Consider the following 107500-nt stretch of genomic DNA (forward strand, 5'->3'; position numbering starts at 1 on the left):
ATCAATAAAATAATTCAGTATCAGGTGCTCCATTTTCAATGAGGAATATTCACTCATGATTGCGGTGTTGAAGCTCCAACATCATGGTTAACTTTGTTGAAGTGATGTAAAACCTAAAAACTTAATGGCTAGTATCAAACACCAGTCTAATGTGCCATGGTCCTGTGTTTTATTGACACATCAACTACAACCTCATGTGGACTTTGTCTCTTTATACCACACCGCCATAGTCTCCATTTACTACTGTCTTAATTATTACAACCACTATGTTGCCTAACAACAAAATGTTATTATGGGTCATAATAACCTGCTGCTCAGACGACCCGGGGGCTTGTTTTCTTTTTTCTTTTTCTTTTACAGGCGAACAGTCTTGTTAAAGTCATAAAATCAACATAGGTAACATCATAATGTTTATATGGAGCTGTGGTGTTCCATCAGTGTCAGCACATTTCATTCCTGGGTTTAGAACCAGTTGGATGACTGATGTGAGAGCTCGGCAGCAGAGTGACAGCTGGAGGTGTCAGGCAGGATTTTCAAACGTGTATCCCAGCCGAGCAGAGAGATGTAAAAGCTGTTAAACCGTGTCAGAGATACTGTATCTATTTGTTTGAATAAGATCAAATCTGTTGCCTGAAACTCAGCTGTCGTTATTGACAGTGAAATCCTCTTTAACAAATAAGCCTCACAGACCTTCCAGTGGAGGGAACTGGTCGTTCTACTCTCTCCAGAGGTTACACACACTGCCACATCTTTATATCTAGATTATTGTTACTCTGCTTCTTCAATGTTAAACCTTTAGTTTGCACAGTACAACGCAACTCAGCTTTTTCACAGAAGACCACTCTGAAACGTCTCAGGTGTGATTGATGAAACGAGCCGCTCCAGGTTCACGGCTAACACTGAGGTCGTGACATCGCGCAGGTTTAACAGCCTTAATTAATCCCTGTCAGAGTGGAGAGGGTTGGAATAATGTGGATCTTTATCTTCATCACCTCCAAGTCTGAAAGATGAATGTTTGAAGCCTGGTACAAAAATCTATTTTGGTTTCTAGAGCTGATTTATGACAACTCTACACAGGCTAGCTGTTTCATATAACTTACCCGTTCACATTTTATTAGGGCTTTGGGTTTTGTATAATTGAGGGTGTGGCTGCTTTGAGTGGCAGGTGGGTGGTTCCAAACACGCCCACATATTTTTGGATTAGCTGGGAGTTAGGTGGAGTCAAATGGAGATGTGGAAGGTGGCACTTCATCAGGATTTTAATTTTGGATGGGCCAACGTTAATGTTGGGGTACTGTTTAGCTCACTGTGTTGAGCAGGTGCCCCATATACAGAGACTAGTCCTTGCTGCAGCCAGCCCCGGTTCGAATCCCCCGGTGTGCCCTTTGCTACATGTCATTCCCCCAAATCAATGCTGTCTTCTTTTTTTATTTTTTATTTTAAATCTCCCCAAGAATAACCTGTAGACTGTTAATGTTGCAGATATAAAAAATAATGTAATAGGGGGGCACGAGTGGCGCAATAGTTTTAGATTTCCTTACTTCCTTATATTCACTGTTTAATCACTTACTTTTCTACTTATTTTTCGTTATTGTTTAATTATTCCCTATGTTCTTGTTTTTAACTTGTAACAAATTTGGTTTTTGAATATGTGGGTGAGGTTTTCATAGAAGCCCTTTTGGGTTTCAAACCTCCCCTTTGCACATCCCAGTCATGATGATTGTCCATGCTGTTTTAAATGATATTGTTCGTGCTAAATAAAAAATTAAAAAAATAGTTGAGCAGGCGCCCCATATGCAGAGGCTACAGTCCTCACTGCGAGCAACCCCAGTTTGAATCCTGCATCGGGCGGCCCTTTCCTGCATGCCATTCCTCCCTTCCTGTCTCTCAACTGTACTATCTAATAAAAGGTATAAAAAGCCCAAAAAAAAAACCTATTTAATAAATAAATAATAATTTAATTGGACGTTGCAGCGTTGTATTGAGCTGTATTCATTATATTTTGATTGTTTATTGTATAGGGAGGGAGGGGACAGAGCTGCATTCAAGTGTCCCTGTTTAAATTGGTTTAAGTTCAAACACAAACACATCATTTCTAATTGGCAGGTTAAAAAAAAAAAGGCCCGAGCCCGGCCCGTGTCTGAGGTAATGATGTAGTAACTGGCCTGAGGCCCGGCCCTCGGGCCCTCGGGCTGTCGGGCCCCTCAGGCTTAGGGCTCCAGTGGGCTCTACCCCATGCCCCCCCCCCCCCTTTCCTGTCCATCTTTACTGTCCTTTTACTTAAAAAGGTAAAAAGTGGCAGGGTGGCCCACCAGTGGCCAGCAACTGACTGATGGCAGGGCCCGGTAGGTAACAGATTCATGAATGGAGTAGTAGGATTTAGAAGGTGTGAGTCCATGCTGCCTGGTATTAGATCAGTCTTAAAGGTTGACTGGAAATGTAAAAATATGACCATGTAGTCACTTTCCTGACAAACACGTGACAGAAGGTTGGACCACCTGTCAGGCCTTCCATCCTGGAGACATGCCAGTGACTTCTTTGGCTGTAGAAAAGAAAGAAAACTTCCGATGACGTGTGGGCGGTTCAGTGTTTATCTGACTGGACTGAAGCTGCTCTGCTCTGTGCTGCTCTGTGCTGCTCTGCTCTGCTCTGTGCTTCTCTGCTCTGTGCTGCACACATTTTAAAGTCTCCTGAGGCAAAACTGTGATTTTTGATGTCAGTATGTGTAAATCAATAAAACTGATTTAAAGCCGGAGAGATGCCAAGACACTAATGCCTCAGTGAAGCCGGTAGACGAAACCACAAACCACAAACACAAGTTTAACAACTGACTGAATGAATAAAACATGAAAAATGTAAATCAGTATAGGTTTTTAGAGAATTAAGGAGACAGAGGCTGCTGGGAGCAGGTGAGGTCGGTGAAGAACTGCAATGTACAACTTGTTTCTTTGAAGCAGAGCTGAAGAAGCTAAATGCATCTTCTTTCATTTTGTATGTAATAATAATTTATATATATTGTTGATTCAGTTATGTCTCTCTGTCCATGACTTTGTAATATATTATTCAAGCTGTTTGCTCTGCAGCTTCTGCCTTCAGTCAGTCAGTCAGTCAGTCATTTGTTTCAGGATCGTTGGGCTCTGTAAATGTGGACAAACATTTACTGTACTGGACTAATATCTGGTATGCACAAGGACACTTTGAACCAAATAATAGAGTCATGTACTTTGTCCACCTCTGACTGAGAGACATTTGACCTCTGACCTCCAGCCTGATCCTAAACCTTCACTGAAGACATTGTGTCTTCTGAATGACCTTGCAAAAGCATTTAATCAAGACTTATTACGATTTTCTTTTCTCACTTCTAATGCACAGTATATTTACTTATTATTTCACTATGCTTTCTTGTTTGATTCTGTTTTCATATCCTGACTTGAGGTTTATTAGGGCTGCTTTCACTTTCTGACATCACCTTTCCCTCTAGTCCTTCACCCATGCCCATGGACTCAAGCATCTACAGTTTGAGTGATCGTTAGGGTTAAATAATAATAATAGCCTAAAAAGCATAGAATGACTAAGTAAAGTAAAGGCTGATTTCACTGTATTAGACTCGGTGAACTGCAGTGGGACGCTGATAAAGACACAGATCACTGGAGCGTGGAGCAGCTGCGCAGCTGCCGGTGTGTTTGCGGCTCGGAGGGGGCGTGGCCTCTGGTTTACCTGCAGCAGGTACAGTAGCTACAGGCTCGTGTTACCTGCTCTTCCCTGTCTGCTTCTCCTGCTGCAGGTCACGGTTTTATTATACACACATATCTCAGCTCGTGAGAGACACCGGAAGTGCACGCGGAGTGTTTGAACTGCTTCTCTCACCTGGTCGGAGGTGTTCGTTTGTTTCCCCGCTGCAGCCCGGGATGAGTTCACCCACCGGCGGGTAAGTCAGTCCTCATTCAGGCTGTAGTCGCGTCCACCGCCGCTGTGCAGACGGACAAGGCTCGGTGTTGTGGGTGTTTGTTGTGTGTTTGACCTGTCGACGCTGTTGTGTCTTTGAAAACAGCTGAAATTGTCACTTCCAGCCAAACCGCTCTCAAGCATGTTGTTGTTGAGGAAACATGTTGTTGTTGAGGAAACATGTTGATAATGTGACACTGAGGGTGGTCATTTACACTGTGTGCACTTCAGGAACCGGTTTTTTGTAACATGTCTGCTGTGTATTTGTGTTTGTGTGTGAATGAGGACCAGTGTGAGTATAGAACATGTTGGCAGGTCCTCACTTGTAAATACACTGCTCAAAAAAATAAAGGGAACACTTAAACAACACATCTTAGATCTCAATTAATGAAATATTGCAGTTATTCAATAGGTAGAGTGTGTTGAGAACAAAATAACATAAAAATGATCATCGTAAATCAAAATGATCATCCCAGGTTGATTTCACACCGGTGTGATATACTTGGAGTTACAATGTGTTGTTTAAGTGTTCCCTTTATTTTTTTGAGCAGTGTAGTTTTAGGATTATGAAGTTATGATTTTCTTAAGCAGGGTGACTGGCATGTTTGTGAATATCCTCATAAAGATAGACTTGTGTGTGTCTGTGTGTGTGAGAGAGAGAGTCATTCACTGACACAGGGCTGTCTTCAGTATCGGCCTATCCGGTGTCCTACTGTATGTGTATGTGCCCTCAGGATATGAGTTCACAGAGCAGAGGTGTGTAGGGTTGGCCTTGTGTGCCTTTAGTGTTCGTGTTTCTTCCTGTCTCCATGGTTACTGTGAGGGGTATCAAGCATCTCTTCTCTGTCTGATGACAGTGAGGTTCCCTGCTCTTCCTCTGAGGGTGAACTGACAGTGTTGAGATGTGTGTCCAGGGTCAGGCTGCTTCACCCACACTGTGCTGTTTCCTTAAGTTTCTTGAATTTTTCTTTTTTTAAATCAGATTTGAGTCATTGTAAATTATGTCAATTAATAATAGCCACTGATTTTATCCATGTGTGTGTCTACAGTCTCTCCCTACAAATGATCACTCCAGGACAATCTCCACTAGCAAGAGCAGGAATGATAGAAACACAGAGGAGAATTTGGTGTGACCCACAGCAATATAATTAAGTATATAAGATATAAATTAGTAACCGATATTAAAAACATTAATACAATTTTTTTTTAAACAAAGCTGAATTATTTTGATAATTAAAGTTATGCAATTTCACATCTCAGAAGTGCTACAGTGCATTTCACAGTGATTAAAATCAACTATCACTGTCACGTTTCCATACATATCCACATATTCTATCTCTGTTGCACACCGGATGAAATTCGTCCTCAGATCAGAGCATTTCCACAGCGGTTCGTCTCCGGTCAGACACAGGAAGTTAAATGCACAGCGCATTTGGAACAGTTTTAAATATAACGCAATGGACTTCTGATGGTTAAATCATTACTTTGTCAAGATTAGTTTCACCCGCTGGCACAAGCAACAAGTCATCAATCAGTCAGAAGGTCCTACAGGTAACAGGACAAAAGAAAAATGGATCATGGAGATGGAAATCCGCACACAACACAAACAGGAAGTGAAAACAAAAAAACAAACAAAATTGCAGAGTATTGATCTGTAATCTGACTTTATACATGGCTGTTACCACGTTAGCTGGTAGTGCCCCTGTGATCTTGGGATGTTGGGTGTCCAGCTGCTCTGGAGAACGGAGCTGAGACGAGCTTTGTTTTTAACAAGGCGATACACTCCTATAGACCTAGTGTGATACTTCTCTTCCCTGTATTTGGGAATGCACATTATGGAAATGATTCCCCTTATCTGCACCAGGGCGGCTTGGACTGTGGCTTAGATGGAGGAAAACTCAGACTTCAGATAGACATGTAAATTACACAAAGCAGTTGACATTTTAGTTGGAAAAAAATAAATAAAAAGAAACATTTTGATTTTGGTCTGCGGTCTCTAAACTCTCTCCTGTCAGTGAACTACACATTGTGAGACTTGCTTTTCTGTTTTTTACTGTCTGGTGCTTCTGATGACCAGTTTGCCTGGGGGCAAGGTGTCTTTGAGTTTTGAAATGGAAGTCAAGCAAAATGAATATTCTCATTCGTCCAGGTCATCGTTATCTCTGGGCAACAAATTGAATCGAAGGCAACTGGACTTCAATGGACTACAAATAAAAATCCATCTAATTTGTTGCCCAAAGAAGTCAAGCTAAAATATGACTGATGGGCTTTAAAGGGATAATTCAACATTTTGGCAAATTGGCCCATTGCCATAATTCCTATACTGTAGGTTTAGGAGTAGGTTCATTACTTTTAATGGTCGGTGCAAGCTGTTTTTAGAACGGCGGAGCAGAGCCGCAAGCTGCTCAGAGCTACGCTACGGAGGCTAATGGGTTTTCTTGGTTTCCCTCGTCAAACTCATCAAATACACAATCCAACAACTCCAAAACGCTTTGGTGGACAAGTTGTGACCTGCACATTCACCACGCTATGAGATAATAACACAACGTTACCACACAGAGTTGTTTTCGAGGGAAATGCAGAGTCTTCTTGCTGAAAAACTGTCCCAGACGAGAAACGTGCATCAGCGGTTTTGCATCAACTCTGTGTGGTAACGTTGTGTTATTATCTCATAGCGTGGTGAATGTGCAGGTCACAACTTGTCCACCAGAGCGTTTTGGAGTTGTTGGATTTTGTATTTGATGAGTTTGATGAGGGAAACCAAGAAATCCCATAATGAGCCTCCGCAGTGTAGCTCTGAGCAGCTCACGGCTCTGCTCCGCCGTTCTAAAAACAGTTTACACCGACAATTAAAGGTAAGATTATATGGATTATGGCAATGGGCCAATTTGCCAAAATGTTGAACTATCCCTTTAAATGTCCATCAGTTGTTATTGTTTTGTCCCATTGGACATGTAGATGTATGTAAAGTATTATGTAACTGGTCTGAACCGTCTTCTGTTTTCCATCTCAACACCACCGGGTGCTGTTGGGTGAACCTGATTGTGTCTGCAGGCTTCGTGCTGTTGTGACTGCAGCAACAATTACTGTAGGAATGTGTCACAGTGGTGTAAGAGTTTCTCCACCCAGTCACGGCAGAAACAACACTCAGACCTGTTTTGGGCGTCTGACAAACAGACTGATCCCCTGCCACACCTGAGCCCGAGCCCAGGAGACAAACATGTCCTTGAGTTTCTGTTCATGTCGGGTCTCAGGTCCAGTTCTGTGGTGGATCCTTAACAAAACACTGTGATTGCAGGGCTTTGACTTACATCAGTGGTGCAAATGTGGTGCAATTTCCTTCTGTTTGTTTTAATAAATCAAATATCTATACACTGTCCAACCACTAGTGGCTATTTGGCTTTGAGTCAAAGCTTTGAACTACGTACAACTGACATTACCGTGAATTTAACCACTGTAACTCTCAGTCGAGCTCGTCATTCGGCTGATTTAGCAGAAAACCACTCTGACTGAAGCTTCCCAAATGTTCTGCTGTTGTCGATGAAATATTTGTGAATTGTTTGAATAAAACAAAACATTTAAAGAGACTACAGTGGACGGTGGGAGCTGAACATATTTTTTTTGCAGTTACTTGAGATACAGTATTATTAGTTGCAGCCATTTGGACAAAGATGAACACCAAAATATTCAATGCACACAAAATATGTTTCAATCCGTAAGTAAAAAAGAATCCACATATAAAAATAAGAGGGTGATCACCCCTCGTTGGGAGGTGATTGGCTGTAAAGAAGTGAGACGTCTGATTGGCTGGCATTCATGAATCGAGTCACGTCAGGGGAGTCTCAAAACTCACTTGAGACATATTTTTGTGTGTATTACAAATGTTTTTGTGTTTTGAGTCATATATATAAATCCCCAAATACATTTGTGAATCCTTTTTTTTAATGCATTTATTAATTTGTGTGTGCCTTTATTCATTTTGAGACTGTGTTTCTGTGTGTCTCGTAATGGTAAAGTGTAAAATTGCATATTGTTTTGCCAGGGATTCATATTGAAATGTGAACTGGTCCATTTGAGGTCTGTAGTATCCTGAGGCCCTTCAGGGTTTTAATCCCATCAGTATTTCAGTTAGTATTACAATGTACAGGCTTCTTAAGGCCTCATATTTCCAGTCGGTGCGGCCCCTCATAAAGCTGGGTTATGTGTACAGGTCACATCCTTTATGGACTCTGACAGGAGGTTTATAGTGTCACTGGAACCCAAATGATGTCACTCAGCTCAGGTGAGGTCACCTGCAGCTTTTAACTGTGTCACCTGTCACGTTGCCATGGCTCTGGCTTCACTACAGCCTGTGGAGTGTGACGGTCATTTGAGCTGTGGTGGATGTGTAGAGTTACCTGAGAGGAGATCTGTTTGACCCAGTTCCCACCTGGACCGGTGGTAACAGTGAACTATTATCTTGAATGGCATGTCACATTTGACAGTGGGGCTGCAAATAATGATTTTCATTGATTTAGCATGAAAAAATCTATTGATTATTTCTGCCCTACAAAGGCAAAGTGCAGTACCTGCATTTTTTCAAAAACTTTTTTTGACCAATCAAAAGTGTGGCATATTCTCTTCAATCTGGTAGAATTTGATATTGGTACTGCTAAAATTTACAGAGTTATTGGGCTTTTTTTTTTGCTGTCCATCCAAAAAAGCACTGTGAAACCAAGGCAAAGTGCAGTATCTGTTACTGTACTCCCATTGGAGTAAAACCAAGGCAAAGCGCCGTATCTGTAGCTAATACCAAGGCAAAGTGCAGTATCTGCCAGAAAACAGTCAAAATTGGTCAGAAAGACAAACTACAAAATACATTTAATTCAGTCCACGTTTATCTAATCAATTATAGACTTGGTAGTCATTCATAATTTGATGCTTAAACCTGACAATGAAAAACACAAAAAGCTGTTTTTCTCAGTTTGGCATTTTTTACAGATACTGGACTTTACCTTCGTAGGGCAGATTTGGTCTGTAAATTGCCAAAAAATGCCTGATCTTCTTGAAAAACAGTAAAGTGTTAATAGAGGCAGGTGTGGGGGTGATAGGAAGGATGAAAAGCTGAGTGTGCAGCAACAGAGAGGAGAAGAAGGACATGGCAGAGCAGGTTCAGAGTTGATAAAAGTGTTTTCAAAGGCATTAGTGTGTTTTATTAGTGTTGTTGAGGCCGCCGGGCTTCATTATAACTCACATTACCTTTATTATGTCCCGAGGCTCCGCCCCCCTGAGGCAACAAGCCGCTCTGAGTCTGGGCTAGCTAACACCTGCAGGCTAATGTCCCCTCTGACGGCCATAACAACACATAATGTTATTACACCATTAAACAGCCTGCTTCCTTCAGCTTTATGGATTCTGTTACCTGCTGCACAGAACACACAGTCAGGTGAGCTGCTCCCACTGCAGGGCCGGGCCGAGCCCATCAGGGCCACATCGCACTTATCTAAAGAAAAGAAAGAAAAGTACTCCAGCCTCAGTGCTGCGTGTTAGCCTATTATATTGTTGCACAGTGAACTCCCTGGATGGATGAGTGGTTCCGTTTTTATTGAGCACTAATACCCTTTTCCCTTTTCTAAGCAATGGCCACCAACCACACGGACAGACATTAAAGCAGTTCCATCCCCTCCAGCTTCTCTTTCCCTCCCGACATCCTGTGTCTCTTAGAGAAACACTGATTTTCAGCTTGAAACTGTATCTGTTCAGACAAATGCAAGGAGCAACATCATCCTCTCACACACACACACACACACACACACACACACACACACACACACACACAGATGCAGTGTAGAGAAAAAGAGTGCTGTGCAGATTAGTAAAACTGATCCGTCACATCTCATCCCCAGGGTTGGAGCTTCTTTAAAAGTATCACAGTCTTAGTGAGAGATGCTACTGTCATTGTACGTTTTTAAAACTTATTTCAGTGCTTCAGCTGATTCTCTTCTCCTGGTGTTTCTGGATTAACAGCACAGAGCTGGACAGATGTGTTTACAGTGTGTGTGTGACACACATGGCGGAACTAAAAGCAATGAAAATCGGTATGTTCGTGTAACGCTGGTCCGCGGGTATAGTCACAGTCACGAGGTACCAGTGAGAAGAAGTGACGGCATGTGGCAGTTAGTGGTACTGAAGTTAAACTCACTTGCCCATAAAAGACGACGTGCTAACCCACTTGCCAAGTGGTCATTGACCTCTTGGCGAAACGGTTAGCATCGTCGCCCGTGGTGCGGGTGACCGGGTTCGAAACCAGACAACATCGGTCACATTTGCAACTTTGCATTAATGTTTGTTCACATCATTTCCATTAGGCCTGCATGATGTCAGCAAAACGGCTGATCAATATTGTGATGACTTGATATGACTTGATATTAACCATGCAGTTCCTGTGTCTTTCTGAAAATGAATCAATACGCTGTAATACATACACCAGGCCTGTGGTGGCGCTGTAACACTGCCACACGAATACACCAAAAACAGAGCGGCGATAAACAAACTCCAAACATTATAAGTCGACTTAACACGATAAGTCGTGTCAGAACAAATATGCAGATCAATGTTACGTTACGTTACGTTTTGTTATGTTATGTTATGTTATGTTATGTTATGTTATGTTACGTTAAGCAGTGTAGCTCAGGTTACAGGTCTGAGGTGTATGAGTGTGGAGTGAGTGTGACTGCATTGCGCCTGTAAATAAAACGTACTCATCACACTTCAGGTAACCTTTTGCAATGTGTTTATCATGCATTTTTACATCACAACGACGATGTAAATAAAAATAATTGGTCAACCCTAATTGTCAAAGCTGCAGCTGATAAACACCTGAGACTAATCCAAAGCTATTTTACCTGGGTGTGTGCATATTGTTTTCTGTTGCTGACAAAAGCTGAATGTTCACAAATGTTTTTTTAACCAGCTGAAAAGGACCTTTAGTTTCATTATGGTCAAACATGTCTGGGGCCAGTTTTAACGTAGATAGAACAAAGGCATGTGATAGACATCTAAATTCATCTGTTTCACAAAGAAGTTGAGTTCTTGACTACCTAAAGCCAGAGGACCCACATCTAGTTTTTCAAACAAGGCCATCCAGATCCACTTACAAGACCAACGCAGGTCACCCTATACCACAAAAGGGTCAAACTGGGCTGTGTGGTTCTTGTTACATGGCCAGTTGTAAATACACACTAAACCATGAAACCTTTCTTCACTACCCTGGCTGTAAATGCTTCGGATCATTGTCCTGCTGATAGGTCCAGCACTCCCTTGGTCCAGGTTCTCTGCTGACTGCTTTAGGCTTTCTTCAGGAATCTTCATATACTGCTCGATGCCTTCAACTTTAACCAAATTGCCAGGCCTGTTTTGCAGAAAAGCAGCCCCACAGCATGATGCTTCCACCTCCATATTTCACAGTAGGGGCCGTGTTCTTTGGCTTGTAGGCTTTGCCCTTTTTTTTCCATCAGATGAAAGCCACATCTCTGTGCCCAAAGGTTCTATTTTTTTTTCCATCTGACCACAAAACAGATGACCAGAAGCTTCTGTCTTTCTCAAGGTGCGACTTTGCAAAGGTCAGACGAGCTTTAACATGCTTTGGTTGAAGCAGGGGGGTCTTTCTTGGTCCACGTCCATAGAGACCATTTTTGTTGCAGTGTCTGCCTTGATATAGCCAAACCACTTGCACTCAGTTCCTTCAGGACAACAACTCACTTGATCTTTCTGACTAGCCAACTGACTTTCGACCACGTCCTTTCGGGTTTTTACCGTGTTAATATTTCAATACTTCTTAATGATACTTTGCACCATTGACACTTCCACCTGAATATTGTCTGGCAATTGTTTTGTATCCTTTTTTGGCATTTTCAAAGCGTGCTCTTAAGTCCTCACTGAGCTCTCTGGTCTTTGCCATTGACTTGAAAATGACTGAAAGGTCACAACAAGTCAACTGGTATAACCCCCCCACCCCACCCCCCAGAAACATTGAAAAAATTTTTAAACACTTTAGACCCATAAAGAGAATGTTTGTTGAAACATCCTATGGCTATTTGTCTTGGTATCACTGGGGTATGAATCATTTTGGACATGATGACTTTTTGTCAATGTTTAAATAAGCACCTTTAACAGTGTTACTTTACTTAAATAAATTGGTCATAACGGCAGACTTTCCTGCATGTCCTATTTATGTCAAATCTGATTTGAAATACTTATCTGTTACTGAAAATATAGTCATAATAATAGTTTATACTGTCCTCCCCTAAATGGTTCCTCCTCAAATCAGAGTTGAAAGTCAGGTTGGTGAAGTGAGACCAGGGCACATGATGGCACTCATAGCCACCTGCACTCTAGAAGACAGTCGCACCATGAGGTCTAGATGGTTTGACCAATGGCCATTTGACTGAGCATGTAGTGAGTGCAGTAATGTAGGAGAATCACTGGGAGCTGCAGACATCTAGTCACACCTAAGGGTGGCATGGAAGGACAGGCCATGGGGTTGTTCAACTCCAAACCATCCACCAGTGGAGGTGTGCAGCAGGTTTGGGGCCTTTCATTTCAGTGACAGAGCTCCATGGCCTCAGATTCTTGGGAAGAGGCTGACCGCCACGGGACAAGTCCTCTAACTTGAGTTGCCGTCTATTGTCATCAGCATCATCCCAAAGTTCTGCAGGTGTTGTATTATTAACAAAACTTCAGAGCCCACTTCATTTTTGCAGATTCATATTTTATTCTGCTTTTTTTGTTTTGTTTTTGCATAAATCTCTTGAACCACTTCTCCTCTGTCCAAAACTACCAAATTTTCAATAATTCTGAGGATTTTAACCCTTGAAATACTAAATAATTGATTCCTTGATGTAGCTATTTTCTGAAAAACAAATGTCAAGTGGCCTGGGGATTTAAAAAAAAAAAAAAATCAGTCTTGGATAGGTCAAGGATTCCTCAAAATATTGGCTTTTGTAGCATCATTAATTTTTCTGTGGTGGCAGATTAAAAAATGTCCCTCCCATTGACTCCCATTCAATGCAAAATTAGTTTCACTGTGTTCTGCTGCCCTGTTAAAAAAAAAAAAAAATCAAAACTTGACTTCAACAGTTTGTTATAAGAAAGACTTCATTACAAAAAGTTGTGTCACTATCACCAACATAGACAGAATGGAAGCCAAAAGAAGATGAAAATGTTGCCAAAAAGGACAAAAATGTCGCTGATGGGCCCTGAAGGTTAAAAACAATATTGTTAGTGTTGATGTCGGTGTCGCCAGTGGATGTACGGTCTCATTAGAGCTGTGTTTTCTCACTCTCCTCTCACTATCTTTAAGTTGGCATCCTCTCCGGCGCCTGTGATCCTCTCTGCTTATCCTAAACTCAAACACTTTCTCCTTTCACTGCATATAATTCACTGCACTCCGCTGCCTCGTGACGCCACTTCCAGCTTAGTTAGTTTAACATTCAAATCTCTGGAGAAACGTTAACGTATTTGGGTCATGAGATTAAGATCTGTGCAGTGAAAAGGCTCCTCTGACACCTTTTAGAAATTTCAAAGTCCCATTGTGCCTGAAACCAAATTTGACATAATCACTGAGCTCGTCATATCTGTCTGATTTGTTTTTATAAATCAACTGGGGACCTGGTAAGACCACTGTTTCTATGTTCTTGTGGTACTTTAACTGGAGCAATGTGGCATTCAGACACTTTTACAAAGTAAAGGAAAAGGTACGATGTCAGCGGTGGTTTTAAGGTCACAGAAACAACACCTCAGTGTGTCTTTACAATCAAACAGCTCAGTTCTAAATGCCAAATAAAGTCAATGAGTTAAAAACTAACTGGCCTGTACCAAGAAGCTGCTCAGGGCAAATAGAATTATGATGATTTATAATGTGATAAAGGCTGTTTATTCACTGAACAGTCGGTGTACGTGCTCTGTTAAAGATGTTATACGTGACTTTTTAAAATTGACATCACAGCCTCATTAATTTTTAAGAACAAACCTCTGTGAATTTAATCAGATGACGTTAAGGAGTTCTGTGCTGTGTTGTTGGGAGAGAAATCTGCAGGATGACGTGGTGCTGTTTGACCCAGTCTGACAGGACCTGGACTGGACTTCAGGGTTCAACCCCACTTGTTGTTTAGGAGGGTGGCACATGCTGTAACCCCGGGCATCCTCAGACCATGTCCACATGTAAACCATCATCCATGGCTGAACAGCGTTTTCAATTCTTAAAGGGGACATATTATGGAAATATCACTTTTTGAAAGCTCCGTAACATATAATTGGGTGTTTGTCTTGCCTTCCGGCCTCCAAAATGTGAGAACTGACAAAAATACATCTGTAATGTTTAGGCTCCCTAGTTCGAAATCCATGTGGTTTATGAGCTGTTCCCTCAGTTGTCTTCCAGTGATGTTATTAGTTTCTGAATTTCCATAATACCACCCCTACCTGTGAGTACCTGTACTGGTGAGCAGTGGCTCATTTGGCTTTAAAGGGACAGGCACTAAAACCCTCCGTTCTTGGTCGAGAGTGCTGTAATGTTTGATCCTTGGGGGGTGGTGTGTGGCGCAGTGGTCAAGGCGGCCGCCCCATGTAGAGGCTACAGTCCTCAACGCAGGCGTCTCCGGTTCGAATCCCGCATCGGGCATACCTTTCTTGCATGTCATTCCCCCTCTCTCTGCCTCCCCCTTTCCTGTCTGTCTCACTGTGTGCTGTCGAATAAAGGCAAAAACGCCAAAAAATATTTTTAAAAATGAAGTTTGATCCTTGGCGTATTTTGACCACACTATGTCACAGACATGTCTTTAAGACATCTGGGATCTATTTTAAGTTGTGAAAATATGTTGTGAACATATTTATAAAATAAATATGTCTCCTTTAAAAACTGATATTTTTTAGAAAACCCCTGCTGGGCAGTAGACTTGGAAAACGCTGTTTTTGTGTTTACGTGTCGAGAAGGAAAACTGAGTCTTTAGTTGCCACGTCATGTGTATACGTCATGTTGGTTTGCTTGTGACGTCAGATTCTGCGCCGCTAGCTCTTCTGTTTACATGCTGATTGCATTGAGAACTGTAGTGACCATCGCCGGTCAGGAACTCTTCTGAGGAAGAAAATATCAGGTCCATAGCAGAGAAAGAATGACCGGTAGTAAACAAAGATCAGAACAGAAGTACTTCTGCTTCACTACCATGGTCAATGTGTTTTTATCATATTTTTGTATTTACACTGTGGACAGAGATTTGTTTTTTAAACATGCTGATGTGGTTGTGAATTTTTTTGAAGTAAACAAAGGAGGGAAAAAGTACCCATGTATGTGTGAACTTGGCCTCAGCTGACTCCGAAGCTGGCCTGTAAAGTTCTCATCTCCATCAAAAAATGCCATTGGAAAAACTCACAAAATGTTGAATGTGTCAGCAAAAATGTTCAGACGTTTTCATTAATCCACCTTTTCATCATCCACTCTATAAAGTATATAGCAGCAGGACGTGATTAGGATTTCAGTGTTTAACTGAAAGTCAGTGACTAAGGTAGGCCTTTTATCCTAAAGCACAAGATTAGGAGAGACTCTAACTGACGTAATCCTGCCTGTGTCAGTTATTTCGGTTCCCCCCCTTTAATTCCCTCTCTACTGATGAACCATCCCGATGAACACACTGGCTGTGTAGTCATGTGACACCGCCCCGTCCAGTCCATTACATGGAAGCAACATGGAGGAAAACTCAAACAGTGAGCCAAAGCGGGCACAGTCGCTAATCCAGGGTTTCCACTATTTTGGCTCGCAATACGTGATTGAAACACATGACATATAAAACATAAATACCCACAGACACACACACATGTATTTACATAGGAAGCAGTGGGCTGCAGTATAGCACATGGACTTGAAGTATGCCAGTATGAAGCCATCGTGGGGAAGTTTAGTTATTTTCAGGGTGATTTCTATATCCACCCCAAGACATTCTCACCATTTCCCTTTTCAAATTAGATATTTGAGATTGAGTGGCTTTCACCCCCCTCGATATACCCGCCCTAACCCCCGACCCCTCCCTCTGTCTGATTTTCTTTTTTCTGTGGAAGACAGAAAGGCTGTTTGTTCCCACTGGCCTCCTTTTGTCCATGGAAGACAATAGAGTGACTCTGGGGGCAGAGAGGACAAGGCGGAGGAGAAGGAGGAGGAGGGGGGACAAAGAGTGGAGATCTGTCAAAGAAAAACCAAACTTATGCTTAAATAATTTCTCCAGAGATTTTTCTACAGCAGCAAATAAATGTTTTCTTTTCAGATAACACATTGTCCATCAGTCACAAAAAGAAACATGGATGTATGATTGTTTTGTTTTGTTTTTTCACTCAAAATTTTACCCAAGTGCACAAAATTTGCTTTCATTGCTTGGATTTAAAAGACATCATTGTTCTCAAATGCAACTGGTTGCCTGTTTAAGAACCACAGATTGTCTGTGCAGCAGCTTATTATGACCCAGAGTTAAATTTTGTTACTAAAGCCTGCCACACACATAAAGATTTTATAAATCTCAACCGATTTATTATCTGTGAGAGACCCCACACATGAAGATAAAAAATCTGTGATTGAACAGTTTTGATCGTATTGTGTGTGGTGTGCTGTGATATTCCAAACACAACACACCACACACATTAAGATTTTTCAGAATCTTGACCCTCTGGTCAGAAAACAATCCGGCATCAGCAGCGATACCAGGGGTGTCGTTGTAGCTACTCTTTCGGGTCTATTTCCAGAATGGACAATGAGAGCGACGTAATTTTTTTTTAATGAAAGCGGGACACTTCAGCCTTTACAACGATCCCATCTGTGTGTGTCTGTGTGTCTGTGGCTCCGGACACCGAGCAGTCAAGCGGCTGTCCAATAGGGAGCCGTGCGCTGTCACATGATGAGCTGTGAGCGGCGGTCACATGATCGTTTAAACATGGCTGCTGTATTGCTGGCTGTTGCTGGCTACGAGCGCTACTGTCTTTGCTATCGGCTATCAGGAAACCTCCTGTGTATGCGTGAATGTCTGTGTGAACCTCATGTAACACCAGGGCTGCACCGTGGCTCTCTGTGAGGTTGCCGGTGCTGTGTGGAGAAGTGGCTTGTTGCCGCGAGCAGCAGCATGCAGAGCTCAGCAAGCAGGCACTTCTCCGCACAACACCGGCTCTCCACACACAAGATGACTTTTGATTGAAACGGCCACCGAAGTCGGCCCCGATAATCGTAAATATTGAACATGTTTAATACTTACGATTATCGGCGCCGAACGTTTTCCGAGCCGATTGTCGGGGGAATTTTGACTCTTAACACACCACACACTACAAGAGAATCTTATAAGATAATCTTAAGACCTTAAGATAATCGGGCAGTGTCTGTCCGTGGTCGGAAGGGGGAAAATCGGGGCAAAATCAGCCCGATTATCTTTATGTGTGTGGCAGGCTTAAGTTACACCCAGTGGTTGTAGTAATTATGAGAGGAGCAAAAGGAAAAGTGTCATTATGTAAAATAAAAAGACAAAGTCCATGTCAGGAGGAGGATGGTCGATACCAATGGGAAAGTAGTACTGTGGTTAGTGTTGTTTTTTGCTCTTGACCAATAGATGTTAACCATGTTATTATCATAACCCTTCTTCTACATGCGCTCCAACTGCAGTAGCTTCTTTCATTGAAAATGGAGCAGACCTGGAGGAGGCTCAGGCCACCCTGTTCCATCTGAGATGAAGAGCTGCTCTAATGGTTGCCGTACTGTTGGCGTAAAGGCTAAAGGCTTGGAAATGAAGGTGTAAAATGAAGGTGTAAGTCCTTTCTGCTGTCAGTCATCATGGTCAAGTCTCTGCCTGACTAGAGTGATGAGCTGGAGATATTGGTGAAGACTCCACCAACGGCTGCTGCTGAAGTTCATGTGAAGTTCTCCATGAAGCCGTTGCTAGGATACAGACTAAACATTCTGAGGCACTTTTAATTTTTCGTAGGATAGGTCCGGGAAAGTCCCGCCTTTCCTGCCTCTGATTGGCTAGATGGGCTCCATTTTCAACTCTGATTGTCTAGAAGGGCTCTCGCCTGATTGGTTGTTTGTTTTGGCTGTGAAACGGCTGTGAAAAGGCAAAGTGTGATAAGTGCCTAGATCTACCTGGACTCTCTCTACTTATCTGGCCTGTCTAGCCTCTACATGGTCTTTTTACTAAACTTAGCCAACTCCTTTCTTCATTGTCTAAACCAAACCAATGGCACAATTACACTTCTCTCAAACTCAAAATGTAAACTTGGAATATAAATTTAAAAACTACATTTTTCAAAATGTGAAAACAGCGGGGATCGAACTCGGATTCACCATACCGCAGGCGAAAATGCAAACCGCTACGCCATGACGTCTGATTACATGAAGAACTTCAGTTGTGTGTATTTTACTTTACTGCAGTAGCCACTGTTGTGAAGTGACGTTCCACGGCCAAATCAAATAACCAATCGGAGGAGAGCTCATCTAGCCAATCAGAGGCGGGGAAGGCGGGACTGTCCCAGACCTATCCTATGAAAAAAAATATTGCCTGGGGGATGTGGTGGAGAGATGACCACTGAAGAAGATGGTGGAGGCCATTCTGAACATCTCAGGTCATCCACTTCATAGGCTACTGTAACACCTTGATGGACCAAGAAAACAGTGGTGGTGGATGGAGAAAATAGAAGATCCTTCATACCTGTGTAACCGGTGTAACCTCTGCGTTGTGTTGTCAAGAAGTGAACCACCTAACCGTGCTCTCATCTCAAACGTCTTTATTTTCTGATGGAGATGATAAAAAAACAATAAATAACACCCGAGCCCCTCTCCCACAGAGTAGGCTAGAAGAAAAGAGAGAGCTACAGGCTGAGAGCTAGCTTAATGTACAACACGGAAACTACCTGACGGAGAAAAAAACAGGAAAAACAATAAACAACATATCCTCCCGGACACCACCCGAGCCCCTACAAGAATGAACATAACATGAATATCATGCAAAAACATTAAATGAAGGCCGAAATAATACGTCAAAGAACCCGCAGCAAAATAAAACACTCACCTCTCCCACAGAGTAGAAGACAAGAGAGAGTTCCAGTGGGACACGGCCATTTTATCCACAAGTTTCCGAACGTCTTCTATGGTCAAAACCGGACGCCGGTTTTGTATTTCCGGTGGAATTTTTTTTTGTCATAGTTGCGGTAAACGCATGGATCTATTAACGCTGCCTTTTAACACGAATGTCAATTTGTGTGATATCCACTGTTAAAAGCTGGTGTGATGATCCATGCGTTTTACAGATTTTCATTGAAAAAAAGAAAAAAAATCCATGCATTTACCGCGACTACCAAAACCATGGAAACGTAAACATAAAATTCCACCGGAAGAGCAAAACCGGCTTACGTTTTTGATGTTCGGAAAAAGGTGGATAGGAAAACATAGGGTTATCTCAGAAAGAATGCAGGGGCACACAGGACAAACAAAAGCTCCGCCTGAGGAGGAATATCCGTCAGGTAACTCAAATTACTGTACTTCCCAGACTATGAGCTGCTACTTTTTTCCCTGCCTCGTCTCTGCACACCGCACACCGACGCGCTCCGTAACCCGTAATCTTTTGTTCATGACAGTTAAGACTACACAAACACACACACCGTAACATGGTATATGTTATGTAACGTTATCCACCGCTCCATTTATTCATTTTTCGCCGGCTTTGTTGTAAACAAATGCACATGGGCGAGAGGAGCGGAACCAAAACAGTGGAAAAGCGAGCGGACTTGCACAGTTCCCTACTGTCTTTCTGTGTAAATTTCTCATGTTACAACATGAAAACCTGCAGCTTATATTCAAGTGCGGCCTATGTATGTACAAAATGTATTTTCTTTTAAAATTTAGGTGGTGCAGCTTATATTCAGGTGCGCTCAATAGTCCGGAAAGTACGGTATTACAGTTTTGTGTGATTATACATTGCATAACCCCTGTTACACCTACAACCATCGGGCTTTTTGATTCTTCTGCAAATGGTAGATGAGCTGACAGACAAATGAATTTCCCCTTGGGAATGAAGTAATTTGTATTCATAAGACAACCAAGTCTGTCTAATATGGTCAACCAAGCCATGATATTTCTTTGTGGTGTGCAATAACACTGTTCAATATTGTGATTACAATATTACACAAAGGATGTTTTCCTCTTGTTCACCACACTTCACTGTCAGTGCACTTCAAAAGAGCGCTGAGGACAGAGCTGCTGTCAGCACCAGTCAACAGTTCACTGTTCACACCACCAGTGTGTGTAGGTCAGCACGCCAGCGTTTAATAATGAGGCCAAAGGCCAGTTAGTTTTGGCAAAATGAACGTTTTCAGAGAAGTTGCAGGGTGTGTGTTGTCGTCGTCTGTGGCTGTGTGACCTCAGTTGGTGCAGGTGGTTGGGTCCTGAGGAAACACAGTCTGTCTGTCAGAGGGGGGGGGGGGGGGGGCCGGAAGGAGGAGGAGAGTGTTTGACAGGAGCAGCCGGCCTCATGTCACTGCCAGCACACACACACACACACACACACACACACACACACACACACACACACATGGATGTGAGTGCTCTGCTGCACATTTGGGTGGTGTTGTATCAGTTTCAGAGGAAGTGTGTCCCCACAAGGTCAGAGGGACGTCCAGAGCTCTAACCAACACCCAGGTTACAGTGAACAGGTAGTAGTTTGTGTGCAGCAGCAGCAGCAGCAGCTTCAGCCTGGTGGTGGTCACCTCCGGCCCTGAGAAGGGTTTTCTTTCTCTTTAACAATGTAGCAAACCACACAGACTCTGCTGTTCAACACAACAACAGCTTGTGATTGTCGGTCTGTGTTGTTCTGCCTCGGTGCCAGCGACAGCCAGCAGGCGTGTCGCTTCCAGGTTTTCTGTCCTTACGTCTGTCCCCTTCTCCTGGACTCTACTGTCTCACATCTCAGTGACTTGGCACACACGTTGACCTGGATTTGGGTGGCCAGAGGTCAAGGTCATGGTGACCTTATGAAGCAAGATTTTGGCCCTTTGTCATGTGACTAACTCTTCAGCCCTTGAGCCCCCAGTAGGGATGGAGTGATCCAAGACAAACATCAGTCCTGTTGGCGTTGTCAGGTGCAGCAGCCAGAACAGTTGTGACAATGACAAAATCATAAAATCTATCTATCCATAGAAAGAAAACAATAAAAACATGCTGAACAAGCTGAAATGAAAGCTGTGACCCCAAACAAAATCCTCCCCTAGAACGTAAATTTAAGAAGCACCGAGACACAGGCACTACGCTGTTGTCAATGACGATTAATCAGTGTATTTTCACTGCCTAGGAGAAGTCCTGTCTCAAAATAACACATCAGTTCAAGAGTATGATGTAAAGTAAAAATTTACAATGGAACTAACTAACTCACTCAGTACTCCTCGGTACTTCCACACAGGCAGACTCTGCGACGCGCTATATCACTCCGCCTATCAGCTGTTTGGATGAGTGGTGTGGAAGAGGTGGATTGATACAGCGTGTCGCAGAGCCTGCCTGAGTGGAGGAGTACCAGGGAGTGAGTTGGTTAGTTAGTTGTAAAATAAGCAAGAACCTGTGAAGGACATGATTATGTATTGCACTTTTTTTTTAACGAGCCTTAGACATTTATTTTTATTTTACAAGAGTAATATGGTTCATTCTTAGTTTAAATGGCTAAACACATAGTTAAAGGTGTGTGCTTACAATGGTGTTTTTACTACCATGACAAACATCTTTTTGCAAAATCTATTACAGCATATCAAAACTTTTAAATTACATCAAAATACTAAAATGAGACTAAAACTAAAACTGATTTCCATGGACTAAATTTTAACTAAAAACAAATAACACTAAAAGACTAAAATGTGACTTTAACTGAAGTGATGCTGACTGAACAGTGGAATGCTTGAGGATCATCGACAAGCCGCTAAAGTCTCAGACCTGATGTGAAGTGTTGTTAGTAGCTTACTAACTGCATCTTAATATGTGAAGAACTTAACATTTACCATCCTTAAAACTGCACTAGTGAAGATTTTTATAGCAACATGGGCCAAAGAGCTGAGAGGGGGAATTTAGCTCTATTTGGGGAAACAAGGTGTAAAACTCTTTTAATTATTCAACGAGTGATTTAATTTGTACACAGTAAAACTAATGATAATTTCTCTGGATGATCACACAGTGATGTATTACACACAAATTAACTTTAAAGAGGGAATTAGAGCAAACAACAGACATCAGGTGCTTAAAGTAGGAATAGGCAAGGAGAAGAGAAGAGGGTGTCAGGTATTTAACCCGGAGGGGACGACCCCTGAGGGCTGGTCTTTTTTAAGAAGCCTTTCTAATGAGAGGTGAAATGTCTTCTGGAGCCAAAAGAAGTCCAGTTGCCTTTGATAAAAGTGGTAATAATATAGAGTGTGACCTGGGTTTCGAACCTCGGTCTCTCTCTCGCACCGTGGGCGACGATGCTAACTGTGTCGCCGAGAGGTCAGTGACCACTTGGCAAGAGGATTAGCACGTCTTTCATGGGTGAGTGAGTTTTAACTTAAGTCGCGGTCCTCCGTTACAAGAGTAATAGTTAATCATTGAAGCCGACTGTACTTTCTGTATGCAGCAGGAGCTGAAGATGACGATGATGAAGTTGAGATTATCTGAGCATCATGGAGATGGAGTGGAACATGTAGAACTGATAACAGAGGAAATCTGAAGTGGTATTCCAGGAACATAGAGATTTTGTGGACACAGAGCCAATCTGTGGCCAATCTGTCCACCTCATAGGCCTCATCATGCTTCCACCCCATCTGGACACAGTGTCCATTAGAGGTCAGAGGTCACATGTTAAAGGGATAGTTCAACATTTCAGCAAATTGGCCCATTGCCATAATCCCTATAGTCCTAGCAGTAGGTTTGTTACCTTTTAATTGTCGGTGCAAGCTATTTTTACAAGGGTGGAGCAGAGCTGTGAGCTGCTCAGACGCTACGGAGTCTAAGGGGATTTCTTGGTTTCCCTCATCAAACTCATCAAATACACAATCCAACAACTCCAAAATGCTCTGGTGGAGAAGTTGTGACCTGCACATAGGGATTATGGCAATGGGCCAATTAGCCAAAATATGTTGAACTATCCCTTTAAATAATGTTACTTTTAGAAAACATAGTCTTAAATGGGGTGTTTTTTGAGGAGAACTGTTTATCTGTAATGGTAATGTTAAAGGTAGAGTCTGTAGGATTTTACTAAAAACCAAATACAAAAGAAATCCTGCTGAATCATCACCTATGGGCTTCTACTCGTGTGTGACGGTGACATAATGAAATGATGACAAATCCATGTGTAGAAATACAAATACATCCATTTAAGCAAGATGAATAGTAATAAGAGGCTTTGTGAGTCTCTGATGTGGACCTCCAGAGAGTTATTAGCAGCTGTTTGTCAATTTGAGTTTATCTTCTAATTTCTAGAAGCGTTTTGTTTTGTTGTTTTTTTGCCTTACCTACAGCAGCTTGGCTGTTTCCATCACTCTTATCTGGTCTTCTCGCCTCTGTGGGAAGCTTGTGAATCTGACTTCTCTACAGTCATTCTAATAATTCTGGAAATAATAGAAGGTAGTTTTCATGTTTGGCTTCATCACCACCATCTCTTTGCTTCTTTACCTAGCTACATGTTCTGGAGTTTGTTTGCAGGCAGAAGATGAACGCTGTCAGTGTGTTGCTGCCCGTGGTCACGCAGCAGCTCGGTGTGTGTCCTTGGCTCAGGAGCAGGGGGGATGATTAACTTTGTCTCAGGACACAGACGTTATTTTAATCAGTCTTGGTTCTAATAGTCTTAACTTCCTCTCACCTTTATCACCACCTCAGCTGAATATCACTTTCCCTGTAAAGCAGCTCTAATAGGAGCCATTCATCTCTTCTCCTTCTGCTGCTCAGACTTCAGGAGGTGATGCATTTCACTGCTTCCTTCCAGCGTTTTCCAAACTGCACTGGCTGACCTGCGGAGCTTTTCCTCTACACATGCAGTATGCCTGACGCCAGTCTGATTGGAGCTTTCTGAATGTTAAGGTCACAACCAAATTAAAATGTCACCTTGTGCTCCAGCTGTACATGAAGCAATATATAAACAAAATGAAAAAAACAGATTCCTTCAGTTCCATGAAAACTAATTCTGTTTAATGCTGCCTTCATCCTGTAGGCCAGTGATTATTGCACTGCCTGAAACTGCAAAAAAACAACATAGTCTCATAAGTTAAAATACTAATAATTATAATTTATTATATATCATTATCATTTCTAATTCTAATGAAACAAAATCGACGTTTCACTCATTATCTCCTCCCCCTCATGTGGACTAAGGGCTGGGAGAAGTTTCAGAGTCCTCCGTGGCTTCTCTGAGTTACAGGGGGTCTCGGCGTAGCAGTGCATGTCCATATGACGGTTGCAACTGTCTTCGTAACAAAAGGACACACACCAAAAAACATCCAAATACCTCCATGCTGCTCGTATGTAATGTCAGTCTTGTATTGAAGCCCCGAAATGCAAAACTGTCCCGAAAAAAATTAAATAAGTCTATATTTCAAGCTTGTTTGTAGCGGAAGCTTCTCTTCCCAGTTCGTCAAATTTGGACAAACTAGGGTCTGTCCTCTTCCTAGTTCGTCCAAATTTGACGAAGACGAGATCTGTGTAGACTTGGTCACAGATGGCTTCATCAAGGATGGGTAAAGACGTCCAGGACTGTGGCCCTGTGCAGGTAGTCTAGATAGAAGATCTGGATCAGTGTATCTCTTCTCCAAATCCCGGGTAACTTGGCCTCCTGGATGGTTGGACTTAGGGATGAACAATATCGACAAAATTTCATATCTCAATATTCATGCCCAATATCGATACAAAAGAATGTGGGAAGTGCAGTTTTATTGATAAGAACTCACTGCCAGTCATCAACATTAAAGGGATAGTTCAACATTTTGGCAAATTGGCCCATTGCCATAATCGCTATAGTCATAGCAGTAGGTTCGTTACCTTTATTTGTCGGTGTAAGCTATTTTTAGAACGGAGGAGCGGAGCGGCGAGCTGCTCAGAGCTACGCTATGGAGGCTCATGGAATTTCTTGGTTTCCCTCATCAAACTCATCAAATACAAAATGCCAAAACTCCAAAACGCTTTCGTGGACAAGTTGTGACCTGCACATTCACCACGCTATGAGATAATAATGGAACATTACGAAACGGAGCCGTTTTCGAGGTAAATACAGGGTAAATACAGAGTCTGCTTGCTGAAAAACTGTCCCTGAACGCAACGCGCATCAGTGGTTTTGCATGAATTTAGCTCTAAAACAGCTCCATCTCATAACGTTCCGTTGTTATCTCATAGCGTGGTGATTGTGCAGCTCACAACTTGTCCACGACAGCCTTTTGGAGTTGTTAGGTTGTGTATTTGATGAGTTTGATGAGGAAAACCAAGAAATTCCCTTAGCCTCCGTAGCATAGCTCTGAGCAGCTCGCCGCTCCGCTCCTCCGTTCTAAAAATAGCTTACACCGACAATTAAAGGTAACGAACCTACTGCTATGACTATAGCGATTATGGCAATGGGCCAATTTGCCAAAATGTTGAACTATCCCTTTAACATGAAGTCACCAATAAATAAATTAGAAATCATTTTACTGCAGCTCTGCAAATAACAAATGCTGCAGCTGGTGGAAGGTGAAACATTGAATCATCATTGAAATTCAAAAGACAACATAACTGTATGCAGAAAATGCATTACTTACAGAACAGAGGTAGTTGTGTATGTGTGTGCATGTTTGTTGTGCTACCTTGCTTCGCCGCAATTTTCGCCAAGCACGACCTGCACAACACCTCGCTCTGGTTTACATCATCCTTTTAAAATCCAAAGTACCTCCAAATAATGGAGGATGATTTATGTTTTGGCACCAAATCAGATTCTGCACCGCCACCGGTCGCATTATCTTCCGCCAGAACTTTGTGATCAGTGGTACTTTTGTGGAAAAATGTCACCACTTTTCTGACCTTCCCCAGGAGGCGGGACACTGAATTGAGGGACACAACTATCTTAGCTGCAAGATTCAGGCTGTGTGCAAAACAGCCAATATGCGGTCCAAAGGCATCTGCATCACGGATGGCATTCACAATGTTTTGTGCATTGTCTGTGGTTACAGGAATGGTGATATTTGTCCTCTCTAGCATTTCTAGATCAATTATATAGTGTACAGTCACTGTCAGGTAGCTTACTGTTGCTCAGGAGGTCCAGCTATCGGCATACTTCATAAAGTTCTGGGATCACTTTACTACTAAAATGGGTGTGGGAGGGTAGATGATAACGAGGTTCAACTGTTTTCATCATGTGACGAAATCCGGTGTCGTCAACCACTGAGAACGGCTGCATCTCTTAAGTTACACTGCTTTTGTAATCGCTTTGTGTTTTTGGGGATTTGTCGCACACAGCTGCAATTGACGGTTGTGCTCTGTTAGCCGTCGACGCTAACACTGACCTGAAGAGAGGGCTGATGGCGACGTAAAGTGGAGGACAAATAGCTCATGTTACCTGCTGCATACCCGATGCTTGCAAAGCAATGTTTGCACCGTGGTTTGTTTGTTGACGGTCCTTTTCCCATTCTCATCGTAGTCTAAATCCAAAATGATCCCGCACCGCGGATACGAAAACGGCGCCTCTTCAAACTTTCTTTTTTTGGAGTCTCATTTGCTCACCATTGTTTCTCCACACTCTCTTCTCCAGCATTTGCAAGTGGAGCTCTGATTGGCTCTTGGGAAATGCAAAGACGTTCTGAACAGTGCAGTTCTGCTCTCATGTCTCTGCTCCTGAGTGGATCTAATCGCACAGCATGTACGGCTGCACAAAGTTTTGATAAAGTTTTGTGATGGGCCGAAACGTATCGAAATACCGCTGTTTGCCGTACTGTATTGAACCGAACAAGGCGTATTTAACGGTTCAGATTCACATCCCTAATTCTCAGAGGGTGGATGCTGTTAATTGTTTCTTGAAACATGATGATTTTTAATATTATTAATGTCTAATGTCAGTGTCTTAGAAATAGACCCATGGCAATTACATTAATGGAACCTTCAGTAAAAGTCAGTCTCTCCAGGAATTTGCAATGTCGTGATCGCAACAATTAACTCAAATTCAACCAACCCGTGTGAATTATGTGCGATCTTGCAATTTTGCCCAATCATCGCAACTTTTTCTGCAAATTGGACCAATCATCTGGGCTTTCTGCAAGTTCCAGCGTGAGTCGGGACGGCGCGGTGCAGTGCGAGTCCACAGAGGAACGGCGTGGCTGGGCTGATGGCAAGTAACTTGATACAATGCGCATAAAGTTATAAGTCGAACGCGAGTGTGAGCTGTCCTGGTTGAACGCCCGAGCCTGTATGTCCCCGCAGCACTTGCCGAGGGAGAATCCAGAACACCACCGCACCAGAATCCCCTTCCCCCATCCTAAGGCCCTGGCCCTGGACTTGAGTTGCCACTGTTTTTATTACAAACGACTGGACTGTTTAATTGGCATTTTAAAACAAGACATTTTAATTATAGGTAAAACAATTTTCAACTCTCTGTAATTGTCCTGTGTCTTTCTTAACAAGTGGAAAATTGCTAGTAGGCTATAATAGGACCTCACATTATTTTTTGACATTTCAGAATTTTTCCTTTGATTTTTAATTAATTATTCAGAACAAAACTGCAACTTTTTTTGCAACTTTCACGGTCTCCCGCAATTTAATTGCAACAAATTAAGTGCTTAAAACATCACAACATGCACCGCAGTTTTTTTTTAAATGTGGCCACAAAATCAGGCATTTTAGGCCGCAACAATCCCAAAAAAATCCCGCAAAATCCTGGAGTGACTGAAACAGCAACATTTAACTTTCCTGTATATTACATGTATATTACATTTTAGAAATATCACTTTCATTTTTGCGAAAATCCGCGATGGAAACGCAGCTAATATTAACTGAAGATCTTTGTCTTAATTGATTTGGTAAAACTGAATTAAATCAGTTCAAAAACTAAAATATGCTGTAAATGACCAGGAAAAACAAAAATGCATAATTTCTCCCCATCAATTTAAATATGACTATGTTTACCATTTAAACTCTTTTTATAACCTTATAGGACAAGATATTGAAAAAAAAATGAATGGGAATGTTTTGTTTATGTCTAAAAGAGACAAGCAGTGACATGAAATTATTTTTCACAATTCATTTCCCACTCGTGCCTGTTTAAGTCTTAACATGACCAACAGTTGAGATGTGCAGCTCAAGAAATAATAGATGCACTGTCATGTTGTTAATGTAGGTAGCAGCTACACTGTGTATGAACGGGTCCATGGCACTGGTCCGACCTCCCATTAGTCCGACCTCCCATTAGTTCGAACTCCCATTGGTCCGACAATCGGAGTAATGAGAGTTCGAACTAATGGGAGGTCCTCATTAGTTAGAACTGGACTAGTTATTAGTCAAACTCTCCATTCTTACCGTTCACTATGCATTTATATCATTATTCATATAGGCTCCACCTGTCAATAAGACACACGTGGAAGAAGAGGTGCAGTTTATTGTGTTTCACCAACGAGGAGCTGTCATTACGCACGACTTTTACACACTGCTGCGCGCTCATTAGTGTCCGTAATTAAACCTTGACACTCATATCAAATCAAACTTACATTACAGACAGGTGGATTGGGTTCTCTGTCTCTCTCTCCCACTCCGAACAGACAGACGGACGCAATCAGAAAGGAAACGGAGGCTGCGCATTGATCCTTTTTTCCTTTCTGGGATCAAACGGATCATGTGCATAATTAACTGCAAAACAAGCACTTCATATCAATAACATATAAGGCTCATTATGCTTCCAGCCTGTCTAGCCTCTACCTGCTGTTTTTACTAAACTTAACCAACTCCTTTCTTCATTGCCTGAACCTAACCAAAGCCAAATTTACTTTTTTTCTCTCTCTCTCTCTCTCTCTCTCTCTCAGTCTGCTGTCAGCAGCAGCGGCGGCTGCAGCTGCCTCGCGCCCGTGAAGTGAGCTCAAGCCGGCCAGGTTCAGCCGTGCTCGAGCGGAGGGGGGGAGAGAAAAAAAAGTGTATTTCTTTTACTCTGTACTCTGAGAGGGGGGGCTTTGATTATCAGTTTACACATCTTGATCAGCATTTATGATGGTTGTGCGCGATCTGACATGATCTGGCTCTCTGACTGAATATGGTGATATTCTGGGCCGCGCGTGTATGTGTGTGATGTGCGTAGAGAGAGAGAGAGAGAGAAAGCTGCATGCTCCTATCAATGGAAGAGCTTGTCACAAAGTAGCGATGACAGTTCGAAAACGGGACCACCCATTGGTTCGACCTCCTATTGGTCCGACTTGTGGTTGATTTTGTTGGAGTAACGGGAGGTCGAACCAATGGGAAGTGGGACCAATGGGCAGTTCCCGTATGAACAGGTACACACACCTGTGCCTCGTCAGGCTGTGGAGTCATCAGCATGTTGATGTGATGCACCTGTCAGATGGATGGATGGTCTTGTTCACTAACACAGATTTAATCCCATTTTTGAAGAAGATTTGAGAGAAAAATGCTTTTTGCGTGCTTTAGAAAAAGTTTTAGGGGGAGAAAATAAAGCCATGTGATCCCAGCAGTCAGCTCTGCTCTCACTGTGTTTGTCATATTCATCTAATGGTTTTGTTTCACTACCATAAACGTCCCTGCTGCTCTGCGTTGGGGGAACATTGTCTGAGGATACGGGCTCTGTGGGGACATCATCACACTGTGGTGCTGTCGGCTCGCCTTCTCTCACCTCACTCACCTTCACAGGTGACGATGGTCCAGGTTATACTGCAGATCTAACAGCATAACTCCACCTCTGAGTACCATGCTAATAAAGCTGCACATAAACCAAACCAAGCCCCGCCCCTCGCCCCTCGCCGCTCTGTAGTTTCAGGTTTCTGTCCCAGGGCGCAGACTTTATTTAAACCTGTCTTACTTCTTTTCCTCTCATCTTAATCCTCTTCCTCAGCTCCGTATCACCATCGGGTCCAACAAAAGCCATTTGCATTATCTTAATAACATGAATTCACTTCCTTTCCTGCCACAGTGTACGGCAAAGAAGGTGGTAGGTGATATCTTCATCATCTCAGCAGGGACGGGTCTTAATAGTGGAGATAAGCTGCCTCCCCTTCTTCCCTCATGATCTATCTCATTGCTTCTGCAGGATGAGCAGCACCAACAGGAAAAGAGAGAGTTTAGCTGCTATTAAACAAAAAACAAAACGGCCAACAACGTCAGCGGCGAAATTATTCAATAAGATTGATTTGATGTAGCTTTAAAAATGAGGCAGTTTGAGGGGGAAAAACTATTCCATGCAGGCAGTGGAACTTCAGACATCCAAGATAAAGGTCCCTGAAACGAGTTTGTCTTTTAATTCGTTCAATTAAAGTAGAACAACAGAGGAGGATCTGATAAGCAGAGCTCTGCCCTCAACCTCCTCAGGTAGGAGCTGTCAGTGTCGTTTCCTTGAAGCAAGTTTAATCATCTAATGCAAATTATGATGGAGGAGACGTTTTATCCAGCTACATTAGACCACTTAGTAGTTTACATTTCTCTGCACCGCTGTGTTGCCAGCACAGGTCGTATCTGTTGCAGTCACCTTATTGTGTGACATTACATCTGCACACTGCTGGCAACCTGACAGCAACTTAACTTTTATTACAGTGCCTTGCAAAAGTAGGGGAGCGCCGGGTCGATTGATACACGGGACGATTGATACACAGCGATTTCCTCGAAAACCACACAAGCTTGAGCCGTCAGATTTTGTCACTATGTTCAGCACTCAACACCGACCAATCCTGGGAAAGCTCGTGAAATGACGTCACGCCATTCAAAAGTTATTAGCGCGAACCTGTTTTTGACTACGGAAAGTGAAATGTTAGGTGCGGTAGTTTTTTTGTGATCAAAAGTTGTATTGTGTGTTTCATGCAATAATAATATGACCTAACAACAGATGAATTCGTACATAAACAGGTCCTAAACTATGCAATGTCATAGTTTTGAAGTTTAGAGGCAAAACAGGTTGAAGTGTCAGTAGTCGCTGCAGCTGTTTCAAATGTCCCTCACGCCACCGTGCGTAGTGATTGTGGTCACACTGCGCGATCAATATCTTTATAAATCACCGAATTAATACCCTAACTGTTTTGCAATGAACAACAACCGATTTGAATGAACAACATGTATTTTTAATAAACACCACATATTTTTAATGAACGAAACGTGTTTATGACATGAATCAACAGATATTCAGCAAAGTGAGGGGAAAATGCCGAAGATAAAATGACAATATGTTCAACTGTGTCTCCATAAACATGACTTAGGACAGGGAAATAAGTAAATGAAATGAAAATGCAGTCGTCCAACAACTCGTACAAAAGAAGAAAGGTGAGTTTAATCGAAATGCGGATCTTGACAATTACGCACGGGACAAAAATATTTATTTGACCTATTTATATTGTGAGAAATTATGTGACATTTTGGCAATGACGAGTACATTAGTATGTTGTCTGATATGCTGCATAAAAACGAGAGTAAGTTAAGTAGTTTCTGTTTAAAACGACTGTTTGCTGTTTCAACCGTCCCTCCTCTGTGTCTCAAACGACCCGCATAGGTGGGGCGTTTGAGACAAATGTCAACTTACGTTCAAAGTTATAAAACAGCGCGATCATCCAACATATGTGTTAAATTACACTTGTAACTAAGAGAATACACATGTGAGTTGTTGATCACATGATAAAAATGTTTGTGTACATAACGTCATCTTTGAAAAAGACGTTTAACTGAAAAGTGTATCAATCGACCCAACGCTCCCCTATTCATACTTTTGAACTTTTCCACATTCTGTCATGTTAGAACCACAGATTTAAATGTATTTTATTGGGATTTTTATGTGACAGACCAACACAAAGCAGCATATTATTGTGAGGTGGAAGGAAAACGATACAGGGTGTTAAAGATTTTTTACAAATCATAGACCAAAATTTAACTTTTTTGAACTACATGCAAAACGCTATGTGTGGCGGAAACACTGCACATGAACCTGAACACACCATCCCCACGGTGAAACATGGTGGTGGCAGCTTCATGCTGTGGGGATTCTCTTCTTCAGCAGGGACAGGGAAGCTGCTCAGTTGATGGGAAGATGGATGGAGCTAAATACAGGACAATCCTGGAGGAAAAGCTGTCAGAGGCAGAAAAAGACTTGAGACTGGGATGGAAGTTCACCTTCCAGCAGGACAACCACCTAAACACACAGCCAGAGCTACAATGGACTGGTTTAGATCAAAGCATACCCATGTGTTTGAACGGCCCAGTCAAAGTCCAGACCTAAATCCCTCTGAGAATCTGTGACAAGACTTGAAAACTGCTGTTCACAGACGCTCTCCATCCAATCTGACTCAACTGGAGCTGTTTTGCAAAGAAGAATGGGCAGAGACATATCGCAAAAGACCTGCAGCCTAACTGCAGTGAAAGGTGGTTCAACAAAGTATTGACTTGGGGGGGCTGAATATATGTATGCCACACTTTTCAGATTTTTATTTGTAAAAAATCTTTAACACCATGTATCATTTTCCTTCCACTTCCCAGTTATGCTCGACTTTGTGTTGGTCTGTCACATAAAAACCCAATAAAATACATTTAAGTTTGTGGTTCTAACATGACAAAATGTGGAAACGTTCAAGGGGTAGGCTATGAATACTTTTGCAAGGCACACACATACACTGTCCGGCTTACCAATCGTCATAGCAATATCAACACGCGTGATGAACACAACAAAGTTGCCTGAAATGCGATGAATAAGTTTTATTTACAGGCGCCATACCTTCACACTCATACACCTCATACCTGTAACCTGAGCTACACCGCTACACATAACCAACAACAACGGCCAACTTCCGTCGCCTGAAACACGTTCACGTGGCAACGATCTGCGTATTTGTTCTGGCACGACTCCTGCTGTTCAGTCGACTTATGTTTGGAGTTAGGACACACAAGCTTTCCACTCCTCTAATCTGTGTTACACTGCCCCTACAGGCCTGATATCTGTACCACAGCGTTTTATTATTATTATATTGAATCATAGTGTCATCACATATGGGACATTTTGCTGATATCGTGCAGGCCTCACCTGCAGGGTTTCCTCACAATCTGGAGAATCTGAAAAACACTTGCACGGTTTTCCAGTCGCTGGAAATGTTGAACATACATGGAAAATGAGAGAAAAAGTAAAACGTCCTGGGAGATTATTTCAGCGTCCTGGGCAAAATTCTGTCCACATGGTTAAGCTAGTCTATCCACAAGTTTCCGAACGTCAAAAACGGAAGCCGGTTTTGCTCTTTCAGTGGAATTGTATGTTTACATCATAGTTGCACTAAAGGCATGGATCTATTAACTCTGGCTTTTAACAATGGATGTCCATTTGTGTGATGTCCATTGTTAAAAGCTGGTGTGATGATCCATGCGTTTTCCAGATTTTCAATGAAAAAAAGAGAAAAGAAAAAAGATCCATGCATTTACCGCAACTACTGAAACCATGGAAACGTAACCATAAAATTCCACCAGAAGAGCAAAACCGGCTTACGTTTTTGACATTAAGAAAAAGGTGGATAGACGGTCATTTGATAGACTGCTGTTGTTTGGTTGAGCTGTGAGCGCAGCCTGAACTTCCATCACATACTGCAGGTCGGATGATTTCCAGCTGAGCCACTGATATGACAAACACTCACTGCTGCTCCAGTTGTTAATAACCTCCTGTCCTCTAGATCAGTGGTTCACATTCACAAGAACAGGACTCAGTATCCAGACTGAACTACTCTTCACAACACATCACCTGACTTCCTCCCTCACTCCTTTCATGATGATTGTTGCTGAAGTGGGCTGTAATAAGGTGTGTGTGTGTGAGAGAGAGACATGACTCATTTCTGAATTCCTTAACATCCCCAGTCAAATTTTCTAATATTTGTCTGAACAATTGTAATCCCTCTTTAATTCCACTGATGCAAATTAAGTGTAAGTGTGTGTGTGTGTGTGTGTGTGTGTGTGTGTGTGTGTGTGTTGGTGTTCATTCCAGCCTCTTACGTCTGTCTCATATTCAAATCCAGCCAGTGGAAAACTACCAGCCACAAACAGGTTGTGTTTGCACCGATGTTTGTTTCTTTGTCTGCAGGATGACACAAAAAGTACCGAACCCATCTGCATTTGCACCAGATTTGCTGGAGAGCCGCCAGACCAGGAAAGAACTTGTTGAATTTTGGTGGAGATGTAGGAAATTGCTAGCCTGATGCATCAGCCGCTTATTTCATTACATTTCATATAGCGTCTGAACACGAGCCGTAGGGATTCGTTTGCTTCCGGGAGGCGGTTGCTTCCGTTTGCTTCGACTAATCGCTGCTGCTTGGCGGTGACGTATGCTATGCGCCGGAAGCCGGGTGGTTTAGCATTGTAGTCTTTTTGAGCATATTGAAAACATGTGTAGGCTATTGACATCCCAACCGCCGTAAAACTAGCCTGATGCATCAGCCGCTTATTTCATTACTCTTGTTCTGGCTTTAAGTCTTCAATATCCGGAATAGTTTCAAGCACAGAGCGTATAGCTTCGCCGACATCCATCTCGTCAACTGTTTACCGCAGCTTGGGAACTACACCGGTATTTAAGTTTGGGCGCTTCAGTTAAACGTCATCGCCCGTCATCGCCACATCTGCTCGCTGATTGGTCCTACCGTTTTGGCGGACGGAGCAAACCGAAACGCATTGCTAGTTTCCTGACTACATGGTTGAGGCAAATGAAATTCGCCGGAACCAGTAGGCGGCGCCAGCCTGGCTAGGAAATTGCTAGCACTTTGCTAAACGTTATACAGACAGGGAATTTTAATTTAATTAATATGGCTTTGCATTCACCATACTGTATTGCTCTGTGCAGATTTAAAGGACCGTTTTGTCAATTTAAGAAACATGGTTCTTGTCTTTCTTGGGTTAGGACGGAGTTAATTTTGAATACATTTCCATTGTCCATGTCATATGACAACATGAGCAAACAAACACTGAGCTGTGATCTCATCTGGATTCACTGTAACATAATCATTCAGGAAGTTAGAACCTCATTCATATCTTTATTAGCCCTGAATGGGGAAAAAAAGGTCCGTGTGTGTGTGTGTGTGTGTGTGTGTGTGTGTGTGTGTGTGTGTGTGTGTGTGTGTGTGTGTGTGTGTGTGTGTGTGTGTGTGTGTGTGTGTGTGTGTGTGTGTGTGTGTGTGTGTGTGTGTGTGTGTGTGTGTGTGTGTGTGTGTGTGTGTGTGTGTGTGTGTGTGTGTGTGTGTGTGTGTGTGTGTGTGTGTGTGTGTGTGTGTGTGTGTGTGTGTGTGTGTGTCTGTCTATCAGCAGTACAGTGTGTTGCTCAGCTCTGAGCTGCAGCTGGTGACTCATCAACAGATAAAGATTCTCTCTTTCTCTCTCTCTGTCTAAATCTACATAAGGAAGCTCCATTCACACTTTCAGCTCACTGGGGAGACGAGGTGTGTGTGTGTGTGTGTGTGTGTGTGTGTGTGTGTGTGTCTACATGTTCGACAGATGCCTATACTATTGTCTGTTCTCTTGAGACTGAGGTGATATATCTGTCTGTCCACCTGTCTGTCAGTCAGTCAGTCTGTCTGCTGCCAGGAGTGAAGTCACCTGTTGTTGGGCAGAACAGAACAGAACGGAGGAGAGGAGTGTGTTTGTGTTTTCCACTTGACCAATCAGTGCACTGTGAGAGGAGCAGCTGAGAGGCTTTGTGTTTTTCTTCATTACTCGCTTAGTGAGGAGGAGGACACACTTATCAACTGTAACATGGATGTCGAGCCTTCAGCCTTGTCACCTGAAAATTATATTCACAATACTGAAATAAAAACAGTTACACCTGAACGTTGTATCGTCGACTTAAGTCCCAGAATTTCGTAGACTTACCAACTGTAGCTTTAAAGCAGAAGTAAGCGATATGTTTGTGTTAATCTAAGTCTTAAATAGTTGTATCTTCCGACAGCAATCACTTCTATAGAGTGTTTGGTCTGAAACACGGGTCTGTCAGTCACTCTGCTCTGCTCTGAGCCCAGGAGAAAACTTTCCTTGTATCCTACAACCTTTATCCAATGAGGAGAGAGAACGGCATAAAGGGGCAGTCCTCTCTGTGTGTGCAGCCAAGGGATGCGCCTGAATGTGGCGACGTAGGGACGAGGACCAATAGATCCATGACGAGGGCGGGGGCTGCTAACTCCATCGGCTGACAAGACGTTATGGTGCGTTCAAGGCAACTCGTAACTCGTGTTTTTCCGACCTGTGAACTCGTACCAGTTCGATCTGGTACGAGTTCACGGGTCAGAAGTTACGAGTGGCCGTTATAGTGACTTTCACAGGTAAAACAGGTCGGAGAAATGCGAGTTGCGTGTTGCCTGGAACGCTACAAAGTCGTAAGTTGTGACGTGAAGCTGTAATTTACGGTTTCAAAAGCCTGCCTGGAACGCAGCATTAGCCAAAACCACCGGATCGCTTACTTCTGCTTTAAGACGAGGTGGAGAAGATGTTGGCTTTGGCTAAATATGGAAAACGGTTCTGTCTCATCTTTTTTTTTTACCAACAACTGACATATAAACAGGGTCATGTCTAAGCCACGCCCCCCTCCACTCACTCAGACAAACAAATCAACATTCTGTGACGGGCGCTATGGCAGCACACTACCAGACATTTCACAGGAGACCATTGATGATTTTTCGGGACATAAAGATCAGATGTCATTGATCAACACCCGCTGCCCTGTTGGTGAATGAGAGCTTTCCTTTAAACTTGACTTGTATTCATGCGTAGCTACTTACTGTAATAGTGCCTAAAAGCCAACATGTGCAGACCACCGTATGGAAATGAGGGTTTTGCACGTTGTAATCCCCATGCACACTGTTTGACCGAGCAACCGAGCAAAACTGACTTTCTCTAATTTATTTCAGTGGACGTCCAGGCAGAGAGTGTCCCAATGGCTATGCACACTGTGATTGGCTCATTGCACTTGACAGTGAGTCAGTCTCCATAGACTCCTGTGTTAAAATGTGCATCTTTACAGCAGAAACATGTTTACAGCCTCTACAGATCATTTCCTCCTATATGACGACTAGATAGGGCTGAATTTCTATACATCTCTCCCGTTTACACTATTATAGTAGGAGTAGGTAGTTTCATGCAAAACCGCTGATGTGCTTTCCCGTTGGGTTTTTTTTTTTTTAAATGACGTTCCATTATTATCTCATAGCGTCAAGTCAAAGTCAAAGTCCTCAGGTATAAAACAATACAACTGCATTATCAGGAATGAATTATCTTTATTATTATTATTAATTATTAAGCCTGTTACAGCTGCTGAGGGTAACACAAGTTCTGCTAACTTTGTGGTATTTTAAGCGTTCATTCATTAATCACATAAATGATCATTTATGTATCTCAATGACTCACACACTTACTATGAAATTCACTTGGATGCACACAGGCACACGCGTCGAGGCAGACAGTGAGTAGGATGTATGTGGTCTCTCAGTGGTCCAGGGCTGAAGCCTTGGCCTCATAACTCTATACACACACACACAGGCACAGGCACACACACAGAGTCACACACACACAGTCACACACATACTCTCACTCTCTAAGTCCCCCGGTGGGAGTTTGGAGGATGAGGCCTTGGCCTGATCAGCCTCCTACGGGGCGAAAGGAAGTGCTTGATTTATGAGTCTGGGAGGCTGGAAGTGCTTGGCTGCACACACACATAGAGCCACACACGCGCACACAAACACACACACAGTTTCTCTGTATGGGTGAATGACTTGACATATAAAATGTTTTTTGATTTGAGAAAGGAGGAAGAGGAAAGAAAGTGTGGAAGAAGGGAGGAGGAGAAGGAGAGGATGTTTATGATGACAGGTTGCAGAAGTCGGAGGAAGGTGGGTCAGGAAATACAGAACAGGAAGTAAATGATTGGTGGAAGGGACGCGTGCAGCTAAAGAAATATGGTAGTCAGCAGTAGTTTGCTATAACATTAGCTATAATGACTTTACAGAGAAAATGGACTGCACCTCTACAGCTCTTATCACTCAAAGTGCTTTACAGTGGAACTCAGTTCATCCATACATACATTTGGGCTTCAGTAACTTGCACTGTGAAAGCAGGAGCTGTGGAGAAAGCAGCCAGCCTATTCATTAGTGGTCGATCTGCTCTTTCCATCATGGCTGTGTTTATGTTTTTGAGGTCTTTTTGTCCACTTTCTTCACAGAGTTGTTAACAGCCAAACCTCTGAGTTGCAGCTGATCAGTTTATCTCTGTTATACAGTAGCACCACTTTTTGTTCTTTGTACTATTAAACTTGTTATCCAAAACTGGTCTAAAAGATGAAGTTTCACCAGCTGCATACAGTACCTCTAACCTGTGTAATGTGAAATTGTGAACTTAAAATCAAGGAATGAAATATATTCTACAAAAATAAAATGGATAGTATGACAGACGTGCGTACTCACATGAGATTCAAAGACGCTGCAGTCTCTAATATCCCATAAGTCCCTGATGCCAAATATAAGAGCCTTTTGCAACAGAGCTTTGCTTTATTGAAGCAACTCTTACCTTTTCTTGCATTTTACACAGCACTTAGAAAAAAATTTGAACATCAACAACTCCACCTCCCTCTAAAGTCCCACCCACCTCTACGTACCAGTACGTTCACTGAACACACTACACAGTGAATGTGAGCCTCAGGGCTGAGCCATGATCTGAATTATGAATTGTTACGCTGTGTGTCAGTTCAAAGAGTCAGACCTACGTCACTGAACGATTCAGTGACAGGTCTTTTGAACAAATCTTTTAATGCACTGATTCTAGTGATTCGGTAGTACTCTCCAAAGAACTGCTTTGCCAATCAACATCACATTTTAGTGTGCCATCGGGCTATTAATAGCATTTTAACATGGAAAAAAAGTGTAAAATTCCCAGAAAGGTAGGTGTTGCTTTAAAGGAGACATATTCTGCCCCTTTTCCACAAATTAAAATAGTTCCCAGGTCTCTTAAAGACATGTCTGTGACATGCTTTGCTCAAAATCCCCCAAGGATCAAACATCACAGCTCTTTTCATCCTCTCTAAACAGCCCAGTTCAGAACGGCTGGTTTCACTTGGTGCGTTTCCATTACCCCTTGAAATGCGCAAAACCTAAATATCGAAATTAAAAACTGATAATGGAAACACCTACATTTCGAAAAAACTCTCAAATATCGCAAAAAAGTTTTTGCGCTCTCATGAGGTGGTTTTAGAGACGTATCGATACAAACGTGTATCGCAAAAGTGTAATGGAAACACTTTTTTCGCTTTTCTACACGTCACCGGCGTCACCGGAGTTGTGTGTGTCCACGCTGTGTTGGTTTATGTAACTTGAGGGGACAAATAAACCACATGTTTATTGTCATGCATTGCTGACCTGGGCATTGTTTCTCAATAAATTAGAAAAACCTTTCCTATCATTCCCCTTTTCCCTGCATGGTTGAAGGAGACTGGCTCGCATCCACGCTCCCACTCCCTCCTGCGCCGAAATGTCACCTTAAGTCACATAAACCAGTACGGGTGTGTGGACGCAACCACCTATATTGTTGTCAGCGCCTCATCACCGCTGGTGTAAAAGGCTCCGTTCTTTCTGCAGTCAGGTTAAAGCGCACATCCACCGTGTTGGTAAACAAATAATCCCTCTATATCAACGGAGGCAGCCGTGCTTGAGCAGCTTGGGTTGGAGGTGGTGTGAGTGCGGGCCAGCGGGGGAGAGGGGGGCATTAGAGCTTCAGCACGGTACAACTGGCCTGTGTGAGTGCGTCCTTATTTGTGGCCGCTGCAGCGCCACACGGGCTTTGCCTTTCAGCAATCAAGCGCTGTTTTTGTCTTTGTTAAAAACAATAACAGCAACAGCTGTCGGCAGCTGAGATCGCTGTGCCGTCACCATAGAAACGCAAGACGCATTGCGGCTCATTCGCAAAACACCTTTCAATGGAAACAGCCGCAAATAGCAAATGCACTTTTTCGAAGTTTCAGAAATATCGCTTTTATTTTGCGAAAATCTGTAATGGAAACGCAGCTAATGTCTGTCCCTTTAAATGCAAATGAACCACTGCTTGCCCCGCCCCTTCTACCGGTCCCAGATAGGGGTGGTATTAGGCAAATTTGAAAGCTAGTTACATCACTGGAAGACATCTGAGGGAACAGCTCATAAAACCACATGGATTTCAACCTAGGGAGCCTGAACATTACAAAAAATTTTTTGTCAATTCTCACATTTTGGGGGTCGGAAGCCAAGACAAACACCCAGATATATGTTAAAGAGCCTTAAAAAAGTGATATTTCCATAATATGTCCCCTTTCCACCATGACTGCTGCTGTGGATACATTCATCCCAACAGCCTTAAATCCATCACCATGTTATGCAGAATGATATTATCAGTGCAGAAAATTCAGCTGTGCACGTAACATCAGACAAACACACTCTGACAGTTGGTTCATCGACTTTGCCTAAAATGTCTTTTACAAAACTAAAACTGCGATGGAAATCCAGCTGCTGACAGCAGATAGAGAGAGCACAACTACTGCAGGCGTTAACAACTTAAACAATAATCATGACTCAACACTGTAGCTCTCTTATTCTATAAGACCAGGCCACACAGGGAGAGGGGGGAGCTCTGTGTTCATTAAACCTGAACTTAGAGTCGCTGAAGTGTGAAATCACTGCAGGAAAAACCGCTGCAGACGCTTTCAGTTGGTGTTTGTCTGCGTTTGTGTCTGTCTTCTACAGAGACGTCAGGTTAGTTTAACTCTCAGCGCTGAGTATCGGTCTCCATGGCGCCGGCAGTTTGTACAGTTCACGTATGGACACCAGTCATCTCCACCGCTCTGCTGCTCCACTCAGAGCTCCTACTGAACTGAACTGAACGGGCCGGCGTCGTGCATCTCATTGTGTCAGTCAGACTCTTTAATGATGGTTGCATAAGCTCAGATTCATGTTAATTCCTATGACTCATAGTTTGTCTCAGGTGGAGATGAACGGCCGTCTCCTCGTTACACTTCATTAATTAGTTTTTCCTGCGACATCCCTGCAGTGTCATTTTATATTCACATGAAGCAGGCTGAATCTAAAAACACTCATCATAGGTGCATAGTTCCTCTTTAACCAGATGAAGATGCAGATGCTTCCTTCCATGCTTTTGTGGGTAACGGACTACTGTGGGATTGAGCTGATGTTAAGAACCTCCTGAACTAGTACATTAGTCACCTGAAAAGTGATTGACACCAGTGTTAGAAGGTGCAGCTCCTAGACCTTCTCATACATCCTCTGTCTGATATTGAAACTGTTTTACAGGCACATCTCAGTTAGAGTACAACTGTCAAATCAGCAGTCTTTCCTATGAGAGTGTAGCAGACTAAAGGCCTGCAGGCTACATGAGTTTCTGGTAACCCTTTAATCACATGACACAGTCAAGAAATAGCCAAGAAATAACAATTCATTTTGTCATAATGTCCTAAATGGCCCAGATATACAGTAACTGTCAATTTCATAGTAATGTTGAGAAATATAGCCAAGAAACAACAATTGATTGTGTAGAAATAGCCCAAAATAAAGGTCAATTGCAAGGACTTGGTGGAAAAAATTCTGAAAAGCATGTGTAATCTTTTGCCTTTATGAAAAACATGACATTACTATGAAATTGAACGTTATTTCTACCCAAGGGCCGACCCGAGTCTTTTATTCTCTGTCCGAACCATATACGATATACCATAATACGTCAGGTTGGTCGGCTGACAGACCAATTGTCAATATGTTTGTGAGATAGAGAGTTGGGCAAAGAGGGGCAATGTGCTGCGCACGATTTTACATATTTTGTGTTCACGTCAGACACTCCTCCGCTATCTCACAGACACAAGGATGCGTTCAGCTAAGGAAATGTGGTACCGTTTGTTTTTACGTGAATTGATGCTTGGGATTACTGTGGGAATTTGGTCTGTACCAATAAAAGCATGGAATCTGGTCCTCATCCATATGAACACAGCAATCGCGCTGGGATGATAAATAAAACAAGTGGGCCAAGAAGGAATGGTCTCAAACTCGTTTGCAGTGAGAACGTTACGTTGCTGATGTCTCATGGTGGTTGTGTTTCCCTGGTAACTTCCTCCTCCTTCTGGGAAAGATTTCTGACCAATCAGAGAACAATTGGTTCGCATATGGCGTTTGTTTTCAACTTTGGACCGCTTGGGACTGTTACCGTGTGAACACAAACGACCCAAAAGAAAAATGCAATAGTTGAATCATTTTAGCCTCTGAATGGGAACAAAGCGAACGAGCCTCAGGTCTGAACACAAAAGACTCAGGAAACCTTTGTAGGTGTTGGGAGTTCATCAGCTGATTAGGTTACAATAGTGAACTTTTTCACTAGATTCAAATTTTGTGATTGACGGAATTTGGGGTTTTCATTAAATGTAAACCATAATCATTACAATTAAAAGAAATAAAGACACAAAATATTTTAGTCTGTGTGTAATGAATCTATATAATATGAGTTTAACTGCCGAACTTTCCCGACTATTGAGCGCACCTGAGTATAAGCCGCACCAGAAATTTTAAAAGAAAATACATATATAGGCCGCACTTGAATATAAGTCTCAGGTTTTCATGTTGTAACATGAGATATTTACACAGAAAGACAGTCGAGAACTGTGTAAGTCCTCTCGCTTTTCCACTGTTTTGGTTACCCTCCTATCAGCCAAGTGCATTTGTTTACAACGAAGCCGGCGAAAAATCAATGGAGTGACCGAATAACGTTACATAACATATACGATGTTACGGCGTGTGTGTTTGTGTAGTCTTAACCTCCCCAAAAACGCTCGTCTAAATGCAAAATAAAAAGTTAGAACACAACACCACTTTTGCGTTTTCTGTTCAGATCGTTTCTGTGTAAACGTAGCCTTAAAGAGGAACTATGTAAGTCTGGTCGCTTTTCCGCTGTGTTGCTAACCCTCCACCTGGTCATGTGCATTTGTTTACAACAAAGCCGGTGAAAAATCAATACATGAGCTGGTGGATAACGCTACATAACATATACACTGTTACCATGTGTATATTTTTTTAACTGTCATAAACCAAGACTGCGGGTTACAGAGCGCGTTTGTGTGCGGTGTGCAGAGAGGAGAGCTGGGGCACCGGGGGGGGTGGAAAAAAGTAGCAGCTTATAGTCCGGAAAGTATGGTATTTGAATCGAACTACTGAAAAAAATGAAGTTTTCCATGATATTCTCATTTATTGAGATGCACCTGTACTTAGTGTCTGTACTGGTTTGGATGACCTGGTCTGCTTGTCATGGAGGAGAGGGGATGGATGTGGAGAACTCAGCTCAGGAACCACAGACACTGAAGGAATCCAAACCAGGTGAAGCCTGTACTGGGGTAATTGTTATGAAGAAAAAGCTCCTATGATCCTCCATCCTGTTGTGTCTTAGAGACCGCCGAAGGTCGAAGTTGCGCGCTGTGTGTGGAACAGGATGAGTGTCCTCAGGAGACTGTTGTAGGAAATCAGTGTCTCAGTGTAGACAAGGCGAACGGAGACGCTGGTTCAGAGAATGATCCGGATGTCAGTCACAGACTCTGAGGGTGTAATCAGCTGTTGCGCCTGTAAATCAGGAGATAATTACATCCAGATTGTTGGTGCAGACTAAATAGAGTAAATCTGTCCTTCATCTCGTACAGGTAAAGCCCCTGGTATCATGCTCCCTCTCCACTCATTCAGAAAGTCTCTGGATCCACTTCAGTAAAGACCCAGAGGCTCATGAATAAGCAATAACTGTGTGTGTGTGTGTGTGTGTGGCTACAGGTGTGTATCTTGGTCCTTGAGGAGGCACATGGTGAATCACTGCCTCCTCAGTGTCAGTGTAAGTGTGTGTGTGTGTGTGTGTGTGTGTGTGTGTGTGTGTGTGTGTGTGTGTTAAGAAAGGGTCTGTCTCTTCATGCTGTCCGGCTCTAACCCACAAAACAGGATGAGATCTCGTTGTTTAAAGGGATAGTTCAACATTTTTGGAAAATTGGCCCATTGCCATAATCTCTATAGTCATAGCAGTAGGTTTGTTACCTTTATTTGTCGGTGCAAGCTATTCTTAGAACAGTGGAGCAGAGCCGCAAGCTGTTCAGAGCTACGCTACGGAGGCTCATTATGGGATTTCTTGGTTTCCCTCATCAAATACACAATCCAACAACTCCAAAACGCTCTGGTGGACAAGTTGTGAGCTGCACATTCACCACGCTATGAGATAATAACACAATGTTACGAGACGGAGTTGTTTTCATGCTAAACCGCTGATGAGCGTTGCCTTCAGTGACTTTTTTCAGCAAGTAGTTCCGTTATTATCTCATAGCGTGGTGAATGTGCAGGTCACAACTTGTCCACCAGAGCGTTGTGGAGTTGTTGGGTTGTGTATTTGATGAGTTTGATGAGGGAAACCAAGAAATCCCATAATGAGCCTCCGTAGCGTAGCTCTGAGCAGCTCACGGCTCTGCTCCACCGTTCTAAAAATGGCTTGCACCGACAATTTAAAGGTAACAAACCTACTGTACTGAACTATCCCTTTAAGTGTTGGCCTGAATATTCCAGTATCAACACATTTGATTCCAGAAACAACTGCAACAAAGTTGACTTTCTTGTCATGAGAAATAAATAACATAATCCCCTAAACATTGTGTGTCAGCAGGTGACTGTGACGTGATGTCAGGATGGCCTTGTGACATCAGCCACACTTCTAACAGAGGGGATGTTTTCCATGAAGAGGAGGTGAGGGACATGGAGCTGATCCTGAATCTGCCAGAGTCTCCGTTTTTTCACACCTCATCACCTGTGGAGCTGCGAGGGAGGGGGATGAAAAGAGTGGACGACAAGGACCAAGACAGAAATCCCCTGCAGGGATGTGGACAGTGAGTTTGTGGACTTAACAGAATAAAAGTTTGATAATGATTGAATTTAAAATTAAATTCATAATAAGCTACTGATCTTCATTCAGCTTTAGAAGTGAGAGACTGTGTGTCCCGTCTGTTTTCAGGTTGGAACGGAGGTGGGTCCTCTGGCACGAGTTTATGGAGGAACACGCCCACCTGGATATGTGGCTGCGATTGGCTGAGCAGGCCGTCAGCTGCCATAACTCCACCCCCATAACCTACACCGCTGCCAAGGAAAACCTGAGGAAGTTTGAGGTAAAGAAAGATCACACGCAGATATTTGAACAGAAGAAACTTCTTGAAACAGGTTGTTTTTTTTTCCCTTGCTAACAAGCATTGGTCAATACTGAAGCTTCTTATTCAAAACTCCTCACCCAGTCTGACTCTGCATCACCAACATGCACCTCAACTAAACTGTTTTCTGATTCTAAATAATCTTATTCATCCACAACACAGGCAACAAGTCTCACTCTGGAGACAAACATTGCCACTCTTACAGTAACACACTGAAGTACCAAACGCTAACAACAGAGAGCATTACATCGAATATATTTTACCTCTTTAGTTTAAAGTTTGACTTTTTATTTTCAGATAAATCAGTACTTTATCATAGAAATAGAAATAGCACTTCATTGAGTGCACTAAATTATTGTATATTGTAACAAAATTGAACCAGCAGCAACACAGGATTTTGCTTCAATTACATGAAAAATACATTTTATTGTAAAAAAGAAAAAAGAAAAAAAAAAGCAATCAAAATTCCAAAGAGGGTGCACACAAAAAAACATTTTAACTCCCTCTCTTGTGCATTGGCCAAATGTTTTCATCAACACCAGCAAACCAGTCAGACGCAGCAGAGTGGTGGACCACCACATCATCACACGCAGCAACAAATGCTGTGTTTCTTGACCTTTGACCTCTCTGTATTGGAGGGTCCAATGATGACAAACCATCAGAGCAGCTCAGTGATGTTTGCTCCTCTCTGACCGACATCCACAGTTGCCTGCTGCCCAATGACATTTCCTCCTCCTCCTTTTTCCATATAATTTTTATTTTCAGTATTTTGATATGATTCTCTATATATTTCAGTGTGGCTGCAGCAGAAATGCACAATGGTTTGATTGTCTTCGTAACTGTTTTTTTTTTTTTTACATTTGAAAAATGTGCTGTAAAAGCTGAGTGTTTTGCAGGTGCTGAGAAAGAGTTTATGAATTTTGATGACTGTAGTCACTCAATGCATTTTGTGTGAAAGCAATGAAAAGTGATTCACAGTTTGCTCCACATGGACTTGTGTTTTGCAGACTGCGTGTGACACGTGACTTCAGTTTTGCTTGTTAACAATTGAAAAAAAAACTGTAGTAGTCCATTCAATTCTCCTTGAATAAAGTTCATATCTGAGCCCATCTAATTCACTGTAAAAGGTCTTGGGCTTCTTGTTGAAGGAAATATAAAATCTTCATTTTGGATCCTTTGTGCTTTTTCTTCCACATTGTTGCCTTTTTTTTACTGTTCAGTTGTTGTCACTGAGAAGTGGGAGAGTCTGTGGCTGTTCACTTTTTACACATGGACACAAAAACATTGTACAGGTTTGTATGAAAGCAGGTGTAAATGAAGCCTGTAGCAGCCAGTTGAAAAAGTTGTGTGCATGTTCCTTCGTTGCCTCTGATGTGAGTTGTGTTTGTGTGCTCAGCGGCTCGGGTGTGAAGCAGCATCTCGCCTCAAACAGCTGGATAGTCTGACCCAGAAGAATCGAGCTCTAACCCGGTTGTTCCTGGGCGCCATGCAGGCACAGCTGCTGGCGTCGGCGAGGGCGTCCGGGCGGCGATGGGACGATGTGAATGCCAAACTGGAATCCATCAGAGCGCAGCTGAAGGTCAGAGTCCCTCCTGATACTTCCCCTGATGCTGCTCAGACTTTAGTCTCTGCAGAGGTTGTTGCTGTTCTGTGGTGCAGAGCGTCTGTGCTCTATCTTTCTTTTTTTGAACTTCCATTTGAATTTCTGACTTTTGTAACAATAATATTATTAATGTATAAGTGTGACAGTTGACGGTCCTGTCACTATGTCTCCAATTGATCATGTGGCCTGGCTACTTGGCCACAGGGATGTCCCTCTGGTCGACTGGTCAGCGTGAATGACTCTTACCCAGGAGACTGGGGTTCAAACCTCCTTGGTCCTGCCACATAAACAAAGTTGGTTACAGCCGAACAGTTATTATCTATATGTTTAGTCTAGTTTCCAAGTTGATAAAAGTTGGAATAAGACAACTTTATGCCTCAGTCCTCAACACATTTACTCTTCGATATCATTTTAAAGGGACATTGTGTAACTTCTCCTGTTATCTATTCACGAAAATCGTTTATTTCATTCAAAAGTCTGTTTTTCATTAATCAATAATCCCCCCATCAACAAAGTGAAGTGTTCCTTTCAGCTCTGAATATCTCCATGGAGCGGGTAAGCTCGGTGCTGCTGCCATGTGGTGTCTCAGTGAGGAGGAATGGAGCGTTACACTGATGCTGCATTCACCTGCAGTTGGGCAGACGGCCGTCGCTAACAAACCAGATGTCATTTTAGTCACAGAAGTCCAGAGAAAGCCGGTAAAACAATACCACATCGCCATGACAACATATTGTCACGTGTATTGTTTTGCCTCGTGCTGACGGACCACTTGTTTACATAGAGGCTTGTTTATGCCGTTACGTGCAGCGGCTGTCGTCCGTCTGCCGTCTGCCCAATTTCACGTGAATGCAGCATGAAAAATACGATTGAGTTGATTGCGATATACAACCGCAACGCTAGATGGGAGTAATTCCTACACAATGTACCTTTAAGGCCAACGCTCGCGGATGAAAACCACAAAATAGCGTTTTGGAGGCTTGAAAACGCAAAAAAGTGAAACCACCCTCCGGAGTGGTCCCATACTGGAGTGGTCCTGTCCCAGTATCAGCCATGACGGAAATATAGTGATCAAACTGATTAAATTGAGCAATGAAACTCAATGCTTGTAGACGTCTGAGTGCCGTAAATCGTTTCGTATAGTGGACCGACCCGACCACTGTCTCCCAGACGTATAGAGTTACACTATTTGGAAACAGCTTATCGGCCTCATCTGCTGCTGTAGGTTGCACAGAGAGAGATCAGCAGAAACAAGAGACTTTTGCATATCCAGTTAAAAGTTCATATAGTAGCTGTAAATAAATCTCTTTTTTTTCTATGCAATGATTACATCACATCAGTTGAAACCAGTGTGATTTTATGTGAATAGTTCACTTATGTTTAAACCTCCACTGAAACTTGAACATATAAATCAGCAGTAAATATTAGTCTTCATTGAATAAATCCAGTCTAATCCAAAATCATTTTTGTTGTTATAACTGTTGTTGTCAACTGTGGGGCCAGATACTGTATATAATACTGACTGACTAACTGACTGATGTTTCCACCACTGTTGGACAGTGCCTTCTGGAGCAAATAGATTCTATTAGAGGGTCTTTATATCTGTACTGTTGAATACCTCATTGTTAATAGTGACATGACTTTAAATAGTCTTAGTATACACCAGCTGCATGACTGGACTGTGTGGATGCCAGAGGTGTAGGGCTTCACCTCTTGTTACAGGTCGTTGTTACGTCTACTGAGGCGCCCTGGTTTCTGGTAAAGACCTGCCTCTAATGAAAGTCTGTTACACTCTGGAGTTGGTTAGTTATGGACTTCTCTTAAGGATGCACTGCCTTTCTTTCCTCTATCAGCTGTTTGTCTCAGAGTGGGAGGGGTTTGAGGCAGAGAGGGAGGAGCTCTCCCTCTGGTTGGCTGAGCTGGACGTCCGTCTGACTGAAGTGGATCATCTGACTGGAAACACCTGTGAGAAGCTGAGGCGCCTGCAGGTCAGTGCCTGTTGCACAACTAAACTCTTCCTCCTAACTCATGCACAGCACATTAATCTGCCTTTCTGTATTGCGTTTGTGTTTGTGCGTAGTCCCTGCAGCAGTGTGTGTGTGAGAACTCGGCTCGCGTCAACGCCCTGTTGCAGCGCGGCGAGGCTCTGATCCAACGCAGCGAGCCCACTGATGCTCAGCATGTGGAGGGCCGACTGCTGGAGCTGCTGCGCCACTGCAGCCACGTCTACAACAACATCGTACGGACACATACACGGCTGCTCAGCATGAGACTGGTATACACACACACATGCAGAAACACACACACACAAACACATACACACCATCAAATCTTAACAAATGAAATGAGTCACAGTGAGTTCTCACTGATATGAAAGAGGAAGACATGGCTTAGTTCTGCCTGTGTGCACTGATGCACAATAAAGTCAATCTGTTAAAATAATATGTTTCTCAAACTCTCTTAGTAGTAAGTAGCAGCTTTCAATATCAAAGACAAACTAAGCAGGATTATTCCCGTGGCTATGCTACATTTAACCTGCAATCTTTTGTTTATGACAGTTAACACCACATAAACTTACACGCCGTAACATTGTATGTGTTATGTAAGGGATAATGTATCGGCTAAGGGGCGTTGTCCGTCGTGATATATTGCTTAAATAAACCCTGACAGGAAGTATGGTTTCATACTTTCATACTTCTCCATAACAACCAACCAACTGTACATTATCCCGCTTATTACACGGTTTACGAGTAAAATAATTAATTTGAAACATAATGTTGATCAAAATACGACTTTCATTGATTTATAATGGCATCATTTAGCGAATCTGCAAGACCGGTCACTTCCGCTGTTTTGCTGAGCCTCCTCCCGGTGCATTTGAAGCCTTTGATAATCAATCAGTGGATCGATGGATTACCATACACGTGTTACGATGTGTGTATTTTGTGTAGTCGTATCTGTCATAAACAAGAGATTAACTTTACTGTTTACGGGGTGCGTTTGTGTCGCGAAGTCGCGGAGCAACGGTCTGTTATACTTGACGATGGTCATTATACAGAAATAACGGACCGCAGAATGCAGTGATGGACCAATCAGAGAGCAGCATTCAATAGAGCCGTGTAATAAATAGTATTCATTTTTCGCCGGCTTTGTTGTAAACAAATGCACATGACCAGGTGGAGGGTTAGCAACACAGCGGAACTTGCACTTGCATAGTTCCTCTTTAAGTCAGCTCATTGTGTAAATTCTTTTACACCTTTAAAACAAAAGACCTGGATGTTTAGATTAAATCCATCCATAGACTCTACACTGTGGCTTCCTTTTTCTTCTACAAATCAGTTCAATTTTATTATTGTGTGTCTTCTGTGTATCAAGAGAATTTAGTTGTGCGGAACTATCAACAAACAACAGAGATTACAATGTCTGCCTTGGCCTCGCTTATTAACATTAAAGATGTTGTCTCTGTCAGCACATTGAATATATTTGGATCTTTGATTGCTGCTCTGGCAAAAAAAAAAGATATTTCATAATAAAAAATAACAGTTACGTTGTTGGCCTAGTTCCTCTGCTCCCCCTTACACACCGCAGAGCTCACTGAAATGTTGCCTTTCTTTTATAGTTGTCTGCTGCTTCTGCTGAATCCTCTTCCTCCTCCTCCTCTTCGTCCTGCAGGTGTTTGAGGATGACTGGATTCTGTCTCAGGGTCCAGACTCGGGCTGCCCCTCTGAGGCTCTATTAGATGAAGACGGAGCGCTTGATAAATCTCACCTGGACCTCCCTGCAGTTTCAAACCCTCCTAAAGGTAAAACCAGCAACAACAACAAATCAAGTCTCGGTCCACTTCTCCAGGTTGCCAGCCAGTGAACTAACCCCTAACCCCCCCTCACCCCGACCTTCCCCCTCAGTGCCTCAGCACCCTCCCCCTCCTCCCACCCACGAGCACCTGGGGTTGGAGTGGGACCCCTCGGTCGACATCGGACACTCCGTCTGCTGTGACGACGGTGACTCGTCGTATTTCAGCACCAGCACAGGTGAGAGGAAACTCAAGATGCACTGTCATGTAAAACTGGGGACAGATAAGACCACACGACTGGTTTAGAAAAGACTTGGAGGTAACACTAACCGACTGGTTTCAGCAGATTCACACATTTAACAACTGCGCCAGATGAAGGATCTAGCCTACAGTACACGATTTGTCACCTGAACGCACCAAACTCTGGCAGGAGTGGCAGTTTAAAGGGATATTTCAACATTTTTGGCAAATTGGCCTATTGCCGTAATCCCTGTAGTCGTAGCGGTAAGTTTGTTACTTTTAATTGTCGGTGCAAGCTGTTTTTAGATCGGCGGGGCAGAGACGTGAGCTGCTCAGCAAACACAACGGAGGTTAATGGTATTTCTCCGTTTCCCTCATCAAACTAAATACACAATCCAACAACTCCAAAAAACTTGTGGACAAGTTGTGACCTGGACATTCACCATGCCATGCTAACATATAATTACATCATGACAACTACTTTTGCTCTTTAAGTCACTCTGCTGAGCAGCCGTGTCTGGAATGTAGTTCGGGCTATGTACTTACCTCTAAAACAACTCTGTCTTGTAATATTCTATTATTATTCCATGGCGTGGTGAATTTGTCCACGAGAGTGTTTTGGAGTTGTTGGATTGTGTATTTGATGAGTTTGATGAGGGAAAGGCGAAAATACTTTGCGCCGTGCAGAGCTCACGTCTCTGCTCCGCCGATCTAAAAACAGCTTGCACAGACTTTCACAGATGCAGTTAGTTGAGTTAACTTGTGACTCGCTTCATCAGCCTCCTGCCAACAACATACAGCGGCAACTTAGCAAAGTTCCTCTTTTCCTTGTTGTTTCTCTCATTACAAGTCCAGCTCCACATCCAGCAGCCCACAGCTCACAGCCCACAGCACATTAACCCAGCAGTCCTCTCCAGACAATCTAATCTACCACGTTGTCGTCGGTCGACCGTGTTCACTGTCACTGAGTCTGCTGAGTCGGCCAACTACTGAATTCCTCAAAATAAGAAATAAACAAAACGCACACAGTCCACCTCTTTGTGGTTACAGACCTGCAGTCCTGCCTGTGCCAACATGCCACAGCCAATTTTCTTTTCAGAGCCCCATTAAGGCCTGAAAGCAACTTCAGGCTTCTCCCAAACTGGAATAAGGGATTTACAGGCTGGTGCACAAGATTGTCTTTTTGCTCAGAGCTACGGGTTCTGTCCTTGTTACACCAGGTTTAAACCTTTATGTGGTCGCTAAAGTGAATGTGGTGTTGTTGTTTTTTAAAGTACTGTTGTGTATGTGTGTGTGTGTGTGTGTTTTGCAGGACTCTGTCACAAAGATGGCCCCAAGAGGTGGAGCTACCTCAGTTCACTCAGCTCTCTGTCTGAAATCACCAACCAGGAAGCAGACACTGTGAGTTTACAGCAGCCTCAGCATTTACATATTACATATCGACAGCAGGAAATAAACATTAACCCTCTGAGGTCGGTGCCATCGGATATAGCGGGGGTATTGTTTTCCTCTTTCACGTCTATCTCTGGAACACTGAATGATAATGTAGCGATGTAATTCTTATTTTATTGAAAGTGCGACACTTCGGCCTCTACAAAGAGTCCTCTGGTGTGTCTGTAGCTGACCCAGAAGCAGAGTAGTCCCGCCTCAAACATCATGTCCAACAGGAGACTCCTGTCCCATCACAGGACGGGCCACAGTCCTATAGGAGACCATGTGCCAAAGAGTGTTCATTTACTGTACATCCAGATGGCTGCTCTGTTGCCTTGTATGATCGCCATTATCGGGAAAGTCAGCCGTAAATGTAAGAAATAATGTGTAGATTACCAGTTAAGTAGTATTTTACCCAAGATAAGAGCAAGACATGGGCTTCATAAGGAAGGAGAAAGTTTGTTCACTGTGGGAAATGAGACGATAAAACCAGAGCAGCCCATAGATGTCAGGCCTGATGTGGCTCTCTGCCTCATGCAGACACACACTGGTTTCATGCCAGGCCACTGGGGCTTTTTGTAAACAATGTAAATAATATATTTATTTTGTATCATGGTGAGAGCCCTTTATTCTTTCCCTCCTTCTCCCCAAGACCTCAAAGAAAGAACAGTTCCAGTATATAGCGTCTAAAAAAAAGTTTATAATAATATTCTGTGTGTTTCCGGCAAATTTAGTTTTAAAAGTATTAAAGGGATACTTCACCCAAAATCGATAATTCACCAATCATCTACTCACCGTCATGCCAAGGAAGGGTTTGGAAAACTTTCAGAGTTTTCAAAACGCTTTAGGAGTTCCAGGGGGGGTCCGGCTGGCAACGGGTTTTCATATAATGGCGGCGGATAGGACGAGCAGTATGGAGGTATCTGGATGTTTCATAGTGTGTGTTTTTGGACAATTCAAAAGTGAGCACTATCCACCGCCATTATATGAAAATCTGTTGCCAGCCGGACCCCCCCTGGAACTCCAAAAGAGTTTTGATAACTCTGAAAGTTCTCCAAACCCTTCCTTGACATGACGGTGAGTAGATGATTGCTGAATTATCAATTTTGGGTGAAGTATCCCTTTAATACACAAGGAGACCAGGTAAGATAAATACAGAAGAAAATGCCATAGACTCTGAAGGGTTAAAACTTATAGAGCAAAAAACATGTATGTCAATGAGAGCAACTTTTTTGTGAATGTAGCTGTCTTAAAGGGACAACGAGGAGTTTCTATTTGGTTATAAAAAAGTCTCATATTAATGTGGATGAATCTCCGTTACCACTTGTTAATGGTCCATTTTAGATAAATCTATGGTTTTGTCTCTATGGTTATTTTGTTATTATTAGTGGTGGTGGAAATGCTGGGCGAGCCGACCAGCGTTTCTTTACTTTCGGTTTCGTGGTGAGTCATGAGAATAACGCCGCCGTATGAATCTCCGTTTATGGTGGGAACTACGACGGTATGTGACCGTCTTCCAACCTCTGACTTTAATTCTTGATGAATGAAAACATGAGTCTGTCTTGCGCCGGTCAAAGAATTTCACGGTGCGGAGGCTCATAAATGTAGTGTGAAAACACTTTGCTTTTCCAAAACTCCTGGTTGTCCCTTTAAACTACTGTGTACATGAGAGAGAACAGATGCAGGGCTGCAACCAGCTGAGTGCAGCCAGACCCTGATGGGTTTTCACCTGGTCTTATTCAAGCTGTTTTCCTCAGTATGACAAATAGCCTAAGTAAGTGGTGTGACTTCTGTGATGTGAAGGATTCATTTTAAATACATTTTAATGCAGCGTCCGACGTGATGTGTTGAAGGAGAACAAAACCACATGGAGTTTTTCCTCCTAATTTCATTGTCGCTCTCTCCTCTCTGTTGTTCTGCTCTGACCCAGATGCTACATGGCCCAGAGGCCTCGTCTGTCCATCTGTCTCTCTCTCTCTCACACACACACACACACACACACACACACACACAGGCCTACAAACACAAACAAACACAGACACACAGACAGAGACACACTCAGTCATTGATGTTCCAATGCACCAGCTATCTAAAAATGTTCTCGGCCGCTGGCTGTCGGCTTTATGAGCCGGTTACAACAGTTCACCTCCTCCTCTGCTGATTTATTGATGGCGCCAGGCGTGTGTGGCACCTTTATATGTTCTCAGGTACATCACTTTCTTTTTTTTTGGCTTTGTTTTGGCAAGACATGGGAGTGGAGAGATGTCAGCAGCTGCAGGAATGAAGAGAAATGGTCATGAAAAAGACACAAAAACAACAAAAAAACTAGATGAATTGAGCAGGAAACAGAAACGAGGACAGAAATTGTCATAGAAATCTTTGAAGTGAGTATCAGTATCACCCTCCTCTAGCCTGCAGCGACACCACACCCCCACCCTCCCCCCAACTCTGTATTTTTGTCTGTCTCACACCCCCACACACTGTTGCACTGTGGGTGAACCCCAAAGCCCGACAGGAAGAGATGAACTGAGACACACGTGAAAGTGAATTAGCATCTGATTACAGCTGCAGCTTCCCCAACAAAGACATCAGAGTGTGTACGTGTGTGTGTGTGTGTGTGTGTGTCACCTCGCAGCATCTTCTCCTCTCCTCAACCTGATTTATTTATCGGACCTGTGATGTCAGCGTGTCCTCCCCCGCCGCTGTCTGCCTGGAGGACGTGACGGGGTTCGGCTTCATTAAGTCTGTGACCGGGTGATCTTGTGTCCGGGTTGCTCGTGTTGTGACTGCTGCAGAGCTCTGTGTCCGTCAGCTGGAGCTTTTAGACATCATTTCAGTTTTGTCATTTAAGCCGACGTGGATGTGAAATCCTGAATGAGGATGGTGTGTTGATTTAAGTTGATGTATTCAGAGGATGGGAAGTGTCTCAAATGGTAAATTTAAACACCTCCTTCTGTCTAGGAGTGTCACAGTCTAAACAAAAACAAGGCTTTGTGTGATATGAATAGTGAATAGTGTGGGATCATGGGAGTGAACTCTGAGCCTCTCCTGGTTTGAATTCCTTCTGTGTCAATCAGGAAGTCATGATTACTTGTTTTCACAATTAATCGTGGTATCCACCACTTTATTTTCCCATGATCCATTGCGTCACACCACAACGGAAGTCGGTTTTCAACCCCGTAGTAGCATTCTAGCGAGCGGCTAACTGGTAGCGTTAGCGGCTAACTGGTAGCGTTAGCCACCGGTGTAGGTACCAAATGTGGGGGCTCCGGGCTGCCAAAACCGTTTTGACTAATCTGATGTTTGTCAAGTCTACAAAACGAATTACCGAACAAACACCACCACTTCTGTGTGCACGCCTCTGCAACTAGTCATGGCTATCGTAGTTGTTAGCTTTGCTGCTGCTGACAGCTAACAGCAGTAGCTAAACTAACACCAGGACGTCAGCTGTTAAAACCCTCCCGTTGTCGGACACCACATGAAACTACTCCAGTTAGCTCAGTCATGTTGGAACAAAGATATCTGCTGGAAAAAATATTTTTTTCAGCTGTTTATTGAGTTATTTAAGACACTGCTAACAGCTAACGGTTAGCCCAGCTAACGTTAATCTAAAATGTAATGAATGGAGTGTCATGGCGACACCCAGCGTCGTTCTCCGGAAAGTGGTGGATTAAACGCCACAATTAATTGATCATAAAGATTCCTAAATACCGTCAGTTTCCGAAAAAGATAATGACGAAACCATATCGGCAGATGTTCGCCGAAGTAAAAGAAAATGCACAGATACTGGTCCATTTATCTAACATTTATCTAACGTGACACTGAACTGGTAGGAATTGTCATTTGTAATTAAAATAATCATAATACCATGATTATTTCTCTGACAATCGTATCAAGAAAATCTATAATCGTGACATCCCTATCCACCTTTTTCTGAACGTCAAAAACGTAGCCTGTTTTGCCGGTTTTGCTCTTCCGGTGGAATTTTATGTTTACGTTTCCATGGTTTCAGTAGTCGCGATAAATGCATGGATTTCTTTTCTTTTTTTTTTCAATGAAAATCTGTAAAACGCATGGATCATCACAGCAGCTTTTAACAGTGGATATCACACAAATTGACATCCTTGTTAAAAGCCAGCGTTAGTAGATCCATGCGTTTACCGCAACTATGACAACGACTCAAAACCATGGAAACGTAAACGTACAATTCCACCAAACCGGCAAAACTGGAAGCCGGTTTTGACCATAGATGACGTTCGGAAACTTGTGGATTGTGTCAATGGTTGAGTTGATCAAACTAAATCATCCCAGGCTAGAGGATTAAAACAGCAGCAACACATAGACAGCTGTTATACTTCAAAACAAACAAACAAACAAACAGTAATTAAGTAAGATAAATTCACATTCTGACGTCCAACGACAAAAATCCACGTTGAGTTTCTGTCTAAGCACAACACACACACACGATCAGAGAGGAAATTACATCATTATCAGGAGCTGAAATGGAGCTTCATCAAGATTAAAATCACACATCCGATTTTCCTGTTGGAGAATAGATAGAAACATTTGGAGAAAAAGGGGAAAAACTCATGAATGTGTAGTCATATATTTAGACCTTTTAATCTGTTAGATATACAGTGTATACAGCTCTGGAAAACAAATGATCAGTTTCTCTGGTTTTACTATTTATAAACACAACACTTTTGTTTTATTCCGTAAAATACTGACACGATTTATCCCAAATTCAAAATAAAAATATTGTAATTTGTATTGTATTTGTATTTCCAGAAAATTACAACTGGTCAAATTAAGAAAAAAGATGCAGTGTTTTCAGGCCTGGAATAATGAAAAGAAGACAAGTTCATATTCATTTTCAAACAACACTAACTTAACTTAATGAAGAAGTCAGAAATCAACATTGGTGGAATAACCCTACTTTTTAATCACAGCAGTGGCTTTATACTCTTCCTCATTAAATCAGTGTCTCATTAAATAGAATGAGTTGTGTTTCTGTTGAATTCCAACAGAAGCACAACTCATTTTATTTGTGACGAGTGGTCTGTGTCCAAACATTTGACTGGTACTGTAAATACACATACAGTATATAGTTAGTTGGATGATCATCAGACCTCTGAGAACTGACATTTTGTTGTTGATGTCAAGCCAGCTCATCATCAAATGAAGAAAAAGCTTTTTCATTCCTAACTTAGACAGCACAAATTTACTATCTGTTTTTATTTACTGTAGTCGTTCCAGCACAGGAATTCTCAGAGTTATGTGATGAGGATGTTCATATTCTATTAAAGATGGAGACGATACTGATTGTATCATTGGTAACTGTCAACTCCAAAAATAGAACGTGTGACTGTCCTGGAATTGGAAGTGGAAGTGGGCATTGCAGCTTATTATTAATGCAGCTGAAAGAAATGTAAACTATAAGAGCCCAGATTGGTCCACACTGATACTGTTACTCCATCCTCACATCATGATGCTGCATCCTTCACCAGAGTCAGAGCATTCATAGACGCGATCCTCCTGTAGATTTGTTCCAAACAGCCAGGATGGAAAACACTGACCTCTGTTTTCTGTGCAGCTGGGATGGCCCCACCAGACCCACCACCCCGGGGTCTTCTCACCAGTTCCCACCCTGGACACGGAGTCACAGCAGAGTGGGGACCAGTGGCCGAGCTCGACTCCAGACAGACAGGACGGCGAGCCAATCGGCTTTGATGGCGGGCGAGTGAGGGCGTGGCTGGGAGTGCAGAGCTTAACCCTGCCAGAGAGGAGGACTTCCTGTTCCAGAGCTGTGCAGACTGACCTGCACACTGACCTGCAGGCTGATGGGGAGGTGATGGAGGTGAGGTCACCTTTATTTACACTGTTGAAGCCTTTTTCTCTTTGTTAAACTCAAACACAAACACACACAAAGTAAATCACCTTGTGAGGACCAGACGCACATAAATGACACCAGTCATGGTCTTGATGACTGAACCTCAGGGTGAATTCAGACCTGTGGCTCGTTTTCTTTGTTCCAGTTCAGGAGCTAAACTGATACAACTGTTTCATTCTTCTTTTGGTTTAGTTTGTGTTCACACGGTCGGTAACAGTCCCAAGTGGTCCCAAGATGTAAACAAATGCCATGAGCGAACCAACTGTTCTCTGATTGGTCAGAAATCTTACCTGGAAGGAGGAGAAGGTTATTCAGGAAAAACTAAAAACATGGAATGGAGGTCTAAACGGGCCTGAAAATTAAATCCAACCTAGTCCGAACTGCAGTTGAAGACCGGACCTGACCCGCTCCGAGTCATTTGTGTATATTTTCGGCCTGAATCCGGCCTGATCCAGCACGTCTGGTCGTTGAGAACCAATGAACATCAGCAGCGTGTTACGTGTTGTGTCGGTTACTGAGTCGATTACATTCTCAGTTTGGTATCAAATGTAAGCGTAAACTAAAATACTGGGACCAAATCCTAAAGAGGCTGCGTTTGAAAATCCAGTATCACTATGGCCTAGTGGATTCTTCAAAGATCCTTCAAATGTGTGTGTACCTGGACAGTGGAGGATCCAACAGGAGGGTCCTTCATGTCTCGACCTGTTTGAACATTCAGTGTGCACCAGGAAGCAAACAACACAGCAGACAGCTGGAGGATCAGAGTCCCGTTACGGTACAACCAGGGGCCTTAAAACCACAAGATTTTGTGATTAAAAATTACATTTCATGAACGTTACTAGGCAACCAGAGCTGGTTCAGCATTTATGGTCCACAGCAGCCACGAAGGATCACATCTCTGTAGACCATGTCTTCTGAATTGGGACACAGCTGTAGTCTGTTGTGGGTCAGCAGAATAAATGGCACAGGCTGTCAAAACAGCTTTGAAAATGATGATCTTCTGTCCATCTCCCATGCCACTTATCTGTGCAGGGGGGCTGCAGCCAGTCGCAGCTGACACGGGGGGCTACACCCTGGACAGGTCACAAGTCTATCATAGAGCCGACATATAGAGACAAACAAGGCACACTCACTTTTATTTTATGGAGTTGCTAATCAACCTCAACCAGCACAGAGTAGGGATGTACCCAAACCCAAATATGTTATTCAGAAGAACACAAATAATGCTTTGAACCAGAATAGTTTTTCTGCCCTAAGTTTCTCCTCATTATTCAGGAGCTTTTTTCTAAAGATAAAGAAACGTTTGGATGTGTGTTTTGAGCGTGATTTTGAACCAACTACAAGAGATTAAAACAAAACGGAACAAAAACACTTGTTGGTGCGTGTTTTGAGCCAATCACATCCATGCACCAGACGCTGCCACAGTTTGGAGCCCTCAGACTCAGTCCCTTACGTTATCACAGAGGAGCAGCAGCACATAACCAGGTGACTGTGGTTCACACTCCAACACAGTAGGTGGCGCTAATGCACCTTAACGGGGAAAGAAGCGGCTATAAAAAAGATGGATGCTTTTTTTGAGAGTCACAACCCCGCGAAACGACTGGTTTCACTACCAGAATGTGATCCATTCAGTCCGATTACATTTGGAAAGTCTATAAGAGCTGCACGATTAAATGATTGTATTCCCGTTCTAGTTAGCCGACAGCTAAAGCGGAAGCTAGCTCGGTGGAAGTCTCTAGTGCGCCCACTTCTGGTTTCTTCTCGAATACGAGTAACGAATCCAAAAGTTTTTTTTAAAGCCCGAATCCGAACTCGAATACAAATAGTAGGGGAGAGTGGGGTAAGGTGAGCCACTTTCTGTATTCAGGATCACTACATCAAGACAATTATAGTTTTGTTGCTAACTAACACATTTGCATATATTTCAGGATGTTTTGCATCCCTACAAACTAACAGAATGAGTGTAAATATAACTGTTTTTAAAATATAGCATGTTCAAAAAAAGTGGTCTTACCCATAGGAGTGGGGTAAATTGATCAACCCCCCCTTCTTTCCTTCCATCCATCTCCTACCTCCCCCTTTACTTAATATTTCATCTGTCCAGGTTACAGGTGAACACAAACTGCAGGGACTTCCTGCTGAGCCACCAACTCACTGAGATTTGGGGAGTTTTGCACTTACGTCGCATCTTGGGAAGAATCCCAGATATTTTTCTTTGAAAGTAAAGTTTGGCCTCACTATAAACAACTTTTCCTGTTTATACTTTCTGTAATCACAAACATACAGAATCTTGATTTAATCATTTGGACATATACAGCCAAAATACATTCACTAAGTGTATAGGATAGGTGGCTCAACTTACCCCTGGCCAGATGGATCAACTTACCCCACAGCTACCTTAGCTTGGGTTTATTACTCCCACAGCTAAAATGGTGCAGTTTCATGCTAGGTTTACTACCTCATGTTGTAGCTCATAGATACCACAACCCATGTATAAAACAAATTTGCAATCATCTCTTTTGGTCTAAACACAATTCTCATGAAATTTATGATCGACGAAATTCACTCTCGAGAGTGAAAAATGATTTTTTGGTCATAAATGTTAAACCACTTTACTCACGTGGTTCTAACCTTCACAGACTCCATGAAATGATGCCTGCCTCCCAAATATTTGGTCACATGCTAACTTTTTCCTATAGTTTCCTAGAAACAAGGGGTGGGTCAACTTACCCACTGGCTCATCTTACCCCACTCTCCCCTACACTGGCTGTACATCCCTAGCACAGAGATCATTATACACCACGGAATAATAGAAAGAGTGAAGTGTCCCTAGTGCTAGAAGTTCAGTTGTTATTACAGCGGCGCAAGTTCAAATCCTGCTCCTGTGGTTTTCTGCCTGGGATCTCCTCTCTCTCTTTGCCCCTGTCATATTCAGATAATGGCCAAGAAGTAACTCTGACAATATAACACACACACTGATTGATGTCAGAACCTCCACATCCAACTTTATCTTTCTCTGCACAGAACTTCAGGTCCCTGCACCCTCTGTAGAGACGGTGGAGGAGCAACTGTCCTCTGTTTCCTCTCTCCATTAGACTTCATTGGCCTCGGCCCTCGTTTTCTCTCCCTCTCTCTCATTACTGGTGAAAGCGTCTATTTATTCTCCTCTTCCTGCGTCTCGTCCGCCGCTCCTCGGGCCGCCGAATGAATCCATAAAGTCTTGATTTATGCGTCGAGTGCTGGCTGCACTTTTAAGTGTCGCTATAAAAACAGGAGAGAAACACAATCTGACTTTCTCCGTTCCTTCCCACCTCTTTACTTCCCCTCTTCCCCTCGTTTGTGTCTTTCCTGCGTGTGACGTGCAGCGGCTCAGATCGCTGCTCACACACACACGGAGGAGACGGGAATGAAGACAGGGAGGCAGAGAAAAGTTGATGGATGAGTTTCTGGGTCAAATCTCTTGACAAAGGGTGTGTCTGTTGTTGTAATTAGAGACATTTTACACATATTCATTTGCAATGTGTGACTTTGACTGAATGTGTGTTTGTGTGTAATAGCATTGGCACTTTCTAATGGAGGCTCATTACTGACAAAACTATTGAGCAAACACAAAACACATTGGAGCAGAAATCAACCTGCTGATCTGAGAGCAGTGGAGGAGAGAATCAGGTTTAATCAGTAGTTTAGAGCAGCAAGGGAACAGACACAGAGTGAGGGAACAGACACAGACTGAGGGAACAGACAGAGTGAGGGAACAGACACAGAGTGAGGGAACAGACACAGACTGAGGGAACAGACACAGAGTGAGGGAACAGACAGAGTGAGGGAACAGACACAGACTGAGGGAACAGACAGAGTGAGGGAACAGACACAGACTGAGGGAACAGACACAAACTGAGGGAACAGACACAGACTGAGGGAACAGACAAAGGCTGACGATATCTCAAATGAACTGCTATCGATCTATTGATGATAATGATGCACGCAGCACCATGAAGCCCTGTGGGGAGGAATAAACTCTATATGTGCAGATATTTATCTAAGCTGATTGTTCTTGAACAGTTTTCCATGTGAAGCTCTGAGACGTGGCCTGAAACCACGCAGGATTAACAGAAGCTCTCTGTTCTTCAGGCCCAGGAAGAGAAGTCCTGTTGTGAAGAGGCTGAGCTTCTCCTCTCAGAACAAAGGTGAGAAAACTCCGAAGCAGTCGGAGCTCCACACAGATGTAGCGATAACACACACACAGACCGGCTGCAATTTACAAGATATTTACAAAACCACAGAGTTTAGCAGAACACTGTCCTTTATATTCATGAAGAGAAGTCTCTGAGGCGAAGCACAGAAGGTCAGTGGGCAATGGTGAGATGTGTGATTCAAAGACATTGTGTGTGTGATTAATGCTCCAGTTGTCGTGCTACACAGCATTTTCTTTCTCTGTCAAAGAAACTTAACACATCATCTGTCTAAGAGGAGCCAAGTCATGGGTGATTTGAGGTCAGCCAGCATCCAAACGCTCTGCCTTCCTCAATTAGTGTGAATTAATTTCACCATTTTCTGGTGCTAAGACTCCAGAACCAGAGTCAACATCCTCTCTCACCAAAACCTCCGATGGCTCAAAGAAAATTTCTCAAATGATTAAATTATTTTATTTTTTCATATTTTATTTAATGAGTTTTATTTTCAACAATTTAAATGTATTAGAAAATAAGTGCTCATTCAATTTGGTTTTAGGGGAATTGAAGAGATTAGTTGAGTTTATAAGTCTTTCTGCAAAGAACAGGGAACTTAAGCAGCAGAATCCCTCATTTACCTTTGCATTTATCTTAGATTATCTAGATTTAGTCACATTAAAATATACTAAATGTATAAAGTGCTTCAGAGCTGCAGGTGTTTTTGTTTGTGCCATAGACATTGATAGTTTTATTAAGTCTGAGATATAAGTTCAGGATCCATCAGGGCCTGACATTGTTTTTTTTATTTGTTCCCCTGCAGCCATGTGTCCCTTGATTTACTATAATCTTCTTTTATGGTTTGTATTTGTCTTGTTTTTCTTTTTAAAAGAATTTTCGTCTTTGCTGTGAACACTGAGGAAGCTGAAGACAGACATGCAGGTTCACCTAAGTGCTGACTCTAAACTGCCTGTAGGCATGGGCTGTGACTGTAAGATGGTTATTTGCCTAGACTGACTGATTGATAGATAGATAGATAGATAGATAGATAGATAGATAGATAGATAGATAGATAGATAGATAGATAGATAGATAGATAGATAGATAGATAGATAGATAGATAGATAGATAGATAGATAGATAGATAGATAGATAGATAGATAGATAGATAGAGGTTCACTCCACCTGGGCCCATGGAGACTTTCTGCCTCCAGTAACAAGACCAGAGAGTTGGGCATAACACAACAGACACTAACATCTCCACCTCCTCCTCCACAGTGTGTCCTCCAGCAGTGGGGCTGCCTCCTCTTCCTCCTCCTCCTCCTCCTCCTCCTCCTCCTCCTCCTCCCCCTCCTCCTCCCTGTGTCTCTACCTCCTCCTGGCTGCAGCTGTGACCCTGCTGGCCTGTTGGATCTGGGTCGCCGTGGAGTCGCCGTGTCACCGTAGCAGCAGGATGCCGCGGAGCTTTCACCTGACGCTGAGATACGTCAACGGGCCCCCGCCCACCTGAGGACCGCCCACACACTCTCATGGACTGAGTTTGGATAAAGGAGGTTCCTCAAGGCTCGACATGAGTCTACAACTCATCTCATCTCACCCGACAGAAACTGTGGCTTCAAATCCTAAAAACTGTGAAACAAGGCCAGAATCCTTAATGCCACCAAGAATCACAACTCCATGCTTTCAGTGTCATAACGTGGCTCCTCGTTCAGGATGTTCCTGCGTCCTGCTTCCAGTTTAGTTCTGTCAGAGCTTCTATATTTAAATACATCCCCCAAAGCCAGACCTCAACCAGAGGTCAGGCCTTAAACTATTTAATATAACTGAAGCAGAGTGAGTGTGAACATTCAAGAAGTTGTACTATGTCATGATGTATTTTTGTGTGTTGGTGTGTATCAGTGAAAACACTCACCACAGCCAGACGAATGCTACAGTACATTATTGGAGCATTAGCTGGTTATGGATGAATTCAAAGTTGTACATCTGGTTTTGTTCCTCGTGACTCAATGTATATGTTGGGAAAACAAAGGAAATGTTAAGTACGGTGGCCCTGAGAGCTCAAAACACACTGCAAAAACTCAAATATCTTACCAAGAATATTTGTCTTATTTCTAGTCAAAATGTAATTTCTAGTTATAGCAAATCTCATTCTACTTAAAATAAAACTCATCACATTAAAAAGTAGCTTGTTTTTAGACACTTTTTACTTCTTTCAATGATATTTTCACTTGAAATAAGTAGAAAAATCTTATAGTGGATCAAGTTTTTCTTCCTTATTACAAGCACAAAAAACCTGCTTTCACTGGCAGATTTTTCTACTTATTTCAAGTGAAAATTTGTTTGAAACAAGTAAAAAAAAATATCAAAAAACAAGTTAATTTTTAGGTGATGAGTCTTATTTTAAGTGGAAAGAGATTAGTTTTGACTAAGAATTAGACATTTTGACAAGAAATAAGACAAATATTCTTCGAAAGATTTTGAGTTTTTGCAGTGCACTGCAACTAAAAAAAAACGGCAAATACTAAGAAACGGAAGTGTTTTCAGGGGACACAAAAAATGAGTGAACCTGGTTCAGACAGTGTGACGAGAAATATTAATACATCCAGCTTTGCTGTAGAGGTCACAAAGCTTTGAAAACCAGGTGACCAACCCAGTCTTATCACTTTTTAGTGTCTCCTGGAAACACTTTGCAGCGTTGTCAAGTTCATAACGATGTTTTCTGAGTTTGTTTGCATTTTGTCCATTTGCATGTGAGCTTTCCAGGCCACCGTACACAGAAGGGCTTCAATTATCAGACAGAATAGCCTGTTCTTATACAGCAGTGGATTTGCTAACAGTCAGTGAGTTAGCACAGAGAGGAACAGCCAGACAGATTCACACGTTGGGTTGTTTTTTGATGAGTAATGGTAGATAGCCAGACTACTGTAGAAACGTAGCAGTTGCACCGTAGAGATGAATCCATCGGTCACATCAACTGACTCACATCGTCATGTCGACAGTGAATGGAAGAGAGTGATGGTTATGACATAAAGTGTAATCTGTGCTAATGTAGCTAAAGCTAAGGTAAAAGTGCAACTTTGTCCGCCTGCCGTCGATGTGACGATGATGAGCTATGTACCTGTCCTGCCTCACCATCACAGCACTTGTATTTGTGACTCATGAAGATGTTGTATATTCACTGCTTTTGTCTGTTTTTTTCCGTGGTTTGTTGTTTCTATGCTTTGTCTCCAGACTACAAATCACAGCCGGCGAACATTACCGCTGAGCGCTCTCCAGAGCAACGCCAGCGGTTTAGATTTATGGAGGTGGTTTTCCTCGTTAACTGTCAGACTCTTCCACCTCTATGAAGATCCTCTCGCTGAGACGTGAATCTTTCTGCAGGGATAATCCATCAGTTTCTCTAACGTTATTTGTTGCCGTCTGTGCCTGGTGATCCATTTGAAAGCAGCCGTAGGACAATAACCTCGCCTTTTACCAAAATAAAAGCACACAGATGATGAACGATCAATCTGGCAGGTTAGTTTCATGTCTATGCAAGTTGATTTTTTTTTTTTTGAAAGGAATGGATCCAAACACATGTCTGCTTTTACAACACTGAGGCAGGCACAGGTAGACATGTCCACACCTGCATGACATGAGCACCATGATGGAGTTTACATATTAAAAAGGCTAAAACATGTCAAATATTTATCTGAAAGAACTGTGTGCTGCCTTTCTATTTCTGACTGATTTTTTTTTTACTTTGTCAATAATGTCATGTTAGAAGATAAAGACGATGCTGCCTGATTTATTGTGCTGTAAGTGACTGATGAGCCTGTGTTACGTCATTGCCACAGTTTTGCTCCGTTCCAACCAGAGCATCCTGCCCTGTCAAACTGTTTTCACCAAGTCAATCATTTGTCATAACTGCAGGTGACATCATGATGATGATGACGACAGGTTTTAAGAGGTTTGACAGGTACCTGGAAAGATAATTTAATAAGTCAGCTGCCATCTAAAACATTTCACTTTTTTTACAGTAATAATAGAAAAATCTGATATTGCGTCCAGTTAAATGTCTGTGTGATTTTTTTTCCATGTGTTTGAAGATATAAATAAAATGTATTGTATTTGCATTCTGTAGATCATTTAGTGTTTGTCATGTTTTGTTTATTTCTCACTTTCAGACTTGACCGACTCTGATAATGAATCATCATAACCTCATTTGACTTAAAGGGACATTGTGTAACTTCTCCTGTTATCTATTCACGAAAATCGTTTATTTCGTTCAAAAGTCTGTTTTTCATTAACCAGTAATCCCCCCATCAACAAAGTGAAGTGTTCCTTTCAGCTCTGAATGAGCCGTTCATATCATTCATATCTCCATGGAGCGGGTAAGCTCGGTGCTGCTGCCATGTGGTGTCTCAGTGAGGAGGAACGGAGCGTTACACTGATGCTGCATTCACCTGCAGTCGGGCAGACGGCCGTCGCTAACAAACCAGATGTCATTTTAGTCACAGAAGTCCAGAGAAAGACGGTAAAACAATACCACATTGCCATCATGCCATGACAACATATTGTCACGTGTGTTGTTTTGCCTCGTGCTGACGGACCACTTGTTTACATAGAGGCTTGTTTATGCCGTTACCTGCAGCGGCTGTCGTCCGTCTGCCGTCTGCCCAATTTCACGTGAATGCAGCATGAAAAATACGACTGAGTTGCTTGCGATATACATCCGCAACGCTAGATGGGAGTAATTCCTACACAATGTACCTTTAATTAGCTTTAACTTCCATCATGTATAATTTATGATCTGTTTTATTTCTTTACCTTGTTCTGCGTCAACTCGAATTTAGTTTTTAGTCTGTTTAAAACCAAAAGTAGTTTCTATGCACAGAACACTGAATGATTAAGAAAAGAGAAAGGAAACAACGTTGGTATTGCATGTAAAAAATGTAAATTCAGCAGAATTGATGTCAGGGTTAAATCTTTAAACATAAGTTGTTGCACTTTGTGGTTTAGCCTTCGTGTTTCCCACTCTCTCTCTCTCTCTCTGCACCGACTGCTGCCTGCATCACCTCCTTCCCCCTGCTGTTAAACCGGCCTCATGAACCAGTCTGCCATCCAGTCCTCCCATTAAGCTGACTTGCTCTCCCTGCATTTCCTGTATATGACCCAGCCTGCCCACCAGAAGCTCCTTTTGACTAAACAATTTCCATTTATTCCATATTCCATGTTGTAAACTGCTTTCTTGTCTGTTCTTGCTTTAAATCATAGACGACTTCTAACCTGGAGCAACAAGCAGGAATGCATGATGTCACTGTGTGCGTGCGTGCATGTGTGTGTGTGAATGGTTTTACATTGTCTGACAGCAGATTTGCGTGCTGTATCTCGTGCTGCTCTCACGTGTCCGTTGAACGCCGAGTCACTGATTGGTGACACTGCTAATACACTTATGAGGAATTAACGCTACAAGACAGGCCCTCGGTGTGTGTGTGTGTGTGTGTGTGTGTGTGTGTGTGTGTGAAATCATGCACATAATGCACATAGCAAGTCATTGTCATTGTCAGCAGGAGGTGTGTAGATGTTAGTGTTGTGAGCATGTACGTGTGAATCCGTTGTAGTGACAGTGATGAAAGACGTGTCTGTGTTTGAAGCCTTTTGTTATTCTGTGAGGACCAATCAGAGGAAAGGAGGACCATTTTCCAAAGTTAATTACCAATATTAATTATCAAATATCAATTAAGGCCACTGCCACTGCCTGTTCCGTTGTGTTTTTTAATGACATATACATACATCTAAATACAAGCTCTATATGAACCTTGTCAATATAAACAGTGTCATGGTAAAATGATGATGGTGAATACAACATGAAAATGAAGTGATGTTGTGCAGTTAAATCCTGTGTTTTAAAGCTAGATTTGTCTGCTTAGCTCCTCATTTGAGGTATTTTTGTGCAACCAATCAATTGCTGAGGCAATTACTAGCTTCCTGTTTACACCAGCTCATGCGTGCCCAGTGTGTGTCAAATGGAGTCATAGTAGCGTGGACATAGGCTTCTTAACCATGAGAGTGTAGAGTGTGTAGCAGTCACTATAATCACTGTCAACAGGTGGGTATGCGTTTGGCCAGTTTGAGGCTTGAGACGTTGAGGTCAGGGGATTAGTCATTTACAGTATTATACATTATGTCAGTGAGTGTCCTCGCAATGACAGAAGTTCAAGTGTGTGTGTGTGTGTGTGTGTGTGTGTGTGTGTGTGTGTGTGTGTGTGTGTGTGTGTGTGTGTGTGTGTGAGTGTGAGTGCAGTCGCTCTGCTGGTGATCCAGTTAATGAAGGTTCTCCATCTGTTTGGAGCGCTGGCAGGCTTACAGCTGGGACAAAGATGATTATGATATCTGCTCATTAAGAAAAAAAAAGGAAAACAACTTCCTTCTTCATGACAAGACTAAACAACAACAACAACGTGTATCTTAAAACTCTATACATTTGAGCCATCAGTGTTTCCTCCTCCAATAGTAAAACACAGTTCTTCATGGAAGTTTTAGTTGATCAGTTTCAAAATAGTCAGCAGCAAACCAACCTGAGAGTTTGAAATCTCTATTGTAGATAAATGTGTATACATACTGAGCCCAAACGTGGGGACAGTTGCAACATGGATCAGGGACGGTTGCAACATTTCACCAATTAACTTTAGATTTTTGTCTCAATAAGCGTAGTGTTCCTAAAATATGTATTGTTTTACAATAATACTATAGTATTGTTTATTTATTTAGTAATATTTATCCAAGAACAGTTACAGTTTTGTTTTGCAGAACATAGACCTTCAGTCATAGGCAGAAGTTACTGGTGGTATTAAAACTCAAGTAGAAAGGAACAATTTGCAATACAAAAAACTTTTATTCAACATGTACTCGACTTTTGGATGATTTATCCACTGTATGACATCAAATAAATGGACTTTTCTCCTGTTTTTATAGGAAAATATAGGTGGCTATAGTTACAATCATAATTGCATTTCATTTTCAACAAGTTATTTTGGAAAGGCAAGGCAAGGCTATTTTATTTGTATAGCCCGTTTTTACAAACAGTTTGTCTCAAAGGGCTTTACATGGCATCATAACAACATCCTCTGTCCTTAGACCCTCACATCCACTGAGGAAAAACTCCATAGAAACCACTTTTAACAGGGAAAACCAGGAGAAACCTCAGGGTGAACAACAGAGGAGGGATCCCTCACCCAGGACGGGCAGACGTGGGAATTATTTTGTTTATTTTTAGCATTAGTCTCTCATGGTTTAATATAATGTGTTGTTCTGTTCATCATGAGGAATAAAATAGATACATTTTGCCTATTTTAAGCTAAAAATGTTCAGTTTTAAAGCCCCTGTACGTAGCTTTTAAGTGGACATGCAAAAGTCTGTGGTTTCTGCTGATGTGTCTGTTACCTACAACAGCAGATGAGCCCATCAGTGTGAAGATACGCTATTTCTTAATTCTATACCTCTGGAAGGCATGGTCGGGTCGGACCACTGACGAAACGAATATATACATTACGCTGCTAAAAAAAAAAAAAAGAAAAAGCAAGTTCTGTCTTCTTTCCGACGTTTCTTCAGTCTTCTTTCCGACGTTTCCAAAATAAATGTAGCCTACACGCGCCGGCCAGACAAACGTCTTCATGACAGTGGGAAATGCAGTCTTCATTCAGGCAAAACACCACCGCTTTCGTCCACAGGGGGCGCCAAAATCAACACTAAATGAAAAGTCTGTACAGGGGTTTTAAATGTTTGCATATATGCCCTTCCATATTCAAATGGCAGACGGTTGCAACCGATCCTACCCTATCAGCCATGACAAAAAAACATGTGCTAGCTAGACACAATGACACTGACACTTGCTAACCATGTCACTTCATAGTCAACAACAGTGATTCAAACTAGGTAAGTTTGTATTCATTCATACAAAAGCTCAAGACAGTATGACAACTATACAGCTCATGAAAAAGCTACTTTCATACCTCTAAAACAACTTAGTCTCAGTACAAGCAGGAGCAGATGCTAAACATGTCTTCTCTATTCTTGGTGGGCAGAGAGTCTAACTGAGCAAGTAAAGTGTGAGTGTCATCACTCCAGCATGTTTCTGATTGGAGAAATAAGACTTGTTGCAACCGTCCCCTGTTGCAACCGTCCCCAGTCTCCCCTAAGACCTTATTTTGTGCAAATGGAAGCAGCATTTTATCCAGAAGCACATTTTCTCTTCTCCCTCTTCCTGTTTGTCTCGCTGTACATTCTGCCTCAGTGTGCTGGATTCCACTTTATCTATGCATTGTCCAGTATAGAGCCTGTGTGTGTTTGGATGGATAAGGCGAGTTTTTCAGTCTTTGCGCGTGGAAATGGGATGGCAGTGGGGGGGGAGGAGGAGAGCGTCCTGGGGGCACCGAGCGCATGAATGGAGGTGATTGTTTCTCACAGCTGAGAAAACGCCTCAAATTCAGTTAGAGGGCAAATAATTTCATGTTAACCGAGGAATCTAGCCGTGGACTTTTCACCCCGCATGGTCGTGAGGCGAAACGGAGAGAATCACAAACTCGAGGGAAAGACTGAAAGTTTTCTTGATAACGTTCTTGTAGCTTTTGCTTCAGAATTCAGACAGACCTGTAAGAAAAAACACAGCCTTACCTTGAGTCAGGCCTCTGGCGACACAGTCGTCAAGGGAAAAATCTAAGATAGCCCAACTTTTTGCCACAGTGTAATATGATGTCATCAGTGGGGACTGCAAATCAAATGTAATAGTATTCCTGGTAGGCACAGCAATCTGAAACAGGGTTTGGTTTACTAACATGTTTGCATTGCTGTTTTCAGTTTGAAAAGCCTCTAAAACTGAGGATCCATCCTGATTTAAAGAGATATTAAAGGTGTTCAGAAATGGCCGTTTGTCATGTTTATTGCGCCTCAATTCATGAGTTTCCACAAGTTGCTGCACGAGTTTACACGAGTAAGGAAAACAAATTTTATTGGTCGTTATCGAGCGGACGGGATATTCAATGTTTGGGGCAGGACCGAGCTCGGTGTGTGTATGTGTGTATACGTGCCAGTGTGTTTAGCTAACGTAGCTAACTGATAGCTAGTAGGCTTGCTACGTTATAGCTTGCTAACTTAGCTAGCGAGGCTAAGTGATGGAGCGCAGGGATCTGGAGGAGGAGAGAGGAGTAGGGACGGAGGAGAGTTGTGTCGGTGGTGGTGGACGAGTCTCCTAGTTTTTCTCAGACGTTTGATTGACGGATGACGGATCAGTGGCTGATGAATCGTGAGCAACATGACACATAATTCATGCGCCTGCATTATCCAATGTGAAAAGAAAACGACCCCACTTTCATCCCGGATTTACTCAAAAATAGAGTTTTGCAGAAGGTTTGGGTTACATCGTCTGATAGATGAGTTATTACACTAAGACTCATAGTGGGCTCAAATTCAATTTTCTTTTCTGAATACCTTTAAAGTGAGGCTTTTCAATAAATGGCTCCCGAGCTGACAGCACCATCGGTTTTAGCGTAGCTCACCCAAAGGTTCTGAAAATACAAACGTCAAGCGACACAACTCAGTGAACACACTCAGTGAATCTTCAAATGCAATTAAATCAAACACCCAGACACTCGTTTGCTCTGTTTTCTGATCAGATTTAGGAGATTTATTTGCAGGGCTGTCATCAGGTCTGTATCAGTTTTGGACATCCCATCCCAGACATCCCATAGGCTACTCAATCAAAATAAGCCATGGCGCCACAATTGTACAGAGTATCAATTGTGAGCGATGTTTCCAGTCCACAAGTAGTGAGCATTTAACTGAAACACAAAGCTTAATGTCCCCAGGCTACACTTCACTAATCTGTGTGGCTGCTTGATGAATGAATGTCTCCATCAGTTTAATAACTTTTATCTAACTTTTATCACATACATTGCAAAGAGTGTGTGTGTGTGTGGAAGTGTAATAAGTTATAATGTAATTGGCCTATTCAAAACCCCTTTGGAAATGTAATAACTGGTGCCGATAATGTAATCAAAAATGTGTTATTATTACTAGGCGAATAACGTAATAACTTATTACATTATTGGCAAAAAGTTATTACATTGACTCAAGCATTTTATTACATTATTGTAAAGTTATTATGTTATTGGCTTTATGGCCAAAATTATTACGTTATTGGACATTATTACGTTTTGCGTTTTTCAGTGCACTTCAATTTCGTTGTTGTGGAAATGACAATAAAGTATCTATTCTTTTGTATTCTATCCTATATTATTCTACAGAGAGGCTATGTGCAACTCAGTGTAACTTTTGAAGAAAAGACTGCGTAAAAACCTCTGCACCCTGCCTTTGAGTGTGACCTCAGCTATTCAGATCAAGATCGAGCTTTTGAATAAGTGTGAGAGTGGAAATCAGGCTTGTGCAGGCTTAGTCTACACCCACTTTGGTTTAGAAAACCAATGATTTATGGCACTTTATTATATTTCTGCAACTGTGATTTGCGATGGAGCTGATGATTAGATAACGCTTGTTTCAATCTGAAAGAAAATGTGTTATCATTTAAATGAAAACCCTGTCATGTTCTGCACGCTTTTACCACACTATTACATCCACATCCACAACACAGAGCTAATAGTGCTAAATGCTAATATTCAAGTCAACAAGTGATGCTGAAACAAACAGACAGAGAGAGAGAGAAAAGGCTGATAGTAAAGAGCAGAATCCACATTCCAGCTCTGGAGCTGCTGTGTTGGGGAATTTAAAATATTTCAGTCTTTATTTATAAAGAGCACACTGACTGCGTTGTTGTCTAATGGATTCTTCAGCTGCATCTATGTCTCACAAAAAAACCTATTCAGTCCTGCAGCATATAGACATGTCCCATGCTGGTTCCTCAGACTGTGGCGTCTGTCACACATTCTGATGTCGCATTCTTACGTGAAGAACTGGGTTGGAAGGAATGAGAATAAAACACTTGTACTTTTTTTTGTTTCATCCCAACAGATGTTAAGAGGAAAATCAGAGCCAAACAACATTATTGCATTGATTTAATTAAGATGCAGCAGCGAGCAACTGTAGTTAATCTGATTTAAAATGCGCACAGAGCTTGCAGTTAGATTTAAAGAAAATTGATGTGAGATGGAAACATGCTATTGATTTAACTCAGATGTAATGGAGTTATTCTGTTTACTGGGGTTTGCTGCTGTCTGTTTCTTAATACCTCTGCTATGAGTCTATAAGGGCACTGCATTAATTAAAGTGTGTTCCTCTCCATTTTTAAGTGCTCATATGCTTACTCTGTGCATGTGTGTATGTGTGTGGTACAGATACAGATGCTCAGTGTGTGACTCCAGGCTGGACACGCACTCTCTGAGCTCTAAAATGAATGAGCCATCCTGGACTGACAACCTCTCTGGGTCTCAGTGACCTTAAACCATCCTCTTTGATTTGATCGTTTTAAAAACATGCTCTACATTTGACCAAATAAAAACCCCACAAAGACCCTGTTTCATCTCACTAAACAAGGGATCAGCCCGTGATACTGTGTTTGTGTGTTCCTTTAAAGGGGACATATTATGCAAATATCACTTTTCGAAGGCTCTTTAACATATATTTGGGTGTTTATTTTGTCTTCTGGCCCCCAAAATGTGAGAATTGACAAAAAAAGGTTGAAATCCATGTGGTTTTGCCAGCTGTTCCCTCGTGTGTCTTCCAGTGATGTAACTAGGATTTGAATTTGCATAACCCCACCCCTACCTGGGACCGGTAGAAGGGGCGGGGCAAGCAGTGGTTCATTTGCATTTAAAGGGACAGGCAGTGAAACCAGCCGTTCTGAACAGGGCTGTTGAGAGGATGAAAAGAGCTGTGATGTTTGATCCTTGGGGGATTTTGACTGAAGCATGTCACATGGGAACTATTTTAATTTGTGGAAAAGGGACATAATATACCTCCTTTAAAAGATCTTGAGGTATTTTTCAACATAATATGAAAAAAGCTTATATCATGTAACTGGGAGGTTGTACCAAAGTTTTCCCTCTAGTTTTTCATGTTTTCTCATGTTGCAGCTTCATGATGAAATAATTCAAAAACTGAAATATCACACTGACATGAGTGTTCAGATGCTTTGCTCAGGTTTCTCCATTTCTCGATGTTATAACCTTGGTAAGAGGTGATCAAGGACCCAGTGGAGCTCCAGAGACGCTGTGTGGAAATTGCCGTTAGGGATGTGGGATTTGAACCACTAGTCCACACATGTCAAACTCAAGGCCTGGGGGGCCAGATCCGGCCCACGATATATTTTTATGTGGCCTGCGAGAAAATCTCCAATTTCTATTATTAAGGGCCCTCCTGTATAGCGCTCACATTACTCACACTATGAGTCCCATAATACATTAACAGCTACCATACAGTGAGCAATACTGTAGATTGACAAGCGACACACAGAAGTGTTGTCAGTGATGCTCAGCTCCACTCAGGGAGAGAAAACCAGGCTGAATATGTGTGTGTGTTCTGTTATCTTTTACACTCTTGAAAAAAACTGAACTGAAAATCACAGTTCAGTTTTCACCAGCTTGTTCATATCTGATATAATCTCATTTTGCTGAAGGCACCGTTAATACGAAACAAAGTTATTTTTTCATTCATCATGTTCTTATTCAATAATATTTAATAAATACAATTCAAATTTATGATTAACACAATATCATCATTTGTCTGTTCAATATGTCAATATTGTTAGGCCCACAACATACATTTTGGGCCCTTGTGTGATTTTGACATCTCTGTGCTCTGGTCTTATTGCGTTGAAGTGGTGCCATGTCATCTGTGTGTGTCTTTAAATGTGAGGAGGAACAAACAGTTACGTTCTCATGTTAAAATGACCAACCACAGAAATGTGTTCACAGCCTGGCACAGTTCTGACCTCTACAGCTAATTTCCTCCTTCATGTCGATTGTGCATGGTTGCATTTTTATATGAATAAAAAAAAATCTGTATAATTGAGGGTGTGGCCTCTTTGAGTGACAGGTGGATGAACTACTGGGTTCAAACCTCCCCCTCCTTGACTAATTTTAGCGAGTCCTGTGGCATCAGGAACTGGCATCATTGAAATAACCCACTGAGCTCCAGAACCACTCCTCATCACAGAGGCTACGTCCGTCAGAGCTAATAATAATGTCCATATACTCACCAATTATAGTAGCATTAGCTGCTCCCATCTGTGAGATGGGACAAGCATGTGTGTGTGTGTGTGTGTGTGTGTGTGTGCATTCAAGGTCTGTGTCATCAGTGTGGCTCAGGGTAAAGTCAGGATGTTCCTCTGGCTAACGGCTTTGGATCGGAGCCCTCAGAGACAGGACTGACTGACTGACTGACTGACTGACTGACTGACTGACTGACTGACTGACTGACTGACTGACTGACTGACTGACTGACCAACTGTCTGCCTTGGTTTACTGCCAAGTCAACACACATCACAACCACCAGCGAACACACTAAGTCGCACCAACGCCAACTTACTGTCTCAGTTGTGTCTGTGTGCATGCGCGTGTGTTTGTGTGTGTGTCTGGGTTTTTTTTTGTAAATTAAAAGTGACGTGTTGTATCCGGAGCATTAGAACGGGGAGATGTTGGGCTGTTTTTTGTACTTAATTATTTAAACTGATGCTCCGAAGCAAATCAATAGAAGAGCAGACTGACTGGAATGTTGAAGAAGCTGGTGCTGGAGGCTGTAAATGCTCCATGTAGCTGTTCAAACCTCTAAACACCTGAACTTTTTTCAAGTTTGATAAAATGTAGAAAGATACTTTTACTTCACCACTACTGACTGTAGATGTTCGACCTCTCATCCAACTCAAGCTGCCCTCAAATCACTCCTTCTTAGAAAACCACAGGGTTGGATGACTGGGACTCTTCAGTTTTACACTGTGTTCAATCTGCATCAGCACAGAAGCTGCAAAGAGTTTCTACATCACATGAAGTCATCTGATGGTATAAAATGTGCAGTTATTCTGTGCAGAATTTTTAGGGGCCAGGCAGCCTATGCTTGTTTGCCAGTATTCCTCTTCTTCTTCTTCTTCCTAGGAAATCCTACCATACATTCATTAAGTGTCTACATTTAAAAACATTGAAAATTCCTAACAAACCAACCGTACGTGCTACAGTTTTGCAACTTCACCAAAATGTAGTCCCAATACTTTAGAAACTTTTCTCCATTTAAAGTCAGTACACATGATGGAGTCCATCACTCTGTTTTTTTCACAAACTGTAAAACTTATAAAACCTTTCTTCTCCCGCAATTCTTGCTCAATTGACACCACATTTGGTACAGAGCATCTTGAGACCGTCCTGCACAGAAATACCACCCATTGACAGTAAACATATACCAGCCAATTCTTGCTAAATACATTTTCAATCTTCCTGAAAAAAAGACAATATTTTGGTATCATGGTTGATTAAGTTTGGCAAATATCAGAATTTTATCTCAAAAACATTTTGAATTCTGCTCTCATTACAGTCAATGTAAGAATGGCATTTTTAAACATCAGATTTTCACTTGCAGTTATGTATTATCAGATTTTTGTCTTGATAACTGAGTTTTCTGACATTTTGAATTTTTTCTGAAATCTGCCTTGACAGCTGCTGTCACCATGGTGACTGGCTTAGTCCTTTTGTGAAGCCACACACCCGGTCTAACTTCTACCCAATTAGCTCCATGGGTTACGAGCTGGTCCTTTATGTGTGTACCAGCCAGGTGATGGTTCTGAGTGTCAGAGGTTGTGAGTTCAAGCCGGTTTTGCTATTCCGGTGGAATTGTATGTTTACGGCTTCCGATTTTGACGTTCGGAAACTCGTGGATTATGACTCTTGTTGCTCAGAATTTGTCTTAGATTTCCTGGCCCCAGGATTCTGCTCAACATATTTGGTATCTTTGGTTTCTACAGAGAGAAAAGAGAGGAAGAGCCTGGCCTCCCCCACAGAGTTTGAAGAAAGACACTGATTGTAAAAGTCAAAGAGTCAGCCTTACAAAAATCAGAAAATTTCACCAGAAAATCTAACCAAATTTAAGATGATAAAACTGTGATATTTCCCTCAAAGCCTAGCTTACAGTTGTTCTGACCAATCCATTTATGGTCAGTGTTTAGCCAGCGCTACATGACAGGCACAAGGCATCAGGGAAGGCCGGGAGCTGAGACTGGGAGCTGAGACTGGGAGCTGAGACTGGGAGTTGAGACTGGGAGCTGAGGTGATGACAGATGAACTGACCACGGGATCAAAGATTCACCAGCAGTCCTCTGCAGACACACGATACATGGTCTAAATACAAGGTACAAGATGTGGCTTTAAACTGGATTAAAGAACCAAAGAACCACAACACTGAGACATGATCATATGACCGTCATATATTAGCTGGAATCACATATTTCTCTGGTTTAAGAATTGACTGAAACATACATTGTTTTATGGTGTCCGTGAAGGTTCTCAGTCATCCAAGTCTTTGGTCTTTGGTCATCCAAGAGTTTTTTTTACTAAAACTCCACAAGAATTGTTTTATGGTGGAGTTACAGATTAGAATTAGCCTGAGAAGTGCTGGTCACATTGGTGTAAGAACACTGCAGATCTATTAATCCATCCTGACTGACTGGTGCTGAATAACATGAGGTAGGCCGACTGCGGACTTTAAAGTTAGAGTCTGTGTGTGTGGTGGGGACTGTGTCTGCAGAGCCCCCTGCAGTGGTGTACCCACCATTTCTCTGAAGGGGTCCATGCTGTCAGGGGCCGGGGGCCCAGTTTGAATGTTGTGTTTACAAGATGAAACCAACAACCCTCAGACTCTACCTTTCATCAAAGGAAGCAAAAGTCAGATTGGATGTATATGAGCGTGGGAGGATATCCAGTGATTTACAGGTGGACTTGGTTTAAACAACAGAAAGACAGGATGATGTCCCCACCACAGAGACAGAGTCTAGTCTCCATTCAGCTCCCTGGGGTTAAAGGTTAACCAGCTTTAGAGCCTCGGTAGATTAGGACCGGCCCAGCTCACCGCTCCCTCAGGTCCAATCACTCAGTCTGAAGCAAAATCTGTGTCAGATCTGAGTATCAGAGCTCGGCCGCCTCGGTCCTCCCAGTGGAGACCAGAACAGAACAGACAGGTCCCTTAGTGGACTCAGACTCTCTGCCTGCTGGTCTGCAGGACTTCAGCATCCGCTCCTATAGGAACTTTGAAAAACTTGTTTTATTACAGCAATAAGGGTCCCTTAATTAACGTTAGTTAGTACATTATTAAGCATTAATTAATAGATATATTAACAATCATTATTATGTATTACTTAGGATTAGGAAACACATTAATTAATGTAGCCTATTAGTAAGCAGTTAATTAATGTTTACTACTCAAAGTTAGTTAATAAATTATTAAGTAATAATAAAAGTTGAATAATTTAATTAGTTGTCATTATGTATGCATTACTCAGCATTAATTAACACATTAGTTTATATATTAAAGCAGAAGTAAGTGATATATTTGTGTTAATATAAGTCTTAAATAGTTATATCTTCCGACAGCAATCACTTACATAGAGTGTTTGGTCTGAAACACGGGTCTGTCAGTCACTCTGCTCTGCTCTGAGCCGAAGAGAAAACATTTATCGTATCCTACAGTTTTTATCCAATGAGGAGAGGAGGAGAGAGAACACCCACGTTGATAATGACCAATGAGGCCAGATGAGCATGTAGCCACTGTCTAAACTGGCTTCAGCTTCTGCCAGTTAAAACTCACAGGTCCCTCGCTGCTCTGATACAGTTAGTCAGCTGACTGGACGACAGCCAGGCCGGGACGTGCTCACACCTTCCAGTGGATCCAGTCCAGATCATCCACGGATTTGATCCATGTGTGCAGTGGACCTGAGCGCTCACTGTGCAAACACATGGACAGATGGGTCTCTCTCTCTCTCTCACTTATCAGGCACTAAACGTGATGAATCTGCTGGAACACCCAAAGCTTTTAATGACCAAGTCACAACCGAACACTGAACAAGTCAAAGCCAGATTCATCATTTCTGTTAGTGTCCCCCCGAGACGTCTCTGTTATGTTTTGTGAATTAGCAGCACATTTGTTGTCAAACACCTTTTCTGTGAAAAGAACACAATCATTATTAGAGAGTTATTGATTAGTTTTCAAGCTTTAAGTTTTAAATATATTTGAGTAGACTTCAGACTTTCAATTCCTTCATACTAATCTTCAACAAATCAATTAATTTCCAACCATTTCATACAGCCTCCTTCTTACATGTGGTACTTTTACTCTTCAGATATTGTTTCATATTTTCAACATTGATTCAACAATTTCTTCACTTAAAGGACAATTCCAAGCTAATTCAACTCGGGGGTGTATTTTCATATCATTTTAGGTCTAAAAGAATGAATCTGAAGATTTTCAGTTTAATTGCTCCTGTTTTGCGGTAGTTGCGTCTGTCCCTGCATCGCCACGGCAGCAATGAATGGGAGTGGATGTAAGTTCAGCTGTTTAGGCTGTTTCCATCCCTCAAAGCCGCAATTTTTTTCCACAGACAGCGTCAGATGGAGACTCAAACATGCACCCAGAAGTTTATTTACTTCAAGCAAGCCGACATGTTTGTAAAACTAGATCTAACTCAAAGTCTCCCGGAGTCTCGCGCGAGCCCGAAGTTGCAGTGCTGGTGTGTTCAGGCGCAGTGGGAGCTACCGCTTGTGTCATAAACACAGGAATATCAACTCTTTACTTGCTTGAAGTGTACATTTTTTTCCACAGACAGCGTCAGGTGGCTACTCAAAGATGCGCCGAGAAGTTTTTTTTACTTCAGGCAAGTAAAGAGTTGATATTCCTGTGTTTATGACACAAACTGTAGCTTTTCTCACTGCATGTGAACACACCGAGCAATTAGATCTTGAATTAGATCTAGTTTTACAAACATGCTGGCTTGCTTGAAGTAAATAAACTTCTCGGTGCATGTTTGAGTAGCCATCTGATGCTGTCTGTGGGAAAAAAATTGCGGCTTTGAGGGCTGTAAACAGCCTAAACAGCAGGGGCCTCATTTATCATTGTGGATACACCTTTTTTTACGCCATTTTCCCCCCGTTTTGTGCGTACGCACTTTTCTCCGCCAAATTTGGGATCTATCAAGCCAAAACCTGACGGGGAAAAGTGCGGACATTTACACCCATTTTGACCCTGGCGTACGCCTTTTTTGAGGAACAGGAGGAATTGGCGACACCGTTGCTGAGTCAGAGAACTGCAGTGTGAGAGGGAGAGAGGAGCGGAGTACATTTAGAAGAGCACAGTAGGATTTTTTGAAGTAATTGTGGTAGTGGTGGGCCGTTGATGCTGGCAATCCAACCCGCTCTATAATAACACTAGGCTCTATGTTAATTGATAAACAGAGCGGATTGAGGATTTTGCTTTTTTGATTAGGCTGTGTGTGACGTCTGACAAGGATCAAACCATCCCAGTTTAAAAACACACCGGCAGCAGCGCACACTGATCTACAGCCTAGACTGTTATTATTCTGTCACCTGAGTTAACGAGGTGCATGTGTGTTTGGAGCTGACGAGAGGAGAGAATAAAGAGCGAGACAACGTGGCTCTGAGGAGGAACTGTGAATGGGAAATGACCTAAACCGAGTCCAGTAGAGCTGTAACTGTGTAGTGGAAAGGCCTGCAAAGTAATGGTAACTATCGTCCTGCTTCCTACATTGTTTTAACATCTAGGTAAAAAAAAAAAAAAAAAAAAAGATTTTCTGGGATAAACGGGCAGATTACATAAGATTATTCTTCTTTCTGCTCCCTTTTGTTGAGATTTGGGAGGTTTTTGTTTTTATTGTAGCTTATTAAAATGCAAGATCATTTTTCTGACTGAGTTATTGCCCGTGTATCTGCTTTCGGAGAAGTTCCGCTTCTTTCCCCCGTCCGCCCGTTGTCTCCGTTGTCACTTTGTTGTCACAAAAGTTGCTGCGCCACAGAGAGCACATGGCTAATTAAATATGCACGTGCTGACCATATATAGTTGTATATAGGCGTCCCGGGGGCGGAGTAAGAGGTGTGTTCACGTGTGCACCATTCTTGAGTCCTGTGTCATGTATTGCGGAGAGTTGTGCGTACGCACAGTTTGATTGATCTGAAAAAGGTGTAAATATTTAGGGTGTACGCCATTTTCATCTTTTCGCCGTACGCAAATATTTAGTAGCAGTTTTACACCCTCTTTGATAAATGAGGCCCCAGAACTTACATCCACTCCCATTCATTGCTGCCGTGGCGATGCGGGGACAGACGCAACTACCGCAAAACAGGAGACATTAAACTGAAAATCTTCAGATTCCTTCTTTTAGACCTAAAATGATATGAAAATACACCCCTGAGTTGAATTCGCCTGGAATTGCCCTTTAATTCTGCATTGTTTCAACAATTTATTCAGCTCATTCAGCTTCCAGCTTCCAGCATTCACCCGTATTTCCTTCAGGAAATGCATTCTCTAGTTTCTGTTAGTGTCCCCCGGAGACATCTCTGTCATGTTTTGTGAATTAGCAGCACATTTGTTGTCAAACTGATGGAGATGCTTTCTGCACCTTTTCTGTGAAGAGAACACAATCATTATTAGATAAGTTATTTTTAATGCACATTGCTTTTATTTAGACTAAATCTAAAATAGAAACAGAATCAGACAGTAAAAAGTAAATTTCCACAGTTCCCACAACTGTTATGGAATCAGGACTAATAATGTCGGACCATTTGAGTGTTTCCTCCTCCTCTCCCCTTTACTCCACAAAGACTGCACACAAATGCATCTCTCTCTCTCTCTCTCTCTCTCTCTCTCTCTTTCAATGTCTCTTTCAGTGTCTCTCGTCCCAAGTGTCCACTCACACACCAGTCAAACCGCAATGAGCTCACTCAACCACCAATCCCTTGGGGCATTAAGGATAAACTCACAACATTATGCTCTCTATTGACTAGTGGAGAGCACTCTGGGGACCATAGGAGACATGCAATTACATCGACAGACAGGCACAGACACACAAACACACACACACACACACACACACACACACACACACACACACACACACACACACACACGCAGCACAGAGACAAGATCTGATCATGTAAATGTGCAAAAGTGACCTGCTGTGCACACATCATTATTGGAACCCTAAAGCATAGACACAAACAGCTGAACACATGAAAACAGAGCGACTGAAACCACCACAAATATGTTACATAACAACGCTGGCCGCTAAAATGAGACATAACTTCCAACATCAGGTCCAGAGGCGGTTCTTCAGCCTGTCAGCAGTGAATCCCAGTTTTTTTGGAGCCATTTTTTATCTTTAAGTATATTTTTGGGGGGTTTTTCATGCCTTTATTAGATAGTACAGTTGAGAGAGACAGGAAATGGGGAATGACATGCAGGATTGGGCTGCCTGATGCGGGATTCAAACCGGGGCCGCCTTGTAGTGAGGACTGTATAGCCTCTGCTTAACCACTCCTTCAGCCTCACGTTCTCACTTATCAACCAATAAACTCAAATCAATAAACACACCTAACTACAGCTGTTAAATTATTGGCTGTTTGTCTGTCACTCATAGTGTCCAGGGATTGTCCAGGTCTTTGAAATGTTGTGACTGTTTCATTCAGATTTTTTTTTCTGGATGCACTGTAGTCTCTGTTTTGGTATTTTCCTCCCAGTGCAATTTGTTTTACATGAAACTGAAAAGGATTGCTTTATAATGGAATCTGGGTCCCTGTTGTGATTGTGAATAACATATCTTCATACCAACATATCAAAATATGACTGGATGTGGCCTATGTTGATAGATTAAAATCCCTGGTATGTTGTTTTTGTATTTTATGGCACATTGTTTTATTGTAGTGCACTCATTGACAAGAAAATTTCAAACTGTCACAAAGGTTGCTGACCCCTGGTCTATACTGTTATGTTGTTAGGGGTGGGATATGTTAAAGGGGATTACGCAAGTCTGGTCACTTTTCCGTGGTTTTGCTGACCCTCCTCTCAGCCATGTGCATTTGTTTTTAATGAACCTGGCGACAAATCTGGCGGTGGAGAACATTATCTATCATACATGATGTTACAGTGTGCATATTTGTGTAGTCTTATCTGTCATAAACAAGAGATTACAGGTTACAGGGCTGGGACACCGGGTCGGAGGCTCTGATTTTTGGTTTTCAGCCAAAAGACGCTAGGTGGAAGACAGAGATCCTCTATTCTCCCTGGAACTAGTTACAAGTCATTAATTTAACCATCACTATTACTCCAAAGCTGTTTAATTAAGGTAAAAATGTAGCATAGTTAAGCTAAATAGTTCCTCTTTCCTTAAAGGCCCTTTCCCACTACACAGTTACAGCTCTACTCGGCTCGACTCTACTGGGTTTAGGTGCTATTCCATTACAGCAGAGTACTTCATAGTACAGTACCTCCTCAACGTGGGCTGGGTCGTCATATCACGGCTGCTACGGTCGACCGTCAAACCCTCTCTTCTGCTTCCTCTCATCAGCTCCAAACCCAGTGGTCTGCACCGTGACGGACCGCGGTGTGGTTTACCACACAGCAGCCATGTACAGTAACTGATGTGAAAGAATAACAACAGTCTCAGTACAGATCAGTGGGCGCTGTTGTCGTTGTGTTTGTAAAAATGGCGTGTTTGATTCTTGTGTCGGTCGTCACGCTCAGTGGAAGGCGTTCTGTTGACGTCACGTTTCAGTATCGACCTGGCTCGCTTGGAACCTCGGCTGAGGCCTTACCAAAAAACAGTACCAGGGACCAGGGACCAGGGACCAGGGACCAGGTACCAGGTACTATCCTTAGAGGATAAGCAAAAAAAAAAGCTGAGTAGTGCTCAACTCAGAAACCATAAAATAGAGTTTAATGCTGTAATTCCACAGCTCAGTGCCACATAATACAGGAATAATTCTTGTAACAGCGTATCACAACTATTCACTATTCAACTAAACTTAAACTTAAACTTAAACTTTCAACCAAAATTACTGTTGCATTCTTTTTGGGGGGGGGCATTTGTGTTCACACAGGTAACAGTTCCAAAGTTGTAAACAAATGCCATGCGCTAACAAACTCTTCTCTTATTGGTCAGAAATTTAAAAAAAAAAAAAAAAAAAAATCCATGGAGCAGAGGTCTCAACCAGGCTGAAAATTAAAATCCGTCACGGTCTGAGCCACAGTTGAAGCCCAGACCCGACCCAATCTGAGTCTTTTGTGTAGCCTTTATTTTCGGCCCTAATCTGACCCAAACACGGCAAAAAATTTTTTAAAAAGAAGCCGATCGGAGTGTTTTGTTTTTTTTCCGCATCCGAGCACGATTGCTGTGTTCACATTCACACTCTGACGTAAATCACTCCCTGTTTCAGAACAACGTCTCCAATCAAGTCAGGTGTGAAAGCACCCTAATATATGATGCTTTTGTAAACAAAATTGCAAAATTTCTTTTACAGGATCTTTAGACTACACTCAGATGGCTTTTATACCACAGATATGAATCAACACACTGAATAAAACACTGGCAAAGGCAAACTACTACTCTGCTTCCTTTCTCGCCCCTTTGGCCATTTGGCAACGTATTCCTGCAGCTAAAACTAGGCTGAAGTGTGAGATAAGCACTTGGATGCATGACACCGTCTTCTCCAACTGGTTCAACTGGGTGATGTTCACTGTAACAACGTACATATCTCTGTGCTGCATGTATTCCCACTAAAAAATATTACAATGAAGGTCCATTAACCTCTCCTTTTATATCCTCTTTTTACTTCAGTGTCCATCTTTTGATCACATTTGGCAACATTACAGTGTAGGTTCACACTTGCAGCAGCCTCCAGTCTGATCACACAGCCAGATGAGGAGAGAAATGTGAAGAAAGAGAGAGAACAGCGTTTTTGGGCCAGGCTAGTTAAGACCTCACTGTCCCAGTTGTACAGAATATAGAGCTCAAACTCCAAGATGAAAGCTGTGTGTGTGTGTGTGTGTGTGTGTGTGTGTGTGTGTGTGTGTGTGTGTGTGTGTGTGTGTGTGTGTGTGTGTGTGTGTGTGTAGACTCAGCAGTAGGCCTGTCTCTCTGGGACAGATCTCAGTAGGAGTTGGAGCGGCAGTGCAGAATGAATCTGTGATCTCGGTCTGAAGCAGTGAGGCAGAGTTTCTGAGCAGTGTCAGGAGAAGCGGCTGATTGGTCGCTTTAAAAAAGCTTTGAACTCTTCACCCCGCCTCGCATCAGACGTGTGGCTCCATCAGGTTCTCATATTTGCTGTGACAGTGACAGCGGGACAAGAACAACTCACATGTTGGACCTGATGTGAGTTGGTTTACGCTGAAATTCCTCACCAACGTTGAGTCAGGTGGGATCACAGTGATGGAGTGTTTGTGCTAATGAATGACTATGGCCCGCTGTAGGATTAGTGCCATCCCCCACTAGTGTTGTAGCTATAGGGATGTCACAATTACTTGTTTTCACAATTAATCGTGGTATAAAAGCCACAATTAACTGATTGTAAAGGTTCATAAATACCGTCTCTTTCTGAAAAAGATTATGTTGGAACTATATCGGCAGATGTGGCGCCAAAGTAAAGGTAAATGCACAGATACTGGTCCATTTATCGAACGTTACACTGAATTGGTAGGAATTTAAATGTTAGCATGTCATTTGTAATATAAAAAAGAGATTAAAATTAACTGTAATGACACTAACACTTCTTTATTAATAACTGGTCCTATATAAAGAGATTAGTATGTAATTATATTTCGACTATTTGATTTTACACATTTATAGTGCTGTGAAATGTATTGATGCATAATAATCACAATACCGAGAATATTTCTCTGACAGTAATCGCACCAAGAAAATCTATAATCATGACATCCCTAGTTGTAGCCACGACCACCTAACCCAAGACCGAGTCAAGACCAGAGCATACCAAGACCAAGACAACACCAAGACCAAGGTGAGGTGAGAAAAAGTCCAAGACCGAGACCAAACCAATGCGAGACCATTTTCAAGACCATTACTGTATTCAGTACCAGTCCTCATAATAATCATGTGGCTTGGTATTTACATTATTCTTCAGCTAAAAAGAAAAGATGATTTGTTATATACAATCTAAATCATATTTAACTGAAACAAAGTTTGGATTGAAAAGAAGAACACATCACACAACCTGCTGAAGTCTCCTCCCACTGTTAACACTGGTGACACCGAGTTTTCCAGATGGTTACACAAGCAGATACTTTTTAATTATCTTAAAGTTATTGAATTATATTACATAAACCAAAGTGAGCGAGTGAGAGAGAGACATTAAACCAAGACCTTGAAAATGTGGTCTCAAGACCGAAGTAGGCTACTACAACACTATCTCCCACATATAAAATGGTCTGTAAATGCAGACGCTAACCCCTAACCCCAAACAAACTGCATTTCAAATAAATAGATTAAAATAACAACATTTTATTTATTGTGAGTATTTCATATTTTGGGAGTAGTTACTGATCAGAGTGTCAGAATCTGTCTCGGCCTCATCAGGATGTTTTCTCCAACAATAAGATTTATAAAGCAGAGCCATGCAAACACATGGTTTTAGCATTCTGATGAAAATGTGTAAGTATATTTCTGGTTTGATGCACACACACACACACACACACACATTCAGTTTCAGTTTTGGCCCCCGGGAGAATTAAAATTGGAGCAAGCTTTCACATTAGCTGTGTCATATCATCCTGTTTTACATAATGGTGCTCTTGTGGAGTATGAGTCTCCAGTCAGTCATGATTAGCCTGAGCTGATGGTATAAATACATAAATACATCACATTTATTCATTTGACATTTGTATTTGATGTGTAAATGACATCCAGTTCAGTCCGCAGCAGATCAAGGATCAGCGTTTAGTCCTGGGTTGCACCTGACGGGTGTCACCGGGCCGACAGGTGGAGGGTGTCTCCAGATCAGCTGCATTTACTGCCCATTTCCACTCTGCTCTATGTGAAGAGCTGTCAGCGCTGAGACAGTCTACAGTCATCTAGTCACTTCTGCAGAGGAGTTGTTGGTGCTATAGAGACATAATATCAGCTTGAACTGAACTGATTCAATAAAAATCCTGATCTAAAATGACATGGTGTGGCTGAGCTGCAGCACATCTCCCCGTCCCTACTGGTCAATAGGCCACGGACCAGTCACTCATTAAATACACACAAAGCCAGGACTAGACACTAAACACTGTGTGTCTGAAATCACTCACTCATTCACTACTCACTATACTGCATAGGGATTTCTATTTAGGACTATATAGTGAGCTCACTCAGTACACTGCAAAAACTCAAAATCTTACCAAGAATACTTGTCTTATTTCTAGTCAAAAATGTAATTTCAAGTCAAAACAAGTCTCATTATACTTAAAATAATACTCATCACAAAAAGTAGCTTTACTTCTTTCAATCCTATTTTCACTTGAAATAATAAACTTGCTTTCACTGGCAGATTTTTCTACTTATTTCAAGTGAAAGTTTGTTTGGAACAAATGGAAATTATCCAAAAACAAGTTCATTTTTAGGTGATGATTCTTATTTTAAGTGAAAAGAGTTTAGTTTTGACTAGAAATGGGACATTTTGACAAGAAATAAGACAAATATCCTTGGACAGATTTTGAGATTTTGCAGTGTAGGTTTGCATAACAGTTGAAAAACCGAATTACTGTCTCAATCCGACTATAACTGGACAACTGAAGTGCATGTAAACGTGTTATTCCGACTAATACCAGACTTCTCCAAATCCAACTAAAACACCCAGATAATGCAATTGTAAACCAGTTTTTTCTGCATATAGGCTACACCTTATGCCTACCACAAATATAATCTTAAAATAATAATTATTTTAAGGCTTTTAAGATTATCCTATGACATTCTCCTGTGGTATGATGTGTGTTAAGAGTCAAATTCGCCCGACAATCGGCTCGGAAAACAGTCCGCTCCAGATCAATGTGCAACTGCAATGCATTATGGTATATATTGCTTGGTTAGTGACCATCGATTGTACACTACTTTTCACATTGCATTGTGGGATGCTATGAGTCCACTAGCCTATATAGCCTAGTATAATTCTCACTGTATATCCGGACAGCAGACTGGCATAGTCACTGTATAGTCCACTATATAGTGAGTAGTGAGTGATTCTGGGCACAGCCTGTGTGTCAGCAGAGCTCTCTACTTAATCATGTTCATACCTGCTAACTGCAGCTAACAGGGTTAGCATCAGGCAAACTGAAAAACAGACTGGAGGACAGTTATGAGATTATCTGTCTGCTCCTATGCGAAAACCTTGTAATTCCAAATGTCACAATATTTAGGTTGATTAACTGTAAGTTAATAAGAAGCTATATGCACGTGATTCATCAGGACTATAACTCTGCATGAAATCTATATGTATGTCCGTCACAGCTGCATTACACAAGATAGCATGAATTAGGTTTTTATCTGGCAGCATCTTGATTATGTTAGTATGTTAGCCTGACTCAAATTAACTGACTGTGGTCAGGAGAACTGAGTTTAGTGCAGGACGAGGGGGCGGAGACTCAGGCTGCCTTAAATCAATTTAACAGGAGCATTTTTAAGTTAGTCTGTGAGGAGAGATTCAGACTCAAGCTTCCCTTTGTGTCTGTTCTGTACACATGTATGTATGATGTAAACACACACCCACACATATACATATAATCCCATCGATGCCTTACAGGTGAAGTCAAATCTGTGACTCATCAGATTTTGCGACCACAGAGCAGCTGTTTCACATTTTCAGCATTTAAAGCGTGTAAACGGCGTAAACTAGATAGATAGATAGATAGATAGATAGATAGATAGATAGATAGATAGATAGATAGATAGATTTTCATGTTGTGCTTATGTTGTGTAAATGTGGCTATATACGTGTGTTTATGCTTGACATGTGTGCCATGTCTGCTGGGTAAAGATGTGTGTAAATGTGTGTTTGAGTTGCCATTGTAATGTCAGGTGATGTGTTGTTGTCATTGTGTTGTGTGTGTCTGAACCTGCACCAACGTTCTTTGCGATAAAGTTCAGAATAAGAAAAAAAAACTGAAAAATTAAGTAATTTTGATTTGATTCGATTTGTGCATTTATTCCACAAATAATTGATTAGTACATGATACCTGACGGGAACTGATTTTTTTTTTTTTTAATTACATTCATAGTCAAAAGGAAATCAGGAAATCAATTTGCCTAAATGTGTGTGGTGTGGTTTAAGAGATCAGAGATATCCATGTTTAACCAATTTTCTCAGAGTCACAAAACTAATAAAAGCCTTAGGACAAACCGTTATTATGTTTCTGTTTATTCTCAAATTATATCCGTCAGCCATATTTGTGTGTATGGGATCATACAGTCATGATGTCATTGGGCAAAATGAATCAAGTAAATTTGTGGGTTGAGGGGACAGTTTTTTTCCCGAGGTTTGACTTCTTTTTTTTATCTATTTTTTTTTACAAAGACATGATGTTCTAAACCAGCTGTTACCTAACGTTACCTTTGCTTGTTTGTCTTCCCTGGCCTCCTTCACTCTGACTTACGGTATTACACAGACATCATCTGGGCCCGCGCTCTCATCCTGGTTTGACTTTTAAATCTGCCCTGCTGTCCGGCCAGGGGCAGTTTATCAGGCCACGTTAACGGCCATCAGATTAGCCTGCAGTAGCCGTTACTCCGATGTGTACGGCCGACCGCTGGCAGGCTCACAGGCTGTGTTTACGGCGAGAAGAAACAAGTCTTCCTTTGCCAAATAGGTTCATCCAGGGTAATTCCACCTGCTTAAGGACACGGTGACAGCAGATGTCGGGGATGAGAAAGTGGGGCCCTTTCCTTCTCAGCGGCTCAGCAGGGAACAGGTGATCTGACGGTCACAGGATCTAGTGAGTCAGTGTTCCTCCTCGCTCTGTTTGCAGTTTCAGCAGGTGGAGCTGATCCCAGCATGCAGTGGATTTCAATGAGGGAACAGTAGAAACATGCAAATGTGAAGCTAAAAAGAACCTCTTGGCACCTCCCTGGCAACAAGTGAACAAAAACACTACATTTTTGTGCAAATAACATGAAATCTTGATGACAAGTTAAAAGAGGAGCAATGTATCCACAAGTTTCCGAACGTCATCTATGGCCAAAACCGGAAGCCGGTTTTGTATTTCCGGTGGAATTGTACGTTTACGTTTCCATGGTTTTCAGTCGTTGTCATAGTTGTGGTAAACGCATGGATCTTTTAACACGGATGTCAATTTGTGTGATAGGCTACCCATTGTTATGTAAAAGCTGGTGTGATGATCCATGCATTTTACAGATTTTCATTAAAAAAAAAAATCCATACATTTAACGCGACTACCGAAACCATGGAGACGTAAACATTAAATTCCACCGGAAGAGCAAAACCGGCTTACGTTTTTGACGTTCGGAAAAAGGTGGATAGTAGGGGTGTACAGCCAGTGTACTATTTGTATTTGTATTCGGATTCTTCGGCTTTTAAAACAAAACTTTGTTTTCGGATTCATATTCGGGAAGAAACCGGAAGTGGGCGCACTGACTTCAGCTGAGCTAGTGCTACACCGAGCTATCGGGCTAACTGCCGCTTTAGCTCTCTGCTAACTAGAACGGGAATAAAATAATTTAATCGTGTGGCTCTTCTCTTCAGCCGACTGAATGGATCAAATTCTGGTCGTGAAACAAGTCATTTCGCGGGGTTGTGACACTCAAAAAAAATTATCCACCGTTTTATAGCCACTTCTTTTCCCATTATTGTCTATGAGAAATAAGTTGTTGAACGGTGACCCTGGAAGTATGGGTGAGCACTTCCTGTCTACTGAAATGCAATGCATGCAGGGAGTTGCTGTTTCTTAGCAACCCTAACATGAACTAGACACAAATGAAACAGGGTGACTCCCGTCGCAGCAGCTGGCAGTGCTGCCTGCTCGTGTTTGGCACTCTACTCGTGTTTACGTGTACCGCCACCTACTGTGTTGGAGTGGGAACCAGAATCACCTGGTTATGTTGCTGCTGCTGATCCAAACGTTTCTTTTTCTTTAGAAAAAAGCTCCCGAATAATGAGGAGAAACTTCGGACAGCAAAACTATTCGGGATCAAAGCATTATTCGTGTACTTCCGAATACGGATTCGGATTCGGGTACACCCCTAGTGGATAGAAAGTGAAGCATGTGTGAAACATGTTGCATCAGGGTTTCTATCCTTCCATGCTAAACTCAACTTCAGCCCTCTGCCCAGCTTAGCACAGCCAGATCCATTTATAGCAGGGAGCAGGCTACAGCAGCCCCACCTCGGCGGGGGGGCGGGGGGGTCAGAGTTACTGCAGCAGCTTTACTACAGGTTAACAGAAAGAGGCCACATACACACCTGCTCTCTGCTGACCTGCAGAGGTGAGGAGGTGAAGAGTGAAGGTGAAGCGTGATCAGAGAGTTTACAGCCAGAGAGGATCAAGACAGGAGAGAAAGGTGAGGACACTAATTCAAGATGCAACTTTGAGAGGACGAAACTTTCACTGACATTTCTGTGAAAATCAATGAATTCGCCTGCAGATAAATAATAATACTATCACAGTATCTATTCTTCTGTCAAACTTAAATAAACTGACTTTGAAAAAACAAATAGTTGTTTTTAACTGATGTAAGGGGGTGGAAACAGTTGGGCATAACTCAGCTCAAAGATCTGTTTCACAAAAAACATGCAATTAAAATCATTTCATGAGTGACGAACAGAATTTGACATCCCTTGTTATAGGCTCAGTTATAAAAGAAAACAAGTCAAACTTTGAACTGACTGAATGGGAAGAGATATTAATAACCTCCCAAAATTAAAGGTAAAATTGGATTGTATGATATTCTAATTAAAAGATAAGATCATTTTGATTTTTCCAACCCTATTAAAGAGTTGGGAGACAGATGTGGCAACAAGGTTGGACAGAAAACACCTGGCAAAACACCTGCAATAGATACATTGTCCATTTGCAAGCAACACATTTAAAGTCTGTAGGTTTGTTCGTTGCAGGTTATAAATACAACATTCAGTTTGGGCTCCTCCTCTCGGGCTCAACAGCTCACGCCCCCTGACAGCAGTTTTCAGGACTGACCTATGTTCAACTGCTCTTCACATTGAACCCCTCTCCACTTCAGCTTAAGTTTTCCTTTGAATATCTTCTCCTACAACCAAGATAGCGATACAGTCTATTGACTGGATGCTGTCAAGCCGGGAGAAATTGCGGATACACACTTAGCACCAAAGAAAACTAAATACAATCTGAAAAATAAACAGAGGAATCTGTCTTAAAATAAAATTCATCAAATCATTTCATTGGAATAAAATGCAATGATTGGTCAAACTTTTCTCAGAACCATATATGAGAATGGAATGATGATGAGTTTCTATTCCTGGTAGATTTATCTTACGTTTTAGTGTGGCATCAAATTATTAATAGTGTGTAACTTACAGTAAACAAGGAAAAGTTAAGTTAAACAAGAAGGTAAGTTGCTTTAAATGAATGCCTGCAGTTTTGAGGCTGGATACAACTCTCTGAGGAGTGAGAATACATATCTCTGATACATGTTCCTTGTTGGTTTAATCTTCTTTGTTGGCGCCATTTAGGTGGTAAATGGCTACATAAGTGGTGTTATATCCAGAATACTTAATCACCTTGTTTGCTAAACTGTTTTAGTGCGTTACATTAAATCAAATTAAATGAAATGCAACGATGCTTTGCTTTGTTTCTAAATGGCTCAGCAACATCATTTTGCTACCGTAGATATTCGTAGTCTGATAAAATGACAAAAGGGAACAAATGGTAATTGGATGAACAACCCCTGCAACACTTTACACACTGGTGGCCAACAGTCTTTATTACTGGTAACTACTAAAAATAAATATTCATCAGAGTGTAATGGGTTGGTCGTACTCTGATTCTCATACAGGGTTGCAGCTGTCTGCCATGTTGAACTGACCTCAAACTTAATGAACAATGAATATATCCATGTTATGCTGAGAAAGGGCCTGTGGCGAGGTCACGACACCGTGTTGCTCTCTGGAACACAGAGCGGTCTGACTGAGAGGCTGATCAGTAAAAGTAGTGACAGGTGGTACCAGAGTGCAAACAGAGCAGGGAAAAGAAACATTTGGGTTGTAGCGGTTGACCTTGCTGACAGGGGTCAAAGGTCAAGCATAGTTGAGGGGTTAAGTTAGCAGAAGGAAGGCGTTACACTTAAACATGCATTATGGGTAATTTGCTCTGGCTAAGCTTGCAGCGTTGGGTCACTGACAAAGCAGGTGTTAAATGGTTCAGGTTAAACCCCCTCTTCTTCATCTCCTCCACTCCCTGCGCCTTCAATCCACCTTAAGAGAAGAACCCTCCTTCAGTGGGTGAGCTGATAGAGTGTGAGACACTAGAGCAAATCTAGCTAGTTCTGGGTCAGTCTGCAGTTTTAGGAGCAGAAACAACCTGAAATCAGACCAAGCAGCCACTTTATTTCACTTCATTAACTCGTATGATGATGCTTCTGGAGACTTAACCCAAGTTGAAATCAAAACTAACCGGTGGAAAAGTGCTGATTAAAGCCACATTTAGAGATTCAGTCATAAGGTGCTTTTTTACCAGAAGTTCCAGGACCTTTTAGTTCCTTGAGCTTTCTTTTCAGGATCTTAAATGTTCCTGTGGCCCGTTGTCGTCTACTTTCCACTGAGGCCTAAAGTCTCAGGGAGATTATGCAAATCACCATTAAAGTACATGTACCCAAAGATTTCTTCTCAAACACATTATTTTGATTATGCATGGTGAAAGACAGGGATCAAGAAGCAGTGTTGGGCAAATTACTCTGGAAAAGTATTTTACTAAATACTGATTATTCCCTTTAAAAGTAGCCTAATCAAGTTACAGTTCTGATTAATCTATTTTAGAAGTATTTAGTTACATTGCTAGTTACATACTCCATTTCATTAACAACATAACAGTGGGCCTGCAGCTGGATTGTTGCAGGTTGCAGGTGAACACAAACTGCTGGGACTTGCTGCTAAGCCACTAACTCACTGAGATTTGGAGACTTTTGCGATTTCATCACATCTTCATCTTTCTCTTTGAAAGTAAAGCTTGGCTTATCTTAAACAACTTTTCCAACACACTTAACTCATAAACATCCAGAATCTTGATTTTATAATTAAGACATTAACAGCCAAAATACATTCATTAAGTTTATAGGGCAAGTGGCTCAACTTACCCCACAGCTACCTTTTTGACTTTATTAGTCCCCACAGCTAAAATGGTTCACTTTAATGCTAAGTTTACTACCTCATAATGTAGCTCATAGTCCCACAACTCATGTATAAAACACATTTATAATCTCTTTTGGTCTAAACACAATTCTCATGAAACTTATGATCGACGAAATTCACTTTCAAGAGTGAAAAATGTTTTTTTGGACATAAATGTTAAATCACTTTACCCATGTGGTTCTTACCATCACAGAAACAGCCTTCCTCCTAAATATTTGGTCACATGCTCAATATTTCTGATGGTTTCCTAGAAACAAGGGATGTATCAACTAACCCTGCGTCTCATCTTACCCCGTTCTCCCCTACTTTTTTTTTCTTTTAATCTTTTTAGTGCTCCAGACACGCCTGCACTTTATTTGAGTTTTTAAAAGTTTCTCATCAGTACTTTTTATCTACCATATTTATATTTATCTGTGTGAATGGGAGAATTGTGTGTATGTGAGAACTGTGCGAGTAATGTCAAATGTACTGTTTTTTTTAATCTGTTATGTGTACTGTAATGCAGTTACTTGTGGCACATGACTGTCCATGACAAATGTCCCTGCAGGGACAATAAAGTTTGTATTGTATTGTACTAGTTCAAACTGCATTGAAAACACATGCAGTGACACAAATGTATACAGCAGCGGTGGCCAGCCACAAGTTTGACTGAAGGTTGATTATTAAAGCAGAAGTAAGCGATCTGGTCGTTTTGGCTAATGCTGCGTTTGAGACAGGCTTTTGAAACCGTAAATTACAGCTTCAAGTCACAACTTACGACTTTGTAGCGTTCCAGGCAACCCACTCGTGTTTTTCCGACCTGTTTTACCTGTGAAAGTCACTATAACGGCCACTCGTAACTTCTGACCCGTGAACTCGTACCAGATTGAACTGGTACCACTTCACAGGTCGGAAAAACACCAGTTACGGGTTGCCTTGAACGCACCATAACGTCTTGTCAGCAGATGGAGTTAGCAGTCCCCGCCCTCGTCCCTACGTCACCACATTCAGGCGCATCCCTTGGCTGCACACACAGAGAGGACTGCCCCTTTATGCCGTTCTCTCTCCTCATTGGATAAAGGTTGTAGGATAAAAGGAAAGTTTTCTCCTGGGCTCAGAGCAGAGTGACTGACAGACCCGTGTTTCAGACCAAACACTCTATAGAAGTGATTGCTGTCGGAAGATACAACTATTTAAGACTTAGATTAACACAAAAATATTGCTTACTTCTGCTTTAAATACAGTATCTAGTCTCCTTATCACACCTGTCCATCACCAGATTAAGATAGATATAGATGGTTATATTGTCCAGAAACTAAACCAGCTCCATGAACCGGTGTTGAGATGACAGACGGTCTGCCTGCTCATTTCGGCTACAGCCCAACCAGGGCCGCCAGAAGGTACAGTATGTTACATCACCTGAAAATCCTTCTGTTCTTTTCTGCATATCCCCCACCCCCACCCCTCCCCAGTCACCCATCATCCCTCCATCATCCCTCCATCCTCCCAGCGTATCTATCCTCGAGGGGGCGGGGCCAAGCTAACAAGATCACCCCGAGCTAATCAGCGGGGAGGATTCCCATTGGCCAGGAGCCCAAAAGGCCAGCCCATGGCGGGAGGTTGGCATGACAACAACACTGATTGACACTGACAGGTCATTGCTACACATAATGGGATTATGAAGAGCGAGGGAGTGAAGAGACGGGCATAGAAAGAGGGGGGGGGGGGGCGAGAGAGGCTTCCACAGAACAGAGAGAGAGAGAGTGAATGGTTGGCGTCACGGTGTGTTGGTTCCACAGCCGCTCCGTGTTGTGGTCATTGTTAGCAACATCTCTGCTGTGTTCACATCACGGCTCAGCAGGACCACGATGCTCCTCAGACACACACCTGTCGTACTTCCTGTCATCTTATGTGTATAACTGGGTAACTATGACAACGCATCGGGTCACAAACCTGCATGATCTGAGGGCAATCTAGCTATCAGCTTCTCTTTTAGAGAACATTTCATAGAGGTTGAAACCTGTGACCTATGACCTGTGAAACTATGAAAAAAAGTGTTGTGTGAGTTAATCTAGGATCATGATCGTCAGTGGGTAGTTAGAGACAGATGTGACACAGCAAAGGGCCCAAATGACACATGCTGCACCAGGTGAGCCACGAGAGGGGCATCTTACTGGTAGTGGGAGCAGGGCTGGGACTTCTCATGAGCTCATAGTACACTGTCCCGTTCTATCTCTTATCTTAGTGATTCTTCGTGATAGTTACTCCTATGGCTACAGTATACCAGGGGCTATGACCAGATTGGGGCCCTAAGCAGAATTTTATTTGGAGGCCCTCCCCCGGCCGACCTCACCCAATTAAAAATGTATAATAGTTGCAAAATGTTTGCATAATGATAAGCCATTTGATTTGACAACTTTTAAAAGTATGAACAAACCAAATAAAAAATAGCTTCAAACTAAAATTAATCAATCAATCAATCTGAGTCACAAATAGTCAACAATTTAAAGAAAGGAAAAGGATTCAACAAAAGATGTTTTCGTCAGTGACCACATGTCAAGTGGTCATTGACCTCCTGGCGAAACGGTTTGCATTGTCGCCCACAGTGCAGGAGACCGAGGTTCAAAACTGCCAGTTCGAGTTCCTCGAGTTCATCAGCCTCCTCCAGTGCAGCTACTTGAGGACCCCCTCTGAAGACCTCCCTTGGGCCAGTATTCAAGTGTACAAACACTGAGAAAGTGACACCTTCCATGATGATAAACATAGATTCATTTGTCTTCATAGATTATTCATAGGTGGATTAATACTTGCTAAAACTCTTTGTGGAAAGTTCAATTAAACATAAAAAAAACAGCATCATGATCTTGTATTTGAATGTATCACTTAATGATCTGCTGGTACCAACTACCCACCGCCTAATTTAACTGTGAACAGTTGAATAAGGGGAGTAAGGGCAGGGGTTAATTTGAGCCGGATCCTGCCGGAACAAGATCCGGCACCTCTTAATTTTGGCCTCCCTGTGTTCCGGTACTTATTTGGGCAGATCCGGCACCTCTCATAAAAAAAAAATGTTTTTAAAAAAAATATAATATGTTTATATTAATTTACAGAACAGATCCCCATAAATCCATGTTGTTTATTAAGATTTAAAGTCATTTGAAAGAGTCGGAGATCTGTTGAAGTTGACGCACTGACCGGGCCGTATATAGTTTCGCTTTTACCGCGCTGTGCACTGCTGCACTCGTCCTTTCCTCTCTCCCCCCTCTCTGTCTGTTTCTGTGTGTGCGCGCGCGCGTGTGTGTGTGTGTGTGTGTGTGTGTGTGTGTGTGTGTGTGTGTGCGTGCGTGCCAATAACGGCGAAAGAGCGTTGAATGAACTGAACGATATTGCCGAAAAATGTATTCGTGGCGGACGTAATTAATTTGAAACTGTGGGCAACACTGGCCGGAGCAACAGGCGGAGACCCTGGCATCAGCCCGCTGACAGCAGGGAGATTGAGAAGAAGAGGAGATTGAGAAGAAGAGGAGAGGCAGTGAGTGGAGAGTAGTGTGGGACGTCCAGCGACAGGTCAGGGATGAGATGCACAAGTGTTTGGACAGCAGCTCAGTTCAAGGTGAAGCAGACTTATTACCCCTGACTTCTTATGGAAAATTGAGGTTTTGCTGCACAACTGAACTGAGCATACTGTCTATTAATAGGTCGCCGTGCCAGTCTTTGAATAATAGGAAGATTTGTGTGATTTTTTTATAAGCTCTTTTTCTTTTTTTCTTTTTACAAGTTAGACCTGTTGAGAAAATTCCTGACTGTAAAGCACCGCCTGTGGTGATGTGGGCATTTGCCTGTGCCTAAAATAATTTCAAGTAAACGTCATAACATGGATAGCCTATTATTTGACAGCATGGCATGTCCGCACCCCCCCCCCCTCCCCCGACGTGCGCCGCATACGTTCCGGGACCTCTGCCCGTCTCGTCATCCCCGAGCTGTCATGTGTACTTTGCGTTCCGGCACCTTATGATTTACAAATTAAGCACTGAGTAAGGGAACTTGTTTTTTTCCACTTAAAGCACTGGGCTCAGTGTATTGGAAGTGCTCTCTCACTTCCCTGCAGTTCCCGAGCACCTGAGACACCAGAGCGACTCAGCTGAGCAGTGGTGGAAATATCATCTCGCTGTCAGTCAGTCAATGTCATTTGAGGTCATAGGATTGGCCCCGATGTTGTGAGTCACAATGTCAGTTAACACACACACTAAGTTAATGAAGAACAGTAAGTGAAATCAAAAAGCCTGAGAGAGTTTGAGAAGATTGAGAAGTTTAAATGCTGTTTACTGTCTAACCTCAACAAATTTGCTAATTACTGTCAATTACTGTGTGATTTTCAGTCAAGTGCAAATGTTCTTCTTCCTGACACCTTCAGTGTTAATAACACATCTTTCACTGTAACCTCCTTCCACTGTCTGTTATTGTGAAACTAGATGGCACAGTCTCAGGCATTACTGTCTGTCTTCCTCTTGAAAATATGTATTTTAGATAATTAACTTGACTCCTCTAAAAAAAAAAAATTAAAATTCAAAGACGAGGACCAGGAATCATTAGAAATCTGAATGACAGATATAATTCACCACACAAAAGCAAAATGTGAGGTACTGTTGAGAGCTTCTTTTTTTAAAAAGAGTAAATATTTTTATTCATTATAACAAAATTCTGATTTCCTGTTTGCAAACTGTCCTGGTCCTGGTCTGTTCCCCTGCTGAGGTTTACAGGCTGTCTGGGGCTGTGACCCGGAGAGAAGGACGGGACCAGTCAGCAACAGACACACAGAGGCTGAGCGGCCAGCAGGACTTGTGTCTGAGCGCTACCAGACCGACTGTCATGTCAGCGCCCGCAGCTCCGCCATGAATCAGCAACACACGGAGATGGAGAGAGATAGAGAAACACACGGGAGGACGGAGAGATGGAGACAAAGAGATGAGAGAGAGATGCAGACAAAAACAGAACATGTAGAGAGAGGACCAGTGTCCCAATGTCCCCTCTCTGTCAGGGTCTCACATGTTATGTTACATTGCCGTTTCATGTGGTTGATCCACTGTTTGCTCATGAATTTAACATTCTGATTAGCAGCTGATGAGTTGCAGTTTGGGTGAAATAATATATAATGTATGAGGAAAATATTAATTACATTCTCTAAAATGATGAAATGGAGTGTGTTTGGACTGCTGAACTGATGTTTTATTTATTCTTGACTGGAGCAAAGTTATATTATGAGCTTTTAAACTGTGTTCAGAGAGAATTTTAATATCCAGCTAATGTGGAAATTTATTGCGGGAATTCCTGGTGCCACTTTTATTTCTCTGAACCAAACCAGGCTGCTTGTGTTAGGCTACTATAACTATAACTATACTAAACATATAACAACCCAACAATGGTAGTGTGTGATTGGTGGAGAAAGTTATGCTAGCGCCTGTTGAATAGTTCTCTGGTTAGCAGCTATAACAAGCTATAGACAGCTATGTTCACATTTAGGTTAACATGATGCATAGTTCTGACATGTTCATGGGCCTGCTGCTATCCATGTAGTTCAGTAATGTTATGTTGCATCAGGAACTCTTACAGTAATGTGCTCTGCATGGAGACATACATTTTCTCAAAAAAAAAAAGGTAAATAGACATTTTCATTTCAGAAAACTAACAATGAAACTCATGTATTCAGTGTTTTTAACCGTTATAATCACCCAGTCTGTTTGATTTCCTGAACCACTGTGTGTGTGTGTGTGTGTGTGTGCGCGTGTGTGTGTGTGTGTGTGTATGTGTGTGTGTGTATGCTTGATTGTGATTGGTTTATTATGATTCCTTGTTCATTACTCTCACCTTCTGACCTGGCTAACTTGGTTGCAGGTCTTTTGCCTAGCAGACATCACAAACACTCCATGTTGTGGATATTTATAGCATTACAATAAGGGGATAGCATGCAGTAAAGATGATCACAGTTGGGTTGTCCAATATTTGGTTAAAGGGATATTTCAACATTTTGGCAAATTGGCCCGTTGTCATAATCCATTGTTGTCATAGTTTTAGGAGTAGTGTTCATTACCTTTTGTCGGTGCAAGCTGTTTTTAGAACGGCGGAGCAGAGCCGTGAGCTGCTCAGACGCTACGGAGGCTAATAGGACTTCTTGGTTTCCCTCATCAAACTCATCAAATACACAATCCAACAACTCCAAAATGCTCTGGTGGACAAGTTGTGACCTGCACATTCCTGAATGTTATGAGACAAAGTTGTTTTCGAGGTAAATGCAGAGACCACATGCTGAAAAACTGCCCCCGACGGGAACGCACATCAGTGGTTTTGCATGAATTTACCTCTAAAACAACTCCGTCTCCGTTATTATCTCACAGCTTGGTGAATGTGCAGGTCACAACTTGTCCACCAGAGCGTTTTAGAGTTGTTGGATTGTGTATTTGTTTGATGAGGGAAACCAAGAAATCCCATTAGCCTCCGTAGCATAGCTCTGAGCAGCTCTAAAAATAGCTTACACCGACAATCAAAGGTAACAAACCTACTCCTAAAACTATAAGGATTATGGCAATGGGCCAATTTGCCAAAATGTTGAACTATCCCTTTGAATAAAGATGAGGAACCTCCAAAACTACAGAACATTGCCAACAGCTTCGGCTCTTCCTTGTGTTTAGTTTCAGACAGCACACTACAGTACTGGTGACTATGCTAAACATTACACCTGCTGAACATCAGCATATTAGCCCGTGCTGTCATTGTGAGCAGGTTAGTATGCTGATGTCAGTGTTTGGTGCAGCTTGGCAGAGCTGCTGCTGTGGCTCACAGACTCCTACTATTGTCCCTTGTTTTGTTCTAGCATGAATAATTAAAGTCCGTCCTCCAGGTTGTGTGTGAGAACAGAGCTGGAGAGATTTACAGGAGGAAAGACGGGGCTGGAGTTGATAGAGAAAGATGGAGGGGTGAATGGTAAGGAGAAGAAAATGTAGGAAGACACAGCGGGGGCAGATGAATGAGAGTGGGGAGAAGTAGAAATGAAAAGAGGAAGAAGAGAGGAAAGAGATGTGGAGGAGAGGAGAGGAAAGCTAGAGTGAAGTCAGAGGGGGAGAAGAGAAAAGAAAAGATGAGGAGAGGAAAAGAGGTAAAACGAGCCTCAAACCTAATTACACAGATTAATGTGGCGTGGAGAGAGCAGTTACCCAAATGAACTAAAGGGAGAGAAGGAGAGAGAGAGACTGTTACACTTCATGATGCTCAGAACTCTAAATGTTAATAGATGACTGTCCAGTTCTCCCTCTCCTCTCCCTCTTACCTTTCAGCCTCCCTCACTCATTCTCATTAGACGGGATGTGTCAGCACAATACTTTAACCTCTCCCCGTCTTTATCTGCTCAGTTCTCTCTCTCTTTCCTTCTCTCAGTCATTACCCCTCTCTCCCAATCCCTCTTCATTCAGTTCAGTGGGATGGGTTTCAGTGAAATAAAGTACAGCAGAATAACAGGTCATGGAAACACTCTGACACAGTCCTGAGTGGGTATAGTCCTGTAACTTAACAACACATCAGTGGAAAATGAAAACAAATCACTGTCGTGACCTGGAGCAGGAGGAAGTTGTGTTTGATTGATAGATGTTTGGTTTTAAGGCCCCGACCCTAAAGCATCCTGGACCGTTATCACAGCTCCACTCATTTTATCCTCTGTCTCAGTTCAACTGTACACTGCTATACGTGTGTGTGTATATATATATATATATATATATATCAGGGTTGCCAACTTTTGGTCCTGGGCTGGAGTGAGATTCTGTTGGCGGGGGGGGGGGGCTGTCTATAATAATAATAATAGTTATGTTTATTGTAGTTTTTCTCTCTGTCTCTCTCTCTCTTACACACACACACACACACACACATTATACCTGCAAACTGAGTAGGCTAGAGGTGTAATAGGTGACAAAATATATCCCTCTAGGGGGGTCTGGGGGCACCCCCCCAGGAAAAAATTGTGATTTTAACATGTATTTGAAGCATTCTGGTGTACTCTGAGAAGAAAATAAAGGGAAAACACAACATTTGCTTCAGATAAGAGGGAAAAAAAGCAGATCTGTGGTTCCTATCATTGTATGGCTGGAGTGTATGAAACTGGTCTAGTGGGGAGCTGTGGCTTTTGGCCTGGACCAGCCTATTGAGCCTATTAATATATGAAAGGACAGAACAGACATGTCCTGTGATTACAGCCTGATGATACAAGTCAGGTCCTGAAATGTGTGTTTCTCTTCTGTAATAAACATTCTACATACCCATTCGGAGTTTGCAGGTATGGCCCACGTGCATGCATGCGCAGTTGCGCACACACGTACACACAGACGTACACACACACACACACACACACGCACACGCACACGCACACACGCACACGCACACGCACACGCACACGCACACGCACACGCACACACACACACACACACACACACCTGTTGCTGCGCTGTCTCTCTCTCCTCTGCTCTCTGGACTGAGCTGCCTGGCTGTACTTTTGTGCTACCCAGTCTGCATCTTGATGTTATAGTTTTCAGCGGACTGGCCCAACCAGCCCGACCGCAGGCGTCAGTTCGAGCCGCGTTCAGTCTGAAAACATAACTCGGTCAGGTCAGGTTGTGTCTCGGGCTTCGCTCTCTCCCTCTTTTTTTTGGCCATCGGATTCGGACCAAGTCGGGTCCAGGCTTCAGCACCGTGCCGCTGTTGGGGGACAACTCCCCGTCCTACTGTGCTGTGATCACAGGCTTGAGCAGCCGTCCAATCGACACGCGGATAAGCATCACGCACACCAATCAGAGAGCCTATTGATGAGTGCCAAAGCTTGCTTTAATTTTTTTTTTTTGCCGAATCGCTTGATTTTGGCGTGAGAATTGTTTGAGTGGCGTGAGAGCGTGAGACAGGACCTAAAAGCGTGTGACACACGCCAGATGCGTGAGAGTTGGCAACCCTGATATATATGTGTGTGTGTGTGTGTGTGTGTGTGTGTGTGTGTATACATATATGGCAAACAGAGATGAACATATATGTATATTGTATATCCGTACATACATACATACATACATACATACATACATACATACATACATACATAAATGTGTGTATATACACACACACATATATAACTGCCCACACAGAGACACACACACACACACACACACATATATATATATGTATATGTATGTATGTATGTATATATTTTATTTTAAAAACTTGTGTGTGTGTGTGTGTGTGTGTGTGTGTGTGTGTGTCACCCTGAGCGGTCCAAGCCATTCGTTGGAACTAAAGGCCGCCACAAAACAAAAGTATGACTCATCACACACACACACACAGACACGCACACACCCTTTAATTCATGTGAATGGGGGATTGTGGGATGTTTGGGGGTGGAGGACGCTGACATGCATCAGAGCACAGCAACTGAAAGGAGTCCAGCCCCTCCTCTAATTCTTCCTTTTTTCCTCCCCCAATCCCTCTTTTTCCCCTTTTCTTCTATCTCATCCTCCTTTCCCTTATTCTCTCTCTTCTCCCTCTTCCCTTCCTCCTACTCCTACTTCTCTTTTCTTCCTCCTCCTCCCTTTATCCTTTTTAACTCCTCTCCTCCCACCACTAAGATCTATCCTTCATCTTCTTCCTCTCTTTCTTCCCCTCCTCTTTAGTCCTTTTCTTTTCCCCACTCCCTTTCTTTCCTCTCATGCCCCCTCCTCCTTTTCTCTACTTGTTTCCCCTTTCTCTCCATCTTCACCCTCCTCTCTTGCTCCTACTCTCTTCCCTTGTATCCCTCTTTCCCCCTTTTCACCCTTTCCACTTCATCTCTCACCCTCTAATGTTCCGTTTTCATGCTCTTTTATTTCCCTTCATGCCTGATTTATTCTCTCTGTCACAGACACATTTTCTTTCACATTCATTCATTTTCACCTCCTCTTCTCTTCCTCACGTTCCTTCCTTTTGCTTTATTCTTTCTCCCTCCTCTACTCATCCATCTCTCTATCGCTCCCTCTGTTATTCCACCAGTCAACATTGATTAGATATTGAAGTTAATCCCAGCTAAACTCCTCCGCTTTTAGCTTGTTCGCCTCCACCAATCGTAGAGTGGCTTGCTGCAGACGGGGGCTCCAACCTGCCTTCCGATTGGCCGCTGCTGCCGCATGCCGCCACACGTGCACACGACACGTCCAAAAATAAGCTTGCTGGGATGAGCGAGCGGGAAATGAATTTGACAGGTAACACTGGGAGCCTGATACGACACACACACACACACACACACACACAGCCCCTAACCCCTGACATACGTATACACGAGCTTACTAACCAGCACAGACATGCTCAATCACCTATGTGGCTCATACAAAAGATACATACTGTGAATGTACACTCGCATGATTCAAGGAAAATGCAAGGCTGAATTAATAATTCATAATGGATACATAATGTTAAATGTTGTCTGACCTGAAGATGAAGATTACATATTTATGGAACATGCAGTGACCATTTATTTTACAGTATTAGCCTGATTGGATACTGTCCTGTAAAAACCTACCCAGTCCTATCATATCTATGGAGAGCCTAAGCGGAAGCGGAAGAGAAACTTGCATCAAAATTTTATTTCGTGATCCGATTGAATTGTGTCGTGAGGAAACAAAAAAAGACATCTAACTATTTAAAACATCACGTTTCATGCCCAAAAATCTGCAGTTTGTCGTAAAACAGCAACGGAAGAATGTATTTTGTGTGAAGACACTCTACGGACTACAGATCTGGTGTCCCACAAAAAATACGTCATCAACTGACACGGGAAAGGGCGGCATGTGGTCGCCATGGTGACGTCACCTACGCCACCTGTAGTCTTTCTGGTTACGGATTTTTTGGAATTTTATTTTCTAATAGTTTTACAACAAACTGCTGATTTCTCGGCATGAAACACGATGTTTTAAATAGGTAGAGGTTAGATATTTTTCTCATGGCACAATTCAATCGGACCACGAAATAAAGTCCCGCTCACTTAAATGGATATTTTTTCCAAATTGAGGTCCCATGGCGAGCGCTACTTCCTGCTTCCGCTTAGGCTCTCTATAGGTTATTTGTTATTATTATGACCTATGGTAGCATATGTTGCTAGGCGACATCTAATGGTCATAGCGTTATGGTCAAGGGGGCAGTTGTCGGTCTGAGAAGTGAAGCTCACTTCCGCGTTCAAAAACTGCAATCCCCTCGGCTGTCGCTGGGGGCTGGTACCAGAAAGCAGCATTCTCCATAGACCCCCATGTTAAAATCGCCGATTTTACATCCTCAATAAACATGATCAAAGCCTGGTACCATTACGTTTTTTGGTCTCAACCAATAGTTTCTACCCCCGCACACACTCTAGCAGCAATTAGAAAAGTGCGATGACTGCGTATAAAGAGACTAAGTCATGGTGGATTTTTATCCAGTGTTCATGATACTGCGCATGACAAGATATTGTGGTTATATAGGAATACAACTCAGGAGAGCAGTGTTCAATTCCATTGTGAAGTACATATTTTTGCTGAAAATAGCTATTTTTTCCTAAATTAAACCAAGCCATGGTGGTTTATATAGTAACCATGGCAACAAAGGCTTGTATCCATCTGCTACTTTAACCAAGCGGCTGAGGTTTGGTACACTTGGTATTTCAGGAGACGCTGGCGTGTTGGAGGACACAAAAAACAACCAGTATGGCTGTTTAGGTTGCAGTAGTTAATTAGTAGTAAATTTACTGACATCTAACTAAAAGAACAATTCTTAAAGGAATACTTCACCCAAAATCGCTAATTCACCAATTTTCAGGAAAGGTTCGGAGAACTTTTGGAGTTATCAAAACGCTTTTGGAAAAATGAATGTGATCTCTGTGTTTGTGTCAACAGAGCCACTGGGAGCTACTACCACAACAAGGCTAAAAACAGAGATCATATTATTTTATATATTTCACCTTTCCGTGGCATGACGGTAGGTAGAAAATCTCAGAGCTAAGTTGGTGGAAGTTTTCTCTTATTGGCAGGACCTGTGGACTGCTTCCAATGGTAATCCACTTCCTGTCAACCAAATCTCAGCATACTTTATCTGAATGCACTTCAGAGGTTGGAGAGAAATACCTCCCACTATGAGCAGCACCTGGGAACAGTGGAGAGAGAAACAGCAAGAAAACCTCCCAACAGAACCAGACCAGTGACATCTATCTACAAGCTCATGCACACAAAGCTGGTGAAGGGTTTTGTCTAATAGGTTGTGAGTGTGGGAGGTTAAAAAGAGTATGTGTCCCGGTTACTCTGCAGACACTGAGATGACACTGTAAAATCCCCCAGCCTCTGCAGCGTGCACGTTCATGTCCATCCATGTCCTGCTCCATTCACATACCATCAAGCTCTCTCCACTTCCCTGACTCTCTCATTTCCCCTCCTCTTTAATCCACCGTCTTTCTCCATCTCCTTCTGCAGATTCACCTCCTCCTCCTCCTCAGATCTGAGTGTTTCCTCCTCTAATTCAGAGAGAAATATTATTTTATCTAATTTGAACATGTCTGAACTTATCACTAAATTGGGAATTCAGCCACGGCATACACAAAAAGTATCAATGACAGAAAGATAACATGACACTTGTACTCTATTATGTCAATTTCATTTCTTCAGGGAAGGCTGACTCTCTTTGCCCTTCAT

At 42.3% G+C, this 107500-nt stretch overlaps 1 protein-coding gene across 1 annotated transcript; it reads left to right on the forward strand.

Annotated features, from left to right (window-relative positions):
* The first annotated feature begins 3819 nt into the window (after positions 1 to 3819).
* LOC146976681 (nesprin-2) lies at positions 3820 to 64206 on the forward strand. Its single transcript, XM_085794553.1, has 13 exons — positions 3820 to 3928; positions 44798 to 45020; positions 45146 to 45296; positions 46732 to 46914; positions 48789 to 48923; positions 49016 to 49210; positions 50608 to 50764; positions 50841 to 50966; positions 52281 to 52369; positions 54528 to 54530; positions 57993 to 58256; positions 62421 to 62476; positions 63737 to 64206. Exons 2-13 carry the CDS (start codon positions 44815 to 44817, stop codon positions 63966 to 63968), a joined length of 1797 nt encoding a protein of 598 aa, XP_085650679.1. The 5' UTR covers positions 3820 to 3928; positions 44798 to 44814; the 3' UTR covers positions 63969 to 64206.
* The last annotated feature ends 43294 nt before the right edge of the window (positions 64207 to 107500 follow it).

Source organism: Trachurus japonicus, chromosome 13 (assembly GCF_045865225.1).
Source record: "Trachurus japonicus isolate A0001 chromosome 13, Traja_1.0".
Lineage (NCBI taxonomy): Eukaryota > Metazoa > Chordata > Actinopteri > Carangiformes > Carangidae > Trachurus > Trachurus japonicus.

Excerpts from the sequence above, each read along its gene's own strand:
- LOC146976681 (XM_085794553.1), top strand. The coding sequence starts at position 44,815 with ATGTCAGGATGGCCTTGTGACATCAGCCACACTTCTAACAGAGGGGAT. Across the intron at positions 46,915-48,788 it reads CCATCAGAGCGCAGCTGAAG|CTGTTTGTCTCAGAGTGGGA; the intron begins GTCAGAGTCCCT and ends TTCCTCTATCAG. Across the intron at positions 50,765-50,840 it reads CAGCAACAACAACAAATCAA|TGCCTCAGCACCCTCCCCCT; the intron begins GTCTCGGTCCAC and ends CTTCCCCCTCAG.